Below are 112,363 nucleotides of genomic sequence, written 5' to 3'. Positions count from 1 at the left end.
ATTTGCCAAAAAGTACTGCTAGCTGTAATGAAAACCACTAGAATATGAGTTATTATCCTTAAAGCAGATCCACCATGATCTGTACTTCATGCCGCACGAGTACACTTTTAGGTATCATTAGATCCAATCTATGTTAGTATTTCTGATTTGTAAATTAACAGAAGAAATCAAACGGCAGTGCTGAGTATCCTACAGTTCAAGGCTTGCACCATATTTCCAGCATTTGGACAGATGGAAGGTGTTTGTGTACTTAATTGTGTATTTTCTGCTTCATCAGTACTGATCCATTAAGAGCCACTAGATCCAAATTTCAATTCTTTGTCCCAAGAAATGAGAACATTGCACCTAAATCTGTGTTAGCACTTTGTACCTTTTGCACCTGTATTGTGCATTTCAGCAAGCTTGCCTTCTTTCATTGCTGATACCTGACTTTTAGTTTACAATTTCCCCTTTAACTATGGTGTTCAGGCCAACCAGTTCCTAACAGTCCCTCCCAGTTCAAATTCAAATCGTGAAGACCTTAAAAAGAATATGCAGTTGTCAACTCGTTAAACAAGCATAATGCAAGCTCTGCGGGCTTTTGGTACATTTCATGCTTTAAAGGAAGGTAATCTCAAAGATATTTAGGGCAGTTTGCAATGTTAATGTATGAGAAGGTGTGGACACAGGCACGCACAGGTGAGAGACTGCCTGAAGGGAAGGCGAGGAGATGAATAATCTGCATGCACAGCATTCTGGCTCAGGAACTCTCAAAACACAGGCCTCCCCAACAGAAAAAATTGGAATAGATAGATGGAATGATGAAAAATGAAGGGATCAGCAAAAACCAAACCCAACTAAAGTAAACTCAGCATGGCTTCTATGGCTCATTCAAAAGAACATCTTCTCTAAGAGGTCATTTTCAAGACTATCACTGAAGAAACATAGAATATAAATTCCTCTGTAGTACAAGATTAAAAGCCATGACAAATCTGCCTGAAAGATGAAGAGGTTTTCAAGCAGAAGTACTGAAGATTGCAAACTACCAGATTGTCTCACAGGAAACATGACATCTCTCTCTCTCTCTCTCTCTCTTTTTTTTTTTTTTTTTTCTTGTAATTGATGTAGGGAATGAGAGTTGTGTGGAGTACTTGCCTGAGTTAAAAATAAAATTATAATTTCTACATGAGAAAATTTGTAATTCTTTAACTTGTTTGAATGGAGAAGATATGTATAAGGAAAATTATTTTTAAAACAGGAGTGAATGATGATGCATTGACTGTATGTTTAAAACTAATCAAAATGAGGTCAGAAGGCTCAATGCTGTAACTCTAATGATAGAACCAAAGCAATCATTCTACTGAAAGATTAAACATAACTGTTTGCATGTGGCTTTTTTTTTTTTTTTTAATAAATAGTTGTTTGCGTCATCATCAAATTACTCCTGAAGAAATTCTAGGCGATATTTCTTGCTTGTTAAACCTCACCTATGCCAACTGGACAACAAAGAAACTGAAAGTGTTTGCTTCAGAAGTATGATAATGATGTGGGTGAAGATGCGCTTTTTTGCATTTGAGAAACATGTCAGATAGCTGATACTGCATAGTCAAGAACATTAGAATATTAAAAGTTACAGACTATTCAGCTACCAAAGTACATACTTTGCTTGCTGGTGCCAATCTCACTACTCCGTTTAGCATAGCCCTTAGAATGGCAATAAATTATTGTCCAGCTCTACAAGTATTCTCCATTACTTTAGAGCCCTGGTGACAGTCCAGAAGATATCACAAGGTATTTTATTGCTGGGGAAAAAAATTAAAAAAATAAAAAATAAAAAAAAAAAGAAAGCAGTAGCTGACAAATTGATTTGTGATTGTGTTTAATCCTATTGCTGATTTATTCATACTTTTCCTACTTTATCATTCACAGTGATAAATGTCACTTGACACCTTAAGAAATCAGCTAGGAGATGCTGTGACTTTTCTTTCTGGTACCTTAAAAAATCTCCTCCATTATCTCAGGCTGACACTAAACCCAATAATTGATTTAGTCTCTGATGGATTGGTATTAAAAAAAAAAAAAAAAAAAAAAAGTTTTTTTCTACACTCAACAGCTGAGAGAGCAGAGACAATGAGCTTGTCACCTCTGGTATACTTGTAATAGGCAAAGTTGCAGGGGGTATAATGACAATGCAAGTCTCTTGTGAACAGACTTGACTATAGCAAGTCTGCATGAAATCAGCATTCTCAGCAGGCTCCAGGAAGAGGAATTGTGTTTTCTGATCTCACTTGTTTTCCATTGCAACCTTTTCCATCTTCCATTAACATTCTTCTGAGATGAGCCCTTATTATGTTAAACCTTTATTCCATATGACAGCATTTTTCATATAGACAAATATCCCAGAAATTGTATCACCTCTGTGTTTATTTCTGTCCTCTCCCTGCATAAAGACACTAAATAGTGACTTTCCTGGCAAAGATAGCAATGAATTGCCTCCTTTTCTCATACCTAATATTGGAATGTGCTGGGGCAGTATCTGGGAGCACTCCATAGCAGTGCCCAAAGCAGAAGCAGCGGTTGGTGGCTATGCTGCACAGTGCCTAAATAGGGAAGATAAAGAGTTTCAGTTAGTGCATTCACAAAGCTCAATGTTTGCAAACGATGATGCCAAGGAAGGAACTGGTCAGGGGTCAAATCTCAGTGGTGAACTGCTTTGGAGACACATAGGAAGTCAATTTGGGAAGGGTCATTTACATACAGAGCCAGCAGGTTTCTAAGATTTCTCGATTTAGGTGAATGATGTTCAAATACTGTTCATCTACATTAATTCTACATTGCTTGAGAAGATGCTTGGGGAAAATCTCAGAAGCAACTTTTCACTTTTGCATTCTTTTCATTACCATTGGATTAACATAGGGAAATTTCATTACCAAGGATGCCTCTCTGTGAGAAGCCTGTACAGGACAGAGGCAGCTCTTTCAGATAAATAAAATTCAAATAACATAATGATTTTGCATAAGGGGAAAAAAAAAAAAAAAAAAAAGTGAACCACATCTATCTAGTACTACTAGGTTAGCATGATTGCTATGCAACCCACAGAACCATGTCCTAATACTTAGGCATGATAGATGACCTTTGCAGCCGACTAAAAAAAAGTGAGTAGTGAGTCAAAAATGACCCTTCCTTGTTTTTACATATATGGGTTTCTTTGCCTTCCTCAGAAAAAATAAAACAAGAGACAGCAAACCATAACAGGAGTATTTGGAGTGTTCTGAGCCAGCAAGATACAAAGTTAACAGACTGCTTTTTAGGGCATGGTGACCCACACGAATAAACAGCAGTAACAAACACTTTTTATAGACTTTGTATTTGGATGAAAATCACAATGCCCCTATTATTGTACAACTTCAGGAATATAAGGTGGAGTCTTGCCTCTGGCTATTTAGGGCCACCACACTCCCCCTAAGATTGTATCTATCCTCTGTTTTGTTTTCTCCTGTACTTGCACTTGAGTGCTTTAGTTCCTACTTAAGGAGGAACTGTTCTTCTGTAGATTTGTGCAGAAAAGTCAGCCTTACTTTTCCTTTTCTGTTAATATGACGTAACACCCATAGCAAAGGTGAGCATATGTGTAATATCTCGTTATGTTTCTGTTCAGACTTCTCTTCAGAAGAACTGGAATGGGCTCTGAGAATTCTTGCTACTTAAGACAGTGCTAGTACAATCTCCTTACTTTAAACTCAGATATGGGGCAAACGCTAACATAAGGAACTCATAAACCTGGTCTCTTTGGGAAGGTGTGAAGCTATAAATTGTCTCCTCAGAGGTCTATTCTTTTAAGTTGCATCCAGTCCACAGAGGCTGGATCAGTATGTTTCTGCTAAAGCCTTGAGGGCTTGAGGGATCAGTTACAGAAACAAAAGAGGGTGTATGTTTAAAGAAAAGAAGACAGGAGTAGGGAGAACCCTCTATCGAACTGGCAACAGCAAAGTTGTGCCTTGTGTCTTCCATCTCTAGCCCCTGACTGGAGTACTTGAGCCTCCCCAAACCATGTCTGGTCTGTCCGAGACGTTACCTTGCCAATCTGACTCTTCTTGAGAATACAGAAAGGGTTGTTTCTGTTGAAACTGTCAGCTTCGTGAAGGTATTGAAGTAAGGTATTGATGCGATCTCAGTAGAATAGAGGGTAGGAAGACAGTTTATTGGTCACTGAGGTGACTGAATTGCCAGCTTCCTGCAGGACACGCTGGATAAAAAGAGAATGAGCAGCAGGGGACAAGGTGAAGTTCAGGTTTTCTTCTTGCCTTTCTCCGAGTTGCCAAATTGTGTGAGAGGTGCCTGCCACTATTCACAGCCCTCTTTCAGAAAAGCACTCCAACAAAGAGCGTTCTGTTTACTGCTGACTGCAACTGCTGCTTGTGACTGACGGGGTTTGCTCAGTTTCCGAACTCCAGCAGGCTGAGAAACAACACAAGACTGAGGATCTCAGCACCAGGGAGGTGCGAGCTGCAAAGACAATGCAGAATATCCTGGTTCTCAGAGCTGTTGTTTGTTTGGTGAAAAATGTGTAAAATACATTTGACATAAGCTTGCTTTACCCCAAAAACTTATGAGCAAGGGCTGTCAAAAGAGTGGCCATCACCCAGATTTAGTTTATTAAAGACACATGAAGAAATAAAAGCAAAATAGACGATCCAAGGTCACCCTGTATTCTTTCCTCAGCAGTCCAATGTCAGCTAGAGGAAAGCACTAGGCCGAATTCACGTCTGCTACAAACAGATGTGTTCTCTTTGAAATAAATGCACCCACTTACACTGTGCCTGCATTAAGTCTGTTAGTGGGCTTTTATGAGATTTGGCAAGTGTAATGCTATCTGTTAATATCTCAAGGTGGGAGTGTTCAGGGAGTTGTCTGAAAGGCTTGCAAGACTAGATCTGGTCATATCCACCCACACTAATTAACACATTACATAAAAGTACAACAAGTTTCTCTTTGCAAACAGTAGAATCACTTGCCCAGGCACTTTCTGTGATTCTAGAAGAAATATTGGGATGGACTCTGTCACTTTTTAACCTCAATAAAACAGTGCATGGGTAGGTAGGGTTTAGTTCCCACTTTCAGGGCTCACTCCTTTTTTCTTCATCCTAAAAATACCAGACGGCAGGAAGGATCTTTTTAAAGTTTACCAAAGTTGCATGAAGGAATATTTTTTTTAATCAAAAAATAAAAATAAATACAAAATCAATAAAAATCAGATTTACTTACAAATGACTCCTTCCAGCCTCTCTCTCCCTACCCTGACTTGCTAATTATGAAAATTCCTTGGTACAAATATCAGATTCTGAAACCACCTGAAACTGAAAATACTTAAATTTTAAATAGAGGGTCATTTAAATACAGAGTTTTTATTTAAATAAGGGGTCTTATGTCAGGACAATGCATGTCCCACAATGACTACCATTTCTTTATCATCATTCCAATTTTAAAATGGCAGCAAACTCCTGTATATAAACTACAGTAAGGGCCTTTTAATTCATAGATTAGAGCAAGTAAAACCTGAAGAACTTACCTAATTTCATATGAAACCTCTCTGACCTGCTCCTACAGCTTCACCTTGATTCCTCCAGCTGCATAATAAATACATACCCTGATTTAGATTTAGTCCAGACCCTTTGCATGACATCTGGCTTCAAGATGGTGGCACTGAAAAGTGCAGTAATGACACAGGAATACAGAAGGAAAAAAAAAAAAAGTTTAGTGGAGTGGAAAGCAGGAGGCAGTGGAGAGAGCAGGGAAAACCAAAATTAAAATAAGTCAAAGGGCGGAAATGCCTTTGAGAAGGCCTTAGGCTTCTACAAAGCTTGTCCACATTTGCAGCACTTCAGAATTACCCAATACCAACCTTATGTGCAAAGGGACAGCAGACCTCAGCAGGCATTCCAGAGGCTTTCTTTTAAAAAACAAAAAACCCTCTTCATACGTATTCATCCAGACTTGCAAGTATCTCACTGTATGTAGAGCATTCTATCTCGCAACATTCACAAGTGAAGAAACTCTCTTACCCAACTCTTCCTTACTATCTGAAAAGCAAAGTCAATGTTTTCCTCATTATTTTCTGTTTGCTGCATACCTCTCCCCCACTGTGACTGCTATTTGACCTGCTGTCCGCTCAGAGACCCTGAGGGAAAGAGAGAGGGAAGTGTGCATGTGTGTGTGTATGAGAGGAGTGAGACGATGAGTCTGCTACATTCTGACTTGTTTATATTCATTAGAAAGAAATCAACAGCACTTAGTATGTAAGACAACCTCTGTAGATAGGGAACATCTTTTATGCAGTGCAGAAAAAGCCGATTCATGTAAGGGACAGGATTTGGAGATGAGTGGAGAATGCATATCAATGTATGCACTAGTTTTTAACCTCTCTTTTGCATTAGGATGTCATTAATGAATAGAGTCTCAACATAAAGGTTTGATTTAAGGACACTGTGAGGTGTCCTGTCTCACCAGTTCTGTTTGCTCTCACATCTACAAGACTGGCATTGCTGACCATGGTCACTGAGAAAATAGAAAGAATGACAGTGCCTAAGGTGAGGAACCATCTTTTCCTTTCCCACGTGTCTCCTGGTTAAGTGTAGTACCTTTGTATTCTTGGCAGATCCTGGAAGAGGTCTCCCCTCATTGCAGCTGTGTTTTCAATGAATTAGCTTTCCTCCCCAGAATTGACAAAAAAATGAAGCTGAAAGCATCTATTAGTGTGGGCATCAAAATCACAGAGATCAAAGTTTCATCCTCTCCAGAGAGCCTCAGACATCTAGGAATTCAAAACAAAACTCCATTGTAAGAAACCGTGTCAAAGCTGGCACACTGCTACAGCTTGGATGTTCTGCACGCAGAAGGAAAGCACTGACCTAGAGAGAACTCCCCCAAAGTACCTGTGCACGCAAAGGGGCTTGCATCAATGACATTTTTTGCAATATCTTCCTCTTGAACTGCTTAAGAAGAGATACGTTTCATGATTTGCAGTAAGGATCAGGCCTTCAGATTTTAACATTCACATCATTGCTTCTACGTAGTTGATTTCCATTCTACAGGGCAGAGCCAAAGAAACATCTCAAATGCAGCTCACAGCTTTTCTGCTGGAACTCAGATCTCTGTAAGAAATTATAGATTGCAACCTCTGAGGTATTTTTTCCTTTTCTAGATTTTTGCATAAAACCTTTCTATAGAGTGTTCCCTTTGAATTTGTTGAGCATTTGACAAGCACTAAGGTAGTAAGACTTACAACTTTTGAGGTAGGGAAACACTAGAAATATCTGTTTTGCAGGTCAAGGTGCACCTTGAGATTATCATCTTGCTCTGGGTCACACAGGACATCTGAAAAAAGGTCAACATTTAAGCCATGAGTGCTAACTTTACTCCTGTACTTTAACCATGTGGCTTTCCTTCAGATGCTTCATTCAGGTGTTCTCCAGTCCTGCTTGCTACATTCCTGTATTGCAATTACATTAATGCCTCTTTTAGTGGTGTTCTGATTTGTTTCGACTACATTACTGTGCCTAGTGTTGCACGCTGCATCTGGCACAGGAATGCGGTGTTGCTCTTACTGGGCTGTCAAAGAGAGTATATCATTACAAAAATAAATAATGTCTAGCTGCTTCTGGCATTTCAGTCCAAGCAATAGTTATCACTTTTGGCTGATTATCACTTTTGACTGATCAGTGCCCGATTCAATGTCCCTAAAAAACAATGGGTATATTCCCAGTTGAATTCAACGTGCATTTAATCAGATCTTTGCTAACTGTGCTTCCAAACTTCACATTTCATGAGCACTACAGTACTCTCTCTTCTGTTTTCAGAGAATTACTCCACTTATTTCATTGTGCAGATTGATACAATGGATTTTACTCTCTACGGATTGTCAGTGAATGTGTGTTTGTACAAGCAGGCTCTAGCTGTAGTTCTAGATTTAGTGCATCCCCAATGTGATGCTGCCTACATGCGTGGCAATCTGGGATTAATGCTAAAAATATATATATATTTTCATCATAAATGAACAAAAATATTCAGAAAGACAACTAAATTTCATATATGAGCTCATTGATGGAATCTTCCACTATTCAAACTGTATGTTCTCCTGACTGAGCATCCCCCTGCAGCCCTCACAGGTGCTGTAAGACAGGTTTCCCAAACACAGAACAGTCCTTCAGAGGGAAGATCTGGGTGGCCTTTAACAAAGAAAACAGCAGTTTGCTCCACAGCTTGCTCCTTCCTTGACATGAGCTGGGAACAGCTTCATCAATGTAAAGTGAAGGAAGGGAAAGAAGCTTCCATTAAATGTCCATAACTTGTAGTTCTTCAAACTATTTTTTAAGTTTCCCATTCAAAAAGCTGAAATGAAATCATAATCAATTTGCAATTGCAGTTCCTTTGAAGAGAATGTATAAAGTCTGGGCTGTGATGTGCTGCCTCTCAGCTGAGACAGATTACAGACACTTTAAAAACAAAAATTACATCTTAAACCTATGAGTAGATTTAACAATTGAACTCTTAAGAATTAAACATAATATAAACTTTTCAAGCTTTTGTTTTTTCTTTCCAAGGGTCCATAGTCTAGTCATTCAATCCTGTGCAAAGGTCATGTTACTATGGATATGACCTGCAAGAAATGTGTTGCCTCAAAGCAGCGCAAGTCACATGAACAGGCTAAAAGCCAAGACTGCTGATTCACAGTCTTGTCAGGATTTTCATGCTTGTGTTGGTTTCACTGAAGAATAGTCCTTCCATCACCAAGTCTATGTTCGCCCTTTAAAAGTGTTCATGCAGGTGTAGCTTCCAGAAAACTTGTGGATTTCTTCAAGTGCTGCCTGAGGGAGAATGCTGCAGGAGAAACAGAAAGAAAATAAGCAGACCAGACAAACCTTTTAGTCTACTCCAAAAAGAGGAGGTGTAAATATGTACATATGTTTTTCCTGTTCAGCATGCAGTATTGTAATTATTTTTGACAGAAATCACAATGTCTTACTTCAGTTCCTGACCAAAACAGGTTTTGCAAAGACTTGCGTGGAAACAAGTTTTTAAATGTATTTTGTATTCAGTTGTATCGGGATATAAAGTTATGACTTTCTTTCCTTAGGCACTTTAAAATTCCTTTCCTAATCATATAGAAAAATATTTTTGACAGTTTCACGGCTTTAACAATGTTCTCTAAATACAGCTGTGATATACGTACTTTATTGTACAGAAATCCTTTACAATACAAAGCACAGAGTCCAAAGAGCGGCTTACTAAATCAAAATCAACTTGATGCATATGTTAGTTGTTAAGAAATTTCCCAGATATCAGTTCCAACCTCAGGAAACAGAATTTTGGGAGTGAAACTCATTTCTTAAAGGCGGTACTTTATGAAACAGGTAAAGGAAGAAAATCTGCCATAAGAACCTCATCAAGTTTTCCCTCTTTTGCTTCTATGACTCTCCTGGGAACGGATGAACTGGTCTGATCCTGACTATCAGGTAACAGTCAAACTGCGGTTTGCCTTGGTGGACAGCAAGGATTGTAAGCCAATCTTGCCTGACTAGCAAGGCTATTGCTGGGCAAGGGAAATACTTACCTTTTTAGGATGACAAGAACATGCATTGTCCATGGAAGGAGCAGGAAGGCTTGATTCATCTGCACGGCTTCTACTGTCCTCCTAGCCACAGTCTCTGGCTTGAGAGGAGGAAAAAGATTAGGGAACCTGAATAAATAAAGTAAAAAATAAAATAATTATTTGTTAACCAAACTCCTTTAAGATATCACTGTCCAAGTCCTGTTATTCACTGAGATTTCTTTGGCTACTGGCATTCAGACATCCCCCAAAGCAGGCTGGAAGTAGCAGAAAAGCGTATGAGGTACTGTTCCAACCTGTACTACTGAGTTAGCTAAATAGTTAAGGAATGTGCATGTTGGTGCCTTTAGGATGAAGTGGCAGAGAGTATTCAGGACCTTGACTCAGAGACTTTCTTAAATTGTCTGCAAACCAAGGCCAAATGCTGTCTCTTCAGTGTTGGTGTTCTTCCTCTCTGCTGCTCTTAGCTTGGTTCAAATTCTTGACAGGTGAAAGACAAGTGAGTTTTTTCCCTCCTTGCTTTTAGTACCAAACATAAGGCTTTTCCTGGCTCCTATAGTGGCTTGACACTGCATACTTCCTTGACTAAGAGAGCACAAACTAATAGGTTATTTTGCTGATTGTAAAAGATTAATTTGGTCAGCCTTCTTTTTTTTTTTTTTTTTTAAATTTAGCTTGGTCTCTTAGAGCTAAAAAGGAGGTAGTGACAGCCTTTCTTCAGTAAATGGATCTCATTCCGTTTAATGGGAAAGAATTGAGTATTTCAGTGGATAAAGAAGGAATTTGTACTGTTAATTCTCAAGTAATTTGTAGACTGCTCCTTTTTGAATGACCTCAGTTTTCAGATTGCCTACCCTCCCTCTCTAGTGGCTGCAAATGGCTTAAATACACCCAGAGAAAAATAGCTTTCAGATTTCTTGGTAGAAGCAAATGCCTCACACAGTACAGGCAAGCTGTACGAATATGCCAGCAAACTAAGGGAACCAGTCTGATGAGTCCCAGGTGGCCTAGAGTGACCCTCTGTTCCCAGGCAGCCAAATGAGACATCAAATTCTCTTAACTAAATGAAGCATTAATTAGGAGTGTATTCTGATGATTCATTTAAAATGAGATGCTTTATTCTAGTTCCCCTGGACTGACCTGATTCTCATGCCCTGAAACATCTCTGTGCTCGTGTGGAAGGGCAGGACTGTTGTGGCATTCACTCCAGGACAGTCTAGCAGCCCCAAGGTCAGGCTCTCCATAAAGGCAAAGGACGAGGCTTTGGAGGTGCAATAGTCAATGGCACCAGGGATGGCTGACAAGGCTAGGACAGAGTTCAAGCAAACAATGTGTCCATTCTGCAACTCCAGCATCCTTGGCAGGAATGCTTTGGTGGTCTGAAGAACAACACAGGAAGAAAAAAAAAAAAAAAAAAAGGTTTGCTCAGCAGAGATACAACAAAAACAATACTTAGTTACTGAAAAAATAAGGTGACAAAGAGACATGTTAAACTGCACTGTCTGTTAAGTTAGGAAAGGAGTGGGAGACGGCCTTGTTGGCTTGCATTCTCTGAAAGCTTTTAAACAGGCAAAGTTCGCGTAGAAAAACAACAGAATTTTTCTAGAGCAGATGTAAGCAGTGCCCACAGATAAAGGCCACAAACAGAATGCGCTTTGTATTTTAAAAACATCTTGTAGAGGATAAAGTCTTCAGTGAAGTGGTGAAATCACAAGAAGCTATTTTTTTTAATTACTATTATCTAATTCAGAATGGAATGAGTTTCCTTCCCAAAGCAAGGCAGTCTCATGCTCCTCTCATGCTCCATAGACAACTCTCCTCTGTGACCTCAGGATTTCTCAAAAGACATCAGATATTTTGCTGGAAATCACAGAACAGGGATACAAGAGCTTCAAATGCTATGCCACTGGAAGCTTTTAATGTGATATTTTAGAAGTAGCTGAAATCCATTTGAGAGAACCTGTCAAACTAAATTTTTCTTTAGACTTCTTTCCTCTGGCCTTTGCCCCTCATACTGTGTTTCCTGCTTCCATGTCAGACTGATTTTACCAAGCATCATTTAGAAAGACCTTGTAGCAGCCACGTGTTTACTGGCTGTTATCTGTCACTCTCATTCCCAAGTCTGAATACATGAGATACAAGAGCTTATCTTACCCAGAACTGTCCCAGGGTGTTTATATGTTGTGATTTGAGCAGTGCGTCGTCATCGCTGTCCATCAGGCTTTTACCATGGACCACAGCAGCATTGTTCACTAGGATAGTGATATCACCCACCTGCAAAAAAACACATGACTTATTATAACTAATGTCTCTCCTCACAGATTAGCAGTTACTATTATATCTGAATACATTCTTATTTTATAGCTTTTGGCATTTTTGCCTGGAGGCTGTGTAAACCCTCTGAATCACTTAAAACAGGTAGCTAGACTTTGTACAATATCATCTGGAGGGCTACATTTCTTTTTAGCAAGTACAACGTTTTTCCTCATCAAAGATGAGGAATTACTAAATTCTGCCTACACACACAGTTTCCACACACACTAACCTTCTCCCGCACAGCTTTGGCTTGCCGATAGACCTCCTCTCGGTTTCCTACATCACAGATGAAATAATGGCATTCTGTCCCCATCATCCTGATTTCCTCTGTGGTCTCCTTCAGGCATTTCTCAGTTCGACCCCACAGGATGATCTGCAGCAAAAAACTTTTGTTAGAGCCAAACTGCTTCAAATTTGAAATAATTAAAACATGCTTCTAACTTCAACAGTTCAATGAACATCTTTGATGTGTTTTCACTGCCAGTCCTTGTCGCATTGTTTCATTTAAGACTAACAATGGCTTTGTATTACATGGAGGCAGGACTTTGGTATGGTGATGGAAGATGAATCCCACTGTTGATCCTCTGTTTACAGGTTGTTTACAAGCATCACAATAGCTACAACAAAAAAAAATCAAATCTTTTGCCAAACACCACAAATATACAAAACACTTGGCAAATTTTCTCTGTCATGAACTTTCATATCTATCCCCGTTTTTGCTAGACATGCACATACACAGAAAGATAACTTCTAATGCTAAAATAACTGACCTTCCTGTATATCTGGTAGGTTTTCTGCTTCTACATATGGAGATAACATCTGCTCTGCAGTAAAACATTTTTTTTCAGCACATGATAGGTAACAATTTGCAACGCTGACTGCTTGCAGGCTGGTGTCCTAGCTGCACTTTAAACAAGAGGTTTGTGATAATCCAAACATTTAAATGAGAGATTTCAAGCATTCATTTATTTTGTAACTAATACACATAAGATTTCATTTGCTATTCCCAAACACCGTAAAACATACAATAGTTCCTGTACAAAGAACAATAGCGGATATCCAAGGAAATAAGACGTTCAAATTGTATAGCGTGGATTTGGTGTATAAGGAAGACATAACTAATGCACTACCACAGAAGTCAGAAATAACCTGAAATGTTACCAGGTTCATTAACTGTCACTTTGGGGTTTTACCTAGTATGATTTTTCCAAGTGAGACAACAAGGTTTGTCTCAAGTATAAAACGGTGCTTCCCCCACTATCTTTAAACTATTAATCTGCAGCTAAACAGATTTAACCAAGTTATTTTTTCCTAGTGCATGTAACGTTTTCAATTTCTTTTAAAGCTGAAAAAGAATATAATTCCATCTCGATTACCTACGACATCAACATATGAGTCAACCTATCCTTTTTGCTCTTCAAGCTACAGCCTTCTCAGTATTCATCATGTTATGAATGGTTGGTCACTTGTCATTCTGCAAAAAATAAACTCCTGAATGGAGTCTGTTACCAGAATAATCTAACTGCTCTGTGATTTGAACAGCAGGATCCAAAAGAGAAAGAACAAAAGATGGCTACTGCTCACAACTGCAATTTAGGACAATGCAGTTTTTTTTCACAGTAGGTCGCATTCATAATGCTAAAATGCTATTTAGTACTATAAATAAGGATATTCACATAACCAAATGCAGGTTTACTCTGATCAGGGGACTGGGAAAATGGACCTCAAAAATGGAAAGTTTTGTTGCTCTCTGAATGGGGTTATTTCCAGGCAGTGGCCTAATCATGTGTGATCCAGGATTACAGTCATTTCCTATACCACTGGGTACTGAGCATGAATCTGACTGTTATACTGATTTTTATGGTTAAAAATAAGTACACTTAAAACTTTAAAGATTGAATAATCTTTAAGGTTTCCAAAAGTTGAAAGAACAGTGGAAAAAAAGTCTAAATTACATCACTGCTTATAACCAAATCCCTACAATTAACTTAATAACAGCAGAATAAGCATAAAAAATTAGGACCTGCGGTGTTCCCTTCCCACAATGAGTCCCTTGCAGAAAGCTTTAACATGCTTATTTTTAAGGACTAGTTAAGCCTATCTCATAACTGGTACTAAAACTAATCTCTGACAGGGTCAACAAGCTCTTCCAGTACAACTAAGCAAGGCTGAAACCCAAAAACCTTTAGCAAAACTAAAGCCTCATTCCATTTCCTAAGCGAGTTAAATTTACAACAAACCCCACTTGTAAATCATCGATGCATCTATAAACACACCAAAGAACTAGTGAGTTGGTTCACCAGAAATGTCAGAGCAAGGATAATTATGCCAGAGCCATTTCAAGGGAAACCTTAACTCAGATGATCTCATTTTCAAGGGAAAAGCTGTGTCCAGACTAAAAAGCTGTAAGAAAGCATATAGCTAAAAATTTGGCTTGTGCACTGCCCTGTCTTCGAAAGCCTCAATATATCACCACTGGCCATCGGGCTTTGGCATCTACACAAAGCTTGTAAAACCAAAGACTGTTTACATGCTCCTGCGCTCAGAGCTAGACTGGGTGATGTTTTGTATGCCTACTCTGCAGACTTCAAGGGAAATCAAGAATGTGTGAGAAATTTCACAAGCTTTCAGGAAAGATTTACAAAATACTGTTCAACTGTAACTGTAACTGCACACAGTCACTTGCTCTCTTTCACAACCTACATCTCTGTGGAAAGGGGAGGAGAAACACTACAAACTGTCAACACAGGCATCAAGTTTGATGTGCAGCCTTTGTATCAGTGTGGACCTCAGCCCCTCAGCAGGATTGGATCAGTTAAGTGCAGCCCCAGCGAAATCTACTGCCAAACTGAAGAGTGATGGAAGGTAGGGCAGGAAGAAGGGAGGGGAGTAACAAGGTATCAGACAAGGGGAGTAAATAAGGCAAGAAATGGACCTCACATACCCAGCACTCCAGGCTTTCCCACTGCTATTGCAAAATAAAAAGTAGGTCCCTCACTCTTCACTTTCATCTGTTTCAAACATCCGCACAGCCCCTGCTCCCCAGAGCTGCCACTGATGCACTGAACATCAGGAAACATACATGGAAGAACAGTTAAGCAAAGGATGACCTGTCAAAGAAACATCTGTCTGTGATGCAACTCTTGGACATAACGTTTTTTATGCCCCAACAGTTACTTGGGGACCTCTAATATCCTACAGGCAACTCTTGCAAGGTGACCCCATTAAAGTTTGGGCCATCTGGGGGAGACAATTTGCTGGTTATCCTGCTGACAGCATGAACGTCAGGACTGATCTTTTTTCCATGGGAAGTTTTCATGTCCTTGATACTGTTCACACTCAGGTGAAGGCTTCAGCCTGCGTAAGAGACAAACAGTAAATAAAAGACCATTCTTTTGGGGGAGGTGAAAGTTCCCTAACGACACAGTGGGAAGCGAGGTTTCCTGCCGTCATTTCTGCTACTTTTTACAGGCGTATAAAACTCAAAACTCAGTACAACATGCTTTCGGTCCAAATTCAAGCTTGAATGCTCCTACAAGATCATATGAGACTTTCAATTTCTTCCTTACACCTAATTCTTACAAATTAAACTGGCAAGGGCTTCACTTTCTGGTCTCCTAGGATTTCAGGCTTTACAGAGAGACAAGACTTTTAGTGGCTGCATTAGCTTCACAGTTGGGGTTTCTTTTGCTCCCCAACTCTACCTTTACAGAGAGCTTTGGCTAGGGTTTCTGTGCAGGCAATATTTCTGTCTTGTTTTCTTGCTTGCCACAGTTTCACCACTGTTTGTGTAGGTCCTCAGCCTCTTTTAGGTCCTGTGGACTAAGCCCTCTGGTCTCCTGAATTCACCTCCTTCTGCAGGATCTGCCATTTGACAATTTGCTCTCTGGCACTGGTGAAATTGTGTTATTTGTAACATTCTCACTAAGCCACTCAACTAAACAGCTTAAGAGTCGGATCACTCGTGTTCTCAATGCCACTGAACAACAAGTTTTGCTTGCTGTTGAGCAGATGAATGGTTGTGGGGCTGGGACTGGTTTGCTCTGGCCTGCATGCTCCGGCTCTGTGCTGTTGACATTTCGCTTCCCTTTACACTCACTGCATCCTTTGCTCAGCCAACATCAAAAAAAGCTATGGTTTACCTTTATCCTGCCCTACTTAGGATTTGAGGGCTCTGCATTTGTAAGGAGTCTAAACAGCAGTTTAAGAAAAGGTCCATTTTAGTAGGAAGCAGTTTAAAAACATGGACATGGGTCTAAGAGTCCACTCTGTGTCCCTGTTCCTTTTTAATTTTAAGTTGGCTGTAAGCGTGTCTTGACTGGAGGCTTAGTCCTGGGTGGAATGAGTCTTACAGACACAGAAGTTCCTGTCTGGGAGAGAGAAAAATGCAGAGGTATAAAGGAGAAGAGACACAGCACTGCTTATTGCACACAGCCTGTCAGGACATCGCACAGTCACCCATTTACGGTAATTTAACGGTGGATGGAGGAATATTTAATCTGTGCCTCGGAGAAGTTCTTGGACAGATAGCTTTCCGCCCTGGAAAGAATCCAGCCACCATTTCTTCTCCCCCTTCATCTCGTCACCCTCTCCTGCCTGCCCCTCCCTGCCGCCCCAGACACGCTCTCCTTTCAAAAAGTTACTGACCAGAAAATTGGGGAGGGCAGCGGCCCAGCGAGGCGGCTAATCCCTGCTGCGGCCGGCCCGCTGCGAGCCTCCTGCCCTGCTCTTACCTCCGGCTGACCCCGGCTGGCAGTCGGGGCGGCAGGTGGAGTGTGAAAGCCATCACCCCCGTGCCAGGCTGCCAGCAAGAGGCGGCCCGAGCAGGGCAGGAGTCTTCCCACCACTGGGCATGTGAAGTAAAGAGATTTATGGTGCCTGAGGACCTTAACGCGCCTTCCCCTTCGCTACCCCGAGAGCAGCCAGCGGCTGTGACAGCGCAGTTTACTGTGGAGTTTCCCAGGATTTATTCAGGAGCAGATTTTGCAAAACAAAACTTATCTCTTTATCTTCTCCCCTCTGGCAAGTCAGAGCAGTCCTTATCTGGCCTCAGGAAAATCATTTCAGCCAGAGTGGCAGGCTTGTAGACGCTGCACCCTCTGCTCCCAGAGGACTAGTTTAACTCTGGGCTTAATCTGCTAATGAGACATGCCCTGAGGTCAGAGGGGAGCCAAAAGGAAGGTGTCAGCTGCTGCTGGACTAAGGCAAGACTTTCTAACAGAGGCCAGCGCTGGCTACATGCCAAAACCCCCAAACCTGGCCACAGGTTTCAATCCTTACCTTTCACCAAAAAGGAAGTCTGCAGGAGTTATGCTTTTGACCGCCATAGAATCAGGTAAGGCCACTAATTTATATACACAGGTCTCAACTGAAGCTGTTATCAACCCTAATATGCTTGTGTGTTCTGTGCTCCCAGAGCCTCAGGTATTTTATTAGTGCACGAGATGAAGTAAGAGTTAATTTTATCTCATTTACAAGGCTATTTCACTTGTTTGGTCCAATCTTACTGCTAGCGTAAGTCAAGAACAATAGCAGAGGAATGTTGCCCTCTAACATCTTCAATTAATTTGGCACGGTGTCTACAGCAGACACGCTGGTCTGGACTTTGCACCTCCAGTGAACTAGACCAGTGCTGGAAGGTGTCCCACAACAAAAGCTGTTCTGAAACTGAGCGTGTGCCACTTCTTGACACTCGGGATTATCAGGACTGTATTTTAGAACAGAATTGGTCACCACAGGTCTTTTCAAACACAGCAACAAGCATAGTGATTAGGAGATATAACCCCCCAGCCAAAAGCGTCTGCAGTTCTCGAATCATGAAGCAATTGTCTGTATCAGCTTGCAGGCACTGAAAGATGAAAGTGTTGCAGAGAGACAGAAGTGCCCTTCCTGCCTGATCTCATTACTGCTGCCTGCACTAATCAGCCACTGCTCCTTGCCACAGATCAGCAGATAGGAAGTACTGGGTAGGTCAACACATTTCGTTCCCTTTCAACCTCCTTCCTAGGCCAGGGAAACAGAAGTTGCTCTGTTGACTTGGTATCTGTAATTGCACAGACCTTTGTTCAAACGAATGCCTTTCTGCATCCAACACCGACAGTTCCTGCGTACTTTTAGGAAGTACAAAGTGTAGATAATCCACTGAACTATGTCAGTCTTATCCCCGTGTATTTACAAAGCCTGTTAGTACTAACTCACGGTTGGTCCTCCCAAGGCGTGCATTCCGGTGTATTCCATAATTCTGGCAGAATTTTGTGTAGCATGAGCACAGGAGGCTAAATCCCACAGCCTCAAAAGTGCTGCTGGGTTCTGCTTGTCAATGGCATCAGGGTTTTCTCCTCCACCCCTTCCCCTCTCTTGCCCCCAGGGCAAAGTCAGACAAGTTATTTCAGGAGTCCTTCATGGGAGAGGCATGCTAAAGACAGATTACTGAAAGAGTGAAAGGTGTGGCCGTTCAGTGGGAAAAGCCAATCTTTGCTTTAGAAAGGAAAAAAAGAACCTTTTGATGCCTGAAGTAGGTCAAAATACTTAACCCAGCTCCTTAGTGACACTTGTATAAAAATAAGCAAACAAAGCAGGCCAGTGGCAAAATTTTCTCAATTCCCACAGTGGAAAGTGAATATCAAAGCCGCAAGGGACTGGCATAAGAAAGATTACAGGTAAGCACGGCGGTATCAGAAGAGTAAGCCCGTTTAACTAGTTTACACACAAGCATTTCTAGATTAGTATTTACAAGTTATAAAGACATCAGACTACAGTAATTTAATTTAAATTTAACCCTGCCAACAACACACAGTCTTTGTTATAAGCTGCTTTGAGTTAAGGCCAGGAGTAACATAGAATAATGAGGATAAAATTTAGATCCACAGAGACTTCAGAAGGAGACTAAAAAAGTGAATTCCAGTTCCTTCAGTCTAGAGTCAGAACTTTTATTACTTTATATTTTGACTTAGCACTCAATGGGATTAACATCATTCCCCTAAAGCAATGTCAATTTCAACTATACCCCAGTCGCCCCTTTTTCTTCCTCTGCAGAAAGCAAAGCAGCACCTAAAAAGTCACAGAAAAGTATGTAAACACCTGTCTCCTATTCAGCAGAGGCCTTCCTTGGAAAGAGAAGTTTTCATAATCTGTCTGCAAACAGGCATTTAAGACCAGCTCCTTCTAAAGAAGTGAACAAATGCCTACTGTTCTCACACTCAGGACTATTTAAGGACAGGTGGCCCCATGCTGACTTTTTTCCAGTGGTTTTTCCAATTGCTTTCGTCTGCAACATGAACTGCGTCTCCAGACTGCCTTGGGAGCAACACTTCTCAGCTCTGCAGTGCAGAGCAGTTGAGGAAGGGGAAGGGTTAGGGTTGTTTGCAAGAAGAGGTCACGCAGGAGTCAGCCTTTACAATCCTATTAACGCTGGGACAGGGTCAAACGGAGTGCACGTTCCAACAAAAGCACCAAGTGGCCACAAGCTGTCACCCTGCAAAGGTTCATGGAGGCATTTGGGGGGGGAAAAACGACAGATTTTTAATGGTGAATGTCTGCCACACCATGTGTTAGAACCGGCCTCTGCTCCAGGGAACCAAAGCACACAAAGAAATATCCAGCAATAAAATCCTCTGGCTGCAAAGCAGAAAGAAGTGGCACATCTGGGGGCTGCAGAGAGGGGCAAGGTTTTAAAAGTTATGCATTTGAGCTAAGGCTTTACAGATAGCTACCAACAGAACACAAGGCTCTGTCCTGTGAAAATACCAAGTGTGCTGCCGCCTCCAGTCGCCTGGCATGCCATCCCTATAATCCAGGTTCATATAAAAATGTCCACAGAGACCACAGGAAATTGTGGGAAGGGTAAACACGCAGGTGCAGAAAGCCCTTTTGTACCGCAAGGACAGCAGACAGGATGAAGCGACAGGAAGTCAGTAAATGACATTTCAAATGAAAAAAAGAAATTTCTAAGTCTGCTTGACAAAAATGCCACGCTCTGCTGTTTCCATGCTTTCCATCCAAAATTCTGCATTATTATTCATACTTACTGCACATAACTCTCAGGGTAAAGAGTTCTTCACATGTGGCAGGTCTAATGTGCATGTAATACAGTTAACCATTTACAAAGCTGTGTTGGCACTGAAGGGGAAGAGTGTTTGTTTTTGTAAAGTCAAAAACAACTAGAAGTTTGGAGGACAGGGAAGCGTTGTAAGTAAGGGACGTGCAGTTAAGAACTTGGATCCAATTCAGTATTATTTCCACCACCTTGACTGGGTGAAAGTAATTCCTCAAATTGCCCGGTTCAATCAACAGCCGACCGAAAGATCTGCTACCTCTTAACTAACACATTGGAAAAAATAAGACCTAACACAGATTTATGGAAAACAAGAATTATAGAGCTACAAACTAGGGGCCAACAGAACTGGATCATTTTTTAAAGAGTATGCCTTTATGTTTGGGAAATGATTTCTATTCTATAATGGATTGCCAAATCTTGAAGTGTTTCAGCTTCTAGTGCAGAAAGTTGGCTGCTGCATCACCACCACCTTTGAAACTGCACTCAGACTCCCAGGGCCAGTCCCTGGATCGGTTACCCTTGAACACCACCTCAGAGAGTGAAAAAAGTTAGCTTTAATTCAGAGCATCTGCTCCAGAACACTGCTGGATGAAGTGGAGGGACGTTTACTCCACGTTGTTCAGCAGTTCTGTGATGTGTCATTATGGTCCTCTTACAAGCAAAGGGACTTTGTATTTTGCTGTGCTGTCACATTAGCAGAATCCCAAAATAAAGTGGACAAAATGGTAAACGGATTGGAAGCTCTGATGGACAAGGAAAGCCACACGGAATGTTTAAAACCAGAAGAAGACACAGCTGGACAGAAAATCCCAGCTCTTGTATGAATATCACTGAAAAGAAAGACTAGGGGAAGTTTTTGAAGTTATTAAACTTAAGGAATGCTTGCCATGAAAACAGACATGGAAACCTACGGATGAATAACATTTCTAATACCGTCATTATAAACTATCCTCCAGAAAGGCCTAAAATGTGCTCCAGGTCATCCGCATGCATAACATGATGCAGCTTGACTGAAAAAATAATTTCTCCCATAAGGCTACAGGAGAAGTACTGGGAGTTAAAATACCTACATTAAACCCATTTATAATCAGGATGCTAGGAACAGCTCCAGACAAGCTCCCCTACAAGTCTCCTTTCTTTGTCTCCAAAAAAAAAAAAGACAGTTGTTACCATTTCAAAACTATACAAAAGCTGTCAAAAGGATTATAAGTACTTATTATTCAAAGAAATATGGGCTACTGCTTAGAAGAAAGCTCAGTAATTAAACGCTTAACTGGTTTCCCATCTTTTTCTGTATGTTCCAAAATGTTATTTTTTAATGGTGCCTGTTGCTATGCAACAGGGCAGAATTTCTAAAATCTACTCATCTGTTGTTTCTGTTGGCTGTTATCAGGATCCATTTAACTCTCTCAGCCTATTAAGCCCAGGAAGATGGGAACCAGCAGGTTATAAGCTCCCAGGGCATGCATCCCCCACAGGGGTGCACAGTGGCTCAAGGGGTCTTTCAGTGGCAATACCAATCCCCTCAATCCACAGCAAAGATGAAGGAGCAGTTACCCTGCTTATAAGAAGAATATGAAACCCAGCACAGCTCTAGCTAAATAAAATGGGATCTAAATATAGAATCAAAATTCACGATAATTACTTCTACCCAGAACTGATCAAAGCAACTCTGATCAGACTTCTCTACAACGACGAGTATTAAATTAAAGGGGCTGGTCAGGCAATCCCAAATCAAGCTCTAGCATATTAACAAGTTACTGCTCCCTCGAAATTTCCGTCCTTTGGATGTGCTTGCCTGTCGCATGCATGTTTTTTAGGCTACTGCAATGTAAAATAAAGTTAATTCACTTGAATGTGGACATAAAATCAATTAAACTACCAAAGAACACGAGATAAGCTTTACTTTCCAGTAAAATACACTACACAAATTAACCTGGCTGGTGATTAAGGGGTCAATGATATAACAGGGAGATGTGATAACCCCTCAATGTGTTCCAACTCAACCACAAGCAGAGCTCTGTGCTCCTAAGGGTTTTCTACCCACCAACAGCCTGCAGAGCACAGAGGATCTGCAAACTATTTCTATGAAGTATCTGAAATGTAGCCCCAAAAAACAGCCCGATATGGGGCAGACAAACGTGCCCCATAGAATGATCCTTACTTCCACTGCAAAATATTTAGAGGCACACAAAAAGACTACACTAATTGGATGAACTGACTGCAAAGGACTGATCTGCAGGAGTGGTGACTGACAGCGCTCTCCAGGCCCATCAGTGAGAGATCTGGAAGGTTTGTCACTGCTGAGATTGCACTTAGAAGTCTAAAGCCTGAAACAAATAACCTGACTTGGCCTAAATCTGTGCATCAAAAGCAAACAGAAGGATTTTAACCGTTTTTCTGGATTTTAGTGACTAAAGAAGCCATCCTCACTTCAGGTATTGCAGAATAATTCATCCTAATTGTACTGACTCCCTTTGAAATGGATCTTTTTCGTTCTATAACGAGCAATCTGATTATTTAGTTGCACTGAATTTTAATGACAATATGATGTACTGTTCTTGTCACATAATTTCAGCGGCTAAGAATTTCCTATTTTTCATTTCCCCTCTTAAGTCAGACAGGAAGAGGAACTAAAATTGCCTTACAGAAGTAGAATGCTTTTCTAAATCTCTGATTCTGCAAAAACGCTGGCCTAAAATAAGATAATGTCAGTGGCCAAACCCATCAGCACAGCACTTCCTCTGTGTGAGTGGTAAACAAGTGCAATGATGTCAGGAGGAGCTGGCTGACCCACTGCTGAACTCGGGCTGCAAAGCGATGCAAGGTGCCAGATCACTGCGCACAGACTTACCCACACACACATACACACGCGTGCACAGGAGCACAGGAGGTGTCAACAGAGCAATCTGCAATGGTTACACGTCAGCTAGGGAAAGGAAACCCTAAAAAACAAACCAATCCACAAACAACACCCCCCTTTCAAAACAAAAACCAACTCCTTCGATGGCCAAGCATTTTGCTTCCAGAGAGGCAAACCTCTTGCTTCCATGAAGCACACATTCAAACACAAATACAATCCAGACAATCTCTAAAGCGCCCAGCTTAAAATCAAATACCAAGCAACACAAGGAACACTCCAAAGCATTGCACAATCAGCGTATCTCAAAACCCAACTCAAACAGCTCACTTCAGGGAGACAGGACTCCCGTGTGTCCCAAGAGTCTTGGAAATGCTCTTACATCACTTCTGACAGCTCGCTGTGGTCAGAGCCAGCCCTGGTCTCTTACTGCTTTGGGAAAGAAGTATTTGTACCAGCTGGATGTCTTTAATATTCTGCCTGGAAGCATGACCTCTTTAAGGCAGTAAGCTGAGTTGCGTCCTCACTGGTAAGTTTGTTTCAGGAGGTAGGACACAGGGAATTTGAGTTTGCAGTCGATGTAAATCCAAGCTGCTAAAAGGCGACCTCGGGGTTTCCTGTTCCCTCTCCGAACAACGACAGCCAAGTCTCTCCCAGTGCATGTGCTGATCACAGAGATGAGGTGGCTCTGTTTACTACTAGCAAGGGGATTAAAATGACAGATCTAGGACAAACACCAATTTAATCTTCACATAGAAAATATCTGATTGTCTGCTTTTGTTATTGTTGATCTCTTCTTCTTTAAGGGCAACGACAGATGAACTGTGCAGTGTCTTTCCAACAACATTTTCCACTTACATAAATTTATTTTAAGTCTTGTAACATTTGAAGTTTTCCTTAAGAGTCCAGCACGTGTTAAATGATTATCTAAGAATTTCTGCTTTCATTTGAAGTGGTGCAAGCTTGTCCACTCCAAAGATATGAAGAAAATCTCGAAAATGTACCTTGGGTGTACCCAGAAATTCAAAGGGCAAATAGAAAGAACAAACAATTCCAATTGCTTAAAACCTCACACCTCTTCAAGCAATACATCATGATTTCTTAGTACCTCGGGATTTCTTAACTTAGGCCTAGCAACACAGAAGAGCTTTGCTGCAAGATGAAGCTTCAGGGAACACTGAAATAAGATTTTGTTCAGTGTCTGCAATGCTCACTTTCTGATCCAAGCTGGCACTCAGAGGAACTTTGCTAGCAGCTTCAGTGCAGGGCTGACAGGGAAAGAGGAATTCTCTAGAAGACAAATGCTCCCTATCAACACAACTGGTGCAAGCTGATGTCTGTGCTGGCAGGAAAACTAACTGAATGAGAAGTGAGGCTTGAACTCCACTTGCACCTATTTTAAAAGGTGCAAAAATTTTAAAATTCTCGTTTACATACAGGATGAAATGTATCAGCCAGCTCATACCGAACACCACCCCACCTTTATATAGACTCTTTCTTGTGGCTAGAAAGATGCCAGACTACAGAATAATCACAGTCCCAAATCTATCCAGGCATTATTTTTATAACAACTCAACTATAATTTTAAGTTGTTTAAGTGCACTCAAAGGTACGTCTGACACTGATTATATACTGAGAGGCAGGTTTATCTCACAGTCACAATGTTAAGGACTAACTGACTTCAGCAGCGCTGCATTTCTGCTTTCAAACACCACTTTATTGAGTATCGACACATTTCCTCAGGCAGTGTCAGACAACAGAAATCTCCACGTTAATCAAAATAAATGAGCTCTGTAGCACTGTGTTCAGTACATTGTAGCTAAGAAGGTGGCAACGTAAGAGTGGCTGTCCCCAGCATCCTTTCATAATTATGCATAGTTTATGGCTAAACTAATAGCATGAACAATTTAAATTAGTTACAAAGTCTGCCAAGGTACTCATCTATTCTCAAGTCTGCTAATTAGAATCAATTTTATCCCTGCTGGGATAAAGGACAAGCAACATGTATTTGACCCTTTCCCACTGGCGTCAGTGTGATCAGCCAACGCATCTGGCAGTGCCTGGCTCTGACCTGTTCAACTGCTCAGCACATTGACGTGACGCTTTGAAGAAGAGAGTCTGGGCCCAGCTAAGAAGATCTTTCTAAAAATTATGTATGTGGGACTAAGTTTCTGCTCATGGCTTCAGTAGTATGCTGTAAATCAGCAGGTTCTTGGCATACTGGCATTGCACATGCTCTCTTCGAATGCTGCTGATCTGCTTGAGGAATGGTGATCAAAATATAGTCAGAGTTTTCCAGTTTCCTTCTTCATTCATATTTTACTAACCACTACACATTCTCATCCCAAATGTCCCAGTCAGGACAGGTTTCCATAGCAGGGTAAAAAAACAAAAACAAAAACAAACATGAGATCTTTGATTCCTGCTAGACATTGCAGTCATAACGCTTTAAAATGTATGCAGGGCTTTAGGTCATTTTCTGAAAGCAAATTGCTGTACTGGACTAATTAGACATTAGCTCAACAGCATGTTTAACTCATTTTATAATGCAGTAAAAACTATCTATATATGTTAGTGCTTTAGATGGAAATAGTTCTACAAATCTGAGTCAACTTTTTCCTAGTGTGTGCCAGACTTATGACATAAATGCAACAGAAATACACAGCAGCACACTTACAAGAGATGGAAACACACAAAGAAAGTAGGGACGACCCCCTCAGAAGTAAGATGAAAATCAGACTAATAACATCTCGTCAGCCCTGAAATTCACAACGCAGCATTTTTCTTTTCTTCAATCCAAGTAAAACTAAGATTGTATACCTGGTTTATGGCTTTCACCACCTCAACTCTCATTTCAAATGTCACTGCCTCTTCTCCAAGCTTTCCATCTTTAAGGTTTTATGTTCACTTTGAAGGCCACTATCCCCATGTTAGCAACCACCCTCCACTTCGCCTCAGAGCTCCTGCTGCCACCTTTACCTCCCACCAGTACATTTTCAAAAATCATTTGTTTTCTACTGCATTGTCTACACCTCAAAAGTGTCCTAAGTGCCTGCACCTCTGCAAACATTCTCCCAAACACTCCACTGTTGCTAGGCTAATCCCACCTTAAAACCTCTGCTGCCGTGATGCTTCTCCAAAAGCTTAAAAATGGTTAAACGAGTGGTGCTGAAATCACTTGCTTAAACAAACAAACAAACAAAAACACTTCAGTACAGACTTCTGCATTTGTATGAAGCTGTTTGCCTTTTGGTTTATACCTACATTGTAAATTTCTTACAGCACTGTCACAGTCCCTTTATTTTGTGGGAATTTTCATTTAACTATCTTGATCCCAATCCTTAAGCACTTTAAAAAATGGTGGATTTGGGTATGATAACATAGCACAGTCTCGCTAGGACAGTATTGCCACATGACATCACTGCATCCTGATGTGAGATGACAAGCTGTTACTCTGCCAGTTCCTCCTCTTGTTAGCATTATTTATTCTCCTTACAGCATGCTCAGCAACAAAAGACAGGTATGTTCTAAACCATGAACTAAAACAGCTCCAGTCAGAACGCTGCTGATGAATGAATGATGTCTGCGAAGACATCAACAGATCTGATATCTGATAAATTCTGGCTGTGCTTGCCAACGGAGACACTTATTCAGCATGTTATTCAAACTGCTGGCCTTGGCACCGGTACACATAACAGGCTTAATGCCATCTAAGCCTGGGATCTTGAAACAAGAGTTCTTCTGCCCATCCTTAAGTTCAGTCAACAAGGAAGTGAGCTGCCAACAGGAAGCCGTTAAATAAAATTGCTGTCAGTACATAATCTTTACAGAAAGAAAGCTGTTCTAGAGAATATAAAAGTAATTCAATCAAATGTGTACTCTCACAGTTTACCAAAAGCTCTAAATTAATATATTATTTTGCATGACATGGGAAAACGTTCACTCCCCAATTCTTTTCACATACTTCTGGTTACTTGTAAGTTATGACAGGCTATAATAATTCACTGTATGATTAAGTTCTTAAATTTAAATAAGATTAAAGGAACCATTAAAAAATTACGTGAAACTGTTTGATTCCCATGTTATTTATTTTTTCCAAACTACACACACAACAGGAGAAATTAATTACTTAGAACCTCAGATTTGTACTACAGGTAAATGTTCTCTTTCTACTAAAATAGCTACTAAATAGAAAAATAAATCCCTTTGATGCACAATCTTTTGCACTTTGAGACATGTCAGATTGTTATTTCCGTATTTGTGCAGCCAGAACTCCTACAACGAAATTCATCAAATACATGGAGTTTCTGCCATTCTGGTATCTGCACAGCGCATAAAAAAGACCCGGTATGTGGACAGCTGCTCTGTTGACAACATTGTCTTAGCACTGGTACCTAAAAATATACATGTAAATTTTACAGTAAGCGTTTTTTCAAATTATGATACACTGGGCCAATTAAACACCTATTTGTGCAGTAGATTTGCATGCTGCAACTGCATTGGGTAAGGTACATCAAGGACTGTGTTCATTTCTTTAATAAAAATACTGAATTCATGACACCTTTAAAATGATGTTAGATCATGGTACCTGTCAAAAACAAATACGTGGTGATTAATCACAGGCTATAGAAAACCGGTTCCTCTCAGCTGTGCAATTTTGTTATTTTAAATCAGCTCCTTTCCGTATATCAGAACTGATCTCCACTGAGGTGGCCAGGTCAGGTCTGTTCATGTTCTGAACTGAGAGTGGGTTGCAAGATACGCGTCAGAGATTACTGGTAGAATGCAAGCGTCGTCTTGAGGACTGGCTCAGCCACAGTGGAATTCAAAAATGACAGACAGCAAGTAGGAGGACTCACTTACTGAATTTACTCCTGCACATATCAGAAATTATACTCCTATGTACATGACAAAAGAAAAGTTTTCTTGTTTGGAGCACTACAGCCTCTCTAGGTGGAACTCCATGGCAGATAAAAATTCCTGAGCATGAAGAATTTGATGTCACGTTCTTCTTTCTGTGAGAGCTAACACTCAAACACAGATTAGTAAAACATTTGACAGGTTCTGAAAGTGAAATCAGAGATGAACAATTGAGAATGACCAATAATTGGAGAAGTATTTAAGAACACTAAAATCCATGTGAAATACTAAAAAGCTTTTATCCTACACCTTAAAAAAGGTCTGAATGACTTTTAGCATCAATCTCAGTATTTCACCCTCACTTTGGGAGATCAGTATTACTTTCATTTCCAACTCCAGTTACAATGCAGCTAATCTTTTAAAATATACCATCAGTATATGTTACAAAAAACTTTTTTAAAAGTATATACTAATTAATACAAAGCAGGACAATGCTAAGTCAACATGACTCATAAAGACCAACGTAAAATATTCATAGAACTATAGATGCGGCTTGAGCAGACAATGCGAGAGGCACACACCATTGTAGAAAAGGATTTCAAAGTTTGCCAGATTTTCCATTACTGGGCATGCCAGGCTAAATTCTAAGACTTTGTGCCGTCTTTCTGCAATACTCTCCTCCTAGTCAGAATTTATAGCCTAAAAGCTCATTCAGCTAAAACCCTCCAATTATAAATGGCTCTCAAGCACCTGAAATTTCTATGAGGTTTTCAGTTGGGTTGAATTTAGTAGAACACAGAAGAAAACCCACTCCAGTCTTCCCTGCAGCAGTGCCAGCTTTGTGCAGCTCTCATCCCTTCCTCAGAGCTCCTTCCTCTTTTGATTTTTTCCCATCCCAACTGCAACTGCACTGAAAGAGGTTAACCCGTTCAAATCGCAAGGGGTCTTCCTAAATAAAGATATTAAGGTTTGACTTCAAAAATGTTGTGTAAGTAATGACAGAATGAACAGCCGGGATTTCAGGAGGTGAGTTGTAGCCTGATCAACACCAGGAGTGATATAAACCATATATATATATATACACACACACGCATATATCCCAAAATAATCACTATGTTGTTGCGTTTGTGTCATTCTGCAGCTGCCCACCACATTGTCATCCTGTTAGAAGTACCTTGCAGACTTGCAAACATAACTGTCTAGACTCCCGTGCTGACAGAGCGAGGTCATGGCTATCAAGCAGTACATTCCATGCAAGAGCAAAGTTTCCGTTTCTTGTTTTTGTTGGTGATACTAACCCCTTGCCATCTAGTAAGGGCTCTTGTCTGTCCTGATATTCCAGACTGCTTACCTCATCCACTGCTCAAGCATGCAAGCACTTTGAGCCTTCTAGTCTTCTGCAATACAGGAAGTGAACATCCAGAGAACAAAACAGGGAAAGGAGAGATCTTTCCGTGTATTTACTAGGTCATTTCTTGAACACTGTTGAATATGGAGAACTCTCAGCAAGGTTAATAGGAAGTGTTAGACTCTCCTCTGCAGCAGCATCACCCTAACAAGGCTAGGGCTGCCCTATCCACCTGGTATTTTGGAGACATGTCTCTTGTCAAAACACCCTTGATTCATCAAGAAGGCAAACAAGTCACAGCTGGAGGAAAAAAATAAAGCAAAACTAGGATGACAAAATATACATACTTTGGAAGAAACCATGATCACAGAAATGATCACAAAGAAACAGCAGGAAAGCTCTGCTGAGATTGCTTGTAGATACGCTACTGAAGATCCATATTGCTTATTGCTAAGCCCAGAGCATTAGGTGTAACTAAAAAGACTAATGAAAATCAGTGACATTTGGCCATTCCCCCCACAGGAAAGGCCAAAGTTAGTCTTCCAAAGTCACTGCCAGATAACCTTGAACACTAAAATATATACTAGAGTTGGGGAATGTGTTTCTATCTTACAATTACATCTTCTTTCAGTACATTTTATTAGATTTTGGTAACATTTAATAACAAAGAATGCCTAAGAACCAAGCATCTCTTTCCTGTTCAGTCAGACCTCAAATTAAACCATCTGTGAACAAAATAAGTTAAAATTACTAGGAAAAAATTTAGACATCAAGGAAATGCCCTAAAAAAAGAACTGACAATGAGCAAGACATACAAATGACATACAAAAGACATACAAATCAAAACTTCATCACTGGAGATCATCAAAAACAGGGCTGACAGATCTCTGGCAAGGGCACTGTAATAGAAAATGCTGTAGGCGAAGCAAATGGCATAGAGGAACCCCAGAAGCATTTTCCAACTCTAACCATCAGTGAATGAACCCATTCAGCCCCTACATCCCTCTGACTACTCACATCTGTAACGGGCTGTTCTTCCATGCAAGAAACATTGTTCAAAGGGCCCTGTCCTCCCAATATTAACTCAGTTATACAGTATGTTCTTTGCAAAATACCGTTAATATTTGGAAGAGGATTTTTATTTCACAGGCATTATTGACCTGAACGTGAATGATCTAATGATTAAAGTCTCTCATTTCCTAAAAATTGCTGATAGTCTTAACTGAAGAAACTAGAAGATACATACTTCTATAACTGAAGAGACAACTAACACTGCTGTGTCCCTTTTTTGGCAATTTCATCGGAAAGGCCAATGAACAGCAATGAGAAAAGAAACACCACTTAAGAAGGAAATGTCTCCTAGACATTTCTCTCTTCAGGTCTTATTTGTGGCACAGTGGCAGAGCAATGGAGTTAAAGAATGGGGGTGGAGAATGGGAACCAGGGTGGATTTACATGATCATGCCCAAGAGACTTCTTGTCTGCCGGCTTAAGAATTTTAGTTTCCATGCTCATCTGTCAAGCTGAAGACACACTATTTCCATTTGCCTAAACCCTTTTCTGATTTATTTCTTGACATCTTCAGGGCTTTAACTGCAAGATCAAATTTTACACTTAAAAAGTTGCAGATGTGACAATTCTTAATCCTCATGAAATACAACACTTGTCATCTTACGTAAAAACTGCTCAGATACATCTAATTCGTGATTAACAAAACAAGCTTCTGAAAAGAAAGATAGAGCAAGGTGAAATCTAATCCAGCCTAATTATCAGAGGAAATTTCATATGCTAACAGTCTCAACTAACCCATCTTTCAGAAGATTCTAATCTCAAAAATATGGTTGTATATCGCCGCCTACCTCCAAAACTCCGCCACTATGTCTGTGTGCGCAAGCGCTGTGATAACTTTTTCAAGATATACTGCACACCCACTATTAGAAACTGAATTTAAGTTACTGTTTTCATTCACCTGTAGGTAACACTATGCATGGCCTCCGAATTTTGCGCCTTGGTGGAAGCATTTTTCCAAACGTGGAATATTGTGAATATACCACCCGACAATCAGAATCTGTTACATATTATTAATTATGATCTGTAATTCAAGATTTATATGTAATTATAAAACAGCTAACTGTATAAAAAGGCAAGAGAAAAATAGAATAATTAATTCTCAAAAGCCTCATTGAAAAATGACTTGCTAGCCACTTCAAGTCTTTCTCAGTTCTTTTTGATTGTCTAAGGCAAAGCAAAAAATCAAAGATTAATGCCAAACAGAGGACTTGCATTCTGCACGGAGACTGCAATAGACACAGAAAGTCAGGGTTGAGCACAGAAGGCAGAAAAGCAGTGAAACCTCAGAGCAAAGGAAATGGAAACAACCACACTGAAGTAAAATTGTCATTGAAGATGTTGAGGAAGAAAAAGATAAGCCTACTTCAGTGTTGCTAGAAAGATGTGCCACTTCCAAAGTACCAGAGAAGATCACAACTTGTTGAGTACCACATTTGGCTCACAGGATAGTCATGGTTTAACTGAAAGGAGAATCTAATTCAAGTTCAGTAAGAGCAAAAAGTGAAACACCTTGATGACAGGCATGGAAAAAAAAAACACAATAACAACAAAAAAAAGTTGTAAACAGTAACTAGCAATCACGCAGCATTTCATAACACCATATGAGCCAAGTACAAAGCTTCCCAAGAATAATTCTCTTGTTTATTCGTTCCTTCTAAGATACGTAAGGATTGTAGAGATAAGACATGCAAATGAACTACAGTCTGTATCAGTTTACAGATCCTCATCCTCAGCTCACTAGCTCCTCTTGGCCCATGTCAGTTAGGGCTGACTACCATTGTTCAGCTTGCAGCCGAGCTGTAGCTAAGCAGCTCCTGAATTAGCTGGAGAAATGGTGGCACTTCAATACCTCAGCTTAGCATAGCAACCAACCGGGCTAAATAAATAAATAATGAAGCACGGTATTCTACCAGATAATGTAAATACACTTTCAGCAAATTGCTGGGGTCCAAAGGTCAGTCAACTTGTTTGTTCTGTCTCCAAGAATTTGTAAATCTCAACATGATGTTTAAACACAAGCATATACAAACATCAAAGTTCAATGCTGACATATTTTACGCCTCAAAGTTGTACACCAGAACAGCTCCATACAGAAACCACATATAGAAAACCATAGTGCATGTATAAAGAAGTGACAAAACAGTATCCTAAACTAAATGACTATTTTTCTTTAAATATTCCCCCATTCTGTATTTTTCTTCTGCTTTATTCTGTATTTGCTTCCATTCATCCTCTCTCACGTGCTGTAGTATTTATGCAGCTGTCTAATTTCACATGATTCCTCCATTCCATTACCCCTAAATGAGGGTAAAGATGAAACTTGAAAACTCAAACCTTGTTTCAGGGTATTATTTATTTATTTATTTATTAATTATTCCCGATTGATTCATGCGTATGGGAACACCTGTAGTTATGAAAACACAACACTTCAAGGTGAATGGCAGTTCCTGAGCTAGAGAACGGGCACGCCAGCTGCACTGACATTTCTAGGCTGCAGCAGAGATTGGGTACTCCCAGCCCTCTCCTTTCCTAAAGGAAATGTGCGAACAAACTCCCAGCTCACACTCACGCTGTGCTCTTCTTCCTCGCTGGGCCAGCATTCACCTTACCTTTGAACAGCTCGGGGCTGGCAGCAAGCGAAAACACAAGGGACTGCAGAAAGCACTTTGCACGTGGCAAACCACTGGGGTGCAGCTCAACTCCTCTCCCCCCCGTTCCCCAAAGCGGACACCCCCCGGGACGGGCAGCAGGGCCCTCCCCGTGCCCCCCTCCGGCCGGTGGGCAAGTTGCAAGGGGGGTACCCCGCGCGGGGGCCCCCTTCTCACCTTCCCGTTTTCTTAGCCGAGGTGTGGCAAGCCAGGATGCAGAGGAGGAGGAGGATGAGGAGTGGGCGACTCGGTGAAACGCGAGGCTCGGCAGCGCTACACCCAGCTCCCCTCCTTCTCCCCCTCTCAGTCCGTTTGAACGCGATCCCGGCTGGCCCCCCCCCGAGGTGGGGGGCACGGGCTGCAGCCCCCGGGCCGGAGGCTCCCCAGCAGAGCAGCAGGTGGCCGCTCGCTTCCCCCAGCCCCTTCGGGTGGATGCTCACCTTCCTGGCTCCTCGCCTCGCGAACTCCCTGGCCAGGTGGCGGCCGATGCCCCGGCCCCCGCCGGTGATGAGCACGCTCTCCCCGGACAGGTCCCGGAGCTTGGGCGGCAGCACCGCGCACACGGCAGCTTTCACCACCAAATAAACCATCTGCACGGGGAAAAGCAGCAAAGCGCCCAGCCATTTCCAAATCATCCTCTTCTTCCAGGCAAGCCAGGAAGGCAAAATTCTCTTCCAACCCTTCACAGAACCAAGTTAAGAGAGAAAGAAAACCACTACCCTTCATGCACCCCCGGGTGGGTGACTAGTCTTCGGCCCCCTTCCGAAACGTGGGGGGCAACGGATTCTTGGACTGGAAAAATCCTTCTCTTCCCCTAAAAAATCGGGGTAGGAGCAGAACAGTGCAGAAGACCGAGTCACTCCCCTGCTTCTTGATCGCTGTCCTTTGGGGTTGTCACACGCAGGTAGCACGGCTTCCTCGCTGTGTAACTGGAAGACAGTTTTTTTTTTTTTTTTTTTAATTAAAAAGAAAAAAAAAAAAAGTAAAATTAAAAGTAACCATACATCCCTCCGTTTCAAAGGCTGTCACAAAAATCCAGTATCCAAGCGGAAGGTTTTTTTATACTTGGAAAAATAAAATAAAGCAGCCTATGTCTCCAAATTTCAGCCTGCGGTGCCTTCCAGGCAGCTCATTTCTATTCTTAGACTCAGGAAATTGCTTAAATAAGACAGAATTGCCAGGACTTTCTTTTTAAGAAAGGGTCTATTCAGGGTAAGGTTGTTGTTTTTGGTTTAATATCTATAAATATCTCCAGACGTCCTGTCCCGAGCCGGTCGCAGAGGGCGAGCTGATAACCGCCTCCCTCTGCCCCCTCTGCCGGGTTTGGCACTCGGGGAGCACAGAGCAGGAATTACGCCGTGCACTGCTTCAGCGCTGGCTCTTACTCATTTCTCCCTATTGCTCTCTCTGCCTATCACAGCCGCCGCGCCGGGGAGGTTTTATACCCCATTAAGCCTGATTGACAGTTAAAGTGTCGGGGAGATTTCACTACTGTTCCTGTGACTGGCTGGCTGTGCTCTCCCCTCCCCCAGCGCGGGCTCGGAGCCGCCACACGGCGCCCGCAGCCGGCGGGCAGGAGCTGGGGCTGGGGTCGGGGCCGGCTGTGGGTCGGAGCGGCTGTGGGTTAGGGTCGGGGTTGGGGTGGCTTTGGGACGGCTTTGGGACGGCTTTGGGACGGGGCTGGATGAGGTCGGGGCCGGCTGCGGCCGCAGCCCGCGCCCGCCTCTGACAGGAACCTCCTCTGTTCCTCCCTGACAGGAACGCGGCAGAGCAGGGTGCTGGGCTTTGACGGGAGCCCAGGAGGGGGGGAAAAACAACACAAAAAAAAAAGTTTCAGGAGCGGTCAGGGTTAAGGCTGAGTTCAAAGGAGCCATCTGTGCCTTGCGAGCTCCGGGAGAGAGCTGCTTGCCCAGGTTAAGTTGGTGTTGATGGGAAAAGTTATTGCAGCCCGAGAGTGTTGGGCTGAGTCCAGCCCAGGCTGATAATCATCAACATCTATTACCACTGATGCAGTGTTTCTACGGACTGCATGACAACTCATGGGTTTTCCAAGCTGGAAGATGCTTACGTTGCTGAAAACTGGTGATTGGTACCTTCAGTAGCGGGGCAATGAAAAAAGCAGGCTCCGGCCGAAGCAGGGAGTCGTGCTTTCTCACATCAAAGGGTGTTTTTCTGCTCTCCTTTTCCAAGACTTTTGTCCAGATATGAGGGCATAGTTGCAACACAAGGTCTCCACAGCACTTTAAAACTATGTTGTAACAGGAGAAAGGGCAAAGCGTGTTGCAACCAGGTCCCCCGACTCGTTTGTTTGCACTGTTAGGCATTAGGTAGGTAAGTTATATATTTAGCTGTCCTGCTTAACCTTTTCTCAGGAGGATCTAAGTGCACGTTTGAACTGAGAGCTGCTCACTCCACAGTTACAGGTTGTGGCGGCAATCAGACATAGTCTGAAATGTCTAGATGTCAGGATGTCAGAAGATGTTCAAAGGTGTCAAACCTCACATTGCTGTCATCTCAGTCGTGCTGGGAAGAGCTTTGTTTTTATGACTGAATATGTTACTAAGAAGGTGCCCAAATGAATCCAATCCCACGTCACTTCAGGAGGTCTGAACCTATATCCACTATCCTGGGAAGCCATCTAGTGGTAAAAATTAGAATTACTGAAGGATGACAGAAGTGAAAGATTCTCAAACTTTTATCTATAATTGCTAAAGGACCACTGCAGTGGAAGTGTGCAAGTCTAAGCATCTCTATATAGGCAGCAAAGTCATATTACTCGACCAAGAGAAGAGAGTTAGGAAGCTAAGTCCCTTTGAAAACAAATTATTTTTATGTTTCAGAATAAAACATTTTTGAAATGGTCATAGTTCAAAGTGGCCATGTAACAGAGAGTTCAAGGGTTGTTTGGTAACAAAAATAAGAACAACTGAGTTTTTGGTGCTACCTACATTCAAAACTCATCTCATACCTGGTTCTTTTAACACATAATATGAGCAATATCGTAATCTCTTGAATTTCAGCTCTATTGAAACTTCCACATAAGTTTTCAGAAGTGGAAAAAAAAAAGAAAAAAAGAGAGAGAGAGATAATCTTGTACAGTTCTTACCTTTAAATGCCAGTTTACCTTATATGAAGTAAGCCATAGGACTATCAGAGCATCATCATAGCGTCAGGAGAGAGGTTTCTGGAGAGAAGAAATTGAACCATTCTAACTGGAAACTGCAAGTCTGTACAGATTTTCAGGATCAGGTGGTGTTCCCTAACTTAGCTGCATCTGAAATAACCAGAGCTGTGAGAATTTCCATTGCCGCTTGGCAGCATTTAGCACCTCTGTGTGTTTTTACAGTAATACCTTTAGAAAGGGAGCTGGGGGAGGCACCTGGCATTACAATTTTCCTCTCAGTCCAAAAGCTCTGAAGGGGAGAGAGAAATTACACAGAGAGCCTAGTGTCTGGTTTAAACAGGAATGACTCAGTGTCTGGACTGGTAACAAATATAACAACTTTCTGGTATGAAAATAAGAAGCAGCCTTAAAAATGAAGGGATATGAAGTTTGAGAAAGTATGTTTGATTTTTTGATTCCTGAGACCATTAAATTTATTTTTTCTGCATAAATCTCCACAAATACATTTAAAATAGAAAAGTCAGCAATATTACACCATAGGACTATGTTCAGATTAAACAAAAATTTATTAATATCAAACATTTGTAGGTTCTTTGATGCCAAGGGGACTAGTCTTCTAAATATTTATTTCATATATCTGTTTCCTGCTTTGAATAATATTCTAAAATGTATCAGAGGTGTTATTGTTATTATTATTTTCATTCATTAGGATTATTTTCATTCATTAGGATTTTGGTTTATTGAGCTATGTGAAAAGTTGCTCTGACATTTGGAGTTGGACTAAAAAGACAAATCTAAATATTTAATGTTAAGTATTTTCCTAACCTGACCTTAAAATTTCAGTGAACAATGAACTATTTTACTTGTTTACTACTTTACCTCAGATTTACCTCGACCAGAAGTTTCTACATTACACAAGTGCACAAGAGCAAGAAACAAAAGCAGACTTATAGTAAAACTGAAGTTACTGCATCTTGCCTGTAATTTATATGGTGAAAAGTATATGCAAGTCATTTAAAAATTCACCTAACTGAAAAATCAGAAAGCTTGAAATTGTACACGTACTGAGAACAGCTGAGGTTTGTCCACTTCAACTGCAGTTCTGTTCTGAAAAGTGGCAAAAATTTAGTATGCTGGGATTTCACAGTAATCATTAAACTCCTGTTTGGTGAGAGATCTTTTTTTCCAAACTGTCACCTTTCCGAATCTACCATATGCTTTTGTTCAAGAATTTAATTTCTGTTGATGAAACTTTACAAACGTATAGTTAGGTTTCAAACCTAACTTCAGCTAGGTTTGATTATTCAAATTGCATTCAGTAAATGTCTACAGGTGCAAACAGACACTCGGTACATACCTTTGTTGATGGAAATGAGGACCTGTCACATTGCAGCAGTGGTTCCTAGTTGTAATTTTAAAGTCATCCCAAAGTGAATCTCTTCCATGTTCTTACTCAGAAGTCCTTAACCAGTGCACTGGAGCATTCAGGAAGCAGCCCTGTTAATTTTGTAAAATTGCATCAGTTAGTGCTATCACTTGCAATTCCAGTTTGCAACAAGAGCGAGAAGGCAGTCATGTAACACCTCACAGTGGTAACTCATTCAGTTTTTTCCTCCTGCTTGTCTGCATATATTTCTGGGTTTGTACTTCTTAACGGAAGTGCTAAAGTGTTAGGCTTTAATACAGTTTTACTAATCTATTGTGAATAAACAGGTTTGAATTTAAATCATACCTGAATGACTAATTCTTAGGACAAAAGCTCAAAAGATGCATTTATGTTTTCTGAATATTTAACCACAATAGTGCCTAACTGCAATAGCACCAGTGTATATTTACTAACACTCTCAGTGAGTCATAGAAGCATACTTTTTCTTACTTGCCCAGTTGTGAAGGAATAAACAGCAGTGAAAAAGCAACTTTTGGCTCCAAAACAAGTCGATGCACTCTGTATGCATATCATTTGCATAACAAAGGTCCATTTTTGCAGAACAAAATCTTCTGGCTCTATAAAGAGGCTCAGATAGAGTGTTTGGATGCTTATGATGCTCTTGACTTTGCATCTATATGGGTAGGACTCTACACTTGTTTACAGAGCCTTTGCAGCCCAGTTCCTAGCGAACTTGGAAGTAAGTTTATGCACATGAAATTGCTAAACTATAAGAATTTTTGAAAGGAAAAGGAGTTGGAAATTAAAAGCATGTTCAAGACATGTTTGAAAGCCATTTGGGCTACTGTTTCTGTGTTTTCACTTAAATATATATATATGTATATATATAGTACATTGGTAACCAGATGTGAAAACCTCAGAACACAGTGCATCACTGTTGCACAATGGAAAATCTGTGTTCCTAGGGTGTCTAGTAGTACCAGTTTTTCACATCAGTGCAGGGTTCTTGAGCATTGACAATCTATCATGGTCACAGATTAAAACTAAGCCTCCTTTAAAAAACTGAAAACCCTTTGCCAAGCTGATCTGGTTTTTGTTACATGAAGTACTGCTGTCAGATTTGGATAAATCAAGAGCTGTATTTTTGTGCTTCTTGATTTCATTCTTCCCTTGAGTTCACATTTTCCATTTGGAATGTGTCCCAGTGGTTCTATGATTTCACACTGTCCTTCTATATGCTATTAAGTATTAAAAGTCTGATACTGTTGCCTTGTATATGGAGTTTTGCCATGGACTAGGCTCAAAGGGACCAGGTTTCTGTTTAGCTTCCAGACTTGACAGAAAACAGTCTGTGTTCAGCCTTGTGTGAAAAGCTACGTTGGGATGTCTTACTGCTTTCCCTGGGTCTCACAACAAATCAGTATAGCAAATAAATACCTTACTGAGTGATTCTAAGTTCTAGATGACATAACCTTTCCTAATTCAGTATGTATGAAAACTGTCTTTATAGGTAGAACAGTGTTTTCAAAGCGCATGTAGGTGTTACCAGGAATTCAGACAAAAGGATGCAAAATCAAGTAATTTCTGTCAATTGCTTAATTATTTTCTTATGTTAGATTTTATAATTTGTAATAACTGCCCTTCTTTTTTCTTACTTATCTTTAATTAGGAACCAGTTTGGGTCAATTTGTTAGCCTGCTTCTTCATATGAAAGACAGAACAATGAGAAATACCACGTTAATGGAGTGGCTACCTTGTGTTAAACTGGTTAACTCATCTTACATTCTGTTTAGTACATTTACCTCACCTTTAGGTCACACAGTATTTGCTGTGCCTTCTGATTACTTCCTCAGTCCTGACAAAACCTCTAAGACACACAAGGGAGGCAGAAGAATTAAGCCCGTAAGGCTGTCAAAATTAGAGAAGGAGTTTATTGTTTCAAGAGTCTGAATTGGAATCTTACAAAATCAACGTGACAGAGATTTTGACAAAAACAGAACAGTAGGTTAATTCTTGTAATGGTTTTGCACTGGAAGCTTGTAAACTAGCTTAGGAAAAAAATCCCTAGGTAAAATGCTCCCTGAATCCTTACTAACAATGCCTTCTTTAAAAGAATTCATTACATCCAGTTATAATTTCTTTTCAGAGCTAGTGGTTCACTAGTACATATGAAGGAGAAAAAATTCAAGTCTTCCGTGACAAGTTTCTTCAAACTTGACAGTTCTGAAAAGAAGCTAAAAGGAGGAGTGTTAGGAAGAGAAAGCTGTGTCAGCAGCAAACTTTTTTGGGGGTTGGAAGGTGGGAATGGATCAGCTTTAGTATATGAATTGATGTGGGGGTAAGATCACATTATAAATCAGATTATGGAAAAATAACATCTCTAGAGAGATTCAGCTGGGCTAAGGAAGAAGGCACACAACCCAAGATGTTCTTTATGCTGATTTGAACACAGGTCAGCTGGACTTTTAATAATGTATCTGGAAATTTCAAGAACTTTACCCACTGTTAGCAGAAAGCCAATTTGCTCATTCTTGCTGAATCACTGCCATTACCCTGCAAATTGGTATCACTAATACTGTTAAGCAAAGAGCAGTTTTGCAGGCATGCTCTGGAACAAATGATACATGAAGTAAACAACACAGGGCTTCCAAAGGCCAAATGAACCTTCAACTCCTTTATATTTCCTTCTGCATTTTTTAAATGCATTTTATCTGTCCTGATGTGTGAAAGTGCAAGTTATTACAACTCTCTTTAGGACAGTGAGCATTAGCTGATTCTTTGGAGGAAGAAAGATCAGTTATAACTGTAGGATGCACAGATCCAGATGCTTCCTAGCAGCTGACCTCTAAAATAAACTGGAAGAGATGCTTTTTTCAGAACAATCATCCCTGTCCTCCAATTACATTGTCCAACAACATTTGATCAAAAACAAATCCCTAAACCAACATGCCCCAGAGTCCAAGAACCTCTCTTTATAGGACTCCTACTGCTCCTCCAATATCTCATGAGATGGTTGGTTGCTGATCTGAGAGTCCTGACATCATAGAAAAAATACATGTATAGTGGGAGCTCCCAAGTGATTTTGAAGAAGGTAGTTTGTATTTTGACATCTAGTATTTAGGAGGAGAAACTGGGATATTCTATACTCTTCTCAGATGACGATATCAGTGGAGTGTTTAAATCCACCACAAAATGAATTAAAATGAATAAATGGAGATGAAATATCTATATGGGGACATTTAGAACTTAAAACCTATTCATTTCAGGATGGATTACCTAAAATCTTTAAATCCCAACCTATATATTCCTTCCCAGAAATAAAAGTATGAAAAGAAATAAAACCTTATTTTTTTCTTTTGTTTGTTTGTCTTTGTTGTTTTTTAAAAAAATAATTAAAGTTGCCATATCCCCACAGGTTTGGTGGCTAAGAAGATAGGGGGGATTCAGTTAAGTGTGCTGCACCTCACAGTGGTGGAAGGGATCAATGATTCCCCAGCTTAGTCAAATAATGTGAGTCAGAAAAGATGGAAAAAGATGTATACTGTGATAATGTTCCAGTCATGCTGAGCTAAGCTGAGGGTAGTATGATATAACTTTCTTATATGGATTTCTAATGCTTAACACCTTTTTTAGGGTTTTGAACCACATAATTGAATCAGGTGTGCTTGCTGAATTCCACTGAAGATAACAATTAGATCTGTTCTCTTAAGAATCCAGTCAGCTCACTCGTATCATCTGGTAGTTTATCTCTTATGACTCAGGCTGTTTCCTGTCATTCCGCATGGCTTCAGCCTACTGACTAATCCACACTGAAGTGTATCACTATTTCCTCTAAGTAGAGGCATATTTTGTATAAATGGGATTTTTTTCTTAGTAGATATATTTCATATGCTTTTTTCATGGTTTAAGAAAAGCTAGAAACAACTCACCTTTTTTCAGTTAAGAACCCACATTTTGAGTGAGTACCGCTACAGGTTTGTTAGCCAAACCCAAAACCTTATGGCTCATAAGTAGGAGTATTTCTCTTCTACAACCATGATTACAAGCTTTCATAAGGGTTTTAAATGGGAATATCTATGAGATTATTGGAGATAAAGGAATATTTCAGAGTGTTTTGGAGATAAGCATGGATTCTATTGATTGCGTCAAGCTGAGCTCATGATTGCTTTTTACTTTTACCCAAAAAATGTTTGTGCAGTCACATGGTACACAGAAGTACATGAAGCTGTACCTAGTCACTCATTCCTTTGCTATCATCACCTCTATATGCACAAGCACGTGGCTAGCCATACGGTCTAATCACAGCCTAAATTATAGCACAGGATAATGTAGAGTTGTCTTGGCAGAAAAATAGCAAGCTATTAAGTTGTTTATTATCGGTATATTAAAGACACCAAAATCTTTGCTTTGGAATGCACCAAAAAAAGAGAGTTAGAGCTGAAGCTCTCCAAGTGAAATTTTCTTTCTCATTTCCCTCTCATATTACTGGACCTTCGGTGAGCCAAGACCGTTGCTGCATGCTCAGGGAGTTTCCAAAGCTGATAGCTCTGTACTCACCTCTAAAAGCAAAATTCCTTTAGATTTACTTCAGTCTGTTCTAACTGTTCTGGCCAGCTGTGTGCCTCAGCAATATAGCATTAAATAAATAAATAAGATCAGCACTAAATGTAAAGTCTTAGGATCAAACTGGAGTTCAGCATTGCCAGTCCTCCATGCGTTCATAAGCAGAGGTAGTCTCTTTCATTACAGTGACTAGTACCCTTGGAAAAAAATCTCACATAGCTTTTCAGGCCCATAAATCAGAGTACAATTCAACCAGATAAAACAAAGTCCATCTACAATTCTGGAATATACAAAATATTGAGTGTGAGTATTGTGGGCATTGACTTTGGCCATGCTAAACAAAGCTGTAACAGCAGTCATTGCCGGATGTTTGTCTACTGCTAGCATCTGGCAGCCTGATTTGGAGGAGGAGGGCGGAGGAATTTTGGTATGCAAATTACTTCTCTGTGGAGTCAATCTGGAGCATATAAATATTGACAGAATCATATTGAACAGTTCTCTGGTAAATCATCCCCACCAAAGAAAAATGGAATTCTTTTATGCTCTGGCACTAATAGCAGGAATTCTAGTTGCTTTTATATTACTGGTTTTAATTGCAACTTCTTATGATTCTTTCAAGGCAAAAATTCCTCCTGAAGTTGACCAGCCATCAAAGCTCAGCTTGTACCATTACTTTTATACTCTGGTGGAAATTCTGGTGAGTTTATCATGCTCTGTGATATTGTGATTTTCAGGAAAGGAAAAAATTGAGTAGAACTATAAATGTAGCATTTAAATATTGCAACTGTGTGTAATAGGAACCATATGGTAACACAGACTTAAAGGCAAAGGCCAAAATTTGATCTGGTATTTTAATACTGTATATAAAAGCAGCCTTCATGAGGTGAGCTCTTTTAAATACTGAGATTTGCATGTTTACATTGCAATTGTAACTTGATTGCCTTCTATAATGAAATGACTAGTCCTGTGAAAGACAGAATGGCTGAACAATAATAGCTGGACTTTCTGTATCTGAGTGCACTTTGATATATTTGAGGTAATTTCTTAAACATTAATCTACCAGCAGTAATTGTATTACCCATTAATCATGTTCTTATTTCTGCAGTGGCTGAATTACTGTGTCTTGGTGAATTATCATAGAAATATGTAGGTTGGAAGGGACCTCCAGAGGTCATCTAATCTAACCTCCTGGACAAAGCAGGTTCAGTTAGAGCTGTTACTATTTATTATTTAAGTACCTGGAAACTAGACTCACTGTGCTATCTACTTTGCCAACAGAGTAAGAAACAGCTCTTACCCCAACAGATTTCAAAGAAGACAACAGGAGCAGACAAAAGCAGCCCAAGCCCTGTTATGTTTGGCATATACCACATCAAAAGAAAGTCTGCAGGAAAACCACAGAGTGATTTCATTTATGTTTGTATGGGGCTCATCTCAAGCAGAGGTGTTCTCTAATCCCCTACTTGTATGTGTTGAACACAATAACTAAGGCCCATATCCTGAAAAGTCTTTTGGGGCACTATAGTCAATTAAAGACTTACATGGGTTGCTTAAACTCACATAGTAGGCATTCACCAAATCAGGTCCCTCATTCTCCAGTGGCCTACAACCCATGTACCCTTCTGCATTTTCTGTCACGAAAGAAGAGTTGCTGTCCTTACATATCTCAGGCTGCTCTTCATGTTAAGCTATATATATGAACTTAATATAATAAAATGACTAGATGTCATTAGGTCCTCTATGTTTCTATACTTGGTTTGATGAAAAGATTATTTCAGATGATTCTCCTTACTGATGCTACTTCTACAGCCTCTATGTGGTTGTTCTGCAACAATGGAGATATTCTATCTCTATTTATAATATTCCAGAATTTTCAACTTCCTTTTCTGGATAGTTTTAAAGATGCATTTCCACATTTGCTATACGCTGAATTTAATTTTCTTGAGCCCTTTGCTTCCAAAAACCTTTTTATACATCTACTTCTGGTGAATTTCTAGGTTTATTTATATACTTGGAGAAGTAATTGTCCTCGCAGTGAGGACTTCACAGGTTTCTTACAAAGCATATGATGCTCTGTGCATTACAAATGTACGATGAATATACCCTCTTTGTTCTTATGAATGGAGCTCTTCTTGTGCCAGTGACTTATCTGTTTGTACTCCCTACCACATATGTTGCAGCAAAGACCTCTTTTTTTTTTTATTATTTTTTTTTTTTTCCTGCCACAGGACAGTCTTCTGCTCTTTACTTCCACTTATTTGGGATATCTCTAAGAATACCTGCATAAGCAGTTAAAAGTATCATCTAGAGCATAGTTACACATATGATGCTCCTGCTGCATCTATGCACATGCTCTTGAAGAAATCAATGACAATCTCAAACAGAAAAGATGAGAGAAAGCCTCCTAGCTCATATCCTAGCTTTTGTTTTAATCCATTTCTACAGATACGCATTTAGACTGTGCATATTTTACTGTGATATAAAGCTTTGATAACCATTTTAATTGGCAAAGCATTACACTTCAAAGTGACTGAGACAGACAGACTGTCAAATGTAGTCTGTAAGTCCATGAAGCTCAAATGGAGTGGTCTTTGCTATTTCGTATGTGATTTCATAATCACTTTTAAAGTAAAAATCTGGTCACCATATGATCTCCCATGTAAAAAGCAAGTCTGTGCCAGAATTTAGGCATTCCAGCAAATAGTTTTTCAAAGAAAGACCCTATTTCACAAGTATAGGTATACTAACATGCTGATCTGGGTCCTCTTTTTCTTACGTATATACACTTTTTAGAACCTGGCTTATACAATACATTTCACCTACTAATACCAATCACATCTGTCTAGGAATAGATATAGCTTTTATTTATTTTTGTTTGTTTGTTTATTGTTATTGGTTCTGAAGTATTTTGCACTTATTGATTAAAAAGATTTTCGATAGAACACATACCAAATTCCCCATTCTCCTTCATGACATTTTCTTCCCTGAAACTGAAGATGCCTCTATGATGGCAAGAGTTCCTAAGATAAGGAATGGAAAAAGGATTTTTGTTATATTCTGATACCAAGTTTATCATATATATTATTATCTGTCATCTGAGGGCTCTAAAAAAAACAGGGATGTTAGAAAGTACAGATGAGATTAAATGAACACAATACACCAATTCTGTTAACTTCAGTCATTCCAAAATCATCACTTCATCAAAAACACTGACTTACGAGTCACTAGATTTTTTGAAAATTGCTCTTTGGGGAAGGTTATATTGACCCTGTGGTTTCTGCCAGGATTAGCTTGACTCTTATATTGACCTTCTGCCTTCTTCAGGATACCTAAAAATGTCCGTTTTCAACTGTAAGGCAAGAACTATATCTATCCAATTTGTCTGTGGGAACCGGGACTTAAAACAACACAAGCACTGTTGGCAGTACTGGCACACAGCGTTATCAAAAAACTCCAGATCACCTCTGGGTTTCCATTTTTGTTTTCAGATGATTTTCTCCCTCTTCCATGGCTCATGATGCTTCTTTTATTGCTCCTCACTCAACTTGAAAAAAGAAAAAAAATTTTGAAAAAATGCCTTGGTGAGGAACTGGGTGTTGCAACACACTTGACCCACATAAGCTTTGGCTTCATGTATATGTGATAGCTGAGCTCATGCACCTAAGAAAGTTCTGCATCTTTGTCTTATTTTTGCATTTTCATGCAGAAAAATTGCTGTTTAAGGCCAATACTTGAATTCTCTCCAAGACAGAGCAAATCTGAGTTAGAGGCCAGCTACATGAGTTCGGAAAGACCAATTTACAATAGCGTAGCTGGCTATTATTTTATGAGGCATTGATACAGCATGTACATGTATACTTCTGTTGCTCGGAAGAGGAAAATAACATTTGCAAATTGCTTGTTATGATTACCATCATTCCAGAAGGATGAATTGTAATAGTCTGTAATGGCAATTAAGTCACCGTTTAACAGGGAAAGAAATGTTGCTCCTAGCAGGAAATGCATCACTTACAACCTGTGTTCAAAATGAAGGAGGATTCCAGCATGATGACCTCCAGGCTATCTCAATTATTGGCAATTGAATGGCTTTGGATAGGAAAATGTTGTGACACATTCAACAAACCTACCCTGTCTTCAGAGTATCAGTTTTCCCTAAGAAATTTAAGAACCTGGCTCTAGTGCCATTTCCTAAATAACCTGTGGGATCTTGATAAAGGAAATGGTTTTGCTGATGGAGAAGGAGATCAAGTTCAGAATCATTCTCACCAAGTTCTTCATTTAGGCCACTTTATTGAGAAAGCACTTCTTTACTTAGATATTTAGATATTCAAAACCCACCTGGATGCTATCCCGTGCAACACGACCCTGCTTGGCAGGGGGGTTGGACCAGATTTCTCCTGAGATCCCTCTTCCAACCTTAACCTTTCTGTGGTTCTGTGGTAGGCACTACTAATTTTCCTAAACCTTGTTGTCACTGTCCCTGTGGTATGGAAATGACCCAAGACCAGTGAGTTACTGCATCTGACATCATGCCAGGGACATTTTCATCTCACCTAACCTTAAAAACTTCAACTGAGGCATCTGAAGTAGATAGTCTCCCTTTATAATCAGTGGAGACAAACAGACATTTCCAGAGTGTGACTTAACGCAGCTGAAATTGGAATTGTCCTCTAGAACTGCCTCTTTCTCTTCATGGACTAGAAAAGGACCCTTAGGCCTCACAACAGCTAAATTGCATACCTAAACAAATTCTTGATGGTACATGTGATAAAACCAGATCACAGATACAAGAAGGCATTTATATATTTCCTAGAACAAGTATTGCAACATTCCTCCAGAAATAATGGTATCTCAGATCATGAAGATGTACATTTTCACTTTCACAACTGCAATAACAAACCCACTAGAGTTATCTGTGGGAGCAAAGTAGCAAATAACCAATAAATTTGGTTTAATAATAATAATAATAACCAATAAATAACCAATGAATTTGGAAAATAGCAAATAACCAAAATACAACATAGAAAAAGGTAACATGGCCTTTTGCAGCCCCTATAGAGTGGAAAGATTTAGATTTCTTATACTGATTTCTCTCGTTCCTATACTGATTTTTTCCTCTTATACCTAGGCAAAGACCTCAGAAAGTTTAGGTATCTTTAAGGAGCACATACTTATTAGGTTGATTTGTGGTGGACTGCCAGCATTCAGGGATTCAAAGCTCTTCATAAAGGATCTGCATTTTGATGGAGTGCCAGTGAGGATTTACCTCCCAAGATTACCATCTGCAAGCAAATGGAGAGGAGTCATCTTCTTCCATGGAGGATGCGGGATGTACGGAGGCATAAGTAAGGAACTGAAACAGAAAATGAGATTTTTCTAATTATTTTAAAAAATATTTATGGTTGTTAACTATATATAAATTCTCCTGAACCCAAGTGACTGAGGCTTAGTTTGGGCAACTGAGAGACAGAAAGTATTTAATGTTTGTTTTTACTATTTGAACTCTTTAATCTGGCTTTATTCAATATCCTAATTATTCTTTATAGGATATCACCCTCTTTATGGCATATATCTTCCTTATAGTAAAGTGGTGTTGCTAAATAAACAAATTCTTTTTGGTCTGAAAACTTAACAGAAGTTGTTAGTTCCTGCATTCCTCCCTTTGATCTCTGCCTGCAGCATATTTATTGGTTTGTCTATAAACAGCACTCAGTGTAATTCAGTGGCCTACAGCAGCCATTTTTAAATATGTGCCCACAATGCATGGGCTTTAGTTAGGATGTCTTCTTTTCAGTTTAATTTTTTAGAGAAAGCAGATAATTGCAAATATGTAATTGACAAGTCCTAAAAAATACTGTTTCTACAGGCAGCAGACATACACCCATATTAAAAGGTGTTAGGGTTCTGTGATTTAAGGTAGAACACATTGTTGAACAATACCTGTAAGCCAAATCTTCTAAATGTAGCAAAGACAGAATTAAGGCTGATGAAAAACCCAGTGTATCTTTAAATACATTGTAACAGGCACATTTCTGCCCACAGCCTTACCATGGAATAATTTTATAATTAGACATTTTAATATAACATAATTTGGTTGTTTTGGATTTCTGCCTGAATTAGCCACACAGAAATATACTGATTTCTTTGGAGGCATACCACCTGCATCTTTCATTCTTCAGCAAATAGTCAAATCTCTGCTTCAAATATAGAATTTATGTAGACTTAGCTATTGCAATACAATTAGCGTTTCCACAGCAAAATGATATGACATGACTAAGTCAGTCTCCAACTCTCCCACAATTAATTTGAAATAATGTAATAATCTTTTATGAAGATCTCAAGCTACTTTATCCCTTACAATCACTCTAAGAAATTGCATTTAGTAATAAATAATAATAAATCCCTGTTTTTCTTACAGATCAACAGTTTCCCTAAATATATGACTGTTACAGCGTGTTCTGAGGATCAGAAGTCTAGACTATTTTATTCTAGAGAAAATTGGAGTAGCTCACTAAATAGGCAAGGGGCCCACACAGAGGACGCAGTACCAACTGTCCTCTCTCTTTAATAACACCGTTAATTGGTTAGCTCTGTGTAACTCAATCATGGCAATATGTCATAAGAAGGGAGGATATTGCTTCAAGTATTTGAAGCTATTAATTTCATTAACAACATTTGTTCTGCAGGAAGCCACGAAAGAGTATGCCGGTACATAGCCAGAGAATCTGATTCTGTGGTCATGTCTGTTGGGTAAGTGAGCTGCCCCCGCTGCTTCCCCACCTCTGAACAAGCCTTACTTTTCTTTGCATAGAAGAAAAGAAAATGTGCTCTAGTATTGTCCATCCTTACATTGTCAATACGTGTGGGCAAGCACGTGCCATGAAATGACGAGGTACACCTGGTAAGGGGTTAGAAAGTAACCCAAACAGTTTGGCAGCTGTTTTCAGAATAGGCACAGTTGTTTTATGTTATCACCACAGAAATCATCACCTTTGTTTGATAATAATGTATCACAAACCGCTTTTCTGATTTCATGCTAATACTTAGGGGGCTTCAGGAATGATTTTAAAAAGTAAACAATAAGCCTAAAATTTAATATATTTTTAAAACTACATGGGCCACTGCTTCCCTTTAAAGGCATTCTGTTTATGGAAAATGGCTGGTGGCAAAAAGAAACTCTATTTTCCAACAAATTCTCCTGTGGAAAAAAAATCATTACTAAAGAATTTAATAAGTTAGGAGAAATTGGTTTTGAACATGAATTGTTTATTCCACATGTGAGTGAGTCATGGTGTGTTAAAATGACTCTGAAATATTATATTGATACCCTTTTATTCCCTAGTTATTAAGATGTTTACTTTATGAATCCATTGAGTTAGTTTAGCAGAATAGTGAAAAAACAGAATAGCAGGAGCAGTGTGCCTCAGCAAACAGTGAAGGGTTAACAGAGATTGCCTGCACCACTGCCTTGGTAGTATTTAGCTTTTCCTTATTAAACCTAATATTCTCCAGAAAGACCCAAGACTGCACAGACAGAGAATAAAGAACTGTAGTTATTAAAAATGCATCTTGCTCTCAAAGGAGAGGTCAATATTTCATTCCCTTAAACCTGACTGGGTGTTTGCCTGGGCTGTTATGCCTGCCTAGCTTTTTTCATCACGTGCAAGTATGTTGTTGGTTAGGAACTAAACAGACTGTTACTTTAACATCACTCTCCTGCAAGCCGCCCATTTCAATTAACAAAAGAAACGAAATAATTGTCTACAGGAAGCTACTTTGTCACCACAGTACATTTACTGTGTGGTTGCTTATAAGAATATTATTAAATTACTATTATTATGTTACAGTGTAATAATAATATACAATACTATACTAATATATACTAATACAATAAAAATATAATAATCATTGTCCCCGGTGTAAAAGCCTTGGGAGCCAGAACTTGGTTGGTTCTCTGGGCAAGCAGGACTGACTTACAGCTACACTTACATACCTGCAGTCAGTCCCAACTTGAGAATTGCAAACTTCCCTGCTGACCAGAAAATGAGTAAATGTGTGGTTTTTCTATATTGTGGGTGATTGGACTGCACTAGTCAAGCCCCTGTGTTCTTAAATTATGCTAGAACAAACCTCATTGATCAACAGTCTCTGAATTTTGACAGAAATGGGAGAGGAAGCTGTTCTGTTTTTCTTTAGTATATAAAATTTTAAACTAAGTAAGTAACATTGCTTTTGGCATTTTTTTGGTGAAAATATAATCCATGGATGCATTTAAGTTGACACATTCAATCAATTATCAAATATATATATTTGTAGAAATTGCAGTCTTGTATATTTCAGGTATCGTTTATCTCCTGAGTGCAAGTATCCAGCCCAGAATTTGGACTGTCTCACTGCTGCTGTTCACTTTTTGAAGACTGCAGAAAACTATGGTGTGGATCCTGATCGGATTATCGTATGTGGGGACAGTGTAGGGGGCACTTTTACTGCTAATGTTTGCCAAGAACTAGTAAACAGAACAGACATCCCGAAGATACGTGCCCAGGTCATGATCTATCCATTTCTCCAGGCCATGAACTTTAACCTGCCATCTCACCAGAAAAATGCCTTCACTGCCTTATTGTCTCTGGAACGTACAGTTCATTATATTCTGAAGTACTTGAATAAGGATTGCTCTCTGAAGGAAGCTCTTTTGGCCGGTTCTCATGTTCCTGAGAGTGTGAATTTGAAATACAGGAAATGGATAAATCCAGATCTTATCCCAGAGAAATTCAAACAGGATTATGAGCCACCATTACCCACTCCATGTGTTCCTCAAGTCCATGAAGAAACTAAAGAACTGTTTGAGACAAGAATTTCACCACTGTTAGCAGAGGATGCTGTTATTTGCCGCCTACCTGAGGCTTGTATAATTACCTGCGAACATGATGTGCTCAGGGATGATGGATTGCTGTACAAGAAACGCTTAGAGGACAACGATGTAAAAGTGACCTGGTACCACATTGAAGAAGGCTTCCATGGTACAATAGCGTTTTTTGGTTACAGTATTTTCTCCTTTCCCTCATCAAGTAAAATAGTGGATCACGCTGTAAACTTCATAAAAGGCTTTTAAAATGTCTTCTGGAAGACAGTGACCTAGTGTGCAGACTGAGCGTTAACCACTTTGTAGCTATTGGATATCTAGGCAAGAAATTAGAATCTCATCAAGAAATACTAAGTTGTGATAGCATGGTCTGCTGAATTCTGACTTTCAGTTGCTATTATTTGGCAACATGAAACTTGGGAACATGCATCTTTCACCTTCCTTTTTTTATTATTAACCCTTTAATTGGTATCCTTGTTTTGATGTTCTCTTATTCTGTTGTAAGAATTTTTGTTTTCTTATGTCAAAGAATAAAACCTCACCGTTTATATAGCAAAATACATTTTACAGCCTGCAGTATATGAATAATCATAAATATGCACACACATATCCACATAACACACACAAAATCAGTATGAGAGCACAGATATAAAGTGTTCCCCCAAAGCTTCTGGAGAGTAAAGGCAGTTTCACTGTTCCTGAGATGAGCAGTAATCATCAGTCTATGTACATAGGCAAACCATCGGTTTGGGCTTGGTTGTAAAATCTGAAGTGGGTAATTGGGTTCTACTTACAAATCTGATTTTAAAGTGAAATAGGTGGCACGGAGGGGATGTATGGAAATGAGAGCTGCAGAAATGAAACTGTTACCTGTAAGTATCTGAGACTGGCAACACAGAAGTAAGGGAAAACCTCACAAGCAAAACTGAATGTCCTCTAAACCATTTTCTGTAAAGTTCCTTTCTGAGAGGCACTTGGTTGTATTCAGGGAAGACAGAGACACCCAGAGCTTTTTGCCATTTTGTAACAAACAATCAACTTATTTACTGAGAATTTGGAGAAAAATATAAAAACAGCACCAAAGATGCTTGAACTGTTTCTGTTAAGGTTCAAAACGCATTAGAAAAAAAAATCACAGGTCAGTAGTTACATTAAGACAGACCCACATTTGTAAAGGCAGGTGCCTGAATAACTGCATGTCAAAACAGCTGGCCTTGCAATGCCTAAGAACTACAAAATATTTCATCATCGTTATGCAATCACCTTGCGCTTGTAATAGCTGTAAAACATATATGCAAGTGTGGAAAGAGGTTAGTATGTTATCTTAATTTTCTGCCAGCTGAACTCTGAGTAGGAAGAAAATGTAGGGTTAAATTCTTCACCATATTAATTAAATGTGGTGACATGTTAGCAGTTACAAATCTCTGGAGCAACCAGTATTTAACTTGTGAATTCTTGTTCTCCATTCCCTCAGCAAAATGAAATAGTGTTTCTCCACGCTGTGTTGACACCAGAGAAATTTAGTTTCATTTTTCCCATTTCACGTACTAGTAATTTACTATTGGAGCAAAGAAATTCTTCCAGGAGTAAATAACATGATAAAGCACACAATGTTCCACTGACTGAGGTTTACAGGATTTGTTTTGGTGATACAACCTGATATGAAATTGGCAATTCATTTTGGTTTCTGACCTCAAGAAGAAAGCTGGCTTACCAGCTTACATGTTGGTAGCATGAGCAAGAGCAGCAGTGAGTCAATAACTGCTCTAAAGCAGATGTGAAAAGCTGGATAGTATTTGAGCAGTTAATCCATGTCAAATTCTGTTCTGCCACAGCAATTTTGTTATCTGCACATGAGCAGGCTCACTTAAAGTCAGTTTGGGTATGTCTTCATGAACTTCAGTCAAACCTGTGAGTCATGAGACTTATCTTTATTCAGGATCAGCTTATTACACAAACTGCATCTTCAGTACCTGTTCTTTTGATGATTCCCACAGGTGCATTTTAAAATTTCTGGAATCGAAGTCCCTCCTGTCTGATGGGAGAGGATTTTGTAACTGAACTGAGCAAAAGTCCAAAGACCTTGACAATACTACGCATGTGCATCTCTCCCAAAGTTTTCAAACAAAGGAATTGACTAAAAACAAGCTCAGCCTATTGCATTACCCTGTAACATTCTTAATCCTCTTCATCCACCTAGTATTTTGAAACCACTGCACAACTGATAATTAACTTTTGCAATAGATAGATAGATAGGTAGGTAGATAGATAGGTAGATAGATAGTTTGCCACTGATAAATATCATATAAACATCTTTGTGGCTCTTGGCAAAACCACCCAAATATGCTTATATATAGTACTCCAAAATTCTTCCTCTGCCACTTCCCCACCTTCCAAGCTGTGACTGTACTGAGCAAAATCTTCTGTAAACTATTTCACTCTTCTTGTACCTAAATGATGGGCTCCCTGAAAGACAGCCTCTTTCCCATGCCATACTGGTGACCAGCAGAGCAGAGGCGTTTCAGGGACAGAAGACTGAAAGGCATTCCCCATGTAGCCCTCCCCATTTGGAAATATACTTCTCTGCTTGGTTATCATGTTGCTTTTGTTGTCCTTTTGAACACTCTGCAGAACTCTGCCAGTACAGAACTAAGGATGTCCATACAATTCAATTCCACCTTGTATATAACATGTTATGAGATGATCACATACATTTTACATACATCTCATTCATTGCCCTGAATGTTCTACTCCTAGCCAGTTCAGCAATCCATACCAATTTTCTTTTCATTATTCAATGTCTGGACTTAGGCATCATTTATGGCCCACTCTCCAAATTCTGCACTGATCTACTACTGAGGTTTTGCCATGGTCCTTTATCAGTAGGTCTTAATTTACTACAAAAGTTAATCAATTTATCTTTATAATGTCTGCAGTATTATTAGCTCTTTTTAACACATGCATTTTAATCTGTATAGAGGGTTATAACCATGGTAGTGCAGATGGGTAAGCAGAGAACAGCAAGTACAGAAACAGCATGTTCCTTTTTAAATAATGACTCCAATATTTTCTGAATTTTAGAAAGTAGCAAGATCTAATTGTCTCCATGGAATTTCCCGTCCTCTGATTTAATTAATTATAGATCTGCTATGTGTCTCACATTCGTGAGATAGAATGCTTGTTCATATAAACATTTCATATGTTCATACGAACTTATTCATATAAACCACTTTATAATATTCGAAGTGTGGAATTAGCTTTCAAAATTATCACTCATTTACATATTTTCCTATTTTCTAAGGAAAGACACAACATAATTTTTAATCTCCTATTCACTCAAGCACTTTCTAACAGCATGTCCCTCTCACTGCCTGCATGCTCAATGAGCTACAGTCAAGTACTTAGAGCACAATCCCAGACTTGCAATGTGCCTACAGAATTATGCACACAAATGCCTTTTCCCCAAGGAATTATGCATGCAAAGAAATACAGATAGTTACAAGCAGGCACAAAACAAGCCATTAGCAGAGTTTGTCAGTACTTCGCATGCAAGCTTACAGCTAATGGCACTAAGTGTGTGCTGGTGAGGATTCGACTGGGGGAGTTCAGCTTCCAAGTTCAGCTTTTCAGCACCAGATGGCACTCCTGCTATGCAGGACTTAACAGGAGCTTCTTGTGTCCAGCAGCACCTCCTCTAAGGAGCCCTCTTCCAGCACCTGAGCAGAGGCGTCCATTGGCACCTGATGTGCCCGAGTCTTGGCAGGTCACCTCAGCAGCACCGTGATTTAGAAACAGGCAGAGAGATCTTGTGACCACCTGAAGACTACGTGAGGGAAGATTTCATGTCTGTTCCAGCTGGCTCAGTCTCCCCTAGCATGTGCAGACACACAACAGAGTAAAAGCTTAAGATATAGACAATGTTGACAAGAATGATTCAGGCACTGGCATTTAGCCCTACACTGGAAATCAGTAAGAAAGGAAGATCCTGAGGCAGGAGAAAATGGGATTTTGGCCTCAGGGACAAATTCCTGGGGTCTCTTCTACAGGAGTAAGAGATAAGGTTAAAAAGGCAGAAGCTGAAGAAACAGAACATACATGTACATTTGGAAAGGTTATTTAGGTTGAAAAGTCCCATCCTGAGACTGAAGTAAGCTTATAAATTCTTGATGTTTGTGCTAATAAAATGTTAAATGTTACTCCATGTACATACAGTGCCCAGAGAAAACTAATTTCTTACTTCATGAACCAACTAGATTGTTTCTTTTCCTGCTGATATCCAGATTCTAGAAGAGTTTTTACATGGAGGCTCTAGCATTGATGACCGGGTGTTGGTGGGATGCTGTGATATCTGCACCTACTTAATGTGTCCATAAGAGTCCAAGAGTTACCAGCTCTTGGTAAAGTGGCAGCAAAAAGATTTGAAAACAGCTGATCTATAGGTGGTAAGAACTTTAGAACAAATGTTCTGTCACAGGTGTCAGAAGACTGCTGAGGTTGCCAGAGGGGCCAAATCTGATAGGCATACTTAGACCACACCTAAGTCATTGGGACAGCATGAAATTTAGCACAAAGCTGAATAATTACTTTCATTATTAGATGCTACAGAAGGGAGCTGCAACCACATTTTGTGCAACGCTATTTCCTAATGCTCTTTTCTGAGCTGTGAGAAAGCTGATATGCACCTCAGTCGTGATAGGGTCCCAAGAAAGCATCCCAATCTCCAGGCTACAGGCAATGTGCCTTTCACCAATATCCCTTACCGAGCTGGCTGACACAAGTGCTGCATGAAAGAATAAACAAAAAGGAATTAGATTTTGTACAAAGCAAGTAAACAACCTTCTGGCAAGGGAGAGACAGGGAATGGGATCTTGGGATATGAAAGTTGCCAAAGTGTTGCTGGATAACATGAACAAACAGTTTGGGCAGATGAAGCAGAACATGGAGTTTCTTCTCAGAGAATGAATCTCCACACTCTAAAATTAACTTCCTTCTTGTTTATTCTAAACAACTACTAAACAGTTTCTGAAATCAGAAATTAAGCATGAGATCTTTTTTTCCTGTGCAGGTCATACACTGTGCATTCTAAAGCTTTGGGGTTCTCTGAGTTTAAGTTTCATTTTAACATACATCTCAAGGTCAGCCTATCCATTGTACTCTCTTCTTGAAGGAAAAAAAAAAAAAGAAAGAAAGAAAGAAAGAAAGAGAAAGAAAGAAAGAAAGAAAGAAAGAAAGAAAGAAAGAAAGAAAGAAAGAAAGCAAGCAAGCAAGCAAGCACTCATTTTACCTGTACTGCTACTTTCCAGAGAACCTGTTGCCTTCACAGTTTGAGGAGACTGGTAAAGAGATGCGGTTCCCAAAGGTGACATCATACGCACTGAAAAAGCTTTGTTTTACAGATTTTTGTTTGTTTCAGGTTAAATCTTGGAACTAATGATTTGTGTGCTGAAGAATACAAGCATGTTATTTCCAGAGGAAGGCACACGGAATACACAGAAAAGAGAAGGCTGCTGATGTCTAGTCTTTGCTACTAGTCCTGAAACCATCAAGTTCAGGTCTAGTTTTCATCAGCTGCAATTATATTTCTACCTGAAATGATATCTGTAAGCAACACTTTCATGAGAAGACAGAGACTGAAGTATTCTAAGGCTCAACCAAGAGACTGCTGAAAAAAACACCACCACCAAAATAACCAAAGAAAACAGTTGGCACAGGCTTTGACCTGCTGGAAAGAAGATATGAACGAGGAACAAGCAAGATGCAAACCACTGATACTTCAGACTGCAGCTGCTTCTAGTTATATTACATTCAAAGATGTAATTGCATGACTGTGTACAAAAGCAGTCAATCTATCAATCAATTTATCAAGCTGCATCCCAAAGAGCAATTCTGGTTTGAGCTGGAGCCAAGACAGCCACAAAGGGAGCTGTTGGGAATGAGTTTCCTTTTTATTTGTTGCACAGTTCACAAACTCTAATACTAAATTACTGTGATATTCACCCCTGCAAAAAGCACAGAGACTAGTCACCATTTAAAACTCCTGTAAGGTATACATGTACTTCAGTGCTTTGGTTGAATCCGAGTACCAAATAAATATTTTACTTGCCCTCTGTGAATGAGAAATGTTAGGAAATACATTAACACCATCTCACCTGAAAACTGAGAGTCCCTAATGATGCTTGTATCTGTCTGGAGGTGACCTTCATGTAATTAGGAATTGCCTGTAAGACCTATCAGAAACAAATTTTCTAAGTGCTACATATAACGTGCAGTTACCTATAATATACCTCTTCACACAAAACTGTCATACATAATTTGAGATCAATCTCTACTGCAGGTCTTGAATCCAAAGCTAATAAAAATCAGCCTAGCTCTGTCGACTTCAGCAGAGCAGATCCACATCTGATAATACTCTTACCAGGAGTTATATAACCGCCCCTATATCCTTCAGAAAGGACGCTGTCAGACACTCACAGAGTTAAATATTATCACTGGAGATGCTTCTGTTTTTTAACAGCTGTATTTTTTTTTCATTTGGCTTGGTTGTCAGCTGTTCCACTATTATTATTTTAGCAATAATGCAATCATATTCAAATGCTCTCAAAACCAAATCCTAACAGTGCCATATAAAAACCCAAACCAAATACTATCCTTGTTTTGAAAAGACACCATTCTAAGCTAAAGAATCAGGGGTGGGGTAAATGCATACATCAGCAGAGGTTTATGTGTATTTGTATAGATACACAAACAAGTAATTTATATGACAGGCACCAAATAAAAGGTGAAGAGAGATGAGATGTTCACAACACTGAAACTTAGATTTCACTGGAAGTCTTAAAAAGGCATGGAGGCACAAGAAAACAAGAAACTGAACAGCTCTGAAGGAGATGGCTAAGAAATCCTATTCCACGGGAACTCAGAAAAGATCCAGGCTTGACTGTATTCAAGCAATAGGCAGAGACATAACAAGTTTTTGTCTTCTTGTAACACTGATGCTACAGATACGCCAAGCACTGGTTCTACGGTGATGGGCACAGAATCAAAACATGTAAGCTGTAAATATGAAAAACTTATGCAAGCCTCCCTTGTGACTAATTGTTACTATCTATTTAATTGTATGGTTTGATTGCCACATGCTTTCATTTTCCTATTGGGATTTTTAAGAGCTGGATGATGGGATATGAAGAGAATTGCTAAACCTGCACCTTTACCTTCAGAAATACTTCCAAAGTCAGAGGGGGAAGGAGGTCACAGCTGCTTCTTCCACTTGACTCCTAACAGTACAGCAAGATGGAACTTCTCTTCACAATTTTTCTGGTTGTTTTGGCTGTTCTTGTGGCAATGTCTTTCTATTATGAACACCCCAAGGCAAAAATCCCGCCTGGAATGAGTCAGCGCAAAAAGCTTTACCTTTTTCATTATATCATGAACTTCGGGTTTGGTCTGGTAAGTAAACTTTGCTTAAAGCTGGAATTTTTAATTTAATTTCTGATAGAGGGATAAGAGATTGGTGATTTTTTTAATAGTATAAATGTCTAAATATACTGCAAATACACAGCTGGATTTATACGGTACCCCTGCAGATAACTTCAGCTCAGCTGGGTGCAAGATGACTCCATTGCTTGCTATACACTGAAGATAACAATATAGAAAAATAAAATTCAGTGGACAGTCCAATATCCCATTTTTTCTGATTGCTTAAGTTTTAGCTTTTTAATCCTGTTGCCTCATGCAGAGCTGGGAAATGTGAGAAGCTACCACATGTTCTATGTGGAACATTGCTCTGTGCAACACAGTGCTTATTTAGAGAATGAGTAACTACGTGATCTCAGCTCTCTGCTACAAATGCATTGCTCTTCTTCTGTGCCATCTGACAGACAGCTGTCGCATTCAAGATCTCTGGTCTTACAGCACGTTTATAAGACTTCCTTTTTTTGAGTTAGTGCACATTTAAAAAACACTTTTGTGATTGCTAAATCAAGATTTCTTTCAGCCTTTTAAATTATACAATTATAAAAAAAAAAAAAGCTTCAGTTTCCTTGTGTTGTGCATGACATGTTCTAATGTTATTAGTTTTTCCTCTCTTTCCTTGCTACACTGCTTATTAAGTTTTTGTTTGAAGCCAGTAAGCTTCTGAGGACGTGACTCATTATGTCCCTTGAGAACACCTCACCCAGCTCCGAATGCTGCTATGATAGTAAAGCAATGAAATAAAATGGGATAGTAAGTCAAATTAAGTTTTCTTACATACACTATACTATGTGTGGAGCTCCACATTTACTCTTTATCCATCAGACAAAGTTTTATCTTTGCGTAATTCATATGTGAAAGGCCAAACTGCAGAATTCAGAAGCTCACTGGTGACTAACGTAGTTCTTTACTTCTAATCTCATTTCCTATTCTTTCTGCTGGCCAGTGAGAGGCCAAGGAAAAGCATTGTACCACATTGTACCTCAAAGGAGCAGAAGGACCAGGATATTAATGTATGATTAAAACAAAGTATAAATGCAAGGAAATTTTGAGTCTGCTGTCAGGCAGATTACTTATGGCAAAGTAGCCAAATCCTTTCAAGGGATGGCAACCCATGAGGTCAAAACTGCAGGGAAAACAAAAGTTTACTAGGAGAGACCTAGTGTTCAGCTGAGACAAAAGATGCATGTGAAGTCACTGGAGACAAACCAGTTTGAAGCAGCTATGTGCAACCTAATAAATTTTATGAAGAATTATTTGCATTTACCTATAAGGATATACTTATATAAAAAGAGCTATGTCTTAATAAGGTTGCACCGAGGAGCTGTGGATGCCCCATCCCTGTAAGTGTTCAAGGCCAGGTTGGATGAGGCTTTTTGCAACTTGGTATTGTGAGAAGTGTCTCTGCCTGTGGCAGGGGGTTAGAGCCAGGTGATCTTTAAGGTCCCTTCCAACCCAGACCATTCTATGATTCTATAAAAATTCTTCATAGAAAAATCTACCCATACTTTCTTTTTTTTTTTTTTTTCATTTACTATTTGGTCTATAAGAAGAAAAATGGACAGATCAGTAAAGCTAAACACTAGTCAGAGCGCTTTAAACCTGTCCTTCCTGGGAAACAGACCTGCAATGATCGAGGGGCTGATTAAATTATGCTTGTGTTAATAGCTCTGTAAGCTTTCTGGACCCAATTTATCCTAGTAGTGATTTAGGCAGAAGGGCTGGCACAAACTGGGTGCAGATGGCAGGCCTGTGTACCTGTGTAAAGAGAACAAAGGACTCACACCATGGTTAGCACAGCCGGCACGGCCCTCCTGCTGGCACCAGTCGCTACGTGCGTGTTGCTGCAGGCCCTGGTCCTCTGCCTGAACACGTATCTGGAGTCTCCTTTGTAATCTAACTCGGGTTCCTCTGCCCCTCACACAGTTTTTCTCCTGGTGCATGGAAAGCTCCATGCCAGTTGTTGTCGGTGGGGTCAGTTTTTCAGCATTTCACTGCAAATGGAAACTGGTTTGCAGGCATTGCTGTGCTTGCGCTGATTGCACAGGCCGAGCTAGACAATGCTTCAAAGGAGGTCACAGCTCTTCACTCCCATCCTTTGGCTGTCTCATGCTACCCATTAGGCTTTCTTTTCAAGCTGTCATGTCAGCTAGCATTTTAGAAGATCCTTAAACAATCCACATCCAACCTGCGCAACTACTGGTTTACAAATTACACTGCTAAGCAGTTGCATTTCTTTGCGAGTGCCAAAATGCACATCACATTCGGCCAACTTGGCTAATCACCTCTGATTAACCAAATTTTATGAACATGAAGATCCCAAAAGCGGGATTTCTGGTAACAAACTGGTGACAACTCGTCTAGATACATTCTGAACATCCCTTTAAGTACACATAGCCTGGTCTTGCAGCTTACATGTAAGTGATGACTTTTTTCCAGAAACTGTAGGTGAAAACCCAGTACCACAGGGAGCACACAGACTGAAGAATGGATTTCAATCAGAAAAAGCAAAAATGCAAACTATGCTGACTCCTGTAGAACATTGATGGGAAGTGTGCAATTTAAAACACCACCACCAGATTAAAATTTCATTTGCATATTACCAGAAATAACTATGAAGATTGTGTGTGATGATACTGGTGTCCTTCGTAACTGCAATTTGTTGCAGGTACTCCACAGCAGATATTCACAACCAACAGTGAAGTGACTAAGAACGATATAAATAAATGTTAATTGCTACAAAAATTGACCAGTGAAACTATTACATGTTTAACAAAAATGAAATGTCACACACCAGAGGGAATTGGAGAATTAAAGAAACAAAAGTTATTTTCCCATGGACATCATAGAGGAGATCTGCAGAAGGAACCAGTATGAGACTAAAGCTAGGCTACAAAATGATCCTTCTTGTACATGGGATCAGCTCTTCAAACGGTACAAAATGGGCTATCTGCCATATTTAACAGGACCACATTATTAAACTACATGAGGTCTGTGAAATGTGAGGTGAAAATGCAAGACTCTCACTATGGGATTTTAAGATACATTCAGTATATACCTTTGTATATATAATTGGTTTTTGAAACACATCTATATGAATAATGGCAACACAACAGATTATATTACTCATTAGAGAAAAAAATTACAACATTTAATCCAGATAGAGTGGAAATGAGTGATATTGCCTCGTATTTTTCTTCATAGACTAGATCAGACTGCAACCAAAACAGCTTAAAGCCATCCAGACGCAACATAGACTAGCTCAGACTGACTCCAATCTTCAGCTTTGAATGTTTAAGTACAAATCACTGAGCTATGTGAATGTTGAGCTAAGGTTCAAAACTATTCTTGTTCAGGAGGCCAGCTGTGGTAGATACTACAGAAAAATGTTCTGCAAGTTAAAAAGCAGTGAGAGTTTGGGAAACCAAAGAATTAGCCACACAAAGAGAAATTTTAAAATGCTTTAACTACTGTCTCCTTTTGTTCAAACACAGGGCTACTTAAACACCAGTAAGGGGAAGTATTTGACACCTTCTATCTACTATTAACAGCTTGAGTGTTCTTCTACTGGTATAATCTAAGCCAGGATTTCACAACTGCAAAATGAGTTCAGTTGAAAAACAACATGCCAACATCTAAACTTTCTAATATAATCCAGAAATTATTACCAAAGCTAACCCTGTGTTCTGCTAAATAGTACTGATAACATTTTTGCCAGAGATGCACGATGGTATTAACGAACCAGTGACAGTGATACTGAGAAAGTGACTTACAGCCAGGTTTGCCCACAGGAAGGCTTTGCTTCTGGAGATGCACGGACACAAGGCAGAAGATTCTTCTCAGGCAGTTACAGAAGATAAATTCATCCATTCCTTTCAAATCTATTGCCCTCTGAGTTACAGATTTTCACAGGGTTTGCATTACAACAAAGGTGTACCCACATCATCATAACTGGCCACTTCATTGTCAGAACCATCAGGAGACAAAGTTTGAACTGACCATGGAAATTTAAGCTTTTGTGCTCATCCTCCAGGTAAGATGGAAATTTGTATTAATTTGTGGTTTCTCTTCCTTTATTAACAGGCAACATTACTGGAAAAAATTGGTATCACTTCAGAAGTCCATTTCCTCAGGATTATAATGGATGGAATACCGCCACCAAAAGATAAACATCTTTTTATCAAAGACTTAAGATTTGAGAAGGTTAAAGTAAGAATATACCAGCCAAAAATGTCAACCAGTGGACAGAGAAGAGGAATCCTTTATTTTCATGGCGGAGTTGGACGGTTTGGAAGCATTCGTAAGTAATGTAAATAATATGAGTTGTGTCTACAAATACTATGCAGTTACTGATCTGACACTGTATTCTTAAAAGACAAGATGAGGTAGTAGGTAAAGCATTATAAATAAAAAAAAATCATGCCAGGATAGCAGAGTAATTTTACTTATATGCAGCAGGCATCAAGTTAAATGATCTTTCTACAGATCATGTATCTAGAACTTCTCTGATCATTTATTGTCTTTTCCCTCATGCTTATGAGAAAAGTTGAAAATTTCATATTTTTTTTTTTTTCCCAAGAACTCAGTTCATGCTCACATATATGTGCAAGCTTGTGTATATGTCCGTATACTGTTGTGCATTTACAATGGAAGTGCTTACAGGGAAAAAATGCAATTTGGATTTTGAAATGGAAAGGGGTAAGAGATTAGATGGTGTCTCCTAAAAAACAACAACAACAAATGCTAGATTTGGCTGCTTTTTTTTTTTTTTTTTTCTTTTTCTTCTTTTAATGACTTTTCATCTTCAATGCCACTTTGGCAGTAGCAGCAGTGGTGCTTTCTATTAACTTTTCAGTGAGGAGAATGAAACAATGAATGGTAATAATTCCAGGTTTCTTACTGGCAAGAAGATTCCCACAGATGCAATGAAACTATGAGCAATGCCCAGATTAGGTCATACCAACAATAGAAGATTTACAGTGTATCTTAATCACAAAACAGAGATTAAAAAACGCAGAATATTTTCATCTGACTTACTTTTCAAACAAGTTACAACTCCATTGATATGTTTTGTTTTTACAGAGGCCTATGAAAGAACATGCCGCTACTTTGCTACGAAAACCAACTCAGTGGTTGTGTCTGTTGGGTAAGTGGAGTCGATCCAAACACGCAACGTGACAGCCATTCGTGTCTCCTTTCCAGGTTTATAATTCTTTAATGCTTTAGTCGCTGCAAGCCAATTTCCTAGCAATCTGCGTTGAGTATTTGTATTTAATGATCACATGCATTTCACCAGTGCTAATTACCCTTAGAAAGAACTAGTCAACTAATCCCCACTTATTTATTTCCAAATTTCCATTATAGCAATTGTATAATTTGTAGCTACCATTAGATGAGGATGTTTTTATTTCCTAAAGCCATATACAAAGCACTGGAAGTTGAAGCCTGCATTGTGTTTGAAATAACTACCTCTGTTGATAGCACAGTTGCCCAGACCGCTAAATACTCATTTTAGTAGTTCTTCTGAAAAACTACGTATGTGTGTGCACAGAGTCCACATTTCACTTGCAACCAACCAGAGATGACTATTTAAAACCTTTTTGTGATGAGCTGTAATACATTTTTAAAATAACCAAATTTTAAAAATTCATGAAAACAGTTGTTGTCTTGGAATTTAATTAAAATTGCACTAATCACTATTTACAGCCCCAAACACTTGAAGAATTATCAGCTCTTACTGATTCTGTTTATACAAAATTCAGCTTATAGAAAAATGCTGAAACCTTTTTGTATTTTCGTTATCCATTTTCTACACTTACATTCTCTAACCATGTGTTTGGATTTTTTTTTTGTCCAAATTTTGGAAATCTGGAGAAGTAGAATTTCTGACAGATGAATTCACACATATGTGCCTTGCCATCTAATTGTACAGAAACTCAGTGTGTGCCCTCAGTCCCCTGAGTCACCTGCTAGGCAATTAAATACATATTTTGCAAAGATAGAAGAATGCACTGACCCCCCTCAAACATTAACAATCGTAGCAATAAAACAGCATAAGCAGTAATTATTAGCAATTCTGTTGGTGTAATTATAATCTCAGAAAGTTGTCCTATCTTCAGCATGAAGTATATGAAAGCACGAATGTTAAGGACAACAAGGGGACCATTCGTTAGATATGACTATGTTAAAACACTTTCATTCCTATTTAGGTATCGCTTAGCTCCTGAGTACCCATATCCAACCCAATTTGAGGACTGTCTCACTGCCACCATACACTTTATGAGGACAGCACAAGATTATGGAGTAGACCCTTCTCGCATTATTGTCTGTGGAGACAGTAGTGGAGGTACACTCACTGCTGCTGTTGCCCAAGCACTTGTAAACAGAAAAGATGTCCCAAAGCTGAGAGCACAAATCCTTATATATCCTTTTCTCCAGGGTGTAAACTTTAATTTGCCTTCCTATCAGCAGAATGAGGCCATTCCCATTTTGTTAAAGGAACGAACCATCTCTCTTGGTTTGAAGTATCTCAACGCAGACTCGTCTGCCGTAAACAATGTGCTTCAAGGTTGTCATGTTTCAGAAGAATTGAGACTGAAGTATCAGAAATGGCTGAGTCCTGATAACATCCCTCACGAGTTTAAAACAAGAGGCTATACACCAACTACAGAACAACCATTCTCAGAAGAAACCTATAAATTGGCCAAGACTATTCTTGAGCCTGTTTTTTCACCACTGCTATCTGAAGACAGCGTTATTGCTCAGCTTCCTGAGACTTTCATTCTGACCTGCGAATACGATGTACTTAGAGATGATGGACTGCTGTACAAGAAACGATTAGAGGATCAGGGTGTAAAAGTGACCTTGTGCCATCTGCAAGAGGGATTCCATGGAACAATATTCTTAGCAGTTTATGGTAAGATAGCATCATTCCGATCTGGCCTCAAAGGCCTGGAAAAGATAACAAAATTTCTAAGGTTGATGTAAAACTCAACCTGATTCTTTCATTCCCTTTCCTGATTCCTATTGCTCACTGCTTGCAAAGATTTTTCAGAAACACCTTCATTTTCCTTTTCTTAAACCATCTCTTGAAATTTCGGCATTTGATTTATTGTCTTTTTTATCCAAGAAATTGATTTTGTGATGGCTTTCTCTTCATTTTTACTTACGGTATGCAAAACCAGATGAATTTTCCTTTCTTCTACCATCTCCTTCAAAGTTTTCTGTTGTACCCATAAAAGATCTGCCCCCCCATGGCAAGTGTTTCACAATGCATCATAGATTAACAGAATCATTCAGGTTGGAAAAGACCTCTACACTCATCTAGTCCAACCTTTAACCTAGTACTAAGTTCTACCACTAAACCATGTTACTAAGTTCTAAATCTACACATTTCTTGAAGACGTCCAGGGATGGTGACTCTTGGATTGCCATTCCAATGCCGCACAATCCTTTCAGTAAAGAAATTTCTCCTAATATCCAACCTAAACCTTCCCCTGAAGCTTGGCTTAATAAAGTTCGAATAATAATATATAAACTGTGACATATAGCAACCATGGTCCATGATTTATTGAGATATTTATCTTATAAAAGCTGAGATTGAGACAGCCTTGAAGAGAGGTGAATGTCGCAGAATAGATTTGAGTATAGACATAAAAGAAAGAAGTTTCAACCCTGCAACCTTACTCCTGTTCTGGGACCCCCAGTATGAGAGAGACCTAGACATACTGGAAAGAATCCAATGCGGAGCCACCACAATGAGCCAGGGACTGGAGCACCTCTCCTGTGAGAGAGCTGGGACTGTTAAGCCTGGAGAAAAGGAAGCTCAGAGGGATCTTTCCAATGTCTATAAATATCTGAAGGGAGAGTGCAAAGAAGATGGAGCCAGACTCACCACTTCTTTCTCCTCTAATTCATAAAATAATGATACCTTCTTGATACCAGAACAAGAAATCACAGAAAACTCAACCAAACATTTTTGAGTTGAATATAGAACTTGAGCACTGATGTCTAATCATGAGACACTACTCCAGTACTTAGTGGCAGCCAGTTAAAGAGTTCAGATCTTAACATGCAAAGTAAAAGAGAAAATCACATGGGGTATAACATGTCACAAAGTTTATTGCCTTGGGAAAGGAGGCTAATAAACCTACAGCTTTTAAAGAAAAAGAGTAGCTGACAGGTAGATAAACTATAGTAACCCAAATATTGATGATTTACATTTTCTAGTATAATCCAAGTCATTCAGTGTCCTGGTTTTCAGAGCTATCAACAACACCCTTAAAAAGAGAGACATTTTGCTGAAATAGTAACCCTAAAATTCCTGGCTCTCAGTAAAATCACTTAGAATGATATAAATACATGAAGATAAGAGGAGAATGAGTTTATTGCCATGATTAGATATGATGGTAAACTATGGGAGTTTAAAAAAAAAACAAAAACACTAGCAAACAAGGCTAAACACATTTCCAGTCAAATAAGTATACTTATTTGAAATCTTAAATGTTTTTCATGACAAAGTTATATCTGGTTCCAGATAAAAAGATTTATACTCCTTGATGTATAATCAACACATATAATTACATAAAATGTTTTATATCTATATTTTACATGCATTTTGATAAAAAACAGTTTGCACATATGATTTGTCATTTAATTTAAATCTGTATTAAGGATTCATAATTGATAATGAATTTCTGAGATGGAAGACATTCTCCAATAAAAATGTCACCGTGATTTAAATATGCTTGTTGCATTCTAGTTATTTCTTATTTTGATATTAGAAATGTGAGTACTGCCTAGAAATGTCAGTAAACATTTTAATGACACTGTTCTCCTGAGATGAATGTTTCACTCTATAATTGTTTCCTCTCAGTTTTTATTATACTCTTATATCCTGCATTACAATACTTTATCACGCTATTAGATACTAGTATCATGAATTCTTCAGTACGTTGGAGACATACTGCATCTCCATGCAGAAATGGAAGCACGGGTAAGAAACTTCAGACTTACAGTCAAAACTTCTGACTATCTTTGATTAAATTAATACCTGAAACACTGCCCACATTATGAACTACTCTTGTTCTTGTCAGAGAAATTTCTAGCTCTATAATTTAAAAATAATAAGCTCTTTATCTGACATTATTGCATACATTTTCTACCCACTGCTGGCTTATTTAAACTATAATCAAAAGCAAAGAATGCTGCAGACAATTATGTAAGGGAAGTCTTCAGATAGAATAAGATACCTTACAAACAATGGAAGGATGTTCTGCTATACTCAGCATGGTTCTGTTATTTATATTCAGCATACTGGAAAATAAAACCTGCTAGAACAATCTGAATGACATCTAGCTAAACTCACAAAGTCTTTAAAAAACAATAAGGAAATTTTTACAGGGCTTTTCCACATGGTCTTTCAGAATTAATTCAATTTTCATGAGCAAAATAGCAAAAAATCTCCTACATTTTTTTCCTTATTTCTAAGTAGACATACATGTATCAGTTATACTGCTATTTTGCATATGGGCAAAAATGACACTAATTTTGAGGCTTACGTCCTTCATTGGCATGGTTTGCAATTTGTCCATAAAGTTATAGAAGAATACATTAGAAGAATACATACATACAGGGAATGTCAGAATGAGACAAAGAAAAAGGCTGGCAACTGGTTAGGTATTAAGGCCCCAAGAAGACATGCTGAAGATACTATAGATCTTTTATTTCTTTTATGACTTGACTAGTAGTGAAATAACTGGTAATTTTGAACATCTGGTACTCAAAATAAAATCTCAGCACATGTATTCCTTCAACAAAGTAACAGATCATGGACAAGACCGGTCCACTCCAGAGGTGTCAACCCTAAATAATTTGGGCAGGAGCCACATTCTAATCTGGTCTCTAGACTTCATCACAAAGGCGGTATATCACAAATAAGAGGATTCAGGAACAGATCAGAACATTGTCAGAACATGAAAACGAGTGAATTGCTGAAAAGGTCTGTGAAGCTGGGAGGTCTGGAGACTATTTGAATGGCTATGTATTACGGAAAGATGTTAAGAAAATTAAGAAAGGGAAAGCAAATTGTTGTGCACCATTCCAATCACCAGATGTCAGTATACAACTGATATTTCAATGCCATTAGAATAACCTGGGAAACTGCTTTCTGCTCTTGGGCACATAATCTGAGCAACCGAAAGACATTACAAAAGGTCATAGAGTGTTTTAGACTTAAATATTTTTACTGAACCTGCTGCTATGCCTTCAAATACTAAAGCAGTAGGCTTAACAACACAGTAGTATTTAAGCCATACTAATTTCAAGTTCAATTACCTGTTCTAAACCAATTAAGTTACAGTGATTTATAACAGAACTTTACAACTTCAATTATCTTCTGTTTTGCTATCTTTACATTATCTCTTTGTACTACTCTATTTAAAAGTCAATACACAACCGGTATTTTGGAAAATAAGCAGGCAATTAGAAAATACTCCAAAATTTGAATTCAATTATTAAAAAAAAACAAAAACATTTAATATTATTCTCTACTTATGATGCACATTCTCTGTAGGATACTGGTGCTGAAATAGACAGAATCCTGTGAATTATGGTTTCTTTTATTCCTATCAGTTGTCTTCTACTCGCCCATTACCCCAGTGTTTCATTGTGTTTATTGACTCTCTCATCATAGTGAACAGAACAGAACAGAACAGACAGAATAGAACAGAACAGTTGGAAGGGGCCTTCAGAGATCAAGTCCAGCTGCCTGACTTCTTCAGGGCTAACCAAAAGCTCCAGCACATCAGTGAGGGAGTTTTCCAAATGCCTCCTGATCACCGACTGGCACGGGGCATCAGCCACCTCTCTAGGGAGCCTGTTCCAGTGTTCGGCCACCCTCACGGTAATGGAATTGTCCCTAACACCCAGCCTGACCCTCCCCTGGCACAGCTTTGGGCCATTCGATGCCATCAGTTAGCAGGGAGCAGAGAGCGGTGCCTCCCTCGGTGCTTCCCCTGCCCAGGGCACTGCAGAGAGCAACCGTGTCACCTCCTGGCCTTCATTTCTCCAAACTGGACAACCCAAGTGTCCTCAGCCTCTCCTTATAGGATGCACCCTCCAGCCCTTTTACCAGCTTTGTTGCCCCAAAATGCAGTTTGCCCTCGTGGCTGCCAGAGCACACTGCTGGCTCACGCTGCGCCTGATGTCCCCAGCACCCCCAGGTCCCTTTCTGCAGGGCTGCTCTCTCCAGCCACGCATCTCCCAGTCTGTACCTGTGTCCAGCCCTGCTCCATCCCAGGTGCAGCATGCGACGTTTTCCTTTGCTGAACTTCATGCCATTGACGACTGCCCAGTGCTCCAATCTAGCTAGATCCCTCTGCACGGCCTCTTGTCACTGCAGGGAGTCAACAGCACCTCCCAGTTCCATCTTTGATGATTACCATCAGCAGCAAACTTGCTGAGGATGCATTCCTCTCCTGCTAACCTGAATATTCTGAGTTATAAGTATCAGCTGGATCTGGCCACAGCAAATTAAGGCTGTTGCAGTTCTGCCATTTACATTCAAACTATTTATGACTCAAGAACACATTTTGGTTTGGTGGCCTGTCATGAAATGCCAGGTGGAGGTTCTGGAGTGGTTTATTTGGACTCCGCTTGGGTGGAGCAGAGCTCACCTATCCTGAGGAACAGAACTGCACAGCCACCACGGCACACACATCCAAGAACTCATCCACATTTCAGAGCGCTACGTTAACAAAAGTCTTCTGCAAAGTCACCATTTCAAATAAGTTCCTGCTCTGAATCGTACAACACAAAATCCTAATTGTTCATCACTGAATGCTAAACATATTTGTTATCGTTTTTATTTCAAATTTTTGACACGGTACAGCTTTTTACTGCAGAATTTGTTAGCAAGTGTTTACACTGGGAGTCACTTGGAAGGGATATACTTCATAGCAGAACTGAGAGGAAGAAAGGAAAAGGAGGACTTACAGCAGACTGAATAGAAGGCAATGTTCAGTCATGAATGAGAGCAAAATGCACAAGGAGTGGCTACCAATTTGGGTGGGGAGATGGAGATAACAAAGAGGGAGGACACCAAAAGATAGGTAGGAGGCATGCAGAGTGAAGAAAGAGACAGATCAAGCAACTACACTGCACCTTTAATAAACTGCATCATCTGGTAAGGACTAAGCTGTAATTTCTTAAATCTTTTTATTGTCCCTCAAAAGGCCACAGTAAATCCAGATCCCAGATTGGATGAGTGAGGTGTACAGGTGCGACGAAGTCTGAGAGGCTTTCAGTTATTTGTTTACATAAATCCAGAAATTTGAGCTGGAGGACAGTAAGATTTCTCCTTGGTGAAACTGAAGTTAGTTAAATCGCATTATAGAATCTAATTGTCATACTACATTACCTAGAGTAAATAAACACACAAACAAAGCCAGGTAAATTATATATACAGGAGTGTTTCATTTCAAAAAGGTACCTTAAAAAAACAAACAAACAAGAAGAATTAAAAGTGGTAACATAGCAGCAACTATTATTTCTGTTTTTAATCTTTCCTTGTAATATTTTTTTCCTTTCTATATTCTTAGCTTTATGACTTCCAGTCAGTTACTAAACTTGGCTATACGTGGCTGAATCAGTACCTCAGCCATTATATCTAATGACTTTATCATATTTTAGTTATTGCTTGTAGTATTTCCAGTATTACACATAGCAGCTTCACATTAGTCAACTGTTTCCTAACACAGTCTACAATCAGAAGTGAAATGTTTTGCAATATTTTAAGGAAAGACATTACAAAAACAGTAAGACCTGATGTTCACGTAACTCATAAGCACCATCTACCCTGACATTTTTGGCTTTATTGGTGTTTGGTTTGAAAGCTGCCTGCCTCTAACACTGAGATGTGTAATTACAACGGATGTGAAATTGGTGAGTTTTATGCATTCTCCATCTACAAAGAGGTCTTGACTGCACACCTATTTAGGCCTTACAGAAATCAACAGGTTAAGCCTGGTGGGGAGGAAAACCATAATACAACAAACCAGCAAAGATCACATTTCTATTGATAGGGATTGTTATAATCCTTCCTCTTGCCATCATTGCTATGTCCATTAGAAATATGCTGAAAAATGATGAAAAGAATGAATTATAGAGGTGACTATCTTCTTGCATAAATGGAGACTCACTGGAAAGAATTTACACTATGTCAATTATGTACTCACCAACTGATATATTAAACATGTCTGTCTCCAGCAACTCTAAATTTGATGAACAGAGTATCAATTTTATGAGCTCTGAAGAGTTAAATGTTTTATAAGAACAAAGTACCACATGCATGTCCAGAAATACACATTACAACTCCAAACTCCAAGCTGTATCAATTTTATCAAGTTTAGCTGAACCTCTTGAATCTTTAGCAAATGCAAACCAGTTCCTTCTACAAACAGGTAAAGCATTTGGGAAAGCTGGGGTTTGCAAGGAGCTTACTGAAAGAGTAGAAGAATGGATGTATGACAATACATCAGCAAAGAGCTGCAGTTTAAAGAGATACTGGTAGTAGCTTGTTATCCGAGATAGATTTCTATCTAGTGCCAGAAAGAACACTTTTTTTGTTTACAAAGATCTAAGGTACTTGTTTCATCACTGGACTAAAAGGGAAGAAAACATTTAAAACATTAATTTATTTAACACTCTTTCTTCTTTGGTGCTTTCATAACATCTTGAATGACATTACTGATAAACTGAAATGAATTAATAGGGAAATTATTGGAATTTTTCCTTCCTTATAGCAAAATAATGTAATGAAGCTGCCTTAAGAGATATTTAGCAGATTTCTAACATGCAGTACAAAAAAGGGAGGGCAATATTTTTAAATTGCTTTTGGTTTACAATCTGTGTTCTGATACTGATAAGGAAAAAAAAAAGAAAAAGAAGTTGATAAGGTTAGGTCAGAATGAGTGTTGGCCATGGATGGCTGGATATGGTTTCAACACTGTACAATTTGACATTACTAAGACCAACTATATTGCTAAATTTGTAAACTATACAAGTTCACAAAGAAGGCCCCAGTCACTAAACCTCAGCAAAGAAAAGCCCTTAATTTGAGCAGCTGAGAGCTTGCCTATTTCACAAACGCTGGGGCAGACTTACGTTGCTTTGTCCCACACATTCTTATCTCCACCAGCTAGAATTGTGCAAGTCAGCTGACCTGATTGTTTTGATTTAAATATTGGGCTAATGAAACTAAGGATGAAATCAGTTTTCAGACCGGAATTTCATTTTAAAACCCAGGAAAGGAAAAAAGTTTGGGAACTGTAACTTCATGATTGAGTATAAGATTCTTAGAGGTTGATCAGTAAAAAGGTTTTATCAGAAACAGCAGTGGCTTCAATCTCCAAAGACATCATATCCTGCACCTGGAGAGACCTTCATGTAAGTTAGGAGTGGCACAGCCTAGCACTGATTTTACAGTGACCACTTGTACTCCTACATCAGCATGAAGAAAGGAGTCTACGCTAAAATTTCACAGCTAAGTAATAAACATCACACAATTAAACAGATCTTTCCACAGAAGTGTATCACAGGTTATATTCTTAGCAAATGTCCTCTTACTTAACTGGGTCTGTGCATTCCACTATTAATCAAAATCAAAAAACGTGCATTTTAATATTTTTCTTCTTGGAGTATCCACCTTGGTGACAACTGCAAGTAGCCGCACATCTCTAATGTTAACATTGACAGCTGTAATGTCCCCCCATAATAAGCCCACAACAAACAGACAGACGATCTTCACATGTGGCCCCTGGAAGGTTATCTCAATGGCAGTGAAAAGCACACGATATAGATCAATTTCATACATTTCAAATTTCTCCTTTTATACAAAGTAAACATCTCCCCCTCCTCCTTTTTTTTTTCAGTGTAAGGAAGTGTTGCCAATAATATCATTAGCAAAGAAGGGTGGAGAATATCAGAGTATTGCAACATTAATAAACTTATTTCTGCTTATAAACCGAGTGCTTAGTCTCCTGTGAAGACAGACACATGAGAAACACTTGAAAAACAAAGCTTTAGATAGAACAGGTTTTTTTTGGAGTTCATTTCCATGGAAGAGAAATGGCATCCGTCTATACAGGTTTAGCAATAATTGGAATGGCTTTCTTCTCTCCTGTTATAATACCAGCACTGTTCCTGGCGGGGTTATTATATGACTTGTTCAATTCAAAAATGCCACCTGGAATTGACCAACCTCTAAAGCTTCGGTTTTACCATTCCGTGATGATTACAACCATGATTTCGGTAAGTTCACTTTCTTAATACTGGGGATTTCTTTTTTATTTTGGTATGATGCTTGGGAGCTGGAACATAATGGCGTAAAAAAAAAACAGTAAAGTGGCAGCAGCAATTCACCTGCCTGAAACCTGTAAGCACTGATAAATGAACCAAATGATATAATTTCTTATGTGGCTAGTTCAGAAAATAGGATATTGCCGTATTTATGAACAATATGTTTGGGTTTTTCTCATTCTTTAAAAATGCGTGTGTCAGTGTGTGTATTTACTCACATGAATGTAACATATATCCAATATATCTACTCCATAATATAAAGACAAAATTCTTTCAAACTGAAAGCAGAAATTAATTATTATGGAAAAAAAAAAAAAAAAAGTAAAATTGGGAGACCTTCAGATTCAAAAATTCTGGAACTTGTTCATCCCATCTCCTAAGTCATGTGGCACTTCCAGTGTCATAGGAACTTCGTACAAATTTGTAGAGAAGAAAAGAGGAAAAAAGAACCAACGTAGAAAAGTTGTTAGTGAGTGTGTTACACCACATTCTAGATCTACATACGCTAGTCTTAAACCAGGAATTTCCTTGGGCTAAAAGTGACCGCTGAATCCTCTTAAGAGTCTGGACATTTTCCGCTACAAATACCACAGTCTTTTGACATTGACTTCAAAACGGTTGATTTTAAATTTAAGACATTATGTTGTAGCTTGAATATAGTTTTTTGTTTTCCACTAAACTTCAAAAACTTCTTCTCTGGGTAATTAAACTTTCTTTGTATTTTTTCTTACAAAATATATAGTATCTTTAATACAGAAGATAATAAAATACCTTCTAAAATGTTGCCCTCTTCATCATAGCTTTAAGAAGTAAAAGCAACCGCTGGTGTTTGTGTACATAATGAGCCTACAACTCCCATACATTTTAGCAGGGCTCCATCTATAATTTAACATCTAACCCTCTTTCACCACCTTCACGCCGCCCATAGTTGCTTATGACACTTATTTCCAAATCAAAACTTATTTTACTCCTTTCCCCCATATTTTCAGCTTAAATACATTTGTAATTATTTTTCAGATTCACAAAAAGAAACATGCAAGCATAGATAATGAGCAAGAGGACAACTGCTTATGCAAAATGGGGTTTGCTGTGTTTCTTTTTGGCAATCTTCAGTGACACTCAATTCAATCAAACCAATTCAAAGATTTCTCAACAGTCACCATAACTCCACTGAAGGAAGCACTGTCTCCAGTACCTCTTGAAATACAATACAGTAAAATAATCCCAAGATTATTATTATTATTATTTTAAGTAAAGAGAGTTGGAACCTTTCATGCTAATTTGCTGAATTCTTTCTTTTCCACAGGGAAAGATTTTGGAGAAGCTAGGGGTCTGTGGTGATTTAACCTTATTGCGATTTGTGCTGGATGGAATACCACCATGCAGAGATTCAAAACTTCTTATCAAGGATCTCAAAGTAGATGGGGTACCTTTGAGGATTTATCAGCCTAAGTGGCCACCTACTGGCAAAAGAAGAGGAATACTGTATTTTCATGGAGGCGCTGGCACATTTGGGAGCATTAGTAAGAAATCAGCAACTTCTATTTCTAAAATCAAATCTAAACCTTTACCCTTCAGATATGTGCCAGTCCTTTCTCTGGTGCTTTTGCTGTCTTACTTTAAGAATCCAAGAATCAAAATGAAGCATACATATGCTTTAATACATGAGCATTAAAAATAAAACCAGTTTAGGGGAGTTTGATTCTTGTGATTCTACTGCATAAAATAAATGATTTCTTGTTCAGAAAGGGAGACAACTCTTTGATTGTCTCAGTGGCTGCCTACTCAGACTCTTAACTGTTCTGGATCTCTTTCTGAGCAACCAAATCTATGTGGGCTTTTCTTGGAAGCCAAGGCACCTAGCATGGAAATCTGAATGTCATTCCAAGGGTCATACAGGGAAGTCTGCGGGTTTTGAATCCTTTACTGTTCAAAGGGTAAGTCTCCACTTGCACAGTGTCGGACAGACTTCAGTTCCCCACAACTGAGGTTGTGAGCCTACTTGGCTTGGTTCAGCATCATGTAGAAACAAAAGCTTATAATAATTTAGGTCCCATTCTGCACTGTGGCAGAAATAGTCTACCCTCATTTCACTGCACAGCATGTAGTCTGGGTGGAGGGCCAGGCTGACACCAACTGTGATGCTTCTAGTTCTAGAGCTAGATTGGGAAGTGGTGAGGACTCGAGATACAAGCTTCCATGATTTAAATGAACAGTGAATTCCTTTCACTGGAAGAAAAAACTACCATAAAGTTGGACAGTTGTTTTTCAAAACACAGTTGCCATTGCCTAATCTGCACATTAAAGGTGCTGTATCATAATGTCATGGCTTAATATAATACCCATACCTATACATTGACTATACCTGCATGTGACCTTTCACTTGAATTCCCCGTCATATTTGATAACAGGAAAACAACTAACATAATGACACGTTTTTAAAAGGACTTGCAGACTAGAAAGCTTGAAGTCCGGAACTGGCAAATTAGCAGAAGCTACAATGAGAACAGAATTGTTGAGCAGATAAATATGAATTACTCCTTAAAATCCATGCAACTTATATAAAATGAAGCTATTCTTCATGAATCAATTTAAGCTTTTCCTATGAGTCAGTGAATAAATGAATAAAGGAAAATGAGTTGATAAAACTTTGATTCCCAAAAGGCTCTCTTAAAGAGGCTACACACCCATCACACCTGAGTGATGATCCTTTACTTGATAGAAACTGACTACAAGGTGGAAATAGGATGGCTTTTAGGAGGTTCCTGTGAGATTCCCATAAGGATCTGCACTGGGACCAGTGCTAGCCAGTGCTATTCAAACCCAGAAAAGCAGTTGAGAGGTGATAAGATAATAACTCCTGCAGTGCAGGTAGTGGCTGGCTGTAAAAGTGCAGAATGCCTTTAAGATGTCAGAGGATTAGGTAATAAAATGGTAGGTGAAATGGAGAGCAGAAGTCAAACAGATGGGCAGAACACGCTAACATTATAGATAAAACAATGACTAACTACTTTGCAGGAAGATGATTTTGCAATTATGTTAGAAAATTGCCTGAAAATGTTGACGTAGTGCACAATAGCAGTCAAAAAGAAAATAAAGTGCCATGATTTTTTATTAGGAAAGGAAGATAGGACAAAACAGGAAACCTCTTTATGCAGCTTCAATAAATCCATGATGTATTTAAATACTGCATACTGCTTAGAGTTTGGGTTCCCATACTTCAAACGGGATCTAACAGCACCAAAAAGAGTCAGTGAGAGGCTGTGTAGATGATGAAAATGCTTCTTACAAAGAATAAGTGAATATACTAAGTCTCTTCAGGCTGCCAAAGATGGATAAAGACAGAAACACTGAATGCCTACAGAAAGTCTACAGAACCATGCCAGCCTATAGAGGGTGGAAGAAAGGACAGGTATCTGGGGAGGGAGGAATACAAAGAAACATTCTGATCAGTTAGGAAAGCTCAAGCCCTGGTAGAATTACATCTGGCCAGGGATGTTAAGGGCAACAAGAAAGGCTTCTATAGGTATAACAGCGACAAAGGGATGACTAGGGAAATTGTGGGCCCTTTTGGGAAGGAAACGGGAGACGTGGTTACCTGGATATTGAGAAGGCTGAGGTACTCAGTGACTTTTTTTTGCCTTTCTAAAACATAATTTCTGATAAACTTTGTCTTTAGGAGCCTTTGAAAGAATATGCCGCTATATTGCCAAAAAATGTAACTCAGTGGTTGTGTCTGTTGGGTAAGTGCTGCTTTTACATAGAAATATTTATGGTAACACAGCTTACAACTGAAATATTTCTGAAAAATATGTTGGAAATATTTACTATTTTAGATGGTGTTCTCCATTTATGGCTTTAGCCTTTAATTTAATTTAGAAATGTGCTTACAGGCCAAGTATTCTAAAATAGCTGTACACCATTACTTTGTGTTTCCAGTCTACATGGACCTAAAAACAAATATAAACTTCAAAATTTAGATAAAACGGCCTACCTAACTACCATATCCATCAACCAAGAACAATGCAAATTAAATTTTCATAATTACTTTGACAATAACCACAATGTCTTTGACATTTCAGTTATCGTTTGGCTCCTGAACACCCATATCCAGGGCAATATGTTGACTGTCTCAATGCTACCCTATACTTTATGAGGAATTTAGAAGAGTATCACGTGGATCCTGCTCTCATCATCATTAGCGGTGACAGTTGTGGAGCTAATTTTGCTACAGTTATTTGCCAAATACTGGTAAATAAAAGGGATCTCCCAAAAATACGCGCACAGGTCTTATTTTACCCAGGATTACAGGGGCTAGATTTTCATTTGCCTTCCTATCAGCAGAATGCTAGAATCCCCATGTTGTATCGGAAGCTAGTTATCTACTTCTGTTTTCGTTATCTTAATAGAAAACCATCATTTCTTGAAGATATCCTACAAAATTGCCATGTTCCTGAGATTATGAAACTGAAATATAAAAAATGGATAAGTGCTGACAATATTCCTGATGAATTTAAGATTAGAGGCTACATACCGCAGAAATCCACTTCATACAAACATGAAGTCCATGAAGCTGTCAAAGAACTGTTAGCAATAACATTTTCCCCCCTTTTAGCCGAAGACTCAATTATTTGCCAGCTCCCTGAATCCTACATTGTGACCTGCGAGTTTGATGTGCTTAGAGATGATGGACTGTTATACAAGAAGCGATTAGAGGACAATGGCATTCAAGTAACCTGGTATCATTCTGAGAGTGGTTTTCATGGAATTTTAGCCTTTTTTGGCTATGGGATTTTTTCCTTTTTATCTGGAAAAAAGATAATTGATAACACTGTGAATTATATAAACAGTCTATAATCATATTTTTCAGAAAAATGGTGCAAGTCTTACATTATTTGTGGTGAACGTATACTTGGCAAAGAATGCAAACACGTTCGATTTATGTTTTCTATTTTGACTGCATGAGGAAGTGTATTTAGTACTTTCTCATTTCTCCTGTTACTCTCAAACAAGTGGTAAGATTATTTAAAACATGAGCATTCTAGAAAACATTATTATAAAAACGCAAATAAAATCAAGCACCTGGCACTGTTTCACTTCACCTCCAGCAGTTCTAGTACCTCGGCACAGCTGGCACACATTCAAGGCAAACAAGAACATCTCTTCCTGAAGCTTCTTTTGCAGCCCAGAAATGCTGAAGACAACAGCTGGGAGCTACTCGGACCCTTGTGGGAGCTCAGAGATGGTAACGGTACCAGATGGAGCACAGTATTTCTGAGGAGTCCTATGTCAGATAGTGAAACTGCTGCTACACATTTTAATTTCTAGGGTTAGCTTGCACAAAGACTATGCTTTTCTTGAAATACAGGTGTCTGTCTGGGACAGACTTTCTCCACTGGAACTACTACAGGTTTGATTTTATTTGGAACTTGAGAAATGATATTTTGTTTCAGAACTTGATTCTTAAACTGGAATCCCTACACTTCAGTGAATGTGCACGTGTTAGGGGAGTGCAGAGATGAACCTTCTTTCCCTTCTGGTACTCTTTCAAGATTATTTTACGCTTATCGTATGTGTTTATTAAAAGAGTTCACAGCTGTATGAAGGTAGAGAAGCAGAACATTATCTTATCAAGAAGCTGTAATGTCACGGCAACTTTGTAATGCTTTCATTAATAACAACAATAAAAACTAGCAATTCAAAATCATCCGTTGAAAGAGTAAGATAAATTTGCTAAACTCAGTAATAAACCGTACTCGGTAATAAACCTAAGTAAACTCTTCTTGGTGAAAGAAGGAATGCAACACAGGCAGAGTCAACTCAGTGCACAATAATAAACTTATCAAAGAATTGGTCTGTTGAAAACTACTGTTCTACAGTCACCTGACTGTAGAAACAATACAACTCCAGAAGCACCACTGGATAGGATTTTTTTTAAATCAGTATTAGGTTGTGTTTTTCTTTTTTTTTTTTTTAACAAAACAGGTGCTTCCATTTCAGAGTATCTTACGATGAGCATCTGATCTAAAAAACACTCAACTTCTCACTAGAAAAAAAAAATGAAAAAATGTTACTTTCTATAAAGCTTTCTAACTAAAACATCATGGTACTTTTCCTCATCATTACAGTTTAACTGAAAAAATTATTATGGCTGCCTAAGTTAGATTTTAACTTCTTTCATTTTCCTGCAAAACTGCAATTTCGACAATGTTCTCACATCCTAGTTGTTTGAAGAGCTGCAGACTCAGATCCACAGCTAAACCTCAAGTGTCATTTAAACAACAGCAGCTCTCCATTAACAAATTCTACTCTGCAGCAAGTACAACATAAAGCAGCATGACTTGAAACTACTTCATTTCTGACTAACGAAGTCATTTTATGACTTACCTTTTGCTCATATGGGAAAGCATACTGACTTCCTGAGGTTTACCTAACATGAAGTAACCTGACCATGAGTCTAAACTCAGCTTCCCATGTTGTTTTTCTAATCCTGTTCTGCTCGCTTTGCCTGACCCACTAGAAGTTAAAAGCCTGGTCACTGATCTTTCAGCACATTTTCTAAAGGAGTTCAGTTCACATATTGTCAGTATATATTAACTATTTATTCAAATAAATTACAAGTTGTGACAACCAGCTCCTTGTTCCAGGAAATAAATTAATTAGAATAACAATATAAAAAAGAAGAAACTAAACCATAAACATTTCTTTAAACTAAAATTTCCACCCTGCCCTAAGGGGAAAAAATAAAGCACTACTCCTAACAAAGAGAACTTCTGTTTTCAGCTAACTTTTTAACAAGACACACACACACACAAAAAAAAAACAATCAGGAAAAGCTGGCCAAAGAACCATAAAGCTGTGAAATTTCTTTGTGTTAACAATGATGAAGACATGGAAGTAGGAAAAGAGACACTAGAAAAGATCAGAGAGGAAAGAGAAAGAACAAGTGACCAAACTCCTTACACAGGCTGTGATAATTCCAGAGAGGTTGGAGAAGCTTTAAACCAACTGTAATTGTGTGTTAAGAAATGGAGGATGGGGCTAATTGCAGTGTAGTCTTTGTAGCTGATGTCAATAGGAAGCATTCTTCAAGTTGCGCTCCAGAGAGCTAAGCCTGAGGAGAGCTAGGCAAGAGGAGTTTAAAAAGGCAGCACCACAATAAAATTGTAGTAGAAAGATGGAAATTCTTTGTTAGACAAAAAAAACAAACAAAACCAAAAAGCATGGCTTTCTGGAAAGGCTGATATAATACTGAAGTTATGGTGAGGTTAAAAGATATCCACTTAATTTCATTTCCAACTTTCTGAACTATGTCCTAAAGAATACGAGCTAATTTCTCATCTAGTCAGTGTAGACTGAAGTATCTCAGTTTGAATTCAAGGCAAAAACCTGACCCTTCTAACAACCACGAGATGTCTGTAGTTTTGTTCTGTGTGGTATCAAGACTGATGCACAATTACAACAGGAAGGCTGGAGCTGCTTAACTTCTTGGCAAGAACAAGCCTGCACTCTCACCTGGAAATTTGTGAGGGATTTTTATTTTAAGGTAAATTACTTTACATGGACCTTTTTCCTGTCAGGAACTGCTGAAATTGATGTACTCAAGGCTGCTGCCAAGAAATTTTGAATTTCTCTGGCATTCTGTATTCTTTATTCAACAGCTTATTTTTATTGGAGCCAAAATAGATTCTTAATCTTGGATTACTTAAAACACACCAAGTCTATTCAAAAGTAACAGGGAACAATTCCCTGTTTCTATTGTAAGTTTGTAATGACAAACTTAAAAAATAAGAATTTTTAACAGTAATGTCTTTAAAATTGGGCATCTGTACACTGAGATGCATTGATTAGATTTCTTAATTCCTTTGAAATAGCTAATTAGAAACATATTTTTTAGAAGAAAACACAAATACTAAACAGCTGAGATTCTGCTGTAATTCCATAATTTTGTAAGTGCATCTTACCAAAACAGCAGTGGTGACAATCCGTCTATCCATTTAAAGTGTTATTTGTCCCATGGAGGCTCCCATCTCTGCATAACCTCAGACAAACTCTTCTGCAATGTACTTTATAGTGTCACAAACTCAAGGCATATGAATGTCCTGTGTCCCTTTTCCACCTCTAATTATCTTAACATTAATGCAGTCCTTCTGCCAGCTAAGGACTGTTGTTTTTTTTTTTTTTGCAAAAATTCTGAAATGTTGCTGGCATAGCTTTTTAACAGAATTCAGCACTTGAAACAGTTTATCTTTTGTGAAATAATGGGAGTGGGGAGAGAGGGAGTGGGAAAGTGAAAGATACATACTAATGTATTTGCAAAGGGGAGGAGAAAGGTTTTTTTTCTTTTTTTCTTTTTTTTTTTTTCCCCCACTAGAACAGCCCTGTGACGAACAAAGGTATCTGAGAATCAGGAAGTAACCAGGCAAAGATATCTTGGAAAGTCAAATCAAAGACATTTCAGATCACTTTGTCTACTGCTCAGCAAAATGGCAGCTATTTACACTATACTGGTGTTATTCCTGGCAGTTTTTGTTGCTGGATTTATATTGTTGATCATGGGGGCAATTAATTTTGATGTCTCCAACTCTGAAATTCCTCCTGGAATGAATCAACCTGTGAAGCTCCGAATCATTCATATTATTTTAATATGCATAGCTGTGGTGGTAAGTTAACTAACTGCATATGATTTCTGTGGGAAGAATGGTGAATCTGTAAATTTGGAACTTGATGCAGTCATAGAGCCTTGCTTGAATCAATTTTCAGAGAGGAAAGCAGGGCATGGGTATCATGCTGTAAGCCGCAGTTAGAAGCTCGGTTTTGCTAAAGAAACGTTTACCAGATTCTTTACACTACGTTATTGCAATCAGATTCTGCCTTGCTCTTACACTAGGCAGTATGGGAGCACTGGCTAGCACAAGGGTCTGAAAGCCTGACTGTGCCTCTAAAACAAATTGTGCTAATCTAGTAATTTGATTAAGAATGGTTAATGGAAATGCAATAGAAACTATTTCCAACTTAGGCTCAGGTTAGGATCTGATGTCTTTGGGCCATGCTTTCAAGCTTGCTTGGCGTTAGGGGTGAGGAGTTCTGTAGTTATTTTGAAGATTAAATTAGTAACGGAACTTGCCAGGGCTGGTTTTGGGGAAAGTCGTTGCTCTCTGTCAAAGAAGTGACAACATCAGGTAACAAAATCCAACAGAAACGCAAAGTCCAGCAGAAATTCAACTCCCCTGAACACATTTTTGTAACTTCTGAGCAGCTAAGCAGGCTTGTTTTGATGGGAATGAAGAGTTCTGGCCAGCCTGACTTCTTAGAGTGAACTGGCATGTAAAAGAGTGGGAAGCTAACAAGAGTTAAAGCTCTCACCAGCACCCAACTTTTGGTGATCTCTGCTAACAAAGGATCTCATTGAATCAGGAATATTTTCATGTAATGATAGAGGAATAAATGCTGATAGGAGGGCTAGGAATACATGAGAAGTTGTGCACACACTTCATAAATTACTAGAGCACCTCTAAGAGAGACAAATTCTTTTAAAATGATATCATATATACACACACAGACAGACATATATATATATCAGTTGGGAATATTCTAGATTATAGTGGATCACACTAAAGAATTCCAGCATGTACATTCTCATGCTTTGTCTCAACACAAGTTGTAATCAGAAAACACTGACTTCAATCCAGCAGTTGAAAAAGGCAGCTCTCTTTGTACTGTATGTACACTGCCCATTCGTACCATAAACTAGACCTGCTGCAACATAACATAGTATGAAAAACAAAAACAAAACACACACACACACACACACACACACAAAAAGTTCAATGTTAAGGTGAGAACAACTTTGTAGTTATTCCACTTCTGCTTGGAAAACAGCAAATTACGATAGAATAAATCATTTCACCATGTTTGTATAGAAGCAGAAATACTAAGACTAGTTTCTATAGAAAATTAAAATCAGTACGTACAAAGCTTATTAGCTTCTTCAGCCTCAAAATCAAATATGGAGAAGAGCTATAAATAGCCAGTCACTGATGAATAAAAACACCTTTCACAGGTAGGTACATGTATATTGAGCGATAACACAGTACTGACAATCCATAGAAACATGGCAGTCTTTGATGGGAAACCCCTAATGTGTAATAAGAGCTTGAAGAGTTTGAAATGAGTAAATAGAGTATTTAAAAAAAAGAAGTTAAGGGCTTTTTGGGTTTGTTTTGTTTTTGTAATGTTATCTGGGACCTGTAGTTCTCGGTTGGGTTGTTTTCACCCTTAAGTGCCTGGTGTGAGTATCACTGGCTTAAAGAAGGAGCAGGTGCTTAGGCTTACTAAATACCTCAGGAACTTCCTGCAAATATATTGCAAACACCAGTCAATATTCCTGAGATGAATCAAAAGGTAGTTATCAAATACATTCTTATCTTAACTCATCACCAGAACTGTTATCTTTCACTACGTTTTCCCACCTTCTCGGAGAGCAAAGACAGAACAGCAAATGAAAACCAAACTCATTTTCAATGACAGGTAAAGGACCTGCTGAGAAAGCAAAGGGATATACTTCACCAGTCTTTGTTAATGCTGGATTGCCTTGGGATTAGGCTCTGTGGTGAACATGGCTTTTCATGTGACCTCTCCCGATGCTACTGTTACTTGTTCAGTTGTACTGCACCTGTAAAACTACTCAAATATTTAATGATTCTCCTAAAAGACGTGACTTAGATATCACGAGTATGCTGACATTGCAGTTCCTTTACTTGGGAAAATACAGAATCTTCTGAGTGAATTCCCTGTTCTTTTTGCCTTTGAACAGGGAAAGATTGTGGAAAAGATTGGGATCTGCAGCAAGATTAACTTTGTCCGGTACATGCAAGGTGTAAGGACTCTGGGAGCAGACCAGAAGCTCTTCATCAAGGACCTGTGTTTTGGGAACGTGCCCGTAAGGATTTATCAGCCTAAGGCTCCATCTTCCAGCCAAAGGAGGGGAGTTATATTTTTCCATGGAGGAGGATGGACACTTGGAAGTGTTGGTAAGATAACTATCAGAAAAATTACTATAATTCAGTTTAAAAAGCGACCTCATCATAAATGGTAAAGTTGATTGTTGCTTGATCTGTAGCAGTTATAGAATTTGAGTATAACCGCAGAAGCTTTCAGAAGAAGGCATCTGCTATGCGTTATCTGACTTCTCTTAAAGAGAAGAACAATGAGATATGAGACAAAAAAACAAGCTGCAAACAGATAGTGAAAAGGGAAGATAAGGGGGTAAAAAAGATCTGCAGAGCTATGTTGGAAGGGTCAAAGAAAAGTAGACAGTATTTTTCTTTTGCAATTCTTTGCCATACACAATGGACATCAGCACTGTTGAGGGGGGAAAAAAGCAACAACAGAAGAAAAAAAAACACCAAAAAAAAAAACAACAAATGAGAACATTTCTTTCAGACACTCATGAAAACCTATGCCGCTCGCTTGCCCGAGAAAGTGACTCAGTGGTTGTATCTGTTGGGTGAGTTTTTTCTTATGCCATATTTTAAGAGATTATTTCCTATACCATGAATAGCACCTTATAGCTAGCCTGATCATAGCAACAACCATGCTCAGTAGATATTTCCGAAGGACTTGTCAGCCATGTGCTTTTACAAATTTCCTCTGCTCTTGTTTGAAACCACCGAAGACTGTCTCAGTTTTTACTGTCTGATTAAATCACAAATAATGCTTATGAATATTTAACTGGAAAAAGAAGGACATGCTTTTAATTCCCACCTAAAAATTGATAGTAAACAGACAGTAAGTCAAATATTCTACTTAAACCTCATTCAAAGAAAATACTTGCTGCTTACAGGAGCATTACATGAATGACAAGCTAACATTATCATCAATATACTAACAGCTAGTTGGATGATGATGATAGAGTTGGAGCAACAAAGACATAGAAAGGAAATACTCTCATTGCTACTTGACACATGCAAAGGTGAAGCATAAACTGATTAAATGACTGCCCATACGACCTAGGCATAATTAGTAGCTGACTACTCCTGTGTTGTTCAATACCTGAGCAATGCCACAAAAAGAGACGATGGTCCTGACAAATTAACCTCTACTACCTGAACCTACTACTCACAGTTTATTTAAGAAAACCTATGGAGAAAGGGAAAATTCTAAGGCAATCGGTGTATTGCTGGTTGCAAGAATCAGTATTTTCAGCAATACGTTTAAAATTAACAACCTTTCCTTCTCTTACTCTTCTTGTCTCCTGTGTTTTAGGTACCGTTTAGCTCCTGAACACAAATACCCTGCTGCGTATGAAGACTGTCTTAATGCTACCATACACTTCATGAGGAACACAGAGCACTACGGGGTGGACCCTGCCCGTATAAGTGTCTGTGGGGACAGTGCAGGGGGCAATCTAGCAGCTGCTGTTAGCCAGACCCTGGCAGGAAGATCAGACCTCCCCAAGCTACGCGCTCAGATCTTGATCTACCCACACCTTCAGGCACTGGACTTCAATTTACCTTCCTATCAGCAAAATCAGGGAGTCCCTCTCTTATTCCGAGAACGTGCTGCTTTTTTTGCTTTGCAGTACCTAAATGGGGATGCATCACATATGGAAGAGGTCTTAGAGGGCTCTCATATTCCTGTAGATATTAAATTAAATTATATGAAGTGGGTGAGTGCAGACAACATCCCTGAAAAATTTAAGGCCAGAGGCTACAAACCACATGTGCTACTTGACTGTCCAACTGCAGTTTATGAGACAATGAAAAGATTCTGTGAGCCCAGCCTGTGTCCCTTGCTAGCTGAAGATGCTGTTATTCAGCAGCTGCCAGAGTCTTTCATCTTGACTTGTGAGTATGATGTGCTGAGGGACGATGGCTTGCTGTACAAGAAGAGACTGGAGGACAATGGAGTTCGAGTGACCTGGTACCACCTTGAGGATGGATTCCATGGAATCATCAGCTTTTCTAATAGTGACTGGATGTCCTTCTCATCTGGAGAAAGGGGTCTCAACAATATTGTGAACTTCCTAAAAAGCTTATAGAAACAAATTTCTTTCTTTCCATAAGAATTACCAATTTTCTGCGTTCATTTGTGCTCCTAAATTCCATGTAAGAGGTTTAGATAGGACAGTTTCAGAGTAATTATGCCAGCGTGATCACTCCAAAAGTATATTTAAAGAATGTTGTGAAAGTTTAGTTTAGTGTGATTTGAAATGTTCCATATGCAGTCTCTATTTTAATGATCTATTTGGACTAGGCACTTGCTACTTTCTCTGTAAATATTAAAGATGCTGTAAAATTTTAAATCAACATCTGGTCTGACCCATTTCATTCAATTATGATCTATGCTTTTATCCTTTCTAGAAGACTAAGTGCGTTTCAGCTAAGGAGAAAGGTACCAATATGACAATACTATAAATCAGTGCCTTTGCTATATGTTGCACGTAGCATCCAACCCTAAGAGTCCCAGTCACTGTCTTCCATAAAATTTCCATGGGCTGGGCAACTGCTATTTTAGACTTGCAAAAATGGAGTCAAAACCGCAACCATCCCTGACAGAGTTCCTCCGTTAACAGCTTTGTGCAAAGCGCAATGGAGGACCTTTGAAATGCTCTAAGTATGTTCCTACCTTTATCAGACATACGAGTGTGTTGATAAGCTTGTTTCAATATTTAAATACTCTAAGAACAAAACAAGGTCAACGCATTTACTTTTGCAAAGCCCATGTTAGCCAGCTTTTTTCCTTTACAAATGCCCTTGTTAAGACTATATACTCCAAACTACTTAAAGAATGCCTATAACACAAGAAGCAGTATGTTGTGGCTGCAGATCATACGCAAGAGACAAGTTAACCTCTACATTAGTTGGCTTGCTCCTCTTGTAAACAGCAACACATATCCACAATCCAAGAATGCCATGTAGTCTACCACGCCCTTTATCAATCCCACAATTAACACGACACTAAACAGGAAATTAAACACGTTTTCTTCTGCCTCTTCTCCAATGTGATGCATGCTGGCACCTTGCGCAACATCTCCAAGGACTTTTAAGCGTGACAGCTGAAGGAACTTGTTTGAACTTGGACTGCTCTAAGAGTCCACGTTATCTGAGAAAACTAAATCAAAGATAGGCATAGAGACACCTCATCTTTTGTTAAGTGAAATGGCATTTTTTTATATACTGTCAGTGATACTGCTGGTGATTTTTATTGCTTCATTCATAACAGCAATTAGGACAACAATTCAATCTGACTACCCCAATGTCAGTATCCCTCCTGGAGTGAATCATCCTGGAAAGCTTCGAATTGTCCTTGCTTTTATGATTAGTACATCTGCTGTGGTGAGTTACTTTGCCGTTATTTCTGCCAGAAGTGGGATTTAGTTTTTTTTTTTTTTTTTTGTCACGTTATATATATAATTAGCTGGATCCTGCTAGCTGCATTAACACTTAAATGAAAGCTTTCTTTTTTATTTTTATTTTTTATTTTGGTTGTTAGCTTCGGAGGGCAGTTTTTCAGAAGCATTTCTATCAGACCTCGGATAGTTTCATTCAGGATTGCCCTATTAACTTAAGGGTGAAGCCAACCATGAGCCCAAACAGTATCTGCTGAGCTCTCCTATCTCAATTTAAATGAATAATTTATTAAGAGCAAGATGGCTTTGATTTTTGTTTTCGCTAAGCACAGGCGATGTTTTCGGGGCATTCATGGGGCTTTCCAGTAACGCTGGTAGGCGGCCAGGTGCTTTTTAAGCAGCTAAAACGAGAGACTCCTGTGAAACCTTGGAGGGATGACATCTGGGCTGGAAGGTGGTAAGTGGTGGGAGGCTGGTACGAAGCCGTAGGACTTGGTGACACTGAGAAGGGAACACCCAGGCTTCTTCCCCACAGCTCGTTGCCTGACAGGGCATGGGGTCAACGCGCGGGCCTACCTGCTCAGGCGCGCGGTGCCAAAGCAACCCCGCTCCCCCGGGCCCGCAGCCTCGCAGGGGACCGCCACGGCTCCATCTTCTCCCGTGACAGACTTTCTGCTGAGAACCCAGCCGGAGCAGCCGCCGAGCGGCTCCGGAGGAGGCTGAATCCCGCTACCACGAAGCCTGGATGCCCCCGCAGCGGCCGGGGGAAGGCAGGCGCAGGGTCTCCCCTCACGGCAACCTGCCCGGCGGCCGGGCTCGGCAGCGCGGCAGCCTCCCCTCAGGCGGCCGCTGGCTGCCCCGGGGAGGGAGGGGGGGGCGCCCCGCGCTCAGCCCGCCTCTCCTCCCTCTCTCCGAACAGGGGCTGATTTTGGAGAAGCTGGGGGTGTGCACGAAGATCGCCTTCACCCGCTACATGCGCTCCGGGAGGAAGCTGGGGCCGGACCCGCAGCTCTCGCTGGTGGACGCGCGGTTTGGCCGGGTGCCGGTGAGGCTCTACCGGCCCCGGGCGCCATCTGCCGGCCTGAGGCCGGGCGCCATCTTCTTCCACGGCGGCGGCTGGCTGTACTGCAGCATCGGTAGGGCGCCTCGGGGCGTTGGCGGCCCCGAAAGCAGCCCTGAGCTGCCGCCGCCGGCTTCTTGAGGTGTGAGGGGGACGAATTCCTCCTCCCCGGCACCCTGGGCTGGAATCTGGCGCAGCTTCCCCGTTAGGCTCGGCAGCGGAGGGCTGCGGGGCTGCCCGCCTGGCGGGGAGGGAAGGGGCTGAGGGGAAAGGGGAGAAGGGGAGGGAAGGGGCTGCGAGAGGGGGCGAGGGGCCGGGGGGGCACAGCCAGGGTGGGACAAGGCGGCTGCTGTCCCCCCGAGCCTCAGCAGCTAACGCACTGCCACCTCTTGCAGACTCCCATGAAAACATCTGCCGATACATCGCCAAAGAAAGCGAGTCGGTGGTGGTGTCTGTGGGGTGAGTTCAGTCCACACTCCCCTTCTGAAGTACGTATATATATGTATATATGTCTTCTCTCCTCTGCTGATGCAGGGAGAGTGCAAACAGACCTGCATGTAACCTTCAGGTATCCTTCAGCACAACGCAGAACTATGCTGGCACCACACGAAAAGGAGGAATGCTTCTTAGAAGAGTTTTCTAAGGAGCTAAATGACTAATGAACAAACCTGGAAGGCAGTGGTTCAGTAATCTGTTCGGTTAGATATACACTACAGTGAGGTTTGTAACACAATCAAATGGTAATATATAAAACTGGTAAGACAGAAAAATATAACTGCCTCAATTACTTAAATCAAGAAAAATAAAATTTAATAATTCTCAAGGACATACCCTAAGTGAAGGTGAGGTGCAGCCTGATTAAATTACATTATCCACAAGGAAGATGCAGTCTATACCAGAAGACCACAATGAACTTGTCTCACTCATGTTCTACTCAGGGTTCTAAGAAAAAATTCACCATGCTACGTCCTTGCAACTTCCTCCTACTAGCTATTATTTATCTGTCAGAAATTGCTGGAAAAATACATGTTTATCAGAGTATGTCATTGTTTTTTGCTGAACAAAAAATATTGCAAGTTATGACGAAATGCAGGATGCTAGGAAAATTGTATTTATAGTTATGACATTTCCATATCTTACTCTTCTTGTCTCCTTTGTTTTAGGTACCGTTTAGCTCCTGAACACAAATACCCTGCTGCGTATGAAGACTGTCTTAATGCTACCATACACTTCATGAGGAACATAGAGCACTACGGGGTGGACCCTGCCCGTATAAGTGTCTGTGGGGACAGTGCAGGGGGCAATCTAGCAGCTGCTGTTAGCCAGACCCTGGCAGGAAGATCAGACCTCCCCAAGCTACGTGCTCAGATCTTGATCTACCCAGGCCTTCAGGCGCTGGACTTCAATTTACCTTCCTATCAGCAAAATCGAGGAGTCCCTCTCTTATTCCGAGAACGTGCTGCTTTTTTTGCTTTGCAGTACCTAAATGGGGATGCATCACATATGGAAGAGCTCTTGGAGGGCTCTCATATTCCTCCAGATATAAGGCTGAAGTACAGGAAGTGGGTGAGTGCAGACAACATCCCTGAAAAATTTAAGGCCAGAGGCTACAAACCACACAAACCTCGTGAATTCAAGGCTGAAATTTTTGAGGAATTTACGAGGAAATTTGAACCCAGCCTGTGTCCCTTGCTAGCTGAAGATGCTGTTATTCAGCAGCTGCCAGAGTCTTTCATCTTGACTTGTGAGTATGATGTGCTGAGGGACGACGGCTTGCTGTACAAGAAGAGACTGGAGGACAATGGAGTTCGAGTGACCTGGTACCACCTTGAGGATGGATTCCATGGAATCATGAGCCTATATGGTTATCAAGTTTTGAAATTTCCTTCTGCAAAAAGAGGACTGGACAGCGTTGTTAAATTTATAAAGGGCCTGTAGAAACAACTTTCTTTGGTAATGTTTCTCTATCTAAGAAAATCAGTCGAAGTTCCCAAATCTTGGATAGTAATTGTCAGCAAAAACGTGATACCCCTTGATGTAAAAAATACCAATTTTGAAATTAGTGAACTTCAAATCCCATCTGAACAGTGGTCTTTGTCCTTGTGAGACTATTGAGAGCTTAGCCTTTATGGTTTTAGCATTTTCCACAGGCTATTTTTCAATTTCCCATCAAAACAGCATGTGATTGATTACTTGTGTTTAATTAAAAGATGATTTATGTCCATGTAAACATTTTTCATGGAATGATTTGGATTTAATAACTCCTGTGAATTACAGCCAGGATCTTTGTGATGTTCATTTGATAAGCTACAAAGAATGACTTTATCCTATTTAGATAAAAAGCGCAAGTTATGTGCATAGTGAGCTGGAGGGAAGTTAGAGGAAAGCTACAGAAAAAGAGGAAGAGATCAAAGTCTCAGCAAGGAGATTCAACGCATACAGTGGGCATTGCAGAACCACATCTGCAAGAAGAGTAGCTGTAGAAGGCCTGTGTTAATTTGGGTCACCTTCTTGAAAGCAAGTAAGGCTGGCCCTGATTTTGAAATTACCATGGCTCTATAAACTCCTATTTAATTTTGGGATGTCTCCACTATGCCCTCAGAAGCTTAGGGCAAGAGATACTGGTTGAGAGGGAGCACTTAAGGACAGGTTTTAGAAAGACAGTATCAATCACAGAACTGGGCTCCTAATCAGTGTATTGTAAAAGGCTGAGCTTAAAGAGAGAGAAAATGTGAACCCAAATATCCTCATGGTATTTCAGAGCGAGGTTCCCTGTGCTGTGACTTTTCTCCATGTTTTGAGTTTTCATTAGAGGACAAGGCAGTGCTGCATCACTTGATTTCACGCTTTATTGTACTCTGCTGATGAAAGCAATGAGAAACAGAGGTGAATATATTCAAAATCTTAAGACTGAGGAAAAGAAAATCCTATTAAAAAAAAAAAAAAAGCAAATCATAAGACTAAGGGAATCAGTGATTTTTACAGAACAAATGCTATACTTCAGATTTCCCTGGGTGTACACAGAGGTAACGTTGAAAGCTTTCTCCTGAAATTCACCAGAGTAAGGTTCTTTTTTTAATAGCAGCTAAAATTTCTGCGCAATTATGGGACAAGTAGGTCTGTCTGTTGAAGCACATTCATCAGTGGTACCTGCTTGTAGCAGAGAACCTTTTTATGAAAGACGTAATCGAAAACCTAGCGTAGCCAGTGGAGAAGAGTCATTATTCATGAAATCGGAGCTGTCACCTCTTTGCAGTGCCTGCCTTGCCCTTCCAGCAGGCCGCCTTCGGACAACGAAAACCTAAATTTAAGGGATGCTCGCGGCGATTTGAGGACGGAGCGGGCAGGAGCGCGGGTGCCCTGCCGGGCTGCGGCTCCGCAGAGGCTCAGGCTCTTGGCGAACGAGCTCAGGACCGGGACGCAGGGCTCAGGACCGGGACGCAGGGCTCAGGACCGGGACGCGCGGCTGAGGCCGTGCCTCCCGGCACCCAGATTACGCCCGTGTGCCGCCAGCAGCGCGGCCGCCCCCCGGTGCTCGCTGGCCGCCCGCACCATGACCCCGGCGGCGGCTTTGCGGAGCTGTCACAAACGGGGCCGTGACGCCGCCGGCCTGCAGGGGCGGGGGGGGTCCGGAGGGGGAAGCGGCCGCTGCCGGGCCCCGCCGCGGGCCGGGGAGCCCCGCGGGGCCGCCGCCGGGCCATGGCGCTGCTGGCGGCGCTGCTGCTGCTGCTGCTGCTGCTCCTGCCCCTGGCGGCGCTGGTGCTGGGCACGGTGCTCCTCGGGCTGCCCAGCTACGAGATCCCGCCCGGGGTGAACCAGCCCGCTAAGCTGCGCCTGGTCCTGGCTGTCCTCCTCGGCACGGCGGCCCTGGTGAGTCCCGCGACCGCCCCGCGGAGCGCTGCGGGGACCCCCGGGCGCCCCCAGCCCCGGCCCCGGGAGCCGCCCCCCCGCCCCGGCACGCCCCGGCCCCCCGCACCCCGAGCCGGTTCCTCGGGAGGAGCGTGCGGGGCTGGTGGAACCCAGCGGGAGCCGAGCCGGGGGTCGCCCACCAGGTGCCCCCAGGGGGAGGCAGCTCCTGGGGCAGGGGGGGGGAAACCGCAGCCCCTTCGGCCGCTCCTGCGGTTGCTGACATTTCTGGTGCAAAATCCGGTTAGGGCTGCTTTACTTAATCCCCGGGCTCACTTTTACAGCATTGCATAAACGGCATTAGAGCTCTCCTAAACGCTTCCTCTGTCACTTGCGGCACCTTCGGATTTTCGGAAAATCTTTAGCTCGCTCCGTTAGCCCCGACATCCCCCTTCCTGAGCACGCAGACCTTGTTTTCCTGCACGGCTTCTTACACCCTGCGCATCCTCCCGAAATGCACTTACCCTGCTCCCCAGCTCTCCTGCATCCTACCAGAAGGCAACCAGGAGATGGATAAGGACTCACATTACGCATTTAAAATTGTTTAGTAACTGAGCACACTGATGAACTCGGTTAATTTTGTTCCCGCCTTCTCTTTACTTGTTCATTTAATACATCGGGTTTATATTCTAGTTAGTGAGCTCATTGCAACAGCACTGGGAAAGGATGCTTCTTGATTTTGTTCAGTAAGTCTCTTGTGCAAATAAAAAGCAGTAACTAACTTGCACAGCACATCTCAGCACTACAGATTTGCAAATCCACTGAGTTTTATGGTCAAATTCAGCAGTATTAGTTTATGCAATGATGAACTCTAAGAGTTTATGAGGATGTTTCTGTACACACCATTTAATTGTTGTTATCAAGTATAAATAAAACAAGACTAATCACAATGGTGTGACGGGCAAAACTGACAATTAAAATGTGTATTCCTAGATGGCCAATTTGGATGCACTATATCAAATTGCTAATAAGATAATAGAATGACACTGGATTTTAGTAATGGAAGTAGGTTTCTTTACTCTATAGGAAGTGAGATACTCAGAAATTTGTTTTTCCTGAATTAAAGAGTTTTATTTTTATCAAACAACAGGGGTCAAATTGCTGTATGTGAAGCCTAGATTTTTACATCTGATTCCTCAGAAGATGATCTGGAAGATTCCAGTGATTGCTAATATGATATAATGTAGTTCTCCTCCGTAAAACTAACCTAGGTACTCTTAAAAGAAATACAGTTTTTTGACTCTACCCTGAGATCTCTCACTTTCTTAGAACTGGACATTCTTACCAAGAAAACCAACTACAGAGTTACATTTCCTCACTGTGTTCCAAGAGTTTATGAAGGCAAAATAGGGACTAAACAACCTATGAGAACTAACTCTCCTAGCAGTACTTAGAATACAAGAAGCCATTTAGAAAGAGTTCAGGAGATGCTTGCATAGCCATTATCTTCTAAGAGTGGTCCTCATGGTGGTTATTCTAACTTATTACACTGTTTCGATTGCATTTTATTGTAGAATATTAATGTTTTACATTACCACTTATTGTCTTGTGAACTTTGTGTTTCTTTAAAATTTTCCTCAAATAGAGTTCAAGGTAAATATGATGCAAAGTTTTTACAACTTGGCTAAATCAAGACTTTTTAAATAGCCTTAATTTCTTTTACCTTTAACAGGGAAAGATTTTGGAGAAGACAGGGCTTTGCAGTCAAATCACTTTTGGCCGGTACGTGCGACAAGGACGGAGACTAAGGGTAGACCCAAAGCTCTTTATCCAGGATCTGCAGTTTAATGAAGTACCTGTGAGGGTTTACCAGCCTAAAGCTGTATCACACAGGCGAAGGAGAGCTATCATCTTCTTTCATGGAGGAGGCTGGGTGTTTGGAAGTCTTGGTAAGATATGTGCTGGAGGAATTATAATAATGTACAAAGAATATTCTCATGTTTTCATTAAATTGAAACGAGAGGTTTAAGTGTGTGATTTTGGAGAAAGTCTGAAAAGAAATACACACCTTTCTAGAAATGTATATTCCCTTGATGTCTCAAAGATTAGGTCACTAGCAAATACTAATGAAAATATTTCTTTTCCAGATACCTATGAAAAAGTGTGCCGCTACATATCTAGAGAAAGTGGATCAGTAGTTGTATCTGTTCAGTAAGTGAGCCCTACCCAGTTCTATTGTTCAGAGATTATTGTTGCTGTGGTGCCACAGTAGAGCTTAACTGTTTTTGGAGATGTTATATTTTACAGAAAAAAAAATCTAAAGAATTCAAGAAAGTACATAAAGAGACAAATAGTGATAGCTGTGATTTCACAGCTCCTAACTGTTCATGCACTGATATACTCAGAAAAGACTCCGATGGGAATATTTGCCACAATAAGAAAATCTAAAAAAGCCAATTTAGAACTTAGGTAAAAAGTCTTCCTTGTGCTGAACATAAACATACAGTGAGATGTTCCAAACACTTGTAATTTACAGACAAAGAGAGAATAATCACACAATATTACTCCAATTTTTACACGTAGAAAGCAGAGGCACAAAATCATTAAATAATCTTGTCAAGAATACACTGGGGGTTTCAGCACAACTAAGGAATGAATTACAATGTCTCATTCAGTTACTTAATTAGAAGACAATCCTACTTTCCTGTGTCTTTGTGATTGAACACACAATTTACAGCTTATCTGCAATCACTAGCTGAGAAATGCCTGCTTGGAAGGTAATGAATATCCTGACCTGAAGGAAAAATACCCCAAAACAATGGGGTTGCAAGGCACTGTAGGATAGCATTTCCAAATTAATACTAGTGACATTTCCTTCTCCTATACTTGTCTCTTTATGTATTAGGTACCGCTTAGCTCCTGAACACAAATACCCTGCTGCGTATGAAGACTGTCTTAATGCTACCATACACTTCATGAGAAACACAGAGCACTACGGGGTGGACCCTGCCCGTATAAGTGTCTGTGGGGACAGTGCAGGGGGCAATCTAGCAGCTGCTGTTAGCCAAACCCTGGCAGGAAGATTGGACCTCCCCAAGCTACGTGCTCAGATCTTGATCTACCCAGGCCTTCAGGCGCTGGACTTCAATTTACCTTCCTATCAGCAAAATCGAGGAGTCCCTCTCTTATTCCGAGAACGTGCTGCTTTTTTTGCTTTGCAGTACCTAAATGGGGATGCATCACATATGCAAGAGGTCTTAGAGGGCTCTCATATTCCTCCAGATATGAGGCTGAAGTACAGGAAGTGGGTGAGTGCAGACAACATCCCTGAAAAATTTAAGGTCAGAGGTGTGAAGCCACTTAGGCCCACTGATTTTGTGGCTGAAGTTTATGAGACAGTGAAAAGATTCTGTGAGCCCAACCTGTGTCCCCTGCTAGCTGAAGATGCTATTGTTCACCAGCTGCCAGAGTCTTTCATCTTGACTTGTGAGTATGATGTGCTGAGGGACGACGGCTTGCTGTACAAGAAGAGATTGGAGGACAATGGAGTTCGAGTGACCTGGTACCACCTTGAGGATGGATTCCATGGAATCATAAGTCTGTATGATTATGCGGGGTTGTCATTTCCATCTGGTAAAAGGGGATTGGACAGCGTTGTTAACTTCTTAAAAGGCTTATAGTAAACATCTTAGATTCCAGGAGTCTGTTCATGCCTCAAGCTAGAAAAATATCTTTTTAGGATATTTAATATCAGGTGACGAGTAGTCAGTCAAAGGCGGCCATTAGCAATGATAAACAAGGCTCATGTGAAGCGCATTCCAGCTGTTAGTTGGACCATGGAATATGCAAATGTTATCCATGCTTGTACCATGCTGCAAGCTCTTATCTTTAGCTATGTCAATAAATAAAAACATTATTTTGAATGGACATCCTGGTTCATCCTACTCGTTTAAAATAAAATGTGTTTATGCATCTATGAAGAAAGACTGGGTGTAGTGCAGGTGTGTGTGGTGTGTTGGTGTAAATGAGTAAATCACTTATCACAGTGCTCTGATTGTGAGCTCTATTAGAGAAAAAAAGATAGCTTAATTGAGTGGGTTAGGAGCCACTGTTTCACTCAGTTGGAATTATGATGCAGCCTAGAATGTGGTTAGGTCATTATGGGGACAGCAAACACAAGTGGTTCTAAGGCTAAGCAGTTTCGCACATCACCCATGCTTTCCAGCTCCCTGGCAGGCAGAGCCCTCTCTGCCTTTGTTTTAGCACTGGATTTCTGAGTAATCTTTCATCCACAAAACTGGAAGAACAGTTATTCAACAGCCAGGGAAGGGAGCACTGGTGAGACAAAGAAATATGATTGCATCTATTAAAGATGGACGGGATTGGTGGAAAATTGAACCAAAATACTCTACTAAAGTTCTCATTGGAAACTGGCTGGAAGAGAGAAAAAGGGTAAGAGCATGAAAGAAGTGTGAGAGAAGGGTAGAATGGGTCAAAATCAATTCTCTGCAAACAGTACACAGCTGCAGGGGGAGCTGGAGTGCAGGCTCATCTCAGAAGAGTAATAAAAGAGAGAAGGTTAAGCATCTTGCTTGGCCTCCATTCATTCATTTGATGATCTGCCTTTCTTATCTCTAAGTCAGGACAGAAGAAAAGTCTGAGCACAGTGTATGTGATGTGGTTCACACAAGATACAAAGTTTGCCAATTAAAAATGCTATAGACTGCTATAAAACTTAATAATATATACAACTATACAACAATCATATATACAACTATACAGCAATCGTATGTACAACTTAATATTATATAACAGTATTATACAATAGAGGCTTCTTTTGCCCTTCCATAAATTGATACTTATTAGTTGTGTCAAAGGATCCTTGATAATTTGGATGTTGGTTTCATTTGTGCAAACAAAAGCATTTTTTGCTCGCAGAGCTGCTCTACAGATTGCATGTCCTACTTAAGAGTTGAACAAAATTTTATCATTACACATTTAATTTTGTTAAAACATGCCAGTTAGGTTCAATATTGTAGCTATCAGGGCAAATCCTCCTGACTCCACTAAAATTACTTCCTTTAGATTTTTTTTTCCCCTGACATTTATGAAATCTGATGTGATCTCAGAAGATGAACATAGTTTACATAGTTTAAGGGTATAAAAATTATGTAGAAAAAAGAAATCCATAAAGTATTTCACTAGATTATAAATGAGGGTGAAATAAACTGAAAAGTAATGAGAATATTAAGAAAAAGCTTTTGTAACTGAAGAAATAAGGCAGGGAACAGTCTTCCAGAGAAGACATAACATTTCTTTGTATTTTTCCAACTGGACTTGAGCAAAATGCTAGACAATATATTGCAAAGCCTGGCCTGCTGTGTCAGGAAGTTGGGAAAAAGAGAGAAAAATGGGTTAATTTGTCCTTTTCCGATGTTAGTTCACATGGCAGGTGACAGTATTTAACACCAAACCATGAATAATTTTTCAAGGGCTGTCTTGCATCTTATATTTACACCGGAGAATCAGTCCAGTATTTTACAATGGCTGATTGCATCGGCTGATTTTATTATCTGCGGATAAGTGTGTGGTGCAGAGTTCCTTTCAAATAAGTGCTTTTAAAATGCATAGATGAAAAAAGTAGCTCTGGAACAGAAGTTCTGTAATTACCAGGTTGTATTTGCCATCCCCTGAGTGTTGTATATCTCTCTAGTTTATAAAACCCACTGGGAAACTTGGCCGCAGCATATACAGCACAGACTTCGTTTACTTCCCAGATCACAAACCAGAACAAACAGTAAGAAGAATCATGACGAAGAAATACGAGGTAAGTAAAAAAAAATTCAGATGCAGGGTTGTGTGTGCTAACAATCCCTAACAGCAATGATTTATAACTGCTACCTATGTCACGTTTTATATCCCTAAACACATATATGTGTAAAAGAAGGCACTGCAGCTCTATGGCCATTTAACAGGATCCAGAGTGCTCCCTTGTAGGCGTGATTAAAGTGGGATGCCTCTAGGCAGACAAACAGCATGTACTCCTTGGTTCTTTCTGATTGTTTACCCAGTATCTGCCTGGTAGGGAAACCAGTGTCCATAAAGAAAATCAGCACGTTACTAGCTAGGACTGGGGATCATGTCTTCAGGACATTCTGTGGGCTTTAGTAAAACCTTGCTGGTAAAAGATGATTGGCACAGCCCCAATTCATAGGAATGAACTACATTTAAATGAGTCCCAGAATAACACTTTTCCCATAAGTATCATTTGGTAGAATGTCCTTTCCTCTAATGTACTTCTCCATCCCCAGATATGCTGATCATTCTCTCCTGACAGACAGCTAGAGAGTATGTGAAATGCTAATGCACAACACAACATTCCAGCAGCACGAGAAAATCAGCTTCTCAGTTGCAGGCTTAAATGTTCCTGCAAATGTATGATGAATGTCTTGAAATCAGACAAATCAGATCTCATGGTGTACAGATGTTGTTGTTTAACTGGAAATTTACCTTCCTTTAAAGACAAATGCCTTTATTTTCAGGGATTAAGTTGTAAGTAAAAGTAATGTAAGCATTTATAAAATTTTGTGGTATCACTGATAGCACAGTTGGACTCAAAAACATGCTAAGCCATCTGAATGCTATGCACTGAGACAAATGGCACGGTTTCATGTGCATCTCATTGCAGGGCTTGCCAGCACAGCACTTCTTCACACATCACGAGGAACCAAGAAGCCGAAATTTAGTATCAGAGTATGACGATAAATACAATAGACACGGTTATGACCCTCTGCTGCCTCCCCTCCGCAGCTGGAATGGACGCAAGCTTGCCTGGATTCCTCAGAAATCAGATTTCCCCATTCTTGGTAGCTTTTGTTGTTATTAATTCAAACATAAAATGGTGCAGTGGTGAACATATAGGCTTAGAGCCAGTCCTTCTGTTTTTAAAATCAGTCTGAAAATGGATTTTCCAGTGAAGTTTAGCTGCTTTCTTACCCAGTCAGTAGCTTTGTTTTATGATCACTAAAGTGGAAATGTTATCCTTGTAACTACACTTAATGGCTGCAGGGAAGCAGTGTAGGATAAGCCTTCGGTGGAAACATTGCTCTTACCTATGCAATAATGCCAGACAGCAGCTGAAAACAAGGGGACCTGTGAGCTGTAACTGGCAGGAGAATTCAGCGAGTGTTAGTATGTTTCTGAATTTAAGTGATATATACACCTCTGGTAATTTCTTTAATACTTACCAGAGAGACTATGAAGAATCAAGACTCTACATTTGTATCTTTACTGCTTTCCTGGCAATATCTAGCAGTGATTTTCCCCTCCAGCCAGAGGGATGCACACATGCCCTGGGAACAAAAAGATCTCAGTCTGTCCTTAATCTGTTGTCAGAATAGTACAAGCATTCCCTGTGCCCCTTGTGGAATAACAACACCAGGACCAAATATTTAATTTTATCCTTCATAACATTTAACCATTTCTTGTCTCAGAACCACCTACCAACTACGGCCTGCTCGAGGACCTGATGAAAAAATGGCACAAGAAAGAAGCTGGAATGATGAGGAGTGTCTACACCATTTCCTATGAAAAGCCACCAGTTTCTGCTTTTGCTACAACTCATAGCCTCCCTTCCAGGCAGGGACGTCGTCCTCGTAATATTGATAGAATCCTGGACTATGAAGGGAGTCAGAAATATCTGCAAGCCCTCGGCCAGCTAGTGAGAGACAGAAAAGCAAGTAGATGCCTCTATGTAAACGGCTTAGTGTGATCTTAAGTACTACTTAATACAGCTTGTTGCTCATATACGTAAGAGTGATCTGTTCTGTGCGGAAGGAATGGGAATTAGGTTACGCAGGCAGAGAGAGAGCTGACTGCTGGTTAGAACAAGTTGCTGGGTTACGTTCTGAGCTGCAGATGGCTGGGAATATTTTTCAACAGAAGATATTAAATCACTGAAAACAAAATTTATACCTGTCAGACTCTAGTCAATGAATAGCTGAATTAAAAAAAGCAAAGTGGGACAGAACCTGAAAGGTTATAAATCTCTAGTTGCTTTGTCCTTTGTTGTTATTTCATTTTTATACAGCTTGCTATACATTTCTTTACAGAGAAAGGAGAAAAGAAACATGTTATTCCATAACATGCCTGAAACAGACAAAAGTAAAGTAAGCATATGAAATGGCTGAATACCTAAGGACAAGGTGAACCAAGGTTTCTCCGAACGTAGTTAGCAAGCAGACCTCAGCTGCCCTTGGCTTTACATACTGAACAGCATTTAAGGGTAGATAAGCTGCAAACTACATTAGCTGGCCTTACATTACCAAACAGTAAGCCCAGAAAAAATAGCAGTTGGTGGCCTTTACGTTGCTGGATGGGGCACCCTGATACTTAGCGCTGACAGAAGTCCAAATTCTTATTGCAGTTAGGTGCAAGTTCTGCATTTAAATCATGCTTGGTCCAGAGAAGATATCTACAAGATTCAGCTGCTGTGGGTCTGAGGTGCAACAATAAACATACACCAAATTAAAGTCTTAGATTAAATGTATCTGTAATTAACTCAATGCATATTTATCTCTTCCGTCAACAGTTTTGCTCAATATTAACAATACTGTAAGGATTTTTAGGCACAAGATAAAGCACGCATGGACAAACCTCTGGCCAGAATGTATTTGGAGTTCTACCTCTGCACAGAGACACATTTTAGTCACAGTGATTTAGTTTTTTTTTTTTTGTTGTTGTTGTTTTTTTTTGAGGTTGAATGTATTTTGAACTGAAGGACATTGATGATTCAGACATAAACGTGTTGAGCAACAGTGGCACCTATTGGTAAAGCGATTCTTCACTTATCTTTGCAAGACATCCCTGCAGAGATGTATGCAGACCTCCAGCTCATTGCATGAATCAGAAAGTAGCACTGTTAATGAAATCTTTTAGAGAAGCAAGAACCCTGAAAATTAGATAAAGCATCGTGTGGCTTGTTTTTGGACTCTAAGCCTTAGGGAGACCAAAGATAATTTAAAAAAAAATTGAAAGCAAAATAGGTGAAAGTAGTCAGTGAACTGCCAACCAAAAAATGACCTGCTGTGTTATAAAAAACATATTCTCTTGAAAAACTATTTAAAAAAATAATCCACAAAGAATTCCTTACATGGAATGAAAATTGGAAGGTACAGAAATTCCTGTATTTGCAAGGGAGTCCATCCAGATCCCTTGTATTGTCAATATCACTACAAAAAAGTGTATTTTAGTATCCATGTGCTAATATTTTTTATGAATATATAAAACAGGCATCCAACTCAACAGTAAAACAAAGCCCATGTAATATTTGGAATATGGCTTAGACAATTGCACAAGGATACTCTTCCATTTCATACAGCTCTATCAGTTTGTTTAAAAGTCTGGTCATCAATCATTCATAAATATTAAATATTTATAGTAAATTAAACATTTATGATTATTACCTACTATGCTTCTAAAACCAAAGCTCGTATATGGAAAGAAATTACCTGCTTGTGGTACAGGGAATTACTGAGATGCACAAGTACTATCTATGAAATTTGTATGAAAACGTTCATTTCAAACCTGTAAGCTGACAGGGCAGGGCTCCCCAGGCACAGGTCTAATCTCTTCAACTATTGAGCCATTTACAAGTAAAATGCACAACTACGACACCCAGAGGAATCAAGCAAAGCATGCTAGCTAGCTAAGTGGATGAAATGCATTTTGATAGAGAGCCTCTTAAATATAAAAAATGCACAACTCCATAAGACATGTCAGTTATGATTAATAATACCCAGTAGCAAAATATCTGCTTTGAACTGTTTAAGTGATTAGCTGCTTTCACTTCAGCAATACTAAATATGCATCACAGATATCTAACTAGCCTTTTGGTGACTCAAGCCTCCAAGCCCACTGAACTCGACAGAAGGAGTCAAGGCTTCTCCATCTCTTGGTCTGAGTTCAGTGACAGTGGAATCAAACCAGTAGCAAAAGCTGAATGTACACATTGTTATCCTGAATGCATCGCTCGAATAGCCTGCAAGACAAAACTTCAGATACAATGGAACTGACAATAAGGCTTTCCCCCACCCCTTTTTTTTTCTTCTGATGCAAAATGTAATCGACCTAACTTATTCCAGACAGAACCCCCCAACCATAAGGTTGAGCCACTGCTGAAAGCAATACTTCAAACACAGGACTGCGTCGGTAATACCTCATTTATACTGTCTTGCTGGCCATTTTGATCTATCATTATCCTAGCTTCTGATGCTGTATATCTAGTTTATTGCCAATAGGTAGAGGTAAGCATATACACACTTTTTCTTCATGTACTATACCGGGTAAGCGCATTGAAGAAAGAATAGCAGATAACAATGAAGGATACCTACACTTACAGTTAATAGACAGCGATGCTTCCTGTGATACAAACCATGCCATTTAACCCTACACTTACATTGCTGTGATAGGGAGTCCTTCAATAATAAATACTCTTGTTATGTCTAACAAATACATTTCACAACACCCTCAAATCTTCAGAAATTTTAAGGACTTACATTACAGGGACACTAAAACAACAATCCTTTTGCCTATGCTTTAAGAACAGCAAATAGAAAATGCAGTCAGCTAACAGAAAGATACAACAGAGGTGCTGGGTTCCACTCTGAAGATGTGCACTTTTCAGGAAGATGGGAAATTAATGATGAAAATAGCATAACCTCACAAAGAAGAGAGATAAACTGGAAACAGACCTGGTGTTAAATATTCTTGGACTTGGAGGCCTCTGAAATATGGATCCAGTTTGGAACTTAATTTCTACCAGACAAGTAGATAGATAATGTTTATTCTAGGACCTTCTGAACTGGTAAGGCATAATTCATCAATGTGTGACACTTTGGGAGTCTTGGGAATAATTATAAAATTCCAAGGATTACCTAATGATCAATAGCGAAATATCCAATCAGGCATTACCATGAAATATCACTATCTATCTATCTATCTATCTACCTATCACTATATCACCATACCATATTGTTTTTTCTTCAGATGCAAATTATTTTGCAGATATGTTGGATTCATCCAACCTTTTCTTGAAAAACTTTTTTTTTTTAGTCTCGGGGCCTTATGGTCACCTGTGACTGGAAAGCAAGAGTGCACCAGTCTTTTCAATTTTGCATAGAGATACAGCTGTCTGTTCTGAAAACATTCTAGACTGCCTTGATTGCATGAAATCAACCTCATATTTGAACTTCTGTGACATTAAAGAGACAAGGTGGTAGTTAGAATTGACGCACATCTCTCAAAGCAAGCATATTTCTTGCCTTGAAGGAGCCTGGTGTCAGCCCAGATGAGCTGCACAAACAAGAAGCTACATTCTTTGGACTGAGAATCTCAGTCAGGGTTGGGATGCAGACGAGGAACAGTGATGCTGGTTGGCAAGTTCTGCAGTAACTGGGGACTGTGGAAGCCAGCTGTGAAGTGAGGGTGGTCACAGAGACAAAATGGCAGGGTATCAGGGAGAAGAGATAGGTTGGTGACAAGAGGTTGTTTGCATGGTCCGAAGGCCTCTTTCAGAAATTATAAATATTCCTTGGAAGGTGCTTAAAAAGAGTTAAGTCAGTTTTCTGGTAAAACAGTTTCATTGGTCTGAATTTAAGCACTACTTAATGAAGATATAATGCCTGCCAAGTCCTGTCCTCCAAATCCGCACACACCATTGCACTGATTTCCTTGAACAGCACCCTTGAGCATGCATAGCTCCTGGGTGGGATTCTGACTTACCCAGCTCCTGCAAGAATGTAAAAAAGCTTTCTTTGATGGCAGTTGCTCTAGCCACACGTATCTGGCAAAGCTCGCCTATATATTTAAACATGTATTTTTCATATTGGTGACAAAACCACTGAATTGTCTGTCATTAGCAATTACTCTTTTCCTTTAACCAACCAACCAAAACCAACCATTTGTTCTGTTTGTTGAACTGAGATGGAATGATCAGCTCTTCCAAGGCACCATCTTCAAACGATGCCATTGCTGTGCTTTTTGCTGTAAGTCTAACCAGTCTAAGCAGATCTCAGCTGCAGTACATTTATGATATTCTTACTGCCATATGGGGTTGTACCAGGTCAAGAAAAAAAAATTACTAGCTTTTAAAAAGAATTCATATTTGGACCTTCTTTTCTAGACTGTGGCTTCCCTCGTAGAAATACTGCCCTGTTACTCATCTGAATGAAGAATGCATAAACTTCCCAAAATGTGACACGATCTTTGTTGAAACCTCTTATTTAATCCATAATTCAAGCTCACATTTCAAAGGCACCACCTGTTTTCACAGGCAGCTATAATCAGGGAAAGTGCTGCAGCGTGTCATGAACCTGGTCTGTGCTATCTGCTGTCTCCAGTGAAGACATCCTCTTTTTTTTTTTTTTTTTTTTTTTTTGGTCTTTTCCTATCATTTAAAATCTAATCAAGTTAATAAGGCTATTTGTATGAAAATTACTTCACAAAGGACTAACTCTGGGATATTCAAGGACTGCAGGAGAACAGAACTACAGTTTTCTATACATAACTGTGAAGTAACTCCTAAGTTAGCTGGTAAAGAGAAGAACTCTGTCTTGGAAATAATTTTGTAGGCATAGTGACAGGGGCATTCATTTTGGGTACTGAAGGATCCGAGTTCTATTCAACAATGACCCATAAGGAAATTGTTACATAAGTAATATACTAGTTGTTCTGGGGCACTAATGTTTGCTAAGAAAGAAAAAATCTCTAGGCACAGTCATTTTATGGGAAATTGCTCTTTATCATCACTTACTTTTATTCTTTCAGTTGTACCAACCCCTAAGGACGCCAGCCTCATTGTGCAGAACTCAGCTGTAAAAAGACAACCCCTGGCCCAGAGAGCTCCCAAGCCTAGGACTGCTTAAATACCTTAAAAATACATTGAACAAGCCAGTCCAGTTTTTGAAATAAGGATTGGCTGCATAAATATGTACTTACCTGCTTCAGTGCTGTCAATATGTAATTTAGGCTGCTGCCTTATGACATATTTCAGGTCTAATTTAAGGAACTGTATATTTGGGCAAGAGGGTCTGGAAGCCTGTCAGGTAAATACTGCAAGTTGTAAATTTTCACAGCAGATTTGCCACTAAGTTTAGTCAGCACTATATTTAAAAAGAACACTGACCTGATGGTAGCCCTTGTCCTTGACAGTGGTTGGCCTGAGAGCTAGTTAAAGATCCCTGGAGGAATGCTGCTGGAATCTCCCTTAAGTTTCAAACAGCTTCCTTCTTGCATGGCAGTCCTGATGTCCTTCATATCAGTAGCATCAACTGTCAGGAAACTTACAGCCTCGTCCTCCCAGTTCACCTCAAGGTGGTGACACTCATGCCAGACAGAGAAATGCCTATGGAGAACAGGCTTAGAGGCCGTGCGTTGTCTAAACATCTTGTGTACCCCAGTCTAGTAGCCAATACAGAGAAAATTACGGATTTTTTAAAAATGAAAACAAAGCAAATTTGAATTCCTGAACTGATACAGAAGGTCTGGCTTTCCATATGCTGGTTGCTGATACTGTCCAGAGACAGAAATTTACTCTTTCTTTTGAGAAATTTAAACTCTTTCTTTTTGGAGGAATTCTATAAAAACCCACTGGTAGGTACAGGCAAACCTATATTTTTCTTCTGTTCCCTCAGGTGCTTTAGCTCTGACAGGGCTTTTTGTTATGTCAGTGCTGTCATTGGACTGCCTGCTTTCCCTCAGAATTCCTGATATTTTGTGTTATCAGTAATATTAAATATATATTCAGTGCAACCCAAATATTTGTTTCTGTAAAACAGGCATGGACATTTCTCACCATGTATATCACTACGTACTGCGGGGCCAGTTTTCACTGCTTCTGTTACTTACAAATATTGAGAGCAAATCACTTAATCTGGCCTCTGAAGTGTTTTAGGCTTAACTACAGCAATCCCACTGATGAACATAATCTCAGTAAAATCTCAACCAGGTTGGAGCAGACCAAGATTTAGTCTGTACGCTGAAAATAAGGGCACTGATAGATGTGCAGGGAAGCAGTAGGTGGCAGAATTTGCTCTGTTTTTGTTCTCTCCAAAGCCTGCACTACGGTGCCTTGGGTTCTCTGGGTGCCTTGGGTTCTCTGGCCTCTAATAACTACCTAAGAGGAGCCATCTCTTGGTGCAGTTTTTCCAAATGTTTTGAAATCCCTAGAGATGAAAGGTGCCATTGCTGCTATTCTTTATTTCTGCTACAGCAGTAATGAAGTCAAAGCAGGGTAAAAGGTGAACTGTACTTGGTTTTGCATAGACAAGACAGAAAGCAGGTAGTTGTTAAATGGTGCACAGCTGATAGACGAGGTAACAAGAGGTCTTTCTCTTTCCTGGGTAGTATTTTTGCCTGAAAATAGTTGATGTGCTACGGGGTACTTGAAAGACAGAAAAAGTTAATGCAATCCAGCCTTAAATGATCTGTAGTGTTTCAACAGGAACAATTTGCACTGTCACACAAATTCATATGATTTACCCGGCGGCCACTTTTACCTTCCACACTCCATGATTTGAAGACATGGATATATTCAAAAAGTGTTGCTCCCACAGTTTTTAGGGGGAATTTGGCCCTTTGTCAGTGATTAAATGACAAGGAGGCAAGGTGATTCACCTGCAGCTAGTCAGTAGGAGAGCTGGAGCAACAACACAGACATTATGATCCTTACTCCCTGATTTTAACCACTTGACTAAACTTTCTCCCCGACAAAATGTTAGCGTATACCAAACTGTTCTGCTTGATTGTTCAGACAGCATTGTCAGCCTGTGTTTACATGATCAGTGTTAGGCACTGTTGTTGGTCTGTACCTGTTTCCCTGATTAATGAGTTTTTTCTCTAGCTGGTCATTTCACAGGAAAAAAAACTTCTTATTTTCTATTTATAAGAATTTTGCAAAGCCACCTCAGTCAGCAGTACAGAAATCTCACAATCAGCAAACTGCTACAGGCAAAAATATGTTCCAGTTAATGTTAAATGAGAGATGTGCTAATTTCCCCCCCTATTTCAGAGATGCTAATGAGGAAAATCAAAATAGCATTTTCCAGTGAACTGGTGACAGATCTAAGGTGTTAAAAGTTTAAATCTTAACACAGACAAAGCACTCTCAAGCCCTCAAATACCAACCCTGTTAATGGGAAAATGTCAAAAATGCCTGTGAGGGTTGAGATGGCCTTTTTAAAATCTGAACACTGGCACCAAAGCCCAAAAATAATGGGCCAGCTTGTCGCCAAGTTAAGAATACATTTATTTATTTATTTATTTATTTATAAAATGAAAGTAGTTTTGATTTACAGTACTAGGTCGATAGCCTTAGAGACCAAAGTCATACGCTTCAGCCCCAAGGTAGGGCAGCTTTTACAGAGATTACCAATGAGGAATCAAAATGGTAGAATTTGCCAGCTTCATGGTCAAAATAACATTTTTCTTTCTTCAAAACTTAGTGAGTCATTACAATGTTCCAACCATTTTAAGGAGACCCACTATGGCCAATATTTTTTCTTCGTTTTCCTTTGTGCAACAGCAACTATTTCCTTATTTTATATATCTCAAGGAATTCCTATGTCATTCCTATTGCTTATATACAATACATATCGAAATGCAGATTTACCATAATATCAGACACTGTATGACTAAGTTGAAATACCTAAGCAAAAATTTGCTGTGAAACCACCATTTATCATTGTAGGTCCATAAACTCTGCTGGAAATGACATTGTAATAGGTATATCACAGCAGGGACCCTGACTGTATCTCCAGGGAGGAATTAGGAATTCTACAGCATGAGGTACATTATATACAATATATTCCAAAGTAAATTGAAAACAGTGAAAAGACTCTCAACATACGGTCAAGTTGTTAATATTCAGTTCTTAGAACTGTAAGCATTGAGATTACACATAATTCTATTTCTAGACTATGATGATTCACAAGAAATCCCCCCTTTGTTATATCAACTCGTACTTCAATGTTTTGGTGGAGATTCTTCCTCCTACCTCCCACTTATTTTTTTTATTTTTTTTTTAGTATAAATTAAATCACACCCTATATGATTAGCCAGTCAACCTTGAAACTGAGAATTCTTGTTATTAGATTACGGTGGCAGAGAGCTGAGTAGCACCACCAATTTTTTTTTAATTTGGTTCCAGAGGAAGAGTCACACTGGAGAAGCTGAATACCCCCTGCATCTTCCTCTTCTCGTCATGTTGGGACTTTCCATAAAAGATTACAAAATGCTTTAGCACGAGATACTGACTGTGGTCCATCTGTGTTTAATTACACAAGTAAGCATGTACTGGCATTGCTAGACATGGGTGGGTCTACAAGCAAATCACTGATGTGAGTTCATTATTAGGAATGCAGCAACTTTTAAGTAGCAAACCCAGGTACTTGGGGCAGTTTAGCTACAGTGCATGGAATTCAACTTTTTGGTGGGTTTTGCAGCTTGTGCCACATTTTGCAGCTGTGATTAGACAATTTCTTTGCACCTAAGGTAGTCAACATCGCAGGCAGAAAAGCAGTACCTCTTTGGTCAGCACAAGCAGTAATAGCAATCTTCCTCCCAGCCTGTATACAGCCATAAAGCACTGCCCTTTGCAGCACCAGTATTCCTCCTCTCCAAAAACTTTTAGGTAAAATTCTGGGCCCACTCAGGACAGAGGTAAAAGTTGCATTTATCCACCTACCTGTCAGAAATGCAAAAAAGTCCCCAGTTTGTCATGACATCCCTTTTCCCAGGTAGGGAAAGGCAATAACCACATCCATTCACTTGCACCAAAGCTTTTGCCATCACAAATTTGATTTCAGAGACAATTGCCTTCAGGCCTTACAGCTGAGGGCAAAGCATGTTTGAAGGGGTCATTTCAACACTTGGCCTCTCCATGTCACAGCATGCCACCTGGGAAACAAAACCTGAGAACCTGTGCTTTTAAAAAATAGCCTTTAAAAACGATAGCTGTTGATGCTGTGCACCTAACCTCAGACATTTGGGCTGTCAGCCTGAACCTCTGACCGGCTGTGGCCTCCTACATCTGGAAGCCATGTTCCTTCATCAGCTAAATACGTTCAGATTGCAACAGGGGCAGAATACAAAATCAAACTGCAAGCCTCTGCTTGCTGAACTAAGGGATCAATTCCCTAATTCATCTGGGAAAAGTAATCAAAGGAGACTGGAATAGCCACATTCCACCCCGCAGACAAACAAGATTGTATTGGCTGTGTATCCCAAAATAAATATCATGTGAACGCTCTACTTGGCCAAGAAAACAGTGACAACTTAGAAAGGGAATGAGTCTCTTTTGTATCCTGATATATTGACATATTTTGTTTTAGCATTTACATGGGCTAAGAAATGGAAATTACAGGTGTTTGGGGGTTTTTGGAGGGAAAAAGGAGTCTTTGCTGTTCTAGAAAGTTGTAGGAATTCCAAGTATTTCTTCTTTAGGGGTTTTTACACTTTGTATCCATATGTACAGAACTGAGGTGTATTTCAGTAGTATTTCATCATTTAAGCTGTTCCTCAGTTGGATACCTGAGTTTGCCGTACATCAAATTTTACCTGCCAGGACAAATAGGTTTGCCTCAGCAAAGGCAGACAAGGCTAATGAAGTAGCTGCTTCACTAATTTGTGCCGAGAAATTGTTAAAATTCCTCATTCTAGAGCACATATTCATTAAAAGCTTGCTTAGAAGAAAACTTACTTGCCTTGGTATCTCTGAGCTATAACAAATCCAAATCAAGAACAGTTATTGCCTTTTAAATATATTTTTGGTGGTAATTTGTCATCCTAATCAGATCCATACACATGCTGAGCTCTTTACTGCATCACTTTGGCTAGAATATAGCATAAAAAATGCTTCATAACACTGCAAAGATGTAGCAGAGACCAACATTTCACTATCTAGGGCATAGAATGTGCTTGAACTGAAGCTTAACAGGAATGCTAAGGCTTCTCTGTACTCTTACCTTTATGTAAAAGACAATACACAGGTTCTAATTAAGGGAAGCAATCAGAACATTGCTTCTGAATACAGTAATCACAACTCGATGGTATTGTAATTAATAAGAGCAACAAAACCAATTAGAGACTTACCTGGGCTATCACAACTGAAATACTGTAACAACAAAGTCTAGAAAGAGTAATAATCATACTTATTAATTAGATAATGGAATAAAAACCTATGTCAATATGGAACTACCTTGATGCTCACTGGTGAGATAAAAATTCTGCTGTAAAGCTGAGCCATTTAATGCCTGCTCTTTTATGTTCTGCTGATTGTGGTATTGCACAAATAAGTTTAAAAGGAAGATGTCTGGGGCAGGGACAGTTTATCTCCATGTATTACCACACCCTCGGGCACTCACAAGAAGCAGGTGGGTTACTGATGATTTTTTATTTTGCAAGTATGTTTCTCTTACTGGCAATGTCCATGCTTTCTCAATCCATACATTCCCTATTTCTCTTCCCACTTCTGCTTTTGTCATGATTTTATTTTTATGAATCTTGTTCTTCTTTCAACTTGGCACTATGCAGACGGAGGAGACCCTGGTCTTTGGAATGGGAAGGCAATTCTGGAGAAACAGGACAACAGAAATCTCCTAAATGAGGGAAATGTCAGAGGGGAAGGACAGCTACAAGCTAATGATCTCTTTTGAGTGAATCTATAGCAAACACATTTTACCAAGGCACAAAAGGAAAAAAAAAGCCATAGAATTTTTATGATAATTTTCTCCTGTAATTTTAAAGAAATATAATGCTTGGCTGGATATATTTAGCTAAATGTTTTGTGAATTGGGAGTCTCCCAAGCTTTTTTATTTAAAGAGCTCTTGATATTCTTTTCCAGTAAGTCAGCATTACTGCAGTAAACAGGGAGCCTTTCATAACCTTGCTATGTGTGATCCCTTCTGAAAGTCACTCTGCAATCAAATGTACTGGGATTTCATAATAGTAATTTGCCACACTGTCAGAAATAGGCTTATCATGCTGCTGTCATTGGTATCATGTGAACATCACTCAGTATGCTGTGCCCTTCAAATGAAAGCCAGTGCTCTGAGCCAGTGGCAGAGAGAGAAAGATGGGAAAAAAAGGAAGAATAAGAGGAAATTAACTCTTTAAAGTCAGGTACAGCCTCAGGCTGAAGGAAGAAAATGCAAAGCTACTGTATATGGTGTGAGCACCTGTTTAAACATCAGTAATATTTACTGAATATTCACTGGGTAAGAAAGTTGTGTTTTTTTTTTCCAGTTCACTTGAAATGTCTCTGAAAAATCTGTTCCTTTTGTCTCTCATTATGTGGAGTGTGGCATCTACTAATTTCAAATGCCCACAGGCTGTTAGCTGATCTTGACTAGTTGTTCAAATTTTTAAAATGCATTTCCATCCCTTTCCTCTCTGCTTATTTGCAAACATTTTCCTGGGTAGTTTCCTAAATAAATCAGTGAAAAATCTTGGAGATTTGGGATTCACAGAGTTTTAAAGTAGCAATAGGTAACATCTTTTAAGAATGATTATTTCCTGCACTCACACAGCTGGAATAGTGCTT

General features: G+C 39.7%; 7 protein-coding genes across 19 annotated transcripts; 6 read left to right on the top strand and 1 right to left on the bottom strand.

Annotated features, from left to right (window-relative positions):
• Window positions 1-7,741: 7,741 nt before the first annotated feature.
• On the bottom strand, window positions 7,742-88,672 carry DHRS3 (dehydrogenase/reductase 3). Of its 9 annotated transcripts, XM_084495231.1 has the most exons (11): window positions 88,436-88,672; window positions 46,991-47,172; window positions 44,769-44,839; window positions 37,227-37,366; window positions 35,852-35,929; window positions 33,465-33,674; window positions 12,132-12,275; window positions 11,741-11,860; window positions 10,727-10,965; window positions 9,590-9,715; window positions 7,742-8,856 (listed from the first exon to the last, which is right to left on the bottom strand). In XM_084495231.1, exons 7-11 carry the CDS (start codon window positions 12,216-12,218, stop codon window positions 8,772-8,774), a joined length of 657 nt encoding a protein of 218 aa, XP_084351357.1. In that variant the 5' UTR covers window positions 12,219-12,275; window positions 33,465-33,674; window positions 35,852-35,929; window positions 37,227-37,366; window positions 44,769-44,839; window positions 46,991-47,172; window positions 88,436-88,672; the 3' UTR covers window positions 7,742-8,771. The 9 variants fall into 9 exon arrangements, with proteins under 9 accessions (XP_084351357.1, XP_084351355.1, XP_084351351.1 ...); XM_084495229.1 differs by lacking the exon at window positions 88,436-88,672 and having other exon boundaries at window positions 33,186-33,674; window positions 46,991-47,129; XM_084495225.1 differs by lacking the exon at window positions 88,436-88,672 and having other exon boundaries at window positions 33,186-33,674; window positions 35,870-35,929; window positions 46,991-47,129.
• LOC311422312 (arylacetamide deacetylase-like 4) lies at window positions 42,346-51,244 on the top strand (the record flags this gene model as incomplete). The annotated part of the gene is made up of 4 exons (XM_084495222.1): window positions 42,346-42,516; window positions 46,948-47,164; window positions 48,506-48,569; window positions 50,160-51,244. 4 exons carry the CDS (start codon window positions 42,346-42,348, stop codon window positions 50,929-50,931), a joined length of 1,224 nt encoding a protein of 407 aa, XP_084351348.1. The 3' UTR covers window positions 50,932-51,244.
• On the top strand, window positions 57,970-65,136 carry LOC311422314 (arylacetamide deacetylase-like 4; the record flags this gene model as incomplete). Its single annotated transcript, XM_084495224.1, has 4 exons — window positions 57,970-58,125; window positions 62,233-62,449; window positions 63,232-63,295; window positions 64,359-65,136. The coding sequence occupies 4 exons, from the start codon at window positions 57,970-57,972 to the stop codon at window positions 65,134-65,136; spliced, it is 1,215 nt and encodes a 404-aa protein (XP_084351350.1).
• On the top strand, window positions 73,276-78,363 carry LOC311422313 (arylacetamide deacetylase-like 4; the record flags this gene model as incomplete). Its single annotated transcript, XM_084495223.1, has 4 exons — window positions 73,276-73,458; window positions 74,813-75,029; window positions 77,186-77,249; window positions 77,589-78,363. The coding sequence occupies 4 exons, from the start codon at window positions 73,276-73,278 to the stop codon at window positions 78,361-78,363; spliced, it is 1,239 nt and encodes a 412-aa protein (XP_084351349.1).
• On the top strand, window positions 81,979-96,445 carry LOC311422082 (uncharacterized protein; the record flags this gene model as incomplete). The annotated part of the gene is made up of 9 exons (XM_084494780.1): window positions 81,979-82,169; window positions 84,323-84,539; window positions 84,952-85,015; window positions 85,774-86,540; window positions 92,176-92,403; window positions 92,536-92,789; window positions 94,498-94,714; window positions 94,913-94,976; window positions 95,671-96,445. Exons 1-9 carry the CDS (start codon window positions 81,993-81,995, stop codon window positions 96,443-96,445), a joined length of 2,763 nt encoding a protein of 920 aa, XP_084350906.1. The 5' UTR covers window positions 81,979-81,992.
• AADACL4 (arylacetamide deacetylase like 4) lies at window positions 87,245-91,149 on the top strand. Of its 5 annotated transcripts, none has more exons than XM_084495219.1 (5): window positions 87,951-88,316; window positions 88,410-88,635; window positions 88,779-88,995; window positions 89,315-89,378; window positions 90,083-91,149. In XM_084495219.1, the coding sequence occupies exons 1-5, from the start codon at window positions 88,195-88,197 to the stop codon at window positions 90,855-90,857; spliced, it is 1,404 nt and encodes a 467-aa protein (XP_084351345.1). In that variant the 5' UTR covers window positions 87,951-88,194; the 3' UTR covers window positions 90,858-91,149. The 5 variants fall into 5 exon arrangements, with proteins under 5 accessions (XP_084351346.1, XP_084351345.1, XP_084351344.1 ...); XM_084495218.1 differs by having other exon boundaries at window positions 88,395-88,629; XM_084495217.1 differs by having other exon boundaries at window positions 88,395-88,635.
• Window positions 96,446-96,553: 108 nt separating the features above from the next.
• Window positions 96,554-100,536, top strand: CFAP107 (cilia and flagella associated protein 107; the record flags this gene model as incomplete). The annotated part of the gene is made up of 5 exons (XM_084494779.1): window positions 96,554-96,589; window positions 97,086-97,217; window positions 98,479-98,592; window positions 99,454-99,631; window positions 100,259-100,536. 5 exons carry the CDS (start codon window positions 96,554-96,556, stop codon window positions 100,534-100,536), a joined length of 738 nt encoding a protein of 245 aa, XP_084350905.1.
• Window positions 100,537-112,363: the final 11,827 nt, after the last annotated feature.

The sequence above is a fragment of the Aythya ferina genome, assembly GCF_964211825.1.
Source record: "Aythya ferina genome assembly, chromosome: 21".
Lineage (NCBI taxonomy): Eukaryota > Metazoa > Chordata > Aves > Anseriformes > Anatidae > Aythya > Aythya ferina.
Note: the sequence above shows the minus strand (reverse complement) of the source record. Positions and strands in the feature narration are given on the sequence as shown.

What these genes read in the sequence shown, in the direction of transcription:
- AADACL4 (XM_084495217.1), top strand. Translation starts at nt 88,195, where the DNA reads ATGTTTTCGGGGCATTCATGGGGCTTTCCAGTAACGCTGGTAGGCGGC. An exon ending in GCGGCCGGGGGAAGGCAGGC is followed by an intron (nt 88,636 to 88,778) that starts GCAGGGTCTCCC and finishes CTCTCCGAACAG; the next exon opens with GGGCTGATTTTGGAGAAGCT. An exon ending in TCGGTGGTGGTGTCTGTGGG is followed by an intron (nt 89,379 to 90,082) that starts GTGAGTTCAGTC and finishes CCTTTGTTTTAG; the next exon opens with GTACCGTTTAGCTCCTGAAC.
- DHRS3 (XM_084495229.1), bottom strand. Translation starts at nt 33,380, where the DNA reads ATGATTTGGAAATGGCTGGGCGCTTTGCTGCTTTTCCCCGTGCAGATG. An exon ending in CCAAAGCTGTGCGGGAGAAG is followed by an intron (nt 11,861 to 12,131) that starts GTTAGTGTGTGT and finishes GTTTTTTTGCAG; the next exon opens with GTGGGTGATATCACTATCCT. An exon ending in GTTCTTGTCATCCTAAAAAG is followed by an intron (nt 8,857 to 9,589) that starts GTAAGTATTTCC and finishes TTTCTCCTGCAG; the next exon opens with CATTCTCCCTCAGGCAGCAC.